This window comes from Artemia sp. Qi Xiang Cuo, chromosome 4 (genome assembly GCF_049724085.1).
Source record: "Artemia sp. Qi Xiang Cuo chromosome 4, ASM4972408v1, whole genome shotgun sequence".
Lineage (NCBI taxonomy): Eukaryota > Metazoa > Arthropoda > Branchiopoda > Anostraca > Artemiidae > Artemia > Artemia sp. Qi Xiang Cuo.
Window position 1 is genome coordinate 19,072,002 of NC_142797.1, and position 144,179 is coordinate 19,216,180.

General features: G+C 35.7%; 1 protein-coding gene across 2 annotated transcripts; it reads left to right on the plus strand.

Moving 5' to 3' along the window:
• Nucleotides 1-28,520: 28,520 nt before the first annotated feature.
• On the plus strand, nt 28,521-99,338 carry LOC148952854 (uncharacterized). Of its 2 annotated transcripts, none has more exons than XM_089087448.1 (5): nt 28,521-28,751; nt 70,971-71,016; nt 74,957-75,116; nt 90,279-90,385; nt 97,423-99,338. In XM_089087448.1, exons 1-5 carry the CDS (start codon nt 28,738-28,740, stop codon nt 97,951-97,953), a joined length of 858 nt encoding a protein of 285 aa, XP_088943574.1. In that variant the 5' UTR covers nt 28,521-28,737; the 3' UTR covers nt 97,954-99,338. The 2 variants fall into 2 exon arrangements, with proteins under 2 accessions (XP_088943574.1, XP_088943575.1); XM_089087449.1 differs by lacking the exon at nt 28,521-28,751 and adding an exon at nt 65,783-65,852.
• The last annotated feature ends 44,841 nt before the right edge of the window (nt 99,339-144,179 follow it).

The following is a 144,179-nucleotide window of genomic DNA, read 5'->3' on the forward strand; positions in this document are numbered from 1 at the left end:
AATGTACATATTTTTTTTCTTTTCCGTATTTTTTTCAAAAATAAGACAAATTTTTTCTCAACTGCATAACTTTTGATGAGTAAAACTTAAATTGGTTTCTAAACTCTTCTATAATAATAATCCTATTTCATTTTCTTTCATTAACCAAATTAGCAATATATAAAAGAGAGGTTATAACACACAGAAGTAGCAAATAGCTTATCAGCTTTATAAAACTTTACCTGTAATTTCTGTTTTAACCAAGATGTTTTCTAATGCAAAAAATCCGATTATTTCTTTAAACAAATAACTATTATTTCACACTTGAAAATCGAACAATCATTCTTAAACTGAGATTTGTTTTTCACCTAGCTTTTGTGTGTATATTTAATCCGTTTATCAAAATAACCCATCGCAATGGTTGGATACTAACCTGACAGGCATAAATTTGAACCTTAATCGCTACAAAGTGAGTCTCAAATAACATGTACCGCTTTTTTTCCGTATATCCGATAATTCCAATGCTTCACTAAATATCAACTGAATTGTATTTTAACCCGTCAAAAATTATGAGAAAATTAAGAATTTTTGAAGTAGAAATTCAAACATCGCATAATTTGTTTCCACAGCACGTTTCTATCTGACTTCAGCGCATTTCTATCTGACGCTGTTTCCGCAGCACGTTATAGACTAATTGAATATAGGCTAAGGGGTTAGAAACGCTATTTCAACCTGTAATAATATTTCGGCATGTGTGTGTGTGTGTGTGTGTGTGTGTGTGTGTTTATGTGTGTGTGTGTGTATGTGTGTGTGTGTGTCAATGTGTGTGTGTGTGTGTGTGTGTGCGTGTGTTTGTGTGTGCGTGTTTGTTTGTGTGTGTGTGTGCGTGTGTTTGTGTGTGCGTGTGTCTGTGTGTGCATGTGTGCGTTTGTGTGTGTGTGCGTGTGTGTGTGTGTGTGTGTGTGTGTGTGAGTGTGCTATTAACAAAATTTGTAATTTATTATACATTGTTTGATAAAAAAAGAAAAAAAAGAAAAGTGTGTTATAATTGTGATAAAACTTTCGTCAAAAAAAAAACTTAATCCATTCATTTTCTAGTTTCAGGGGGAAGCTGTGAAAACTTCTGCCTTCCCTGGTCCGGGACTTCAAAGTATCATGGGTAATTGTCCCCTCTCGTTGGATGATGTTAGTGAAGGTACGTTATTTGATATCCCCCTCGATTTTCAATTTACAGCTGAAGAAATGGACAGCCTTATGCAAATTGTTGGGCCTAATTCTTCCGGGGACACTTTTAATGATAACTTTACTATTAGTGACTTGGATCCTATACAAATAGGTGCAGGGCATGAAAATAGTACTATGTTCCCAGAATTACATGAATTTTATTTGTTAGGGTTTGCTCTAAGCCATTTGCAAACATATAGTATGGATTTTAACCCTTTCGAGGAAAACGGGGGCACTATTTTAACTAACCCCGTGAATGTTCTCCATAACTACATCGACAGAATTCAAGCAAAAATTGAGATTCAGATTCAGAATTGGGGGGGTCACGGGGGGGTTAAACCATCAGTGAATCAAAAAGTTTATTTACAAAAGGGAACATCCGGGGATATTTTTTATTTTCATTTTTCAACTGGGAACCAGACTTTTTACCCTGGTCTAAATGGATTTGAAGACAACTTTTCTAACTGGGTAAATAAATTAATTTCAACTTTGGACACTTTTCATGAGAGGGGTAGTGGGTCCACTACTTTATACATTGAACACATGGATCTGAATCTCAATAGATTTAAAAAAAAACTTTATTTTAAGGAGAGGGAAGCGTAACAAGATAAAGGCCACCCAGATTTGTCCGCTACAGGAGGAGTTCAGGGTTTTAATTCTGAAACGGGGCTCCAATGTTTTAAGTATGCATTTTTAATAGTAGCCCATAAAACATTAAACAAAGAATCGTCAATGAAAAATCTCGACAGCCTTGCTCGCAACGGTGTAAAAAATTTCCATAAATTAATTTTTGACTTTTTAGTGGTAATGTATCCGGTGTCCTTTAAATAAATAAGCATATTTTAAAAAGCAAATGAAAATGTTGGGGTGGGGGTGGTTGTTCTCCAGTATGACACTGAATTTGTAGATGGGGGAAAAAACCGAATAAAAAAGGGGTTTTGTATTCAGTGAGGACACCGATGGTGGATAACGTTAAAAATTTGGTATGGGTTATTTACGAGCCTCCCAAAGATGCAACTTTTTCTGGTAATTTTTTTCCCGTTACAGCACTAAATTGTACTTTTATCTCAAGGCAAGAACAAAGGGGAATGTTTCTATTGCCCCATGTGCCTTTCCCCATTTACATCTGAGCGAACGTTCTCAGATCACATGAACCATTGCAAAATTCATGGGAATCAAAGAATTGAAATGCCGGCAGAAGGCAAAGACAATTTACAATTTAAAAATTTCCAAAATTCCCTGCTACAAGTTGATAAAGTGCCTTTGGATTGTGAAACAATACTGATTGAGATATCAGACCCATCAAGACCAAATATAGTCAAGGAATACAAACTAGTTGCGTGTTCATACGCACATGCCCGTCGCGATTCCAACAATAAAATGCAATTGGAAGAGTTTTTTTTTACTATGGATGAGAAGGGCAGCATGGAAAAGCTATTGGTATCTTTAATAAAAACAGCGAACAGCGCAATTTCTCGATAGCGTCTCACCAATTACCCGATGAAATTGTCAGATAAAAAGCTGCTGGCGCTGGAAAAGAGGACGATTTGCTGGGTATGTAGGGGTGCTCTTGCCCCAAAAGACGCGGTCCAGGACCACAATCACCTTATTGACCCCAATTCAACGGGAAAAAGTACCTTTTGTGGGTGGGCTCACAATTCATGTAATTTAAAAATTAAACAGCAACTTTTTCTACCTGTTTATATACATAATGCTAACTATGATCTGAAGTATGTGCTACCAGCATTGGCTCATCTTCAAAGAAATGGAACAATAGATGATACATGGGTGATAGACAGCAATACGTACAAAATCATACCTAAATCAGCAGAAAAGTTGCTTTTTTTGGAATTTATGTGGAAATTTGTTGAAGCCGGCATGGAGTATACGAATAAAATTCGGCTGTTAGATTCATAAAGATTTTTCCTTAAATCATTGAACGAATTAATTCAAGTGCAGAAAAACGACGACGGTCGCAATTTTTTACATTTTCTCAATATGCAATTTCCGAATTATTTATATAATTTGTTGACGGTCAAGTGGATATACCCTTGTGACCAGTATTGTTCAACGTCAAGATCCGCCATAGAAAATATTCTTTCAATTGAATCATTTTCTGACAGTCTACACGATAATAGTTGCATCCCCGAGGAATACAGTTTTGCTAAAAAAAGTTTGGGCAGAGGGAGGGTGTAAAAATTGGTTTGACTACTGCAAGCTGTATTTGTCGAGTGACGTATTAACTCAGTTAGACATTATGTGTAAAAATACGGATAAAATCTATGAGGAGTTTAATCTTGATTTGGGCTATTATTTTTCATCGCCTCATCTAGTAATTGACCTCATCCTAAAAATTAGTGGGAAAAATATAGGGCTGATTTCCGACATTGATCAGCACCTTTTAATTGAAAGATCAATGAGGGGGGGTTTTGTTTTTCACGCGGACTGTATCTTGGAAACTGATCCAACTGGAGAGAAGACGGGGACAAAATCGGATGCAGTTTTCCTCGATATGAATTCTCTCTACCCCTCGGCATGTCCCATTATGCACTACCTTGCGGCGACTATAAATGGCTCAATGACCCTCAAGCTCCCCATTTCCCCAACATTGACAGTGTTGAGGAGAATGGCCCGGTTGGATGTTTTTTTTAAATTGATGGAGAGATACCATTCAAACTCCACGATTCAGTAAAAGATTTGGTTTTCCCAAGCGTCGATATACGTGTGACTAAGGGCTCTTTGAGTCCTCACAATAGTTGTTTAGTCAAGGTGGACGGATTGCAATGAACAACTTTAAAACAAAAGATTATTGATGACCATCTGACGAAAAAAAACATAGTTGTTATATCATATATCTATAAAATTGATTTGAAAGAATGGTTTCTAAGTCACAAAGGTTCACCGAGCTCTCCAGTTTAGTCAAAAACTCTATTTGAAAATGTTTGTTGACACTTTTGTCAGAAAACGTTCTGAAGCACAGACGAAGGCTGAAAAAGAAATTTATAAACTCATTTTGAATTCAGCTTTCGGCAAAATGTGTGAGAGTATTCGTAATAGGAATCGTTGTGACGTCGTGACCGATTTTGAACAATGTGCTCGAATTATTGCCGATCCAAATTACACTTCCTTTACAATCATTGGCCCGGACATGGTACTTTTGAATAGGAAAAAAAGACGCATTGTCTTGAATAAAAATATTGCTGCAGGCAGTGCGATCCAGGAGATCTCAAAAAAGCTCATGTTGGAAATCTACTACAATTTGGTTAGGGTATAGTGGCCGGAAAAGGGGCAAGTAAAGGTCTGCTACGGGGACACGGATTCTCTACTGTTAAAAGTAAAAACCCCGAATCTAATTGATGATTTGGCGCACGGTGAAATTATCAGCTCACGAATGGACTACACCAATTGGAGTGATCTTTACCCTGAGCTAGTAAAACGTCGGGCACACAATCAGCTTTTATTTTTTAAATCTTAAACAGTACGCGAGTTGATTTCCCGTTGCTTTCTTGCGGGTTAAAAGGTATACTTTATACAAACACACAATGAAGAAATCAAACATTATTGTAAAAGATGGCCCATTTGCTACGTATATTGATAAGACTCTTAACGTGAGCATGAATAGAAATGGTACTACTGAAAATGCAATTCAACGAGCGAAATTGTTGGTAATTTGTTCTCTCAACTACAGGAAAATACAAATACAAGAAATATACAAATACAAGAACAAATACAAAAACTTTACTGTAAATGTAGAAAAGATTGCCATGAGTACCATTTCCGACAAGGTCTATGTTTGTCAAGATGGTGTGACTACCCTCCCCCTTGGACACTATTTAACTTCAGACCGGACCGAATGTGTTACCCATAGGGAAAGTCTCGGTTTAAATAAAGTCCTGTAAATTATTTCCTAAAACCTGTGGGGGGGGGGCCTCGCGGCCGGGGGGGGGGGGGGAGGCTCGCGGCCCGAGGGGGGGGCCGCCGCCAGCGGGGGGTGCACCGCCACTATCAAAGTTATTCTTTTTGACTTAGAGCAGATTTTTTTTTGTAAATGTTTCATTCAAAAGAAGTGATTTTTTTTTCAAGTGCTCTCTAATTTAATGTTGTATTTTTTTCTCTATAAATAAACAAAAAAAAGTATTCAAGTGTGCCCATGTAAATGTTGTATTTTTTTATTATAAATAAATTTTAAAAAAGTGTATTTTTCATGTTTAATGTGCTTTTTTTTAAGTATTGTTACTTTTTTATGTATATAATAAAAGAAAATATGATTCTTTATTCGTCTTGAAGAACAGAGTAGTAGTAGGGAAATTATTTAGTCATTAGACAATTAGGGTCTACAGTTAGTTGTCCAGGTGAACTGTGGAAGGGAACATGTATCAATTTAAAACACCATTCAGATCGTTTCTGTGTGGGCCCTCAATGTCGGGCAAAACAACACTCTTAACTAAAATAATTGAAAATTGCAATAAAATGTTTGTGGAAAAGCCAAAAAAAATATTTTATTGCTATAGTATTTGGCAGGAGTCATACGATAAAATAAAAGCAATTGCTGCCATCATGGGATCAATGAAGATACAGTTCATACAGGGACTTGATGTTTTCAGCATTATTGAACCAAACTCTTGGCTAATCATTAACGATCTTGCTAAATATACTGAGCAATGCTCCCAGGAAATGCTGCAATTGTTCACTGTTCGCTCTCATCATGAACAGATTTCCGTTACTCTGGTTCTACACAATCTCTTTCATCAGAGTAAATGTATGCCAACACTTGCTTTGAACTGCACCTACTATATCATCTACAGAGTTCTTCGTGATTCTAGCTCGCTAATAACCCTCAATAAACAGATCTATCCAGGTGCCCCTAAATTTCTGCTCTCAGCATACAATCAGGCAACTAATAAACTCTACGGTTATATCCTATTGGAACTTAATCAAAATAAACCCGAGGATCTGCGAGTAGTTACAGATATTTTCGACAATGAAATTACAGTATATCTCCCCGTGAACACTAAAAAGACCTATTAGTCGCCATCATGACACTGAAGAAACTACATGAAAATATTCATTTGTTTTCAGTTCTAAGCACTTCAAAACCTCAGCTTAGGAAAGCAATACTCAAATATGGTATTGACAATGATTTCATTAATCTAATATCTGAACTTTGTTTAAATTTGACCGAGGGTTATGTTCAACTACCAGAAGTAGGTAAGGAACAGGCTTAGAAGCATCATTCCATTGTACGTACATGGGCTTCAAAAAGTAAAACAAAGAGTTTTAAAAGGAAACGACTTCTTCAGGCGGGTGGTGACTTTTTAACACTTTCAATGCCAATAACTGCAGGACTTGTAAACAGTTTTCTCTAAATGACTAAACCCTATAAATTGACTCCAATAAGAACTCACTCTTTCACCCGTCGAGCACTTTGAGGACAATCTCAGTAAATTCCTTGACAATAAAAATATTGAGGATGATAAAAAACTGATTTTACTTCAAGACGCACTTCGCCGGGTGGTCAAACACAAGTCCTATCGATCGAAGCCCACTGCTGCCGATCACAAAAAATAATCATCTTCTCAAGTGTCTGCTGGTGGTGTAAAAAATTAAAAGAAGGAGTAATTGTTTAAATTTTTTTTTAAATTTTTAATTCTATGCCCCATCTATTTTGTTGAACAATGAAAACGACTCTTAGTCTATCTCTTGGAAAGCGATCAAATTCAAGTTGAGAGCAATGGGGAAGGGATTATAATTCAGGGCAAGAGCTATAATCTACTTGATTTACTCTATGACATGTTTACAAATAGTAAATGACTATTATCATTTGACACTCATCTATACAACTTTATAAATACAGTAAACTTCCCCAAAAGTCTTATTGTCAATAGACAAATTCTAAAAAAAATTAAATGAACATGCATCATCAACATTAAAATATGAAGAAGAAGAAGAAGATTTTAAATCAATTTTAGAAAATACTAGCACACCACTGATAGCTAGAAAAAAGTGAAGACGTATCAAGTCAAAGTCACCACCACCACCATCAACACCCAGTATGCAACAGGATAGCGGTTGTTGAACAATGCGTTTACTGTCAAAATGACTACAATTATGAATGGTATTTATGAAGAAATTTGCGAGGCGGGGAGTTTAAGTTCCCCCGCCACCCTTTCCAAAGTTACGGGTGTTCACACTAAAGGTGTACAAGACTATTTATAAAATTAATCAAGTTACACTCTGCATAGAAATCATAGACTTCATGCCAATCAATATCGAAAAACTAAAGCCTTTTACCCATTGCATATAATGCAAGCAGATCTCCTGACTCTAGATGAGATTCAACGACGTCACAATACGTCGGACAGGTACATTCTACTTGCAATCAGTGTTTTTAGTCGCTATGCACATGAAATTCCATTGCGATCAAAGAGAGGCGTTGAAGTTGCTCAGGCCATTGAAAGTATTCTCGAACAGGATTCATATAAAAAAATTCAAACGGATCGCGGTAGTGAATTTGTTAATCCTCATGTTGCAAAAGTACTAGAGAAATATAGTACACTGCTCTATCATAGTCATAGTCCTATAAAGGCTGCATTGGCCGAACGATTGATAAGAACTATTCGACTTTTAATTTCAAGATATTGTACATTGAAAAATACATCGACTTTTATTCATGATCTAGATAAAATCATGTTGATTTATAATCAACGACCTCATCGATCATTGTCCAACTCTACACCAACGGAAATTCATCATTCTGATCATGATACAATTGAAACCTTTCTTAAACAGTATTCCAATGAATCAATATTCAAGATGAAAAATAAATTCAATGTTGCTGATACTGATCGAATTGATACAACAACTAATAATTTTGAAAAGGGGACTCACTGGTTTGCCATTGCACTTTTTAAAGGTACGAAAATCATAAACACTAAACCCATTACCGACCGCCTGAAAAACAATGCAGATGAAGAGATGCTCGTTGTTTCTTATTGAAAATAATCAAGAATATTTAAAAATGCTTGTGGAAAAACTCAAAGTGTCGATACAATAAAGACACGAATTCGTGGCCGTAAGAAACAGTTACTTGTTCGGTGGCTTGGATACATTTCTGATTTTGATTCTTGGATCGGTTTTGAAGATATTGACAATGCTCAATGATTTCTATGTAACTTTCATGTCCAACGTTTCCGATCCCCTCTACAATGACTTGAATACGACAAGTGATTTTTGGACAAAACTCTCCCCTGCCATCAAATTTGACGGTGCGTATGAAGTGGCTCTTGTCGATTGTATTCTCAAAAATACCTATGACATCCTGAGAAAGGATCGAGTGTATGATATAAAAGTTATACCATTCGATTGGACTATGAATGGGTTGGGCTTTGTCGACTATGAATTGGTTGAAGCACTTAAATCTAGTGAATATCCACATGTCAGATTGAAATATATTGAATATGATAATATGGGGGATTTTTGTCGTAAAATCAATAGAAAAATCTCATATCGTAGGAATGGTATATTCCATCTTAATTATTCATTTGAACTTGGTAGGATTTATATTAGCTCAACTGTTGACACTGAAACAATTATTCTCAATTACCATCTGAGATATGTTCTTGGCTTTAAACAGAATATGATCCATGGGAAAAATGCTGGCACCTTTTACGGGATGGATCAAGTTATTTTTGCTGATTATCCACCTGGTTTCGCGTCGGACTCTTGCATATTTCTCTATGCATCCTTTGTGGAAACGTCGAGAGTCGGTAATTCAAATGTCCCCCTTCTACGTGTTCTTGAACGAAAAAAAATCATGAACTTCTTCATCACTATAATATAGAGCATCTTCAGTTTGTTCCTTTAAACACTTCATATTTGGAACTCTGTCAGTTAACACTTTGAAGTGAATTGGGTGATCCTCTAGCAATAACAAAAGGCTTAGCAGTGATTACATGTCATTTTCGACCCATTGTCAACGACTTCACAATCACCTAAAATGAACAAAAGGAGAATTTCATTTGTCTGTCCCAATATTGACTGTTATATTGGTGCTTTGAGTCCACGTCAAATAGGTAATGGATGGGAGTATTATAAGGGTCGGACTACAATGTCTGGCTATGGTCTTGGTAACTTGTTTGCTAGGCTATTTGATTCTGCACTACCCCTTGCCAGAATATATCTTGTACCTGGTGCATCAAATTTTGTTGCCTCCACACTACAGGACTGGGGGTCGGGCAAGAATTTTAAGGAGAGTGTTAAGGAAAATATTAGATCTTCAGCAAGATCCGTTGGTGAACAATTAAAATCTCGACAAAATGGGGAGGGATTGAAAAGGATGCGTTCGCGTAATTCACTCATCAGTCTCCTCCCAGGCAGGAAGCAAAGGACATCAACAAGGACTTTGAGAAATAAAACAACGAAGGCCAATTAGAAGAAAAAGAAAAAGATTGTTAGATCAAAGAAGGATTTCTTCTCTTAAGATGACTTATCTCCCCCACAAGGAATCATATCCATCAATTAGTTCCTCATTGAATCTATTCAATGCTGAAAATGTTGATGTCAGTGTCAAACATGGGTACTATGAACAATTTCATCCCCAACAACCCCTCTAGAAAAATGTAAACTTTCAAATATTTTCCAATGAAGACTATTTCATTGATTTGTCGTCAACATTTATTGATTTAAATATTGATGTAAAGATAAAGTCAGATAATACAACTCCAAATGCCGGCGATGGTCTCTCCTATGAAAACTGTATTCTACACAACCTATTCAAACAAATTAATGGGTTTATTAATGGTACTTTGGTGAGCACTAGCAATAATTTATCAAACTGTGCAAGCTACATACAATTTATGATGATGACGCCAAAGGCGTACACAGAGGTGAGAGGACAATCATTGGGCTATGAATATCGAACAGATGTTGATATTAACGGCGATTTGACTACTGCAGTGACCCGGGAATATTATCTGATTTGAAAATTAAATCATGAGATATTCAATATATCCCAATGTCTACCCGCCAATGTCAAGATTGATATAAAGTTACAGATGGCCCCATCGAATTTCATTTTGAGAAAAACACTTCCTGCAGCACCCGATGCAAATGTCATTATCACATCGGCAATTCTCCATGTCCGAAAACAACAGGTTATGAGCTCTGTTGCATTGGCAGTGGAAAAGCTAAGAGCCAATGGCAACAACATTAAACTTCTTGTTCCCCATACGATCACCAATCAACTTCACATTGCCACTGGGTCTAATAGCTATAACGATTCATAATTTATCAATGGAGAAATCCCATCCAAATTGGCTTTGGCCTTTGTGAAGAGTGGCAGTGCCGTTGGACCCTGGACTGAATCCCCCTATGATTTTAATTATTTTGGTTTATCTAGTCTTGTGTGCAAAGTGAATGGTATTCAACTGTACGCTCTATAATTTGACAAAAAATCCTATAGAACTCTTTACGAGTTGACCTTGCACTCCCTCGATCATGACCCTGAACTATTTGAAAATGGAATAACCGATTCAATGTTTTCAAAAAAATCATGGGGCTATTCTTTTGGACTTGTCGGGCGCACAGGATATGAGTATAGTACGAACAGGGAATGTACGTTTAGAGTGTACATTTGCCAATGCTCTGACTGAGAGTATCACGCTAATATCACTGAGTCAATTTGAAACCTATTGGGAAATCACACCCGACGATAGTGTTCTACTAGACCTAGCACCATGAACACAAACCAAATAATCAATGTATTTAGTATGGATCCATACATGTCCCAGTACAAGTCCTATTGCATATCTTCGGACTTCATTGAAAAAATTCCAAGTGTTAACAATACACTTATCATTGTTAATAGCAGTCCGTCGACTTTGAAGACCGGTCATTGGCTATGCATCTTTCAAACAGCGAAGAATATTGAATTTTTTGATCCTCTTGGCCTATCGTATAAATTCTACGCTCCATACATTAGCATCTTTATTGAAAACAGTGGAGTAAACATTATTCAAAATCAATTAAGAGTACAGGACTTAACGACAAAGACGTACGGCTTTCATGCACTACTCTTTTTCATTTTAAGATGCTGAGGCTATACCTACAAGCCGTTTCTCGTTATCGACGCTGATTCACTAAGATTGAAAGAATTTCTAGTGGAGATTATATTTACAAGTGTATTTAACATTGATTTTAGTGCCCTAAGAATAAAATGCTCTAAAGATTTATGTTAAATTGTTTATTAATAAAAAAATTTATATACATGATAAAACGGCTTTTCTACTCTTTAGATTTCATCCACTACTAGGTATTTGTCGACAACAACTAGTGCAGGTAGATTATCTGAATTTACAGTGTACTGATCCTGATGTACTGCAATGTCAGGGTCACATTTTCTACAGTAGAGTGTGACTTCACTCTTGTCATATCTCTTTGTATAGTCAATGATACTATTCCCATTCATTCTATAGAATTCACATGTTTCAATTTGCGTATTTGAAGCAATTTCATAAACTGTGTCCTCAAGTGTCGAATCACATTCCGTCACAGCCAAATAAAAATCAGTGGGCTTATAATCCTAACACCCATTGTCTTCACAACAATGACGTAGAAACCATATTCTCTTGTTGTTCCAACAGTTGAATCGCTGACCCAGTTCCTCCTCCCAAAATAATCTAAAACCACGACGATACCAATCTCGTAGCAATAAACTAAAATCACTGATAGTATTCTTTCCGATCATACCGGGATATGTACTTTCCCACTGATTGAATTTATCATAGTGAGAATTGGATCATAGGTAGCCTCTAGGATGAGAGTTAAACAACTCTTCAAAACAAAAATTACATCATTTAATTTGTACAGCATATCCTCTATGCAATTTACACGGGTTGCATAATCTACACTTTCATCATACTCATCAATCATTGTGCAATTCTCACATGATGACCAGCTGCCCAGTGAGTAGATACATAACGTACATGTATGGAACATTTTGTCATGTGTTGACGCTCTCACAGCCACAATGAAACTGAGCTAGCATCATCAAAAATTGTCTGATATAGAGAGAGAGAGAGAGAGGAGTAAATCATCCTTGAGCACCATCTTTCTTTTGAAACAAAAAAAAAGTCCTAAATTTCTAAACTAATGTTTAAAAGCATATCCACAACATCATTTTGCCGTGTCGTGATCAATATATCAATAAATTGTGTAAATGCATTTGGACCAAGAAGTAGAAGTTTCATAAAATAATCTAATGATGGAGAATAAGTTTTCATTACATTGACAAGCCTTCCCCGAGAAAATATCTTCCTTTGAATAGACAACTCTAGAAAATCATCATCTAGAATCAAACGTTTGTTCATAAGTACTAGAGTCTCCATGATTCGCTCCTTCTCAAATCTATCCATTTTGTAGAGTCCTAACTCTCTCACAGCCAATTTCAGACTAACCACAATTTTTTTCTACTCTAAAAAATATACGCCAGTCTACTATAGAAAGAAAATACCATTGATTTAGAAAAAATTTTATTGAATATAATTACAATAATAATCACTGATGCATTTTGTTCTCACCAATATATTTCGATAGGACATCTAATGCTGATCGAAGTTTATTTATATGGAGAATATTTACTTTTCCAGCAAAACATAGCTGCTCCTCCTGCTTAAATTTGCTTAATGATATCACGTATCTAGCATACATAGTGTCCCATTCAAGACATAGTCTACAACCAGCGGTTATTTCCACAGCTATATTAGGTACTCATATTTCATCGATGCTGTTGTCAACTCCATCATTAATCTCCAATAATGTAAATACATCCCTCATTTTTTCCTCTACTAATATCCTCTCAAATAAACTATTCTTTTTTAATTCAATTCTCTGACAAATATGAATTGTAAAGAAAACTATTCCTTTTATTCAAATCCCAACCACCAATCAAGTTATACTCGATCTCTTTGAAAAGGTGTATACAAGATCCAGAATAACATTGAAATTGATATAGCTTCGCGCAAATGCAGAAGGCCATGTGAGGGAGCGCTGAATCTCTTTGAAAAGGTGAAGAGCTTCTATAGAATAGCATTGAAATTGCTATATGTCCCAGCAAATAACATGGTAATTGCTATAGTCCCAGCAAATAACATGGTAATTGCTATATGTCCCAGCAAAATAGTACCTTGGTTACTACTGACGGTGGCAACCCCGCCAAGACATCACTTTTTATACCCAGAACCATTGCTATATCATGTCACATTAATTTGTAAAAAGAGGTAGCAAATAAATATGAATTTGAAAAAAAAGGTATGATGGAGTATGTATGAAGAGATTTATCATCAGTCCTGGCTATACTCTATTTTACTCAGTCATTTCATCTATTAGTATCACTTCCATTTTCGCCCATTATACGAGATCAGACCTCTATGACTAGGGAGGTAGCATAACCAGTAATAGCTATAACGCTGAAAAGTCCCCTTCAATTAAAACATTGGGTTTTTAATGACAAAGCAACCTAACGGCGCTGAGATTACATCAAGCTTTTCCCCTCCTCGACTCGCATATGGGAAGAGCTCCCTTGATGCTCCTCCGGGCTACTTGGAGATTGAGGCTTCCTACTTCGCCTGCGCTGTCTATACTGAAATAAATTTCGTAGACTACAGTCAGGCAAACGATCTTAAATGCTAAGGAATATTTGTGTCAGTTTTTCTGCATTACCGACACCAGTTGTGTTTTACAGCCAAATAATCAGTTTAATTCATTTTTAACCTTGTTATTTTTTAAATGGGCACCATTCGTCCTTATAACAGCCATCTCCTAACATTTATACTTATGCAAAAATATATTTTCATATCCATGAGAAAAAATTATGAAGGTATAATGTATAATAATCAGAGACATCAATAATCTACAGAATAGAAACAATGTATGGATTGTGACTATTTAGAGATCTTAAAGTATTTTGACCGTAGATAGCTAATTTCAAATTCATGAGCCAAATTACTATTTGCATCAACTAATTCTTGGTTTCTTTCACATTTTTTGTAGTAAATCAACTTAATTTTTATCGTATCTCCTTAAGGTCGGCGATTCTATTTCTATTTTTCGATATCAATAATTACAGGCCAAGGATCACCATGGTCGTTTCTCCCAAAGATAATAATTTTATTTACATCCAAAGCGGTTAACAATTGAAAATGTAGAGAATGCTGCCTATCAATTAGGTGTTTAATTTAGAGACACTAAAAACCTATTAATATTCTTATGTCAGTAGATATTAAAGGTAATTTAGTTGCTAGTGTGTTTGCCAAGTGGTTAATATATTATGTTTTGGTGCATATCTTTTCGTTTACGAGGCGATTACCATTTACTTATATTAACGTAGCTTTGAATAGAGATTCATAACCATCATTTCAATTTATCTTCGGCGTTTTGCTTATTCATCAAGGTGCTGGGTAAGAATTTTTCTAAAGTTTGCCCAATATCTATCAGCTGTTTATCGAAAACGAAACTCTGTAATAAAACTGCTGAAACGGAAAGAGCTGAGATGGACGAATTGAAAAAGTTAGTACAATCTCTATTCAGGAATTCACTTCTTCTTAAAATCATTGTTTCAGACGAAAGGATGTCCTGGGCCCTGAAAAGCTATTCTCTCATAAAAATCTGTCGAAAATATATACTTTTTCTACGAAATCAAGTGTAATGGGCTCTTTACTATGCTTACCTGTTGGAGTATCTTTGGGAGAGGGGAGATCAGAAATTTAAAAAGCGCAAACTTTAGACTTCAGACTATATGGAAATTTATAAGATATATAGGCTAAATTTATGTTAAGGGATGTTGGAGCTGAATGGAAAACGGGGCTTGATGTGAAAAATTAATCGAAGTTTCCTATAACGCTGATAAATCAGATCTGATCGAGGTGGATCCTCGAATAAGATCAACTCAAAGACGAGTTCTTTAAGGCCATACGTGGATGCCAGTACGCTCCGGGGCTGGCTCATACCCCTCTGTTATGCTTCTCTCTGTGTTCTGTAAATATTTGACAAAATGGTGTTTCACTGTGTTAAACGGTTTTACAAAAAAAAACATCCCATATAACAAACAAGGCCATAATATAGATTTCGTAGATTTCACTCCGCCACGGCGAGATACTTCACGATAAATGCTCAACCAAAGGATGTCATTCTGGGGTTGGCACCTCTAGACACTGACGGAGCGTACGACAATGTAGATGGCTGAGTCTTAAGCAAGCAAGTATTTAGCGTAGACTTTCAAGATAAAACTGATGCTTTGTGGGTTGAATTCGTGCAGAATAGAACACCAGAAGTAAGGATCAGTTGAAAAAACCGAAATGAAGCAAGACATTAAAAAGTCTGCCAAAAGCAGCAGTACTCAGCTGCAAGGTGTTTGCACTGTTTTCGTGTTATCTAAAACTGCAACTGATAGAACTGAACGTGCTATGGATCTGACAATCGGAATAACAGACAAAACATTTCAAAATGTTAGAACCAAGACTACAATAGGGTATCAAGCTCTTAGAAAGCTTTACTTCCCTAGATAGGCCCTCTTCCACCAGTAAGCCTACCATTTTCCTTTTTCACAAGAAGCACAGGCACCAAGAAATAAGTATCCAACCAAGCCACTCCAGTATCTCAGGATAACCCAAAAGGTACAATAACTACCATTGACATTCTACTTGGAGATAAACATCATGATGAACCTGGCAGGAACTGAATTGGATTGTAGCGACAAATTTTCAATCAAGTTTTATAAACAGCACATTCGCCCTGGCATGTCTGCAGTATTTATTTTAGGAGGGGGGGGGGGGGGGTAACAATGAAAAATTATTTGATGATTTGAATAGAAGGGCCCACAAATTAGGGAAAATTTTTTATCTTTTTTAGGGGGGACGAGGATCCTCTTGCACACGTCCCAGCATCCGCTTCCCAGTAGAATATGGTATCACATAATATATTACTGTGGAATCACCAAGAAAACAAGCCACAAAAAAGCCACCCTTGCGTATCTCCTTAGGTATTAGACCCAGCTCTTGATCTATTTTCTTCCAAGAAGAGTCTCGGATAGCAACCATGCTCCAGCGTCATGGGTTACTTTTAATCAAAAATTTCTTTAAAATTGATCCCAACCAGCACCATAACCTATGCAAATTACTTTGATCCACACCTGCTTACAAAAGTATTGTTGCTGTAACAATAAAACTCTAAACTGATTACCGCATGACGACAACTCTCATTAAATCACACCCACCTGCACATCTCCCTTGCCACCATTACACTCCTCAGTTAACATAGAGCTCATTCCGGTCACTAAAAAGGAGGAAACCATGGAGTCTGTTGCTCAGGCATAGTTCCATTACATCGAAAATTCAATGTGCACAAATTATTTTTCAATATTTGTTGATAGCCTCAAGCTAGACACATCCACAAGCTGTGCTGCTTTCTCCTCAAACGGAAGGTCATTAAAGCTGAAAAACCTGTCTCGTCCCTTCACATTTTCTTTATCGAGATGGTTGGTCTAGAAGCAGCTCTACGATCCTAACTGTTTGCCTGACACCATCATCTTCTCTGACAACCTCTTTACGTTGTAGTTATTAAAACCACGTCGAACTAAAATAAAGTACTTCGAGCTCTCCTAAATTTGTTGCGTATTAATCAGCTTTCGACAGAAAATTTTTATGGTCAAATTTCAATTCTTCCCAAGCCATCTTTCTATCGAAGAAAACACAAGGGGTGACAAGGCAGTCAAAGACACGTCTCTCCTTCCATACATCAGCCACAGAAACATCCACTTCAGGTACCTTTTCAACTAAGACCGAAGAGCAAATATGGCCTCCTCTCTTTAAGGAGAAGGAAAATTAGCCGTCACAAATAAGAAATGGCCCCCTTGTCTTTAAGCTTCGTGCCTTCAACTACAAATGCTCTCAATATTGGGAGTTCTCCCCCAATCTCCACTGTGCAGATTTCCCTTTTAAAGACAAGACCCTATACCAAATGTTGATAAGTTCAGTACCTTGGAGTTGCAATGTAACTGCAGCCTTCTACGCCCACTGCTAACATTTAATGATTTGAATCTTCCAGTAGCAATACTTGAGACCATGTGGTCAGATTCAGACGAGCAAACCCATAAAAGGAGTCATTTGACTTTTTTAGAGTTCCTATGATCTTATTGTCTATTATACACACTGTAGGCTACTTCTCTTGTTTGGATCATTTTGACAACGTCGTTTGTCAAGATCTATTATCAAATATAAGTGTGGATGAAAATAAAGAAGGATGAGCTCCTAAATCTCCAAATCACTCCAAATCTTTATTGAAGACTGCGGGTGGACTTGCCAAAATGAGTCGAGGAACAGGCGGCAAAGGCACATTGCCTCCATCCGACAAAGACCAAAGCATGACAGTGAAGTGGCAAACAACATGTTTATGCTCTGGTGGAAACAGAACTAGGCCTAAATGGGCTAGCACCCAAAGTCATTGTCGAGGGTCAAACGTCTCGATTTTGTATTTGAACGGGACAATGGATGTGTAGTCCTAATGAATTTAACTTCAGGCCGTTGATGTATTTGTTTGATGAATAAACCAAGATCCTTGTTTGTTGGTTTATTGGCGGAAAAAAGTTCTAGTCTTCAACTTGGATTCGTATTTTCTTCATTAATATATTACAATCACAGGTACCCAAACTTCCCAAAGGGACAAACATACCAAACTTACCAATTATTTCCTAGGTGAAAGTGAAAATTGCGAAAGTATGGAGGTGTGGAAACAGTGAACACAGTAACAAAGTGATGATTGAAGGAATTTAAAGGATTCCTTGAAGAAAATTAACAAACCATTCAGTGCTATCATCGTATTAGGTAACCATGAAAACAACAAGCTTGAAGATCGAGGAATCAAGCTGACAACCCGATTCTTGAATAAGATTGGATGAGGAGCAACCATCTACATGTGATAATCTACTCAAAAGAAGACGTCATGAGATTACGCTAAACAAAATAGAACGTAGATATTGCAGTTAAAAATACCAACATTTGCATAAATTGTGAAAAGTCAGTGACCTTACTCTTTACCTCAGTAAAGATTGCGGTAATTTTTAGAAAAGAGCCAACATCCTGCAGTGCCTATTATTCTCAAGATTTGCTGATAGGGTCGCCAAACCCTGTGTAGATAGACGACGCCAACCAAAAATGCGTTTTATAAATTTTTCTTGCAGTAAATGGCATTTTATTTGATCAAGTTTCCAATTATTTGACCTTCACCTTTATTCAGTCATTCAACGCCATTGATACTTTCTCGGAATATGAATGGTTTTTACCATGTATTGGCAGTTTAGGTGCAATTTTATTATTAGAATATGGAAGAGTTTCCCGTAAAAGGAACAATAAATGGGAAATTAAAGAGCTTAAGACTTCTTACTAGCTATAAAATATGAATAGTTTTTAAATAGTTTCAAATGAGGAAGCTTAATTGTGAAGCGGTCGAAAAGGTACAAGTACATATTATGACACAAATGTATTTTGAAAGTGACACATAGATAATAACCTTCCTCTATGGAGATAGGTTTGTGAGCATACAAGTAAAAACAAAGTTAATATTATATTATAACACACATTTTTATAACAACAAATGCGTATTATAAGGGAAAATATTATAATCAGACATATTAAGACACACATCCTATTTCATGAAGCTAAGATCTTCTTAGATTCAGTATTTATTAGGGCTAACTAAACGGCGGACTATCTTGTTCCCGGAGAAGATAAAAATGGATTACACAAAAAAATTCTAAAAGTTGCTGGGGGGAAATTGTCGATGAACCCCGAGAGTAAAAGAAGGATGGAATAATAAGAAAAGATAGACATGCACTTTTATTTTTTACTTATGAAATAAATTTGAACGACTTTTGTACACTTTTGTATTGCATTTCTATGCTGGTTTCGAAGTTGAAAATGCAGCTTAAAATCTTTGTTTACATTTGAAGGTCTAGTTTTTAAAGTTCATGCGTCATTTGAAGAGTTAGTAAATCATTTTGTTTCTGTGACATCAAAACTTAAAACGAATAGAAATTATTCCGTATATGAGGGGGTTTCTACTGCCCACTTTATAGAAAGAATAATAAGAAATAGATGGGGATGCAAAAGCCCTCTGCTACTGATTTAAACCCAAGTTGTAAAAAGAGAGTCAGCTGTACATAAGAAATGTAAGGGAAAAAAAATGAAGAAAAATGGAGAAACAACCGGTTCATTTGTAAAATATTTTTATTAAAAAAAAAATTAGGTGAGGCAAATGCTCTTTACTACAGCTTTTTTTAAAACCAAATTGTAATTAGAAAGCCAGCTGTAGTAGATGGCAGTGTTATGGCTAAAAAACAGAAAACAGAGAAACAGAGATTTCAGTTTCATTGCTAAAATATTTTAAAGCGAAAAAAAAGGTGATGCACCTGAGCATCTGATCTCTACTAAAACCTTGTTAAGTCAAGTTTTAATTAAAAACACAGATGTAGTAGCTGCAGTTAGAACACCAACTGTAGTAGATAATAGTCTTATGGCCACAAAAAAAAAAAAAAAAAAAAAAAAAAAAAAAAAAAAAAGAAGAAAAACAGAGATTTCACTGGTAAAATATTGTGTTGTAAAAAAAAAGGTGATGCGCCTACTCTCTACTAAAATATTGTTTAAATCATGCTGTAATTTTTATTATAGCTGTAGTAGCTGAAAATAGAACCCCAACTGCAGTAGATGACAGTTTTACGACTAAAAAAAAAACAGAGAACCATAGATTTTACTGATAAAGTTTGTTTTAGTAAAAAAAAAGAAAAAAGGTGATGGACCTGCTCTATACTAAAATCTTGTTTAAATCAAGTTGTGATTAGAAATAATCATTTTAATTTTTATCTCATGGCGATAGCTAGCCCCAAAAGGGAAATTGGATATGAAACTTTCCTTTTTTCCCAAAATGGAAAATGCACCTACCTAATGTCATTTTTTTGCGACTTTTATCAAGGATGGAAAGATGTCTTTCGCAACCAATAACCTTACAACTAAGCTAGCCTGTTGTAGTGTTTTCCAACAGGTTGTTAAGCAAAATTCGGTAGTTACATATTACACAGACCACACTGAAGAAGTAACGTTAGGTTAATCATAATGAAATAAACCAAAATCTGATAAAAACATAATACTTTAGAAACCAAATTTTGGGAACTAAAACAGAGAATTATCGAAATTTGGCCGTCCAGTACGCATTATATTAAATAACTAACCTAACCGACTCTATATATTAAATAATTAATTCAAATATACCTGCATAATAGTTTATCTCACTCAGACTAGGCTAATTGTCTCCGAGTGGACAGAGAGAAACCGGTTTTAAACAAATTGAGAACAACAGCGTGGTCGCTATAATAAACAAGTACCAATTTTTATTCCATTTTGATAGCTAGCCCATAAAGGAAAAGGGAAATGTAAATTTTCTTTTTTCACCAAATGGAAAAGCCACCCCCTAATGTCATTTTTTCTTGACTTTTATAAATGGAAAGATTCCACAATCAACAACTAAGCTAACCTGTTGTAGTGTTTCCAACAGGTTGTTGAAAAAATATTGAACTCTTGTTTGATGAAATTGTTCTGTAAGTCAAGCATGCAACTCATTGATTTCCAGCTTACCGTACAGTCACGCATATTAGTGATTCTTTTTCAATTGCCCAACGTTTTCTTTCAATACTAAATTCCGTCTTTCCGCAATAATTCAATTGCCACTTTTATAAAGGTTGTAAATTACAATATGGGTTGCACACTGTGTCCTGTGGGTGTAAATAAGTCTATGCCTATAGCTCTATACCCACTACCGTGGAACCAGAAACTGATATAAGTGTGACGTAAGTTTTCTAATTAACTGAATATTTGGATAGCTGAGATATAGATACGTTAGAATAGGAATTTCAACCTGAATCCAAATATAACATTCACTTGCTTCTCAATTGAACTTTACCCAAACACATTGTAATGGTCTCATTTATAGCCTGAACTGTTTATATGCACTGAATTTTCCGTACGTCACTTTTTTTAATTTGATTTAACAGTTTATCAAAACAATTGAAAATTCATTGCAAATATACAAATCAGGCTATATATTTCATTCAGGGGAGGGGCTATCCAGTGTGACCCCCCCGTCCCAGTTCTTGTCCGGTTCATAAAAAAGGTAACAAAAATGGATATAAACAAATTTTTTATGCATTTTGTATTTTTTTTTTTTTTTTTGTAGACCCTCTCCAAACAGAATCCTGGATACGGCCTTGATTTGACCATTAGGGAGGGGAAGCGGTAAAGTTCATTTACGGCACAAGTGAATGTTAAATTGGGATTCAGTTTGAAATTCTGATTCTAAAGTTTATTTCTTATCTATCTCAATATTCAGTTAATTAGAAAATTTACCAAAAATACAGCCATAACACAAAGAAGCAGCGAAGGTGCAAAAAGAAAAATTCGCTTTAAAAACGCGCAGATACATAGGATAAAATACACAACCGTCTCAAAAAGAGCTAAAAGGGGGTAAATGCACCCTATAAGGTAGTATGCCTCAGTATCATGCACCGCACAGCTCTATCCTTCATTGCCTTCAACCAAAGAGAAAAAAAGAGGAAAGCTGCCATAAACTTCCGCCGTAAAAAGTGTGCTTGAATCCCATTGGTTTATTTTTGCGATGCATTTTCACAAGCTTCTGAAGAGATAATTCCACATTTCTGGAGAGAAAAAACATTGCATTTTAAAACTGGATCAACGAATGCCGAGGGTCAACCTAAGGCTGAGGGTCAAATCCAGATAAAAAAGAAAATTCAACGTCTGGAAAGACAAATAACTAGAACTTTGTAAAACCGGATTGGTTGTTTTGTGAGAAATATAAAACCAATACTAAGAACGAAAAGTTCGTGAGTCACAATATTTTTTACAAGTGAACCCTTTATTTCTCTGTGCTTGAACCCTCTTAAATGAGTTCAAGTTTGTGAGTATCTTTATTTTGAACCCCTCGGTATGACACTCACAATTCCTTTTATCCGCCCTAAGTTCAGCAGAGCTAATGAAAATTAATTCCAATAACTTTTTGAATAGGCTTGATTATATTGCTATTTTGAATGTAGTTGGAGAATCAAAAAAAATTCTTGCAAACAAAGAAAAAAAAAGTAGTCTTGCAACCCCACAGAATCTAAAAAAAAAATACAGCTGAATTATGCTGATAGATAAATATAGCAAGAATTTTTTATTCGTAAAAGATAGAAAAAAGGATGGAAATAAAGTTGGGACATTTCGGGAAGGGCTAAAGAGTCAAACTTTAAATAGATTTGGATGGAGAAAAAGCCTGTGTTGACCTCAGTCGGCTTGCTGCTGCGGCGAGTCGTTAGTAGCGGTAGTAAAAGGAGGAATTGCAGCTTGTTAAGCTTTGAATAACCCAGTTCTTTCTTTTCCATTCGTCTTTGTTTTTGTCTGTGTTATATTAAGTATAGAATAAATGTTTATGATGAAAAAGTACAATAAACGGCAAATTTTCCAATTAACTCACCAATGAGATATCTAAGAAAAAGACATACCTTTAGAATCTGAATTTCATTTAGCATCCAAATGTAACATTCATTTGCGTTGGAAATAAACTTCACCCCTCCCCCTCTTAATATGCGAATATATACCCTGAATTGTATAAATGCAATGCATTTTGGATTATTTTAATTAACTTGTAAATCAACTACCCCCCAAACCGCAGTTTGCCCCACAGTTGAAATTTAGTTTCTTCAAAAATCTTGTCAAAACTAGGAAAAGCCTACATAATTCAGGCATCCATAGAAAAGGGTTAGTTTTCTTTAGTATATCTTTGCCTTTATGGTAGGCTACTATATCGCCCATTTTCAGTTTTCACTGTCATTTTCAATTGATTTGGGAAATTGGCTCCAACCTTGCCCCCCCCCCGCCTCCCAGGGTTTTACGAAATTACATCACTGGGTTTCATTAAGCACCTTTTAAGGTAATTCAGTAATTGCCTATTGAACGCCAGGGGCGTAGCTCCAGCATTTTTAATGGGAGGGGGGGAGTCTACATCCGGAGATTCAAGGGGCGTGGGCTAAAAAACATTTTTTTCCAACTTATTGTGGGGCAACCCCCCCCTCCCCCCAAAAAAACACGCCACTGTTGAACGCCAAAATTTACAAAAATCCATTCTAGCAAGCTTCTTAAGCGCTGGTGTATACAATAATAGTGAGTGAGAAGCTCCATGCGTTTACAAAGCGGGTACAAATCACCGTTTTCTGTATTCGGAAAAGCGTCTTATTAATCCTAATTGTTAGCTTGAGGAAGCGAGAATAAAAGAATAAAAAGTCAATCGACATTTATCGACCACAAGTGCGTATTATATGTAATAGGACCATAGTTCTTTGAATTTTCTTCTTTTTTTGCTATGCGATTAGTATCTTTATATCGCGTTGTTAAATAAGGTGTGTAAAATACCTTTTTTTGTTTCCTGGGAAGAATTGGGCAGTTGAGTGGAATAAGACTCGTTTATTTTAATGAGCTGTTATACCCTGGGTTTAGTCAAGAAAAAACGCTCCATTTTTAGATGTATGAAATCAACAGTAAACAAATAGGTACTTTCCCATTATATGGGCACTTCGGCTATAGACATCGAATGAATGCAGTGATGGAGACGCGTAAAGCGGGTAATTGTTATCGAAATTGATCGGAGAGCGGGGTTTCTCATTGAATTCAAAATATTTAAACGCTTGTTTTTTGGGGTTTAGGGGGAAAAAAAGGTACCTAGGTTAGGTTACGTATTTAATATATACAATGCTTTACCCCCCATCCCCCTTAATGTGCAAATATATAGCCCAAATATGTTTATAAACTATTATATATATATACATCTTATTTTATTTCATTACCATTAGCCAAACTTGACTTTCTAGAAGTGCCCATATAATGGGAAAGTACCAATAAATGTCAGTTAACAGAAGTATTTCAAACGCGCATTTAACAGTCCGACAACTAAAAAAAATTTTGTATGGAATTTTGAAAACACTAATCTCATTTATGGATTAATTTTTGCCGAATTAAAATTTTTGGCGCTATTTACTAAGCACTTGTTTTCTATTTTTAAAGTAATATATTGGTTGTTCTATTATATTGATTAAATAAAACGCCTCGCTCTTTACGCTAAAGTTTTTTATTGTTTTAAAAAATAAAATTGTGAGACAGAGTCAAACTTTAGCGTAAAGAGCGAGGCGTTGAGGAGACGACAGCCCCTTTCATATACAGAATAATTTCTGTTCGTTTTAAGCTTTAATGTCGCTCCTTACTTTCAGTTAAAAAAAACTTGTTTTTTTTATTTAATTTCTGAACGTTTTTGAATTAATGCAGCTTTGATTATGGGTCACAGTACATGAATAATTAAAACGAAATTTGCATATTAATTTTACTTTTTTCGGCTAAATGGCTTTCTCGAAATTTTGTTGTGACGTAACTTACGTAACGAACTTCTATATTTGTATGTTTTTATTATGTATATCAGGTAGTTTGCGCCCTCGTCAATACCTCGCTCTTTACGGTAAAGTTTGAATTTTGTTCGAATCACTAACCCCTGAATCACAAAGGTCGGTTAATTAGAATAGACAGCTCTTTTGAAAGTACTAAAAAAACTTTAACGTAAAGATCGAGGTATTGACTAGAAGGTGAATTCCCTCATATACGTAATAATTTCTGTTCGTTTTAAGTTTGAATGTTGCTCCTTACTTTCAGTTGAAAAAACTTGTTTTTTTTATTTCATTTCTAATCGTTTTTTTAAATATGCTGGGAAATCCAGTGCCCCCTTCATAGAAATGTCCCTTCGCCCAAGGAGACATCCTCCATGGAAAGATCCTCCCCCGTAACCCTCTTCTCTACCCCCCCCCCTTCCACCAGAAAAAATCCCTCCTGAAAACGTCTGTATACTTTCCATTAACCAATACTATATATAAACAATGGGCAAAGTTCATAACTTGCAGCCCTCCCCCAGGAACTGTGAATGATTTAGTCATCCTCAAATACATATTTATTAGATGTTCGACGAAGCTGAGCAAAATGGCTATCTCAAAATTTTGATTGGGTGACTTTGGAAAAAAATGAGCGTGGGAGGGGACCAAGTTGCCCTCCAATTTATTTGGTCACTTAAAATGGACACTAGAACTTTTAATTTCCGTTCGAATGAGCCCTCTCACGATAGGCCTACTCTACGACTACTGGAGCGATACGATCACCCCTGGGAAAAAAACAAACAAACACGCATCCGTGATCTTTCTTCTGGCAAAAAAAAAAAAACAACACATTTTTGCAGATAGAAGCTTGAAAGTTCTACAGTAGGGTTCTCCGATACGCTGAATCTGATGGTGTGATTGTTATTAAAGTTCTATGATTTTTAAGGGGTTGTTTCCCCCTTTTTTCGAAAATACAGAAAATTTTTGTCATGCGCGTAACTTTAGATGAGTATGACTAAACTTGATGAGACGTGTATCTTTGAAATTAGCATAAAAGTCTGATTCTTTTGATGTACCTATAGCCTACTCACATCCCCCCTCCAAAAAACAATCACCATCTCCAAAACAACACAGGGTAACTACCACTATCCAAATACGACTAGATCTACCCCTTCAACCCGCTCCCCCAGCCCTATATCCCACTCACATCCTCCCCCTAAAAAAACAATCTTATTCTCCCAAACACCCCCAGGCTAACAACCACCATCCAAATACAAGTACATCCACTTTTTCAACCTGCCCCTCTCTCAGCCTTAAAACCCCCTCACATTCTCTCCCCCCAAAAACAGTCACCTTCTCCAAAACACCCCAGAGTAACAACCATTATCTAAATGCAACTACATCCACCCCTTCAACCCGCTTCCCCCCCCCCCAGCCCTATATCCCACTCACATCCCCTCCGAAAAAAACAATCACCTTCTCCAAAACACCCCGGAGTAACAACCCCTATTCAAATACAACTACATCCAATTCTTCAACTCGCTTCTCCTCCCAGCCCTATAGCCCACTCGTATCCCCTCCCCCTCCGAAAAAAAACAATCACTTTCTCCAAAACAACACATGGTAACAACCACTATCCAAATACAACTACATCCATCCGTTCAACCCGCTCCCTCCAGCCCTATAACCTACTCACATCCTCCCCCTCGAAAAAAACAATCTCCTTCTCCCAAACACCCTCAGGGTAACAACCACCATCCAAATACAACTACATCCACCCCTTCAACCCGTCCCTCTCCCAGCCCTAAAACCCACCCACATTCCCTCCCCCCCAAAAAAACCAAAAACAATATCCTTCTCCCAAACACCCTCAGGGGAACAACCCCTATCCAAATACAACTACAACCACCCCTTCAACCTGCTCCTCCCCCAGTCATATAACCCACTCACATCCCCCCCCCAAAAAAAAAAGAATGATATCCTTCTCCCAAGCACCCTAGGGTAACAACCACCATTCAAATACAACTACATCCACTCCTTCAGTCCACCCCTTCCCCTAGCCCTACACCCACTCACGCCCCCCCCCAAAAAAATACAAAAAAAAACATCTAAAAACTACTTCCTAATATAGGTACGGTTATTATTGATGAGCAATTTAGAGTCGCTCAATCTAATACAACCCACCAAAGCAACAAGTTGTCTGAGGCGAACACAGCTGTACTCAATTCTAATCTCCTCATAGCTTCACTCCCTTCTGTGAAGTTCCTACTTCTTGTAAACCCTTTCTTATGGCTTTTCCCTTCTTCTTCGAGAATGTCCTGCTTTTCGTTTGGACCCAAATGGGTTGTCAAAAAGTATAATTTTGGGCAACCTATCATCATCCATCCGTAAAACGCGAATAGCCATCTTCCTTTCTGCCATTATAACTTTAGAAAGTGGGATCAAACCGCGTTTATCGTACAGATTGCTGTCTGATATATGGTTATTCATTCGCAAACCTAACATTATTCTAATTATAACATTATCAATTAAGATTAGTTATTAAAATTTGTTCTAATTAATTAAAATTAGGTTAAAATTATCAATTAGTCACATTACAAAAATTATTCCTTTGCAAAAGGTCTAGTCTACATTAGCCTTCCGAAGCTTCCACGTTTCAGGTTCATGCTTGACCCCTGTCAGTACCGTTGCTTCTATATAATTAGCAATAGTGCCCTAAACATTCTAGTATTTATCTTTCACTGAAATCTTCTCGCACACTCTCTCTTTCTAAGAATACTTTTTTTTGTTTAGGAATTAGTGTTTAAATAGTAGGTGGAGCACCCCCTCCTTAACAGGTCAGGGGATCTTTGTGGGGATCAGCGGCTTGTATTAAGACAAACATTTGTCTCAGATGAACATTTGATCCGACACGATGAACTTGTATCAGACAAACATTTCGGGGGGGGTCAAAATCCCCTAACCACCCCCCTGGGTACGGTCCGGGGGGGAGGAATTGTACTCTGTTTGATCCTCTGCTTTGAAAAATTTCCCAATCTGTCACCTCAAGAATAAATGATGTGTATCAGACAGGGGTGGGGCAAAGAAGGGGTAATTAATTTTGGAGGGAGGCGGGAGGACTCATCGACTCAGCAAAAAAATAATGTTTATATGAAAGGAGCATGAAATTATAGGAAAATACAGAAAATCATGTAATTCTAGAAGAAGCCAGCGCAGAATCTCTTTCCCTACACCCGTACCTGAAGTTGGCTAAACCTTTTTGGAGCCAAGCCTAGTTTTTTTGAAAATATAAAATTAGTTTACAGCATGGTTATGTTATGACTAGAAGTCGACACATTGCCCTGCTTTCTCACGGAAGTGAGCTTGATATCAGAGTTAAATACTAACTGCCAAGGCTGTATCCAAGATTTTTGTTCAGAGGAGGGGGGTACAAAAATTAACAAAACGCATGGAAAATTTGTTTACATGCATTTTTGTTACTTTCTTTACAAGTCGGACAAAAATTTCGGGGGGGGGGTGCAAACCCAATAGCCCCCTGGATGCAGCCTATTGGCAAGTAGACAAAAAAAGAAATAGATAAAGAACTTTAAAAATGAATTAATTTGCTCTCTGAATAAGAGTTATAATAAAGCAAATAAACAGAATCGATTCATGACTTGAGAGGACTAATTGACTATTTGCTTGTCCAGAAACAAGCTTAAAATTCCATAAGGTAAACCTTCGCTCCAACGCGTACCGTCTCTGAAAACGCTCCATAATGTTCAGGTGATAAAGGTAAAATATCGACAGTCGCTTATGGTACTCTTACCGTAAAAGGTACAATGATGGAATTCTGGTGGTAAATGTTTCTGTTTTTTTGAAGGAAAAAAAACAACAAAAAATGGTGTAAATGATTATTAAGTGATTTGAATTTCTAATGAAAGTTGAAAAAAAGGGATGTGTCACAGTGAGGATAATCGACATCGGTTTTATGATAGTGTTCGAAACCTACTCCCTTATAGGCAAGACCCAATGCCGGAAAAGGAGTTCAACACATGAACTTAAAGAGGTTAGTTTGTTGTTGTTTTTCTGGGGGGGGGGGGGTAAAATTCTTGTTCAAGTGTTTTTGTTGATCTTGGATAATAGTTGAGTTAGGTGATTAAAACTCAGAACAATGGTTCTAGTTCCTTAGTGGTTCCCAGGGGGAGGTGTTTTAAAGTACCATACTCTACTCCCTCCCAAGGCTACTGATCTATGGCGACCTTTTACAATCTTTGTGATATAATAGTGAATTCTAGCAAAAATAAATCTTCTGCTCAAATGAGGTACAAAAAATACATTTGCTCAATCCCTATTTATTAGGATTCAAAGATCTGTAATTATTTTAATTTAGGAAAAAATCTTGGTTTGGCTTACAATTGTATTGAAATATCAGGATTTGTATTTTCAAAAATTAAAGCCAATGAAAAAGAGATTGAAACTCAAAATTAAGTCAAATTTTTTGGTCAGAATCCAGATAACATCTTCTCGGGATATATTTTAGACCATGGAGTCATTCATCAAAATTTCATTCACCTAACTCAACTACCTTCCAAGATAACAAGAAACCCCTTAAAATAGAATTTTATCTTTTTTGTATATCTAGTACTAATATAATTCCCTAGTCAGGATAGCTATGGTAATTCGATGATCGCTAAAATGAAAAAAAGAAAAATAGCCAGTGCACCTGCGGTACGTTTTTTGCGCTGATTTTTTGGAGGGAGGGGGAAGGGTAAAAATTATAGTTAAATGAACAAATAAGGAAAATCAAATAAGTTGATGTTGAGCTTGTTTTCGGAAAGCTGTGAATGAAACTTTAAGGAGTGAATCAAATGCCAATTGGAGTCCAGGAAGCTGCTTTACACTAGCAGCAACCTAGCATGGTTGCCTAGTGTTGAGCAGCAACCTCAATCAGGGGCGGATCGAGGATTTCTTTTAAGGGGGCGCAAAATAGGTTGATGCGATACACTTGCGTTAGGAGCAAGTTTAATTAATGCAATCTTGCGTTAAGTAAGTAAATTAGACTACTTTAGGGGGAGCACCCCCCTCGCCCCCTGGATCCACTGCTACTTATAGGACAGAACCAAATAGGAAAATAATAAATAAATCATCCAATTTCTTCTCTAAAGTTCTTTTCAAATAATATTATCTAATATATGTCCTATAAGTAACATAAACCACCAAGCTCCACTAAAGGCTTTTTATTAACTTAAATTTTTTTGTGATAAACAGTAAGATTTTAAACCTCAAGTGAGGACTTAGGGAAATTCTTTAGCCTCGTGTCACCACTTCTTCCCTACTTGAAAGATTCAAAGAAAACTCAGTCCTAACTTTGAGTAAAATTGCAAATTTAGCTTAGAAGCAAGGCCGTAGCCTATCCAGGGAGGGTTAGGGGTTTTGACCCCCCCCCGCCCAAATGTTTGTCAGACTCGTAACTTTTTTGTAACCCCTCCGATAAAATTCATTTGTATCCCCCCGCCCCCCCCCCCCAAAAAAAAATCATGGATAAGGCCCTGCTTAGAAGCCGGATAAAACTGGATTTGCCAAGGCCAATAGTCTAAAAAGAAACAGGCTCTTAAGAAACCTAAATTTTCTTTTTTAGAAGCTAAGAAAAGTACATGTTTCATGTCTCTCCAGAATCCTTAACGCCTTACAAGTACGGCCCAAGAAATGGGCCGTACTTGTAGGCCCAAGAAATGGGCCTAAAAGCTGGAAAACACCTCCCCTTCTGAAAGTTTCACTTACTTAGTCCAAGGACTTGAAAGGCCAATAAATCAAACTCATCAAATGTTATCCAAACCAAAAATTTGATTATGTTGTTTGGTATGGTGAGTTAATTTTTGGACTCCGATGGGGTGAAAACCCGACGGTGAGGTTTTTCCAACCAATTATACCCAGATAAAATTGCCACTATTTAATGAAATCTGGTTCATAGCTAAGACATGATTGAAACAAGCTGGCATCAGTGGTGTCAATTCGTGGGAATGCAGGGGGGGTATTTATCAAAATCTAGGGGGGTAATTTTGTTGTTTTTTTTCAATAAAAATACAAAAAAAGAAATTTTTAGTGAAAATGCCAAAAGAGGATATCTTAGTAAATCTAGGGTGACCAAAAAATTGGGGGGGGGGAGAGACAAATCTATTCCAAGATTTACCTACAGGATTTAATAAAAAAACGCTATTTTATTAATTTAAGTCACAAGCTTCTATATTTTATTCATTTTTAACCACATAGCTCTATTATAAGTTCTATTATAAGTAGTATTTTTTGAAAAGTAATTTTTCAGACAAATGCTTAAAGACTAAAAGCATACAGTTTCTAATTTGTATTCATTTTAAAACCACATATTCAAATCAGGCACGTACCTGAGTTTTTTCGGGGGTGGGGGTGGGGTGGTGAAAGTGTTGCTATGGTCTTCCAAAAGCTTGCAGTTTTTACGACTATTTATAAACAATGCCTATTTTATCCACGTTTTTGACGTATAGCACCGCCCTCTAAGCTTGCTGCGTACTTGCATACCCTAATCAGTTCCTTTTTATCTCAATACAGCGAGTTCCTTCAAAAAAAGATAAAAATACGCTTTACTCTTTTTGCAGCATTATCGGTGTGGTAACCAAGTAAATTTTTATTGTCATCAGCCTGTCCGTCGCAAGGCTACAAATACCATTTGGTAGTTAAGAAATGGTATACTTTGGGTTCGGTTAAGATGTACCCATATTCGTGACATTATAGCCCCCTTTAGCTAATTTGACGTCACTGTGTCAACCTTTTTATGAGGTTCTTGAAATACCTCTTGTCTTCATCTTCTGACAAGAATTTCTTGTTGAAAATTGTCAAATAAAAAAGAAGGAATAGCTTAATGATTTATTTATTTATTCCAATAGTATATAGCAATTAAGGGTATTTTTTATACGTTTTATAAAGGTATAAAGATATTATAAAGTCTTACAAAAACATCAATATATAAATTACTTTAACTCAATTAAGAAAGACTACACAGTAAAAAAAAGAATGCAACACACAAATAGCTTGTCAGCTTGTCCATCTATAAACTTCTTTAAATTATTTAACAGTAAAGGACTAATAAAACTTCTTTTAAATTATTTAAAAGTAAAGGGCTCAAAACATCTTTTTGAATTATGAACGGCAGCCTTAAAATTAGTTTGCTTAACGTGGTAAACGGCTCATTACCGTGCCACCAGAAGAAGTGAGTCTTCTACACGGGAAAACACTGGAGATCTCGTGGAGCTCATAAAAACTAGGGACTCGTAACGCTTATTATACGACTCACGTGTTTTTCATTTAGACAAATTGTTCCCACCCCACTAAATATGTCGTCTGAAAATGGATTAAATCTGTGCATTAACGTCTTGCCAAAGGATTGAATGCTCGGCTTGGTCGTCGGACGTTGTTACCCCCAAAATAGTCAGAAGTCTGCTAGCAGACATTTACAATCCCTGGTTTAATTTGCGCGCTAACCTTTTCAAGGGCCAATCTCAGAGTCCTCCATATTCACTCCCCCCCCCCAAAAAAAATAATAGATTTTTAGGTGAAAATTACTATTTAATCAAAACAAGCGACATCTAATATAAAAATAACTCTTTTAAGACACGCTGCATATAATTTTGTAAACTTAATTCTCATGTGATTTTTCTCTGCTTTCGTGTACATCCATTAAGTTCTGTGCCTATCATGTTCCAGGTACTCACATTTTTTCTTTACTTTCTTCTGTGTGTTTGCCAAGTAAAATCAGCTAAATAAAAGAAAAATGTATCTCTAGTGGTTTAAAATTGATAATAACACATCATTAGGTTCATTTTTGTCACAAGCCATTTTGTCTAAAATCCTGTAATTTTCTTTATATTTTTATATTGTTATATTTTTAGTTGAAAAACAGTAAAGGCTTACAACTAAGATAAAAAAAAATAGTACTATGCTTTCTAAACAAAACTTTTTTTTTCAAAACCCCGTTCCCAAGAAATTTCGCAGGTCTGCCAAAAACATTATTGTGCAAAGGGTGTAAAAAAAAACAATACCAAAAACGCAATACTTTTTCTAAAAAAAAAGAAAAAAAATTAACTCCGTCCCCTAAAAAAATTTGCAGGCCTGGCACAAAATATTTTGGTGCAAAAAAAAAACATACCAAAAAAGATGCTACCCTTTCTGTTTTTTTTCTTCCTCCCGTTTCCGAAAACATTTGCAGGCATGGCTAAAAAAAATATTATCTAAAGGGATGTAAAAAAAAAATACAAAAAAACGTTGCTCGAGTGTGCCTTTCCTTGGATTATTCGCTCAACAACCCTTCCTTGGCTTCTTAGCTAATATATTACCATCAATGACATTTCAAATTGGTTTCAATAATAGTGCAGGCTTGTAATTTAAAAAGTAGCATTTGAATGAGTTAACTTAGTATCTGATTGTAAGCGTTATATATGTTGTTTAGGATCATAAGTCCTGCTTTATTTAGCAGTTCGTCGCAGGATATCAGCTCATTTGATTAAGCCGTATGATTTTTTCGGTAATTATTTATGGTTATTCACTGGGAGGTATTTACCAATACGGTAAGCTTATTCGTGATCTTATGATTATTTAACAGTGGGGAATCTTTTAAAGTTATTTTTATCTATTTTGATAGTAGTGCTTTTTTACTGCGTGATTAGAACTATTTATAGAAAGCTTTAAACTTGAAATCTTAGCTGTTATGGTAAACATCAGCTGTAGTATTTTTTGTGGTAATTGTGGCAAAATGTGTTCTGTTCTCTTCCTTGTTTAAACAAATAGTTAAAAATTGGATACGTTGACATCAAAATTGTTGTCATTATTTCTAAAATTTCTAACAAATAGTTAGAAATTGGATACGTAGATATTAAAATTGTCCTCATTTTTTCTAAGATTTCTAACAAAGAGTTAGAAATTGGATAAGTTGACATCAAAATTGTCGTCATTGTTTCTAAAATTTCTAACAAATAGTTAGAAATTGGATACGTTGATATTAAAATTGTCGTCATTGTTTCTAAAATTTCTAACAAATAGTTAGAAATTGGATACGTTGATATTAAAATTGTCGTCATTGTTTCTAAAATTGTCGTCATTGTTTCTAAGATTTCTAACAAATAGTTAGAAATTAGGTACGTTGATATTATAATTGTCGTCATTGTTTCTAAGGTGCAAACTGGGCAGAAGCAAATGCACCCAAAATTCGTAGAAATACTTTTTTGGTATTTTGTGTCTTGGAAAAAGGAAAAATTCTTGCCCCATCCTATATTTTTAAAAATTGATGCCCCTATGGATACCTAAAAAAATCTTGAATGTATAATTTTTCATTATTGGACAAAGCTAGACTGTATGATATTGTTAAACAGTGTTCTAAATTCTGAATTTTGGACACACAAAAAAAAAAAAAAAAAAAATGAAAAAAAAGGATGAGAAGGCTAAAGTACAAGAACATGGGAAGGTACTTATAAACAGAGGATACTATTTCAAAAAGATATTTTTTATCTACCAAATAATAGAAGCACAATAGAATGTCCCTTTTTGATAGATTCCGTTATCGCTATTACAATTTCTGTCATTTATTACTCTTCTGTATGTTGAAAATCGTTAGAATAACTTGTTTCCATGGCTTTTTTTTTAAAAAGATTTATTTTTTGTTAATTACAATATGCCTCAAGTAAACACGGACTTATGAAAGTAAGTAAATACAGACCAGCAGCAGCTACAAGATTGTGCAAATTGATACAACACTGTTTTAAGATTTGTTGAGGTAATGATAGAATATTTTTTATCCTGACCTCTAACTTAAAAAAAAAAAGTTCACGGGTGACAAATCGATACGTTTATCAGTTCTGTTGTATGTCCGTCCTGGGAGGTGGTAAGTAGTTAATTATATTTAACATTGCAATAGTCTACAAAGCAGAATTCGTAGACTGGGAGTGGCATTTGTGATACTTGTTTTGGATATCAAGTTGCATCCTATGACTCGATACTAGTTAGTTCCTTGAAGCCGCGTTCACCAGGGGCGTCCCGAGGCTCATTTTATTGGGGGGAGGGGGCGATCTTCGTAAATTTTACCGAGTCGCTACCTGATTTATGCCGAATTTTCTGCAGAAATCAAGAATTTTGCGAAATGTCGGCTGATTTTGTAAAATTTCTGCCGAAATTTTCGCCTTCGGTGAAAATTTTACCGAATGCCAAGAAAGTTGGGGAAGGGGGCACGCTCCTCCCTCCACCTCGGGACGACCCTAGCGTTCACATCCAGGTTCAGCAAGACTTATATACCTTTACATGTATGCCTAGCCATTCACTTGCATCAGCTAGACTTCCAGCCAGACATACATCTGCACGCCACTCTTAAGCACATATGATAGATATAGTGATAAAAAAAGCTTCCCGTTTGGTAGAATTTGAAATCCTAGGCGTAGAGTTCTAGATTTTAGAACTGGATTCTTGACTGTAAGTTGGTGCAGCCAACCACCGAATTTTATGCAGGTCTATCTAGACACACACGGAAACGCTGCTGGCAGGGGCGTCGTTGGGGGGGGGGGGGCGGGTTCAGTTGCCTCCCCCCCAATAATGTAGAGAAAAATTTATTATATATCCCATGCTCCTTGACTATCTGGATATGGACCCCTCTTTCCACCCCAATAAAAATGTTGGAGATTCACCCCTGGCTGCTTGGTACTTACATATTATCTTGACCCCACCCAAGAAGTGAAGTTAGGTTAATCCTAATTAAATTTATGGAAAGCAGGCAGCGCAGAACGCATTATTTTAAATACCTAACCTAATCACTTCTATATATTAGATATTTAATTAAAATAAACCAAAATCATAGTTTTTCTCAATGACACTAGGCTAATTATAACCTACTGCAGACAGACAAACCGGTTTTCCTCAGATCATACAGATCAAAATTCTTGAGTGGGGTCTGGACAATACGTAAGTACTTTAGTTATTTGTGCTTACGTCAATAGTTGGTTCATTTATTCATTCATACTAGGTCTTTTCATGAGCATAAGCTGGACGGTTTTATTTTATTTTTCGTAAAAGTGTAAATACTGTCTGAGAAATACGTAGAACTTGCGATGATTGGCAAAAGCTGGTATGAACACACCTCTTTGTCAAGTTAAAGGAACAGTAAGTGATCAGTAAAGAGTCTTATTTGGCGGTAGACTTTGAACATGTGATAGTCTTCTTTCTATTGTCTGTTTTTTTCTAAAGTCATTACAAACTTTTGTTCTCTACATTATAAAAAAAATCACTAGTTTCCTACCCACTATTTATTTCTTTTCCTTCATTTAACCCCTCTGTGTGTTTTTATTCAGCGATTTAATTCCCTTATCAACTCTACTAGTTTTAATTCTTTTAAACTCTTATACACGTTGACTTATTAATCATTCTTTTCTCTCTGAACAATCTTACCATTTTTTTGTGTTTTTTTTTTCTTAACTGGAATATGAAGTGCACATTCAGCCAAGCTGGGATTGTGATAGCCTTTTTTCAGAAATAAATCTTATCTCACTCCTGAGCTCTTTATACTGTTCCTCTTACTTTTTTCTTTTTTTTATTTCGCCTATTTTTAGTCTACATTCCTCCCCATCAAAACAAACTTGTACATTCATGCTTGGTCTTGAACAGTGGCGGTTCTGGCCACTCTTCCGCCAGGGGCGAAATCTTGATTAGCGCCCCCTCCCCTATCTCCCACGAAATTTTCAGGCCAAATTTAACTATTATTAGCTATTTTAACTTTTATTATTTATAATTTCTTTTTATTTTATTAATGAGTTAGTAATTTATTAATTATTTGCATTTGTTATCTGAAGCCTCTACTTTATTTCAATAAGAATAAATTTTCAGAAATTACAAAATGATTATCACCGTTAAATTATTTAGCCTATTTAAAATTTTGCGCCCCCATAAAATTTCTGTGCCCGGGGCAAGTACCCCTCAGTCCCTCCCCTTATCCCCCTCTGGTCTTAAATATTAGATAGAACTGTTAGTGTTTTTATCAGATCCAAACAAAATAAATGCTTTTTAATTTAGCTTTAGTGGAAGCCACATGTACCTTGACGACAATAGAAGAATCTCTCATACACGCAATTAAGATTGGCTACATCCAGTGAACTAGAAAAAGGAACAACTCCCCTTCCCCTTAAAAACATTAAACGTACCCGTCTTCCTGGAAGTTTGAAAAACGTGGAGCGAAATCGCTCATATATTCAGTTTTCTTTTGGCCAACATAATAGATTTGTTAACGTACTTTTGGGATCATTAAAAATGCCACTGAACGGACTTTTGACAACAAGGCTATTTGGTCGTTTTTTATCGAACAATGAGGTAAAAAGCTTTTAAAGTAAGTGCCACGTTGCTCCCATAAGATATTGTTTAAACTACTGATATGTTACTTGTTTTGAGGTTGATTCGAACTTAAATTAAAAGTACAATGAGTTAGACTTGCTTTGCAAATATGTGAAAATCGTTTCAGGTTTTTGTAAGACAGAAAAAGTGGTTTGACATAAGCTCTTGAGTAAATGCAGATGATCTATTTCAGTTAGTTTTTTGGGTAGTTAGAACCCAGATGGATTATCGGAGTTACTACTTTGGAGGATCCATTCTTTTAGAGGGATTTCTGACTCGGTTAGGGATTTATTATTTTTCAACACGGGACAAGAGATTACAAACATGTGAAAGTCGTTTCAGGTTTTCGTAAGGCAGAAAAGATTGTGTGTACAGTGTTTCCACTTGCATATAAATCCAACCGATATGTTGATTTCTACTGTTGGTATTTGCCCCTAAATCCCGAATCCTACTGAAGCCAATTACAAATTAGTAAAAATCCTGTAACAGTTCAAAGATCGTGAGAATTCCGGGATTTTCAAAAATCCTGCCGAGGTCCAAAAATCCTGAATAGTGGAAACGCTGGGTTTTGAGTGAATCCACATGCAGTGAGATTTCAGTAACGGTTTCAGGCCTAATAATCTGGGGGGCATACCACATGCGTCTAAAAATATAAAATAAAAGCAATTTAAAGTCAGATGTCAGAAAACTTCGGAGGGGGCAGCTCCCTCCTCGGGTCTAGAGCCGCCACTGAGTCGGAATTGCAAAAAATAGATTTTCTTAGAAAAACAAGTTGATCATAGTTTACACTTCGATGGGTTTTTGAGCGTTGTACATACAACCTCTGATGATGTATTGTTGAAATAGACACAGAAAGGAGGCGGGGGCGAGACATCGGGAGGGAGGATCTAAAATTTGATGTTCTTATGTTATTTCCATATTTCCTATTCTTTTTCGTTTTCCTAGTGAGCACATAGTAGAAAAAGGTCGTATCCAGGGGGAGAGGTACTGGGCTTGACTCCACGTGATGGAATTTGCAAAGCCTTTCTTAATCCCCCCTCCCCCCCAAAAAAGACACAATAATGCTTTATGGTACAATGTGGCCTTGAGGTATTCTTAAGCTTACTGAAAAGGTTTCAGTAAGTTTAATTTCTTACGTTGTTTCTAAGAAAAAAACATTATGAGAAGATAAAATTTTCAAGGGGGGATAAATTAACAGAACTCCCAGATAGCCTTAGCCTGGATTTTTTTTTTCACACTTCCTTAGACCTTACGTGGCTGTCGTTATGCTCTTTTAACCTCACCTAGACACAAGAGTTTTTAATAAGCAGTAAATCTTTTCTTTTTTTTTCAAAAGATATTCATATCCGTCCATTATAAATATCTTTCCTGAATTCAGCATATTTTCGTCGTCATCTCGTATTGTATATTGCATCAAATTACGTCCGCTCTTCATAAATTATAAACTGCATCTTCCACCCAGGGAAGCTGATCTTGAATTTAACAAGGGGTTTCGCACTGCCTCTTGAGTTCACATTCATCCCTTCGCCCTTGCTTCAATCTCCGGCTCACGTATCCATGACCCAGATTGCAACTAGTCTTACGTCTGTACCTATGAAGCTAGAGTGAACTATTGCGCCGGCCCTAGCTCCATTGCCCAGGTATACACAAAGCAGTTTATTGTGCAACCCCTTGGAACGGTGCGAGGGTGAGAAGAGGGATTGAGGGCTTATGGGTAGTACATGAATGATTAAACAGACAAGACCACCATCTGGGTTGATGCTCCCATCTCACCCTGACACAAGACATATGTAATCTAAGACATGATGGAATCTCTCAAATCCATCCTCATCGATTTATAATGAAAATTCAGGTGATAATAACTTTGATGCTGGTTTTTATATCTCCCCCCGAGCCGCATCAATGCAAGTAAAAACGGAGTTTATTCTTTTCTTGTTAAAAATTGAATAGAAGCGAGGACAAAAGCATCGCATTAAAAAGCAATAAAAGAAAATGTCTGAGAAGACCGAATCAGGACTGCGTGTTCGTATTTTAAGGGTAGATAAATATTAATTGTTCTTACAAATGTCGATGCTCTCTTCGTTTCAGCTACTTTGAAATCCTTAAATATTATTGAATATCTATATGAAAGTTGTCTTTTAGCAAGCTTAAGATGTTATAGGACTATTTTTCGGCTCACAGGTTAAGGAGGGGTTGAATTCACGCAGCCATTTAGCTTACACCTAAAAATAATGCACCCTATCACCTTGGTCTAAGGCACAAATGCGAGCCCAAGAACGTTTTTTGGTTTTATATTGGTTAAGTAATTACTTCTCAGACAACATTTTTGTAAACATTTAGGAAGCGAAAGGAAAAAATATTTATTTACTTATTATAAATTATAAATATAATTAATTAATTATAAATTAATTTATTTAATTATAAATTTTTTTATTTACAAATAACCCTACAAGTTACCCTACACTAATATCTCTGCAAATGGCACAATTTCCGATCCAAGACTTTTAAGAAAGAAAAATCATTTTTCAACTTGGCAATATTGTACACATAATTTGGTGACCGCTCTGGACTAGATGTAATGTTGCCTGATTTGACGCTATACCACTCATATTGATACTGAATTGTATCGTATCGGTAAATCGATGCTCTTGAGCAGTACTGATACTTTCGTTACATCTATAATCAACCTTTGTTTGAAACTTGTATCTAATATTTCTAAAATGCGGTTGCGTCAATACCTACAATAAAACCAATTCCGTGTAACTAATCGTGTCGAAACCGTAAAACCAATTTTTAGCCATAGTATAGTACGAAGAGGTCGTGCTCGTGTCTGGAATCCGGTCATGTTTGAAATGCGAATATTTACCTCACTCAAAAAACAGTTCCTGGTAAGAAAAATGGTGTCAAATTTTCAATTGAAAGTTTTGATGAAAATAAAATTCAACATTCAGTCTTAAAAGCAATATGCCAAAAAGTGAGTGTACTTTTGTGGAAATAATGCTAATTCTTTTCAGTTACAAACCTATTGCCTAACCGTGCTACGGAACATGCGCTGTCCTCACGTATCCATCTCTTAAAATATAAGCAAATGCGCCGACTATGGTTAGCCAAGTATCTATCTATATCAACAAGTCAGAGGAGAAACTTTAGATGTAAAGAGAAAATATGAATGGAAAGAGCAAAAAGAAGAAAAAAACATAAAAAAATGAAAAAATATATATTAGAAGTCGAAACTTTCCAAATTTGAAATACGCCCCCCCCTTCCCCTCAAAAATAGTCCTGGATACGACCCTGGCACCGACCATAGTTGATCAAATATAATCAAGCTAAACCAGCGGGTCAAGCGAGAAACTTTAGATAAAAAAATGTGAATAGAAGAAATGAAGAGAAAAAGAAAAAATCATAAAAAGATAAAAAAATGTTTACTATAAGTCAAATTTCCCAAAGTTAAATTCTGAAAACCCAATCTTTAATAAATTAAAATCGAGAAACTAATTTTGATTCAAGATACAAGAATTTCAAATTTAGGAATAAGTTGAACTCTTGGTGTAGCGACAACCAGTCAGAAGGTCAAAAAGCGATTGAACTTTTGTAGAAATAACACCAGTTCTTCTCGGTTGCAAAGCCAATACATAAATCTGGTGGGGAGTACTTGACTATTATAGAAATGGAGAAATTATTCAGCTTAGACAAGTTTACAATTTAAGTTACTAGAAGACATATGACTGTGCTTTATTCCCTATTTGGTCCCGTGACGTGAATAGTCGAATATAAACACTAGAAGTTGTGCATCAGCAAATACAGCTGAATAAAGTATGTAACTTTGATTCTGTGTTTACATATAGAATTTCTAATTACATATTTTACTAAGGGGTATGCACAAAAAGGATAAATTCATATGAGATGCATTTATTTCGGTGGGCGCATTACAAGTCAAGGGGCGTAGCACTTGGTAGCTCGGGTTACAAAATATCATTGAGGTAGGACTCGAAGGACAGAGGAAACTTAAAAATGCAGAGATTACACTAGTGTCAAAAAGAAAACTCATTAAGGGCGAAGAAAGGATATAAGAAGACGTTTATCATCTATCCTACTTAACTAGTCAAGTTTTTCCCAAGCTAACTGCTGGGTTTCACCTTAAATAATTAAAAAAAATCCCAATTAATTTTAGCTCAATATTATAAAATTGGAAATGAGTCATAACAATTTTTCATTTTTCTAAAAATTTTCCACTTTTCTAATGAGGTTGCGAGATGCTACTCTGTCATTGGCGTTTATAGTCTTTGGTCCCTATCTTCCAGCATTGAATCTTAGAACTAAAGAGGCAGTGGCGGTGTCTTTGTTGGGAATTAAGGCCTTATCCAGAATTCGGGCTGGGGGGGGGGGCTCTACAAAAAAACATTACGAAACACGTTGAAAATTTGTTTATGTGTATTCTTTTTAATTTTTTCGAGTCATAAAAAAAGCACAGAGGGTGACCCCCCCCCCCCCGGATACGACCTTGTTGGGAGCACAAGGAATTGAGTAACCCCTTTCTGTTACTACTTTGTAGCTCAGTGTTCAAACGCCTCCCTTAAAGTACCTTATTTAAATGGACGTATTAAGGGGGACAAAGGGTCTACTCTCCCCCTTGGTCTCTCGTCTTGTAATAAATGTCGTAAGACTCGTAACTACTACTAAAGAACTAGATAATTTCCTATTTTTAATCGTCTATTTTGATTTTTAACCAATAAATTTACAAATTTGCCTCAATGATTCAGATTCATTCTTAAAGAATTGGAACACAATTCGAACTTTAGCGTAAAGAGCGAGGGATTGACGAGGGGGATAACCCCCTCACATACGTAATAATCTCAGTTCGCTTAAGTTTTAATGTTGCTCCTTACTTTCAGTTAGAAAAAGTTCTTTTTTATTTAGTTACTTAAAATCACGAATATGACTTTTATTATTGTACGTTTTGGGTTCAACAGATACGCACAGTTGCAAATGAAAACTGCATAAAAGCAATCAAAGATCTTCCTCTCCAAAAACAATTTGGATCATAGCCCCACCAGACAAAATTTCTAGATATCAAAGCCGCAAATTCAAAAAAATAGGGATGGGGGTATTTTTACCATTTTTTAAATGAAGACACAAAATTGTTTTCTTAAAAAAAAAAATTTGGGTGGGGGGGGGTGGGGGGTATTCCTCTTTTTGATGTACTTCTAATGAAAAATCAAAAAGGGTACTTTCAAAATCTAGGGGTCAACCGAACTCCCCTCCTCCCCATTTAAACCCTAGCTTAATTCTATAGCACAATAACAAGGCACATTCCTCCATACCCATATCAACTCAGGAATACGGGGACGTAATAAAACAATGCTTGAATATATAACTGTCAAAAAAAAGGCATCAATCTATTCATAGATTTCAAAGTAAAGAAAAAAAGTCTGACCATATATCTTTCATGTTTTGCATGTTTCAATCACAGAAAAATTCAGTAGTTCAAAAATATTTTGGTTTAAATCATTTGATGAAACTAGCCAATAAAGATCTCCTGCTATAAATAAGACATCTCTAATCAACCGAGCATGCATAAATTTGTCACTGAAAAACGTTTCAATATAATTACCTTCGGGATGAAGCATATATCCTATCAAAATATTTGAAAGTAACCCGTCAAACAATATTGTATACCTCTTCATTAAATATTCTACACTCGAAGCTGCTTAAAGATGGCGTTTTTGTTTAATTGCTTTCTATAGAAACAAATTTGTCACCAAAGGGTGGTTTTCGCAAACTTGGAAAGCCGATCTGGAATCACTGTCCATGAGTTTTCGCGGATGAATACGGACAGTATTAACTTTCCATTCAGGTTTTTGCGACTGAAACCGCTTTCCGCTTTTTCGGAAAGTGAATCCAGGCTGAAAAGTGAAGCTGGAATTCACATTTCTGGCGTAATTTTCAAACAGGCTGCAGAATATGAAAGCATACGGGTACATTCAAATTAAATAAAATGGCTATATTTAAAAAAGAAGATTATTTTAGCACGAATGATGAGGGCTAGTTCATAGTCGAAAGTGCAGGTAAGCTAGAAAGTGGTCCTGAATTCAAAATCTGGAAGACAAAATTCCAGAAAATCCAGGATATGAACTACCAGCCTTACTACTTGTGTAAGTATCCTTTGGTATTACCCGGAACACTTATTACTTGGATTACTTATATCCATATTAAATATATTCAAATCTTACGCTATAACAGACATGTTCCACTAGTTTTCGTGCTCCAAGTGTCGTCTTTGCTTTCCACTTGATCGTTTTAGCTTTCCAGCAGATTTCAAGACGTGCGACAGAGCAGAAAATGGTTTCGGGGAATATCGCGCAAACCACCCTTAAACAATTTTCAGATGCAATCAGCCAAATTGAGATCCTGTGACAAAATAACCTAGAACTTAAAAAAGAAGAAGATGAAGTGTTAATTCACAATGGAATAAGAACATTTCAATGGGACAGTTTAAAAATACTTCTTGTAAAAATGTATTTGACGATCTTTCTAATTTAGCCCAGTAGCTATAGGTTGAAGTATATACGCTATCAAAATATTTGAGATTAACTCGCTTGTGTGCTTCTTCATGAAAAGTTCTGTATTCGAAGCTGAGCAAAGATGGCACTTTTGTTTAGTTGCTTTCTATAGTGGCGAATTTGTCACTAAAAACGTTCAGATGCAATGAGGCAAATTGAGATCCTGCGACAAAATAGCCTACAACTGAAAAAAAAGATGAAGTGTTAACTCACGTTGGAATAGGAATATTTTTAATGGGAGAATTTTAAAATCCTTCTTGTAAAAGTGTATTAGGCGATCTTTATGCTCTGGCTCAGTAGCTGCGGGTTGAAGCATATACCCTACCAAAATATTTGAGAGTAATCCGTCAATAAATGTTGTATGCTTCTTCATTAAACGTTCTTCATTCAAAGCTGACCAAAGACGGCGTTTTCATTTAATTGTTTTCAATAAATTATGCGCAAGAATTATCACATACACCAAGGAATCCCAGAGACATTATGAAATTCTAGGATAACAATTTAGAAATAATGTCAGTCTGGACTATCATAAATTATGTCAATGGCCAAATCGACTGATATATTTGTTACCTAGCATTTTCCCTACTTTTTGTTATTTTGTCAGTCGTATTTAATTAGTAATGGTTTCACAAGTTGTGTTAGTGTAATGTTTCTTCTTTCAATTTATTAGGTTTAGCACCAAATTATGGGCTAAGTTCTAATTATTAAATTGGTTTATTTAAGCAATGATATCTTTGGATTGAGGTGATGATTTGAAAATTACTATTTATTTATATATTAAATGCCAAAGCATCTATTAAGATAATTCATAAATGCCCCCGTCATAGGCTTTTCGTTACCCTAATAAACGACCCGTCCCACAAGTTAGACATAATAAATGGAAATTGGCTGCAAAATCTTGCTGTCAGTCACGGATTTACGCAATATTCTGTTTTTGAGGAGGGGCTAAATGACAAAAAAAATAATAATTTGATAAAGAGTGCCTAGAAATTCGGTAAATTTGGGATTCCAAAGTTAATCCGGATATTAAGGACCTACCTCTGCGTATGTCCCTGACAGTGGTACGATCCAACCCAGAGTTTTCCATCCCCTAGGGGGCTAGCTTTAACGGCTGAATTAGAACAGCCGACCACACAGCTAAAGTTTAATATTTTCCCATTTCCATTGTTTTTTTTTGCCACTAAAGGTTTATATATATTTAATTCGTGTCAGTATATTCTGTAAAGGACTAAGTAGCACTTAATTTGTTTTTAGCTATAGGATTCATAAATCTCCCTATTTTGTCATAAAATCCTCAAATTGCGTAGAAAAAGTGAAAATTTTTAGGAAAAATGATGGATTTTTTTTAAGAGGAGGGCAAGGGCTTTTTCCATTTACTGGTATAATTAAAAAATAGAAAAATATTCTTACTCCCACCTTTTTGGTTATCTTTTGTCAAAGACATCCATAAATTACCTTACCTTAGTTCCCAATAAGGCAAAGTGTAATTTTTAGTCTTCCTATTTCCCCAGTACCCCCCAATATATTACAAAATTGTAGATTTAGTCTGTAAACACCGTAAACGGTAAGCGTGCAAAATTATTGCTAAACCGGCAAAAAAAATTCGCACCCACGCGCAGACATTTATATATATATTTTCAAAGTGGCACAAATCAATAAAGATATTTATCTTTTAAGAAGGCGACAGTAATTAAACACCAAATCTGCTAGATTAATAAATAATAGTTGGAGTTTTGTTATCGTCATTGGCGCGCCATGGGATTTCATAGGCGCGACATGCAGTTTTCTTGTCTAATTCTTATATTTTATGATTCAATTTCTCTTAGTTTCTAAAGACGCCGCTGATATTTTGGTACTTCTTGTAATTACATTGTAGGTGATAATTAGTATTTTATTTGTATTCAAGAATTATTTTCAAGCACCCTCTTAGAGATTTTTAAGCTTAGGCTACTTTAGTAAGAAAAAAGAGAAGTTCAAAGTTCAATCAAATTAATTAATCGGATATTCATCCCACTAAGAAAGAGTCGAGAAAAAGGAAAGTTGGTTTTGTTTTGGGGGCGCCAATCAGGGGGTTTGGGGCAGATGGTAATTACCTCCTTTATTTTGAAAACGCCTTTTCTATTTTCAGTTATAAAAATCGTAAAAAAGCTCCCCCATAGATTTCAGAAAATAACTTTTTCTCATCTTTTCAATAAAAAACTAAAGAAACCGAAAATACGCCCCCCCTAAAATTGTAAAAATACACCTTTTATGTCTTCGGTAAAAAATGAAAATAATACTTGCCCACCTTACACTTTCTTGCTTTAGCGCCACTAGTTCGTTTGCGTTTCCCACTGCTCACAATTCAAACACTTCCTCCTCGCCCATAACTTGCCTTCATGTAGGGAACTGATCACATGTCAGTAAAGCTTTTCAACGCTAAAAATAGTATACAAAATGTGGGGAGCATTAGGATTACACGAATACATAAGTGGAGCATAGCCAGAAGAAGCTGCACAATGCTTGTGTGTATGTGAAGAAAGTTGCTTGACAAATTTAATTTACAAGGTTTTCTCTACAGCACAGTTGAGGAAACTCAAAAGGTAATATGTAAAGTTTTTTTTTGAAAAATTGAATGTTATAATCCATTTCCTCAAACGAAGTCACCTCTACGGATTGCTGGAATTCATTTATTTTTTTTATATACTTGGAAGATTCTCTTTGTTCCCAGATTGAGATAATGTTCTCTTTTCTGACTCACAGACTTCAGCTGAACATTGAAACTTTTGGTATCAAATGTATTTTTGCCATTTCTTAGATACCTAAAAAAGTTTGTTTACAAATAACTGCTTTGTAATACAAATAAAAAGTGAAAACTATTTTTGTTTTCATATCTACTCTAAAATGTATGCTTCGGAACATACCCCTCTATGAACTACTACACCAAAGCAGATTCAATATTCTACAATCTGGGTACTTGTTAATTATTCAGAACATACTGAAGAATTATACTATGGAAGATCTGACAAAAACCGGTTTGCCTCTCTGGGATTGGTTATGATTTGCTTATTTTGAGTGAGAAAAAATACGATGTATGTATATTTTTATTAAATATTTAGTATATAGGGGTGGTTAGGGGTTAGGTATTTAATATAATTTGTTCTGGTCGGCCTGCTTTCCATAATTTTCTGCTGCAGTTCCGATGATTTTGTTAGTGAAGTATCATATTTTCCTCATATTTTGGTATATTTTATTAGGATTAACCTTACTTCACTTCTTGGTTGTGTTCTGAACAATTAACAAGTGCCACAATCTGTTAGTCCAAAAATATTTGGTAACATCAATATTAAAGCTAGTTTAGTAATTTACATTTTACAAAAAAGTATCATCTTCATACACAGCATAACAAGGGATTGTTCAATTATATACATAAGTGATTAATTTTCGTTAGTGTCTTCGTAACTTATATGGAATTTTGAATATGTCCAGACTGTCGCCGACAGTTTGTAAGATCGCACAGGCTTAAAAAATAGCCCTTTTCCGCTTGCAAGATTACACTACGCATACTAATGTTGATTTATACATATTTTTCAACTTTAAAGTATGCAACTAAATATGCTTACAAAAGGGTTAATATGCTATTACTTCGAGACTTAATCTGTTATATTTGGAAAACATCCCTGACGGTGTTTTTTTGCCTGATGCGTACAACCGTTTAAAATATTTTAAATGTTAATGGGTTGGTGTTGAGCTTAGCGGTTGGATACGCTGTGTAGCATCTCGAGTGTGGTTACTTAAAAGGGGTTATGTGACACAGTGGCGGATCCAGATTTTTTTTAGGGGGGGGGGGGGCAAAATAGGTTGATCCGATAAATTTGCTTTAGGAGCAAGTTTAATTAACGCAAACGTGCGTTAATTAAGTAAACTACACTACATTAGACTATGTTAGGGGGTTGCCACCTTCGCCCCTCCCCTGGATACACCACTGATGTGACATAATGAAATTTTTAGAGAAGAGTGGTAAAAACTGGACAATGGGAGGCATGGCCCTTGTTTAAAAAATGTCAGAAATATGCGAAAAATATGTTTGACGTCAATTTCAGACTAATTATGTAAATGGAAAGAAAGGAGATAAAACGTTTTAATTTAAAAAATTTAATTTTTTGCACTGAAAAACCAAATAAATACGATAAGATGGACTGGACTAGTAATTTACTTTGGTTAAGGATTTAAATTACAAATATAACGTTTCATATACAAAAGTGAAGCTTTTCTATCCAGCTGAACACGGTAATTTTTATTAATGTTTTGTTGTTTTTTTTTTGTTTTTTTTTGCTAGTTGATAATATACTTACAATGGCTATTTATGTTTTTTTGGGGAAAAAAAAAAATTGTAAAAAAAAACAATAAGAGTCCGACATAAAAGATGCAAACATAAAAAATAAAAGAGTTAAGTTTTGTCCGATTAAATATCTCGGTTTCTTCAACTATCGAAAAAAAATGCTTTTTTACCCATAAAATAGCCGAAAATCTAAAATAGTAAAACGTCGTAAACATACGCAAAACATATGTTGACGTTTCACTTATATTTACATCTTAAACACAAGTAAAAGGGAAGGGGGTGATTGACACATCCATAATTTTACTAGAAAGTAGAAACACAATTAGTAGACTTTTCTTGAGAACACTTCCGGTTATCCCCCCCCCCCCGAAGTACTTGTCCGACTCGTGAAAATGTAGCAAAAATAAATATAAAAAAACATTTTTGATGCGTTTTTAAAGTGGTTTTGTGACCCCCTCCCCCCAAAAAAAACTTGATACCATCTTGTCTATAGAAATTGGGTTATCCACCAACAAGGAAAATTGATTGGAATAGGTCTAATTAAGAAATGTGCGTGGGGTATTATATGATTCTAAATATTACATGTCCCTATATATCCAACATAATAAGTCTCGTGGACACTAGATGTCGCAAAAGCAATTGAAAAAATTACTCACCAGCGTAGGAATTTCTGTTTCGTCTGCTTCCGTTGATATGAAGAAAGTCATATATCAGTTTTTTTAAGAGGCTTTTTAATTAAACATACACGCTTCAGTCGCAAATATGTGTTCATAGTATACAGGAGGGATGTTATGTTATTCGATAAACAAAGGTTTGCTTATTTTAACCATTAATAATACTGAAATAACCTTTGTATTTAAAATTCATTTGGGAGAAGTTCTAAGGTAAAGCTAAAGAATACGGCATCGGATTATACAGTCCCTACCGTCGGTGCTGATCTCCGTTTCGTGGCCCTTCAGCCAGGAAGTGCAATGGGGGGTTGGGAGCCAACCATCCTGTGCTTTCACACACCCTTCCTGTTTACCTTCCCCAGATTTCTCCAGGCACCCATTTAGAGCTGGGTCGACTCTGGCGGAGTTTACAGAGTCACACCACTGACCCTTGTCTCAAACCAAATAATTGGGTACACTAGGATTCGAACCTTCGCCCACTCGGACGAAGAATCCTAAATCCAGTGCACTAATCCACTCGGGTAGGACGGCGATTGGAAGGAGGAGGGCTTTGAAAAAAGAATGAAGGATACGGATATATATAAGAAGTACGTGTCGTTCACTGCATTTATAAACCTTCTGTTTTCATCCACTTTGACTGTTCCATCTACAGGTATTATCTTCGGGAAAAGTAGAAACACCCTAGATATGCGTAAATGACCCTAAAGAAAGTATTTTGAGTGCATTACGAAAATCATGCATTTTTATTATTGATTTGTGGGGATGGAAAAAATTAAAACACAGGAGTCAACAAATAAAACAAACGTTGCATTCAAATAAACAATACAAATGCACTAATAAAACCAATCACCCCATTGCTACAGAAATAAACTGTACCACTCTAGTTAGGAACCTTTCAACAGGGGCGAATCTACAGCATTTTCATGGGGGGGGGGGGCAAGAGGGGTCAAAATCCGGCTATCCAAGGAGCATGGGCTATATAAAAAAATTTCTCCACATTATTGGAGGGACAACTGCCCCCCCCCCCCCCCTTGCCTCTCCCGAACGACGCCCCTGCCTTTCAATTATGACTTCAAATTTGCTTCTCAACCGCTATATATGTTTCTGTGATGTTGTAAGATATTATTTATATATATATATATATATATATATATATATATATATATATATATATATATATATATATATATATATATGAGGCAATTTTGGATCTCACCACTGATGATTTTTGGCCATGGCCTTTTGCATTTTCGCCGGTACAGTCTGTCTGCTAGAACAATCAAATCATAATGACAGAAATAACTTTTAATAGTGTACAATATTCCCAACTGATTACCTGTCGTAATGGAATAGCAGTAACCGCGGTCTTGTCCGTGCTTAGAATAACTTAACACTTTGACATAACAAGAAATAGTAACACTTAAAAGAAAATGCTGGAAATGAAAGACAATTTTAAACTCTCTTGAAATGTATTGCAAGTGAAATGATAAAACTATATAATAGTAAAATTATTAGTTGTTAGTAGCAAAACTTGAAGTGAAACAGCTTATTATCTTAAGTTGAATTGCTCAAGGTACCACAAAATATCCCCTTGTAGACGATGTCTCTGGGCCAAGTTGGGAATATGTGTTGGGATTATTTATCACCCATACAACCTCTCCCTGCGTTGGTTGTTGGTGGTTCCTTTATTTTTCAAGTGTTTGTGTTTTTGTTCTGTTTTTCTTTTCTTTTTCTCCCTACAATCCCGGCTGTAGAATCTGGTAGGGAGTGTATGATGAATTATTTCACCGGTACTTATCTGTTAGCCAGTACACACTCGAGAATCTGGATCTGTAAAATCAGACAATAACCGGTTTATTGCTGTTTTTATACGGAGACAATTAGCTTGGGCTCAGTGGAAAACTACATTATAGCTATATTTTCATAAATGTCTAGTTGGTGTTTTGGTTAGGTTAGGTTACATTTTGTATGCAGCCCCGCTTTACTTAATCCCATCCCCCTTCCCCTAATGTGCAAATATACACCCCAAATTATATATCGAATCTATCTCCCAACCGTCTCACCTGTTTCAATCCCTTTTTGATCCAAATTCTCGAGTTTGTACCGGCTAACAGATAAGTACCATTTCACCTTCTCGCCCGATCTTCAATAGGATATCTCTATATAGGCCAGTCTCTTCCTGAAACTAATCCTGGCAACGAGTTTATGGATGTGCTGAGTTGCCGATCAAGTAGAATAAAGCTTAAGAAGTAGAAGAATTTAAAACCGTATATAACCAAAAGTATCATAATTCTAAGTAATTCGCTTCCTACAACAACAAAACTAATACCTGTGTAATCTCCCAGAGAAATTGTCTATGGATTACTTAGGGTGCCCGTATTTTAGACAGTAAGCTCTATGAAAAAATGTGGTTCCATCCCTTTTTCTAGGCCTATAATGAGAAACAGGTTGAGATGGATAGGAGACGTTCTGCAGAGGAGGAATGACAGATAGTCAAAGATCGTCCTTGCCGATCAACCATATAGGCCTAACGAAAAGCAGGTCGTCCCCGAGTGGGGTTGGAGGAAGTCGTAAGGAAAGTTTAAGGGAGACTGAAACTTCTTGGGAGGGTGTAAAGAGGGATGCTTGGTATAGATTGGGATGGAAGAGCAGCGAGCATAATTAAGTTGGCCTCAGGTGGCTCGGTGCTGCAGCGAGTGTCAATATCAACGGTAGCAGCAACAGAAGTGCGCAGGGTCAAAACTATAAAGATGACTAAACAGAAAAATAAAGAAAAAGACTAAACCGGGTATTGATGTATCTTCAAGGGTGTTTTCTCACTCTTAAAATAGCGGATTTTTACATAAGCAAAAATGGTTACTGGTGCGTTATGTGGGCACCGCGAAGAAGTCAAGTTTGGTTAACGCTAATGAAATAAAATAAAATAAGATGAATATATAATAGTTTAGAAACAAATTCGGGCATTATATTTTCACATTAGGGGGGGGGGGTAAAGCATAGCATATATTAAATACGTAACCTAACCTAGGTACCTTTCTCCCTCCTAAACCCCAAAAAACAATCGTTTAAATATTGAGAAACCACGCTTTGCCATCAATTTATCTAGCAAATCACCCGTTGTCTGCTAATGAAATATCAGTTTGACGGGTTTCGTAACCGGTTTGTTTGATACAGTACATAGCGATGCCCGCATAATGCACCAGTACCCAAAAATGTTAGGTTCTAGTCATTACAAATACGATTACAAGTAAGTTCATAAAGACGGTTTGAAGATAAGAGTTGAAGATTTAAATCTTCTGATTGGTTGGCTTGAAAGCACCTCTGGCAACTCATTACGCAGAAAAACTGAAAGGAATCTCCTCTGAACCGTTCATGTATGTTGATACTTCATTGGACCGACTATGGTCAGCAAAATAGAGCCTTCTAAGTTCTAGTACTTTTGAAAAATACGCTTATGGGCTCAAATGTACTGATTATTTCATATTGACTGTTGTCCTCGAAACTTTGTTCAGCTTATTCTTTAGAAAGAATTCCTTTCTTTAGTTCCCTAACATGTCCGCATCTTATCTTTCGAGGACTGTTGCTGGTAAAAAAGTTAGGTACTGTTGCATTATATCTAACACAGCACTATAGACTGTACAAGGAAAAACCAGACAAACGGGTATTTGCTAGATAAATGGATTGCAAAGCCTAATTTCTTATCGCGTTTACAATATTTAAACTATTTTTTTTATAGTTTAGGAGGGGAGAAAGGTACCTAGGTTAGTTTAGGTTACGTATTTAATATATGCTGTGCTTTACCCCCCCCCCCTGATGTGCAAATATGTAGTCCAAATTTGTTTCTAAACTATTATATTTTCATCCTATTTTTTTTTTCATTAGCATTAACCAAACTTGACTAATTTTGTGTATAGCGGTGTGTTATATATAATGCACAAGTACCAAAAGTTATAACCATGTCGTGGACAGAGCAAGAATTCTCAAGACAAACTGCATATTTACTGAGACACTTGTGGAGGAATTAATATCAGAAGGAGGACAAATCTAAAAAGGCAGGTTATATGAACAGTATATGAAACTCTACAGCAAATCAGAAGAATATCGTATTTAGGGAGGGGGGTGGGTTTGGGGGCAAAGATTCTCCCTCAGCTTAGGGGCGTGATTTTACAGGTAGTTGAAATTTTATATTTAATTGTTTATTATTGTATTTTCGATGTATTTAATCCAAACCCTTTTCATGGAACTCGCGCATATCGATACGCGTATATAATATGAATAAGATATCGATTATAAGTGATTAACACGTGCCATCTTTATATAATCCATCTATTTTGTCATTTTTTTCAAAGTTGGGTTCCGTTCAAAATTACTTGCGGCTCAAGTGCCTTTTTTGCTTATTACTACTTTTTTCAATCAAAGGATACTAAAATGCAACTATCATGCGACCCCATGTCCGATACCTCGGAGTCAGTATACAACCTCCCGACAATCAGTTTAAGTACTCATTTCTGATGTTTAATTTTTTACCCTTTTCATAAAAATTCAAACATTGTTGATTCATTTAATTGATTCCTGAAAAAAAACTGATATTGGTGTTGATTGTTTTCTTTCAATTATTTCAAAATATTATACGTGCCTTGGAGAATGTGTGCAAATTGCTTTTATGCGTGGAACTTTGTTTTTTTTCTGTAATAAATCTGCATTTTATGCTCTTTTTAAGTAATAAATACTTATGTATGTTACATTTTATATTGAGTTTAGCTTAAAAGCTTATAAAAGGTAAAGAAGAAAGAAATAAGGTTTTATATAGTAAATATAATGAACAACCCAAATAAATTTGACTGGATTTAAGATCTCAAAATATGGCCTTGGAGCTTTTGAAAGGGAAAAAAATTATCCTTTGAAAAGCCCTTAAATAATCTAAAGGGTAGAGAGGTGCGAGAGAATTTTGTTGCTAGAAAAGAATTATATTCTTTTGGAATGTGACAAAATTTTTCACTTTTTGTATTACTAGTCTTCTAAGGGGAAAGGAGAAAAAGCTTAGCGCGCCCTCTCTAGTGGGCACCCAAGAGGACTCCCTCTTTCTCATCTATGTGTTTGGAAATGGCACTTTTCGATTGGTAGTTTTGGGTTTGTGTGATAAAATAACCTAATTCGTGTTCCAGAATGTATTTGCCCCAAATAAAGAGAAAAAGCGAGTTGAGTATGCTAGGTGTCCGGGCCCTAACAAAAGATCATTGTATTTAAAATATAATTCATCTCGCTTTACCTAGGCAAGCAGTCAAACTAAGTATTATTGCACAGGCTTTACGTAAAGCCTGTGATGAGATGCAATAATTGCTATACCTTCTCTTAGAAGTTACACACGTCGTCCGGTCAGCCACCGAAATCTCAATGATTTTAACATTTTCTGTTAACATTTTATTCTCGTCTTTCGATTCGTCAATTATCTCCCCCTGAAAATTCTAACCCCCTCTTACGTAAATTGTATGTGAATATCCCTGGAGTAGCAATACTAAAATGGGAAAAGGACCAGGGACCATAAATTTCTTTTTCTGCCTTCTGAGGCTGACGACGGTTGCAAGAACGGCAAGATTTCATCATGTAATTGATTCAACTTAGCCTTGGCAAGCAATCAAACTTAACTTTATTGAAAAGTCATTACGCAAGCCAAGGTGATTAGATGCAGTAATTGACACACTTTGTCTGAGAGGTTGCACAGGGGATCAGAGCCGGGGGCTCAAAATATAAAATTTTTCGATTTTCTGAAATTTGAAACCTTTATTATTGGCTATGTTTGCAACTCGCGACTCTAAAAACCCTATGATCGGGGCCATATCCAGGATTTTTGTTCAAGGGGAAGGGGGCACTTTTTACGGGAGAGGGGAGAACAAAAAACTTAAAAAAAACGCATCAAAATGTGCTTTTATGCATTTTTATTACGTCTTTACGATTCGAACAAACATTTAGTGGGAGGGAGGGTTCAGACCCCTTAACCCAAGGCCGTATCCAGGGGTTTTAGTGGGTTTGACCCCCCCCCCCCCGAAATTTTCGTCTGACTTGTAAAAAACGTCGCAATAATGAGACTTGATGCATTTTCTATTTTTTTTTGTACCTCAAAATTTTTTTGTAAAACCCCACCGAAAAAAAATCCTGGATACGGCCTTAACCCCTCACCTGAATACGGGGTTGTCTGCAAAATAAAACGACGGGTACTGAGGGCATTCCTACCAAATGAGTATCTCTTGCTATACACTTATTAAGTTTCTGATCCTCAGAAAAGAGCGCAACGTTTTTTTTTATGCTTCACATCTGACATATTCTGCTTTGAGTTCTTCATATTATTCTTTTTTTTAAGTTACGCCTCCCCCACATAGTTCAGTCGCGTCTTAAATAAATATCTGTATGAGAAGAATAGGAGACTAATCAGTGGAAACTTGCGCTAGTATAGAAAAGAAAAATCACCAACATAAGCTAGCTCCTGGCGACTTTGTTCGACCCGAAACTACTGCATACTTGCCTATCCAGGGGCTCAATTCACGATTTTTTTTTGTGGGGGTGGGGTGTGTTTATTTTACTAAATCTAGGGAGGGAAACTTGTCGTTTTTCAATGAAAATATAAAAAAGGCATTCTTTAATCAAAATACCCCTAAAAATGTATTATTCAAAGTCTAGGAAGGAAAAAACTGGGGGAGGGGTGGGGATACACGCCCTTCCTAACCTCCTTCTAATTGACACAAATGACTCAAATGCAGACTTGATTATCCAGGTTGTATTTTGACTTGAAATAATTCTTGAAAATATAACAACTACTAATACTAACAACTCACTGCAGCACCAAGCCGCCTGAGGCCAAAACAGCTATGCACGCTCCTCGTCATTCTTCCCACTCTATTCAAAGCCTCCTTTTATATACCCTCCCAATAAATTCCAAGTTCCATTAAATCATTCCTTACACCCTCCTCCCACAAAGTTCAGGCCCGGGGACATCCTGCTTTCCGTTTTGCCCTTGATAATTGGCCGAAAAGGACGATCTTTGGTAACCGGTCATCTTTTATCAGCAGAACGTGTTCTAGCCAATTCCAACGTTTCTCTCATTATAGTCCTAGAAGTGGGATAGACCCACATTTTCATAGAACTTTTTGTCTAAAATACGGTGAGTCATACGGGTACCCGAAAGAAACCGTTGACAATTTCTCTGGAAAATCTTATTGTGTTAAGTCAATCATACCAAATATTCAATTTTCCACCCTTTTTAACTTAGTCATCAGACACTATACTGTCAGCGGCGATAGTAGTTTTTAATCCCTATTTTCTAAAGTTAAGTCGCCCAATATATAACTCCTTTAAAATTGCCATTCTCTTTGCATCTGTGTTTACATTTTTAATAACGAGATAGATTGATTGATATTTCAAACAAACAAATATAACAAAAATCATTCACTAATTAAAATCACTAACCATTAAATCACTAATTAAAATCACTAACCCCCACAAAGGTTCCATGGCCTGTAAAGGAGGGGATCATAAAACAAATTAAACATTAAACATCTAAATACGTAGCAATCAAAACATTTGCTAATAATAATGATGAAAAAGACGGTACTTGTCTGGTATCCGGGCAACACGCGAGAAGTGAAGTTTGGTTATTGCTACTGAAATAAAACCAAGTGTGATAAAAATCTAATAGTTTAGAAACAAATTTGGGCTATATATTTCCACATTAGAGGGTGGGGTGGGGTAAAGCATAACATATATTAAATACGTAACCTAACCTAGGTATTTTTTTGCCCCTTCAACCCCACAAACTAAAGTTTAAATATTTGTCATGAAGTGAGCAATACCTCACTAGGCAGCGGAACCCTGTTTTTCATATAGCATCTTTGAGATTCTATATCCGTTCTTTCTCGCATGTTGCTCAGCTACTAAACAAGTACCAACAAGACAAAGGGAGAGAAAGAGAGAAAGTACATTTAAGACGATACGGAACTACACAGACCCCACACATACATTAGCCTACAGCAACCTTTTATAACTAATTCGAAAGAGAGCCACTCTTTTATAGCCAATCCGAATCAATCAATATACCTACCAAAAAGAAGAAAAAACGACACCATGAAAAACAAATCCAAATTTTAGGAAAGAGAATTAATATGATAAAAAGAAAACAATATTTCTAAAAATTATATATTAAAACTAACCCTAAGAAATCAACCACCAGACGTTTGAAGGTCTAGAAAGAAACCGTGGCGGATCCAGAGAAGGGCGAGGGGGGCATGCGCCCTCCTAACGTAGTCTAAAATAGTGTAATTTACTTAATTAACGCAAGTTTGCGTTAATTAAACTTGCTCCTAACGCAAGTTTATCGGATCAACCTGTTCCCCCCCCCCTAAAAAAATCCTGGACAAAAAAAAACAACAAAAATAAGTCATAGAGTTATACCCGAAATTTGTTTACCTTCCGAATTCCAATACAGTCACATGAAATAGAAGATTTCATCACCGATTAGAAGTATGTATAATTGAATTTACCCGCCTGTAACCGCACTTTGAACAATACCAAATAATATTCCCGTGTGCCTATATTTGAAGTTAGTAATCTGCAGTTGTCAAAATCCATATAGCAAGACAATTGACGAATCTAATTATTATGTGATTTTGATGTATTATTGTGTAGGTTTAGGTTCAAAATAGTCATTAAAGATCAAGAAATGATCAAAGTCTTCAGCTCAAAGCCATAGGCGACAAGTGTGTATCTCACAAACTTAACTGTTGGTTCGTAGAAATTTTGGCTATACAGCCAAAAAATTATACGTATGTGGCTTACCCAAGGCCGTATTCATTGGAGAGGGGTTTAGGTTTGAGCCTCTCACCAAAATTTTATCCAACTCATAAAAACGTAACAAAAACGCAAATAAACAAATTTTTGATACGCCTTTAAAGTTTTTTACCCCCCCCCCCCCCCGAACGAAAATCCTGGATTCGCCCTTGGGTTTCCCTTTTTGCAAATTTTTCGGAATAGAGACATTCCAAGAATTAGTAAATAAAAAATAACAGGTTTTGACATACCTTTTACTCCTACTTGAAGTTTAAACATAATTGCAAATACCATGTACGACAAGTTTTTTTTTATTAATGTTTTATGATCTCTATAACAGAATTAAAACTTAATTTAAAAAAAAACGACTTAATAGCTGGGTTTTTCTTTACGCAAATATAGTTAGCGTGCAAGCAACTGTCATTACAGCTTGATTGTTATCAACATGGGTTTAATAGAACGAAACTATATCTAACACAGCGCTTGTCACAATCCTCTGATTCCCTGCTGAACTAGATAAACTCAAAATAAGCATAATCTTAAATTTTTGAAATTTGGATTCTCATCAAATGTACGAGTTCTTTGGATATAACCTGAAATTTTCTAAAAGTAAGTAGATTACATGTTTTGAACTTTGTATAAGGTGTAAGGTTAAATAAAAGCTCAAATGGGGATTAAATCCTTTTAATAGACAGTGATGATGATAACAGTGACAGAAATTCAAAAAAACTACTGATGACGGTCACTGCATATGTGACCAAAATATCTAGTATTTTTGGGAATTTCTATCACTTTTATCATCATCATTGTCTATTAAAAGGATTTTATCCCTATTTGAACTTTTATTTATCGTCACGGAAAGGCAGTGTGGTCTCCGAAATTATCTACGTCATATTTATAAGGTGTAAGACAGTTAGGACCAGGGTGTGGGGGCACCAATTGAGGGAAAGCAGGGGGGGCAGGGTGTTCACCTACATTTTGAAAAATACATTTTTTTTATTTCGTTAAAAATCACAAAAATGCCCACCCCCTCTAGATCTTGATTTTTTTGGTATATTCATTAAAAAAAATCCTTGCCCTCTTATATTTCTGTGAAACGGCACCACAGCTTGGGTAAACTGCAGAACAAAGGCTAGTTCAACAAAAATGTGTACAATTTTACATATTGTGTTGTGTTGGTAAACATTGTTCTATTATAGTTTACCCATAGTTAAAGTTACCCATATAGTTTACCCATAGTTAAAGTTAAAGAGAAGACTACAACATTATTTTACTTTAGTTTCCATTAACAACTTCTAAATATAAATGGGAGGTAGATATTGCTTTTTCCCATGGGCGGGTCCGGGAGTTTTTTTAGGGGGGGGGGGGGCGCAAAATAGGTTGATCCGATAAAGTTGCGTTAGGAGCAAGTTTAATTAACGCAATTTTGCGTTATTAAGTAAATTACACTACTTTAGACTACGTTAGGCGGGGGGAGGTGGAGGGAGCGCGCCCCCTGGATCCGCCACTGCTTTTTCCCTAGTTAAGGACTAAGTTTCCGCTTAACAGCTTTTCCCTGCTATTTGGATTGTTATACTAGCAAATGATGGATATCTTAAAATGTCTAGACCCCCTCCCTAGGTATTTTTGAAATGAAGGAGATATTTGGATGACGGTCTAGGCATATTCTCACTAAATAGTCCGGGGGAAGAGGGAAACCCCAGATTGAACTGTCTTCAGATGTGAAGGAAGGTTTGGCATTGTGTCAGTCTCAGCTAGTCGTCAAACATGCAAACATCCATTTTCTTATAAAATATTCCTGTTTATACTATATACACTCTAATTAGGACACCAACAAGTAAAAAATGATTTCCGCCCCCTTCCCCCTCTGGAAAAAACTTATGCAGGTGTACAGATAATCTGAATCGTCATTATTTTTGGAAATGATTTCTTAATGGTCTTCCAGGATGTTAGCTACTAACCAAGACCGTATCCAGGGGGTGAAGGTTACAGGGTTTGACCCCCCCCCCCTCCAAAATCTCGCCTGACTCGTAAAAACGTAATAAAATACCTGTAAACAAATTTTTGATGTGTTTTTTAAAACAAATTGTGACCCCCCTCCGAAAGTAAATCCTGGATGCGCCCTTGCTTCGAACAATAGTACTTAGTTACATTTCTTAAGCTTGCTTCAGTATATTGCATTTAAAAGTAGCCATCTGTACCATGCAATATACCAAATAAATTTGAACGAAGCCCATCTAAATGGGTGCCTTTTTCATGGGATTTGATCAATTAAATTGAAAAAAAATATTAAAACTGAGCATCCCCTCAAATCATATAAATACTTCCTGTATAAACCCCAAGCTTTCATTTTCTACCCCTGAAATTAACGTAGCGTAAAATCTACCTTTTCGCGCGAATAAAATGATGAGAAATTGAAATCAAAGATTGTTTTAGGCCTGTTGAGTAATTTAGAGAGTAGCTTCTTAATTATTTTTCTTAGCCTGAAATGGCATTTTTGATAGTTTTTCTTTTAGACCCTGAAATTTATGGTGGTTCATATTGTCCAAATTTATACATTTGCCCTGAGTCTGCTCAACTAAATGGAAAGACATAAACAAAGTCGAAATTCAAATTTGGACTGGAATTCAATCAGAGGCCGAACCATTAATTTATTAATACACAACTCAAATGTTATATGGGCGGGGCTGTAACTAATCTTTAAAGAACATTTTATGCTGTTTTTTTTTTACTGCTGACAGAAATAAGTTGACTTGTTTGTCATGTTCAATTTCTTTATCAAAGAGGATATAAACAATAAAAATAGATTGAAACAAATGATCCCTTAAATGAAATAATAATAAATAATGATTTTTATTAAAAATAAAGCTTATAAAAGAGCAAAATCCTAATAGCAAGCACAATTAATAATTAAGGAAATTGTGATCTAAAGAAATAATAATTCATAATTAAAGAATAAAATAACTTCAATTAATGAGATCTATTTCAAGGGAGTTGCCAGTAAGTAATATATATAAATCTAATTCTTCTGAGGGTTTAACCATCACACCCTTTCCTTTGAAATGTTTGCCAGATATGGTGCCCTTGCTTCTTGGACAACAATTAAATTTTGCCCTACACCGTTACACCTTCAACTGGGAGGGTTTGAATCCCATCTACATGGGTCTCCACACAGAACCACGTATATCATTCCATTTCCGTAAAGATCCTCTTATCTGAATACCCTAACTTGAATTTCAACAATGATTGCCTACCTACGTAAAAGGGAAATCTCTCCCTAAAAATTTCTAAGGATATCCCCCTTATCATTCAAAATTCTGAATAAGATAAGATAAGATTTATTCTTCATTAAATACACATATAATATTACATGTTATTAATCCCTCAAAGGCTCATTGGCCTGTACAAAGAGGGACGACATATGAATTACATACTCAGAGATAAAAAACAAAAGAAAATTTAAAATGATCATTTGCTCACATATGAAGGAGAAGAAAAGAAAATATAGATAAACTGGAAACTATAGAAAAAATTAGAATAAATAAACCAAATTTATTAATTATATTAAATAGACTCACAAAAAAAAAAAAAAAAAAAAAAAAAAAAAAAAAAAAAATTATATTATTATTACTATAAGCGAATCCCTATCGTCGAAACAGAATTATGACAAATCAGAATTATGACAAAAATGTAGACAAATCTCAATTTTCAGAAATAAAAGCGCATTTTTTAAGTATACGATGCCCGCCACAAGAAGTTGTATCACTCAGTGCATAAATGTCTACACTGTCACCCCAAGATAAGCATATACGTAGAACGGGGGTCTTGGAACTGTCCGTGCTCCCGAAATATTGACATTTTTCGTTGCATGTTTCCTAAAAATCGTTCATTTTCAACTCCAACAAATGTATTTCCTTCTCCAAAATGAATGCCTCCGGACTAACCTGGCATATGAGCATAACAAGAAAAAGTGAAAGTTTTCATAAATGCACAGATCACCCTAGAAATCCCTAGAGAAATTTAAGTCACTCGTCCTTCTGACATATCCCTAGAGACAACCTTTGTAAAGTAAGAGCTTAGTAGTAACATAATTCTTGCTCTTGAGTAAAGCTTAAGGCAAATCCTAGTGTCGAAGACTATTTACTATCCAAGTTTAGAATTAAGAAAAAAATTAAACAAGCTAATAAAATTATTTGGACAATAAATAATTTTACTTCGCTAAGTAATTTCTTAATCTTGCTGATTCTCTTTGACAGATTGCAGAAAATCCTCCCGTATGATTTTTGTGGTCAGGGGCGTAGCTCCAGCATTTTTATCGGGGATGGGGGGAGGGTGTGAGGGGTCCATATCCGGATACTCAAGGGGCATGGGATATATAATAATTTTCTCCAAATTACTGAGGGCAATTTCCCCCAGACCCCCCTCCAAATGGCACCCCAGTTTGTGGTTCTATATTCAAAGGCATTAAGGACTAGTTAAATGCCTTCCAATGAGCACCCAAATTATAACCCCCCCCCCCCCCTGGATACGGCCTTGATATATATATGTATATATATATATATATATATATATATATATATATATATATATATATATATATATATATATATATATATATATATATATATATATATATATATATATCGGACCCCGGCACACGGCAGGCTTCTTCATATGCATTTTCATTGTTGTTTGAAATCTAAACACAGAAAAATTGTGCCTTTTATTGATTTCACGACGTCTAAATGGACGTCTAATTAGAAGTAGTGCCTTTTAAAAAATATGTTTTTTATATTGGACCTTTAACTTTTGCCTCGTTTTGTCATTATGAAAGACATATCGTTGAACCTTTGTTTCTTTTAATTGTCAGGTGGTGGGACAAAAACCTCTTTTTCTTCCAGCAATTTATCTAATCCAGGTTTTTGATTTTCAAAGGTATGGTAGGCATTGATGACCTTATCCATGTCAAAATTCAAAACCCAATCATCATCGCTATCATTTTCAATTTGTTTGTTTTTTCTTACCTCGGCTTGTCTTCCGTCATTATGGAATACATATTATAAGCCCCATAAGTAAAATTACTAGGCCTCTAATGAGATAAAAGAGAGAATTGTCCTTTTCTTCAGTGTTAAAATGTATTCTTTGTTTTTTTTGGCTAATCTCAGTGACGCTCTTTTTCCAGCCATTCAAATTATTAACTATTCTTGGGGAGTTGCAGGGGAATAGATTTCATTACTTAAAAAGTCAAGTCAGTTTCACTGATACGTTTTTAAGTCTTAATACCATCTTTAACGATGATTTCTCCCAATATATTCAGCTTCAAGCTACAACTTAGTTATGTCTACAATCTACATCTACAACTAGTGTAATTGTTAATTGTGTTCCCTTACGTAACAAGCCATTTAGCCTTTTGCGGGAGGAATTAAAAGAATTTTTTATGTTTAAATAAAGTTTTATTGCAATCTTGAATTTCCTCTTTTATTTTTCATCCTCAAATATAGATATGTTACTGTGAATATCCGAAATTTGGTTTATGTCGCCATTCACCGGTGAATGTCCGAAATTCCCTTTTCTCTGCTTGGATTCAATTAGTTTGCGAATCAGACTTTTCAGTCTTATGCAAGCTTTGCTGGTAAAAGTTAAGTTAAATTAGATTATAAATCTCAGAAATTGGTTAAAAACCTAACCTGCCAAACCTTGTATACAACTGAAAAAGTTGACTGGCAACGCTGACTAAATCCAAGGAGACGGACATTCACCGATGAATGCCGACATTCAGCAATATCGGACATTCACGGTAACAGATAGATAGCATATAGATAGATAATTACGTAGGGAGATCGAGAGATAGATAAGATTTATTCATAATTAATTACGCATACAATGAATAACTGGTACGAATCCCTCTAAAGGCTCCTAGGCCTGTAAGGGAGGGGGAAGACAAAGTTCCATCCTCCTTGGATGAAATCTTTTGAAATTGTCCGCCATTCGCTAATCAATGTGTTTCGTTTTTTAAAATAAGGCTAAAAATTTGTTGCAATTACCTAGCGTTCTTAACATACGAAAAAAGGTGAAAAAAAATTCTCTTGAGGTATTCTTAGATCTGTATTACCCCCCCCCCCCCTGCATGCTTACTTAATTTTAAGTTGGATGTAGCTTTTCTATCCTGGAACAAAATTTATTAGCTCCTTGAGGAGAAAACACACATAATAAATATACAAATTTTTACTATTAGCTCAGCCAACTATCATGGACTACCTCCAGAGCCACAGCCACTGCGTGCCACCACGGTGCGCCACTGATTGATGTCACCTGGTGGATATGGCTATTCACCCACCTGTATTTATTGCTTATTTACTGTATTTGCTTTTCAGTTTGTCATGTTTGTACTACACGAAATTTGTTTATTTAAGTTCCAATTTTGCTTTATATTCCTCTTTAATCTTTATTAGATTTATCGGTATAAAACCTGGAATCTGAAATACGTTTCAGTCCTTATTTCGATTAACTTTTTTTCCAAGAAGTAGAGCGGCAACATATTTCTTGCGTAACATTAGTGGAAAAGCTAGAAGAATATGCGTAAAAAAATACTTTTATAGATAACAATTTACGCGCGGGTGATGGAATTGAATTTGGGCAATTGAACGTCACAGTGCGGAGAAATCGGCCACCCAACATCAAAATAAACCAAAGTTCCATCGTTTTGAATTATATATACCGTGTTTTCACCGTTCTAGCTGTATAATATCAATATATAGTTGTAGCAATATATAAATAATATAAATGTATATATATATATATATATATATATATATATATATATATATATATATATATATATATATATATATATATATATACATATGAAAAGGTGCGATGTTGGCACCTTTTCACCACTTTGAGGTGCGCTGATAGATTTCCTATACTACCTCAGGATGGAGGTAAATGTGCACTTTGTTTTAATGGTGAGGAACATGGGGATATTTTTACCTAGAGGGTGCTTCAGGTATTTACAAAGGTAATATTCCCCGTGGGATGGAGCGGGTTGGGGATAATTCGAAAAAATGTTTGAATTGAGTAATAAAATGTTAAATTCAAGGGAAATTTGTTAAAATCCAGATTTTTTGCTGGGGAGGGGAACAAAGGCCATATTTGCGTATATCTCAAGGGTTTAATGTACTAGGATTTTACAGTGTTAAACTAGTTTGGTAAAAACTGAAAAGTTGATATTCCTCTGCTTGTGAAGCGTACGAGTAAGGACCGCAGCATAATAATATTGACTTGGCAATTTTTTGGTATATACAACTGCTCAACTTACCATGTAACTTTTCATCGTGTGTGTTTGAATTTTATGGAAGTGTGAAGCTGTCCTCAAAACCATCGTCAATCAAAATACACTGCGTTTAATAGTTTTTAGTTTCCACTCAGGTGTGCTATTTAAGTATTAAAAAAAAGAAAAAAAGTGGGAATAGAAGATAATACTTAGTTTATATATATATATATATATATATATATATATATATATATATATATATATATATATATATATATATATATATATATATATATATATATATATTTATATATACATATATACATATATATATATATACATACATACTTACATATATATATATATATATATATATATATATATATATATATATATATATATATATATATATATATATATATATATATATAAACAGCGCATCCCCCCATAAGTGAAAAACACCTGTTTTGTACCTTCACTTAAAAAGTCATTGCCCTCCTTACATTTCCGTGAATTTGAGTCCTGCCCCCATCGTCCCAGCTCCTAAAAGATAGATATATAGCTAAACACTGTCCTTCAACATCTTGACAGCCAAGCTAGGGCCGTTAATCTTTTTTTCGAATGCCGCCCCGTCTATTAATCTGTATTATCGTTTCGGAGTTAGTACTTTTGCTGTAAGTTTATTTCTAAAATATTTTAAGGAAAAAAGAAACTAGCACAAAAAACTCGATTCGTTACTATTTATAAAATGTTTTTGCGGTAACGCAAATAAAATCATCAAATAAGAGACCCATGTTATTATATCTGGTCTACGATATTAAAACAATCAATATCATTTTTGTTGAAACTCAAAGTCATCTTAAATCAAAGAGTCCATAGGTTTTTTAATTACATAAAAACAAAATTCCTTCCTAAGAAAAAAAATTGAAAAAGTTGGTTCTCTTGGCGGTCAGCGATACGATATTAAATTAATATTCTTATCTCGAAGAAAATTGTTGATAAAAAAGTCCAATAATAAGCCTAAAAAAGTACTTACTCTCTAGTTCTGAAGTAGTTATAAAAGGCTTTTTGCGTATTCAGTTTTGTGACTGAGATGCTTTCTAGAATTTTTTGGGATGTAAATGCTGATTAGGCATGTAAATTAATTATTTGCTTTTATTTGTAAGTTCTTAGAAAACTGTTTTTTTTTAAACGTTAGCTTTTCAGTTTATTTACCCAAGAACATTCAGTTTCGGGACTGAGACGCTTTCTCAGATTTTTGGTATCTAAATGCTGATTAGGCATGTAAACTAATTATTCGATTTTATTTATAAGCTCTTAGAAAATTTTATCTTTCAGAACACTAGCTTTTCAGTTTATCTACCCAAAAATGCTCAGTCTCGGGACTGAGATTCTTTATCAGATTTTTTTTGGATGCAAGTTCTGACTAGGCACATAAATTAGCTATAGGCTATGATCTTATTTGTAACTTCTTTGAAATCAATATTTTTTAGAACGTTACTTCTTAATTTTTCTTAAAAAAATCAAATTGGGACGTAAACGCTGATTAGCTCTTAAAAGCATTGTTTGTTTAGAACGTTAGCTTTTTAGTTTTTCTACCCAAAACAGTCAGTTTCGTGACCGAGACGCATTCTCATTTATGGGGGATCCAAATTCTAATTGGGTATGTAAATTAATTGTATGATATTATTTTTAAGTTCTTAGAAAGTGATATTTTCATAACGCTAATTTTTATTTTTTCTTCAAAAAACAAAATTAACACGTAAATACTTAACTTTTCAGTCTATCTACCCAGAAACGTAGTGAGACACATTCTCATTTTTTTTTAGGGATGTAAATTCTGACTAGGCAAGTAAATTAATTATATGATCTTTTTTGTAAGTTCTTAGAAATCAATATTTTTAGAACGCTAGCTTTTGAAATACTAAGTCTTTTTTTATATTCTTTTATTGCCTTGGAAATAGGTCTAATGCAACCTGAAAAATGACTTTCCATTGTTAACCCACCTTCCTCCCATATAAACGGTTTGATACCCCTCTCACCTTCGAATATAAATTATGGGTACTACCCGAGTGTTTAAGTACTTGAAGAAAGGCCGCGGCTTTCATTTAACAAACACTAAGTTAAAATAGGCTTGTTGCTTTCAATGTTTGATACTTATATTTAGTTACCCTCTCACCGTTGCTTGGAGAGGGCCTGTTTTAATTTAGTGTTTTTTTTTTAGGTTCGTTTTGTCTGTACTTTGTCCTTGCGTTTTATCTGTATTAAATAAAAAAAAACAAGTTTTTTTAACTGAAAGTAAGGAGCGACATTAAAACTTAAAACGAACAGAAATTATTCTGTATATGAAAGGGGCGGTCCCCTCCTCAACGCCTCGCTCTTCACGCTAAAGTTTTTTATTGTTTAAAAAAATAAAGTTGTGAGACAGAGTCAAACTTTATCGTAAAGAGTGAGGCGTTGAGGATGGGATAGCCCCTTTCATATACGGACTACTTTCTGTTTGTGTTAAGTTTTAATGTCGCTCCTTACTTTCAGTTTAAAAAAATTGTTTTTTTTTATTTAATTTCTGATCGTTTTTTAGTTAATGCAGCTTTTATTTGCATAAAAATTTTAATTTTCTTTTTATAAATTGATGTCTTTACAAAGTAAATTACGTAACTAAATTATATATTAGTATATTTTTCTTATGGCAAAAAATACAAAGTTGAAGATTTTTGCATATATGAGCTTGAAACCTATGTAATAGGGTTTTCTGATACGCTGAATCTGACGGTGTGATTTTCATTAAAATTCTTTAACTTGTAGTGGATATTTCCCCCCTCTTTAAAAAATCGAGTAAATTTTCTCAGATTCGTAGCCTTTGATGAGTAATACTAAACTTAATAAAATTTATATATTTAGAATCAGCATTATAAACACATTCTTTTGATACATTTATTGACATCAAAGTTCCGTTTTTAAAAGTTTCGATTACTATTGAGCCGTATGGCTTGTTTTTTTATTGTTTTTTTTTGTTACGTATATGTTATTACGTATATGATGGGGTTCTCCCCTTAGTCAATAACACGCTCTTTACGTTAAAAGTTAAAAAAAAAGTTTTGATTAACAAAACCCTGAATCGCAACGACCGTTTAATTAGAATAGATAGCTCTTTTGAAAGCACTAAAACAAACCGTAGCGTAAAGAGCGAGGTATTGACTTGGGGGAGAACCCCCTCACTTACGTTATAATTTTTGTTCGTTTTAAGTTCTAATATTCCTTCTTACATTTCAGTTGAAAAAACTTGATTTTTTTATTCAATTTCTGATCGTATTTTAAATAATGCTTGGAAATCCGGTGCCCCCTTCATAGAAATGTCCCTTACCCCAAAGAAACATCCTCCACGGAAATATTCTCCAGAGTAACCCCCTCCTCTAGCCCCCCCCCTACAGAAAAAATCCTTCCTGAAAATGGTTGTATACTTCCAAATAACGAATAAAAAATGCTGGCAAGTCCGGTACCCCCTTCATAGCGAAATCCCTTCACTTATAAACAATTCCTTTATGGAAAGATCTTCCAATATAACTACCGAGCCAACCCACACCACCACAAACACCACAAAAAAACAACAGAAAACTAATGTTAACATCAGCATAACACATAATAAAAGTTAAAAATTGGTAAAGTTCATAAATTTTAGCCCTCCCTCTGGGAACTTCGGGGGATTAAGTCATCCTAAAAGACATATTTATCATATTTTCGACTATGTTGAACAATATGATTATCTCAAAATTTTGATGGGGTGACTTTGGGAAAATATGATAGTGGGAGGGGACCTAGTTGCCCTCCCATTTTTTTGGTCACTATAATTTTTAATTTCCGTTCCAATGAGCCCTCCCACGATATTCTAGGACCACTGGGTCAATGCGATCACCCCTGAAAAAAAAAAAAAAAAAAAAAAAAAAACACGCTTCCGTGATCTTTCTTCTGGCCAAAAATGTAAAATTCCACATTTTTGTAGATAGGAGCTTGAAACCTCTACAGTAGGGTTCTCTGATACGCTGAATATGATGGTGTGATTTTCATTAAGGTTCTATAACTTTTAGGGGTCTTTCCCCCTTTTTTTGAAAATCAGCCAAATTTTCTCAGGCGCGTAACTTTTGATGGGTAGCACTAAACTTGATAAAAGTTATATATTTGAAATCAGCATTGAAATCTGATTCTTTTGATATATCTATTGGTATCAAAAACCCGTTTTCTAGAGTTTCGGTTACCATTGAGCCGGGTCGCTCCTTACTTACAGTTCGTTACCACGAACTGTTTGATAATTTTTTCTCTTCATTTACTTTTGCGCGCTGGGGACGGTTGGGTGGAGGTCTCGGCCAAAATATCTGCATATTTGTCCTTCCTTTTTTCACTGACTGGGAATATTTTCTTTTTTTCACAATTTCTCTTAGAAATGAGGATAGAAATTATTTATAATTTGGTAATCGGCTCTATTTTCGTCACCAGTAATCTTAAATCACCGTTCATTATTTGTGTTCTCTGTAAAACAAATGGAGCGGCCCCCTCCCCTGAATCACTCCAGCGCTTATTTTGAGAATCACGGTTGAGAATCATCTGCCTCCTGTTTGGTAAATTTTTTGCAAATTTTAATCATTCATTTGCCAATTTTGACTTGTTCTTACTGCTGATAAATGCTTTAATGTAACAATATCCTTGCACAGGAATATAATAGACGTTCTTTTCTTTTCTTTCTTTGTTTTAAATTTTCTTTCTTTGTTTTAAATAAGAAATTAGTGTTTTATATGATCATGAAAGTAACCAGCTAATATTGTAAACAGGTAATATTGTAAACGTATTTCAATCACTTTTTTCGTTTAATTACTTCACATTTATTAAAATTGATTTAACCTATTCAGCTCATTAAAGAGCAAATTTAATTTCAATCCTCTAAATTTCAGTATATAAAATAAGTAAGAAATATACTCTGTAGTTAATTGATAACAAAAAAATGTTTTATTTTTGAAACAAAACTTATATTATGACGGTTTTGCTTCAAAAGTGGTAAAATGTATTGCAATATGAGTAGTTCATTTGCCAAATCAATCAACTCAATGAAGCAAACAACAGGGAAATGTTGCAAAGCGAATACATTGCTTGTTTGATTGTAATACTCCAGTTCTCTGGTGGAAAAAAAATCTATAGAATACTTATGATGCCCTATTGGTAAATTGCACTGCCCTACGAGTGGTTCAGTTGCCGAATATCTCAATTCCGTGGCATATGTACAAGGAAATGTGGCAGAGAGAATGCACTGCAGGTTTTGATTTTACTGTTCCAATTATCTGCTGAAAAAGATATATAGGGTGCACAAGGTCGTATCCAGGATTTGTGTTTGGGGAGGGGGTGGGATACAAAAAACTTCACAAACGAAACATAAATTTTTTCATTATTTTTGTTGCTTATTTACGAACCAGACAAAAATTCCAGGCAGGGGGGGGGGGGTTCAAACTGGGCTCACCTCCTGACACGGCCTTGGAGATACATATGATGCATTATTGGTAAAATACATTGCAATGGGAGTACTTCATTTGCCAAACTAATTAACTCCATGCTCACAAACAACAAGGAAATATGGGAAGAAGAATACATTATAGGTTCTGCTTCTAATGTTCTAATTATTGGTGAAAAAGAATGTATAAATAAAGGTACGGTAAAAGATACGGCTTCGGACTTTACAGTCCCTACTAGGCATGCTAATCTTCATTTCATGACCCTTCATCCAGGAAATGTAATGGATGGCGGGGGGCTAGCATTCTGTCCGAAAGAACAGGATGGCTTGCCCTCGCAGGCCTCGTTGCCTTCCCCTGATTTCTCCAGGCACCCATTTAGAGCTGGGCCGGGTCTGCCCGAGCTTTCAGAGTCACGCAACTGACCCCCGTTCCAAATGAAAAAATCAGCGACACTAGGACTCGAACCTCTGTCCTCACGGACAAAGGATACCAAGTCAAAACATACAGAGAATATTTATTATACCATTATTGTAAAAGGTAATGCTATGTAATCTGTATGTTTGCCAACATAATCTTATGAAACAAACAAGAGAGGAGTGGGACAAAGATGGTACATTGCTGTTTTTTTTCCATTTCTTAGTATTTTCTTCACGTTAGTTAAAATTTTATTATGCGATGCTTCTCAATTTCAAGTTACTGAATTTCTTTGTTTGTCATATGATCCCTTCATTTATTCATTTTTTTTCCTTTTTTAGGTTCCCTATATTTGCCGTCCTAGCGGAAATACTGTTGATTCTGATGGTAAGTTTGCTTCACTTTGTTTTTTCTTATAATGAACTACAATTAAAAAAACAACAACTAGACTACGAAGAAGCCGTAGATTTTACTAAGGGTTGTGCGACTGTACGGTTAATACAAGGCCGTATCCAGGGGGTGGGGTTAGGGAGTTTGAGCCCCCCCCCCGAAAATTTTGTTCGGCTCGTAAAAACGTAACAAAAATGAATATAAATAAATTATTGATACATTTTTTGAATTTTTTGTTGTAGCCCCCCCCCCTCCTTTCGAAAAACATTCCTGGATACGGTCTTGAGTTAATGTATTATTTTTTCTGGATAATTTGGCTGGGGTAATTCAAAATGTGTTATATGACACTTTTTGTAAAAAAAAAATGATGTTTTGCCTGTTGAAACAAAGCAAGTTGTGTTGATCGACCTACTTTGTTCGGGGGGGGGGGACAGTTCGGGGTTGGTAGATAGTTCAGCAAAGTAACTTTTTTTCTCTATTATATTTCATTCAGTTTTCAAGTTATTTTGATGTTGCTGCTTTTTCCCCAAAAATGTGCTAAATCTGCTTTTCTAAAATAATGAAATATTTGGTAGTTGGTCGTTAGTTGGTAGATTTTGATATCAGAAGTGTTTTTTTCCAGATTCTTGAGGCCTAAAAATAATGGTCCTTGTTAACAAACGAAAAAAAATACATCTTTTTCAGTTTCTCCGCTCTGAAATTTATGTTGTATAACTTGGTCTCTTTTGAATCGCCACTTAGATTTTGATATATGGTTTTATCATTTCACCATTTCATATATCTTAGACCAGATACGCATAAACTCTTTTAGAGTCATGGAAAATCAATTGATTTCTTAATCCCTTAATAGTTAACTATACTACTATTATTCTAATGACTTATCATCCGCCTTATTAGGTCAGTCCTGGAGAATATGGTGGCAATTTGAATATTTTCCTTTGAAATCTTTGTTTTTCTATATTATTCTTTTTCTACCCGACTCGTTAAAGCTGTATTTCGTAAAAGTTTCGATCGTAGCTATTTTTTCAAATTTCATGCACAGAACATAAGTACTCCTATATGGTGATTACATCAACGCCATCTCTCTTTCCGTCATCAGTCCAGAATGGAGTGTGGGCGAAGGATGTGGGCTTTGAGGTTTTTATCATGAGTTAAGGAAATTTCGCTTTAAAAAAGTCTGTATTTTTACTGTGAATGAGATTTTTTTTTACAAAAACAGTAATAACAAACAAATTCAACCCGAAATAGGTTATAGAACAGTTTTTCCCAACCGATTTCGTGCCATATCCTACCTAGGCATTTCTAAAATCCTTATGCTCCCCTCGTAATATTTAATTTTTGCAGCTCAAAATTTTATATGTATTAACCTTAAAAGAACATTAACTAAGTTTTTCTTTCAGGCCTTACTCCTGGCATATTTTATGTCTGTATACACCAATATATAATATTATATTGACAATATATACAATATATAATATTATATTGACAATATATACAATATATAATATTGTATATATATAATATTATATAATATATATAATATAGACAATATATAATATTGTCTATATAAACCCCTTTTATACAATGCTTGATGTTACTGCAATACTATTATGCATTCTTTTTTCCCTTTAAAAACGTGTTTTCTTAAAATTAAGGCTCTAACGTATAGTCAGCCAAACGTTTCACGTCCTGCCAATGACTCACCAAAATATTGCCACGTCCCAGTGGTTGTGTCTGTACCCCACGTTGGAAATAACGGCTCTAGACTTACGCTGTCCAAGGAGACCATGACAGCACAAAAATAAATTATAATAATAAGCCAACAATTAAAAAATTAAAAATAACCATACCAAAGAAAAATAAAAATGAAAGCAAAAATAAAGGATAGTAAAATACTATTACCCCTACTTCTAACACTTCATTGCATCACAAAGCTCCTGACACCAGCACAGTTGCGCACACTCCTCATCCACCCTAACCTAGTCAAAACTTCACTGTTCATCCCCTCCCGTGACGTTCAAATATCCCTTAAATTCTTCTTTATCAGGTACGTATTCAGATCTTTTCAGGGAGGGTGGCGATAAAAAGAAAATAAATTTAGTTTGACAATTTGAATAACAAGTGCCCAGAAATTCAAGAAACTATAGCTCGTTTTTGGGGGGTCAGCCCCTTAGCCCCCTCTTGCGAACATGCATGTTCCTTATAACTCCTTCCCATCTCATTCGGAGACAATCTACTTTTCATATGGCCATGGCTGGACCTCTAATAACATGTATCTTATAATACCTACTTAGCAATAATGTATAAATTGACAATTTTCTAAGCCTTGGAAAAATTTCTTTTTCTAACGCTGACAGCGGTTTGCTTAAAAAAACAATTAGAAGATTATACCAAAATAGTAATAAAATGAGGAAAGTAACAAAACAAAAAGGGACAGTCAAGCATTGGGCAACTAAAACAAACATAGCCGGCTGTTTCAATGTTATAAATCATTTTTCTCAAACAATAGAAATGAAATTCCATTTTAATAGCCAGTCGTAAAATTTTCGGCGACCGGTCAGAAATTTAGCGATTTTTGCCAAGTATGTAGTATAACTCGTGGAGATATTTATGGAGAATTGCGCAAATTGCAATGCTTCAAAAATGGGTTTAATAAGCAAATTTAATTTTATGATTTAACTTCCACATAAATTTTTCAAAACTATTAAAAATTTGGTTTTTCAAATAATAAAATTAGCTTTTTGAGGGGAAAGAAATATTAGATGTACCCAATGTACAAGAAATGTTAGCTATGTGCTATATAGCTAACCTCTACGATGTAAAACAGGGTTATCGGGAGAGGAGGCAATTGGTTCTAGCCCAGTCATCCGCCTTCCTCTAAATTTTCAAGAATTTTACGATTTCTCCTATATTTTCCTATGTTTCTTATGTCTATAGTCTGGTCATTTATATGATTATGGATATAGACTAGTCATGGGATAGTTTTGAGGCAATCCCCTATCCAGCCCCTACCCCCCCCCCCCCCAATTCTCAAGATTGGAACATTTCCTCTTCATTTCCTATGTTACTTATCTATATAATCGGGAACTTTTTTGCGTTTCTTATAACCGCCTCCCCCTCCCTGAAAAGTAGTCTCCCCCTTCCTCCTCCTCCCTCAATACGTGTTGGGAGCACAAGTGTCGGTTTTGTACTGAAATGCAAGTATATACTGTATGTAGACAATGTTAAAATCGCCTTTCTTTCTTTTTTTTATTTTTGCTCGAATAAATTTTCTTTTCAGTGCTACAGAAGATTAAATAGAGATTTACTGGTATTGTGTGGATTTTTCTATTGCTTTCACTTGTATTTTTTGGCAAAAATTTTGGAGCAAAAACGGAGTACGGGCTCCATTTTAATTTACGTGAGGCTTTACCAGGAAATTTATGTCATATTTTTACTTCTTTTTAACAAGAAATTTCGTCGTAAGTTCACACAATGGGGGGTGGGGCGGGTATTACATGTTACATTTTTTTTAAAACACATCAAAATATTTTTTATATGCATTTTTGTTACGTTTTTACAAATTAGACAATTTTTTTTTTTGGGGGGGGGGTCAAACCCCGTATGTCTATTTCAACTCTATGCCTCAAAAACTCAGTGCAACATCGCTACTAAGCTCACACAAACAGTCAGTTTGAAAATTTCTCAGCAAAATCCTAAGGAATATACAGAAAATAAAATGGCATTATGCGTTCATTGGAAAACTAAGACTTTGTGTCTGATTACCAAAACAGGTTTCCTGGCCAAGTTAATATTCTTTTTCCCAATATTAGATGAAATAGGAGCAAAAAAAAAATGTAATTATTTTGACCTAGTTTGTAACAATATAATTTAGATTATTATTAGGTTATAATTGTATTACAAATCGTTTGATTATTAAATAATTACTTTGACTTAGGTTGCCCGATGTGGGTTTTGTCGTCCGCATAATTTACCAAGTCAGTCAAATCGTGAAAATATGCCGAAAATTCGTCAGCTTATGAATGGATGCTCCAACAAATTTGTCAACTTAAATGGCAACAAGCCAAGGGCTAACGGTACACCTAATACAACGGAGGGTAAGTATACAGCTTTTTGCAAATCATGTTACTCGAAAACAGGGATCAAGATAGCAAAAGCCCGCTCCGCCATCCTAGTCCCTCCCCGTAATACCTGGATTTTAAATATTTTCATTGTAAGTTCCCTAATACTTTCACAATGTTTTCCTGCTTTAGTAAAAATTTTTACTACCCTCCCCCAAAAGTATTTTGCGTACATGCCAGGTCAGCAGTATCAGAAATAAGAACTTTAACACGCTCATCCGTCGATTGCGATAGGTCATTTTTGCCTTTGGAGGTAGTTTTGTAGTAGCTGTTATCACTAGGAAATGACCTTTTACTATTTTGCTTTGAAGGGAGCTTCTTTTTTTCTTTTTTTTCTTTTTTTTTAGACTGCTTACACAAAGAATAATGATAATTCGTGGATCCATAGACAGTGTTGTGCATGTTTCGCATTGGCGAAACAGTACGCAGGATATTATTTTATTTTTATTTTTTTTTGGGGGGGGGAGATAAAAAAAATGAAAACTTAAATGAGGATTTCCCGGAAAATTCAGGAAAATGTGCGATTTGGAGTAGTGTGCCCACGCCCCTCTGTGTTCCTGGGGCCTATCGCACTAGTTTAACTAAGGTTTGTAAGAATAAAAAGTTGTTTTTGTCTGATGAATTATTTTTAACTGACTAATCATAGACCGTTTAACATTTTTACTGTAATTAATTTACGTTACGGACCAAAAACGCGAAATTACTTTTACACTATTCTCACTAAGCAAAGATTCCATGCCGTATTTTCATCTCAGTATTACGTAAATAAATACATGTTGTCAGAACTAATTTCAGTAATAAGCCTCACTAATGTTGCTACATTCACACTTACCAGCTAAAGATCTCAACTAACCAGGGTTGAGGCTAAGGAAGTGCCAATTTTAAAATTGTCAATGGGAACGCATGTGTTATTTCCCTTTTCATGATCAAACAGTTCGTGGTAACGAACTGTAAGTAAGGAGCGACCCGGCTCAATGGTAACCGAAACTCTAAAAAACGGAATTTTGATACCAATAGATACATCAAAAGAGTCAGATTTTAATTCTGATTTCAAATATATAAGTTTCATCAAGTTCAATCTTAATTATCAAAGGTTACGCGCCTGAGAAAATTTGGCTGATTTTCGAAAAAAGGGGGAAAGACCCCCTAAATGGCATAGAACCTTAATGAAAATCACACCATCATATTCAGCGTATCAGAGAACCCTACTGTAGAGGTTTCAAGCTCCTATCTACAAAAATGTGGAATTTTCCATTTTTTGCCAGAAGATAGATCACGGATGCGTGTTTTTTTTTATTTTTTTTTTTTCCCAGGAGTGATCGTATCGACCCAGTGGTCCTAGAATATCGTGGGAGGGCTCATTGGAACGGAAATTAAAAGTTCTAATGCCCTTTTAAAGTGACAAAAAATAGAGGGCAACTAGGCCCCCTTCCACGCTCATTTTTTTCCCGAAGTCAACCGATCCAAATTTTGAGATAGCCATTTTGTTCAGCATGGTCGAAAATATGATAACTATGTCTTTTAGGATGACTTAATCCCTCGAAGCCAGGGGGAGGGCTGAAAGTTATGAACTTTACCCAATGTTAACATATAGTATCGGTTATTGGGAAGTATACAGACGTTTTCAGGGGGAATTTTTTCTGGTAGTGGGGGGTGGGGGTGGGTTGGGGGTTATATGGGAGGATATTTTCATGAAGGAAGTTTTCATGAGGGAAGAGGCATTTCTATGACGGGGGCACCGGATATTCCATCATTATTTTAAAAAAATCAGAAATTAAATATAAAAAAACAAGTTTTTCAACTGAAAGTAAGGAGCAACATCAAAACTTAAAACGAACAAAAAAATATTAGCTATATGACTGGGTTCACCTTCAAGTCAATGCCTGGCTCTTTAAGCCAAAGATGTTTTAGTACTTTCGTAAGAGCTATTTATTCTAATTAGCGGCCCTTGTGATTAATGAGTCAATTTTAAAGAATTGGAACAAAATCCAAACTTTAGCTTAAAGAGCGAGGTGACTAGGAGGCGACCCCCTAATATACATATTAAAAATATATGAATATAGAAGTTCGTTACGTAAGTTAATTCGTAAGTTACTTATATTTATTACTAATAAAAACGTTCGTAAATACAATTCAACAAATTTCGATAAAGCCATTTAACCAAATAAAAGTAAAATTGATTTTCAATTTTTTTAATTATTTATGTACGGTGAGCCAAAATATAAACCTGCATTGGTTCAAGAACTTTCAAAAATTAAGTAAAAAAAAAAAACAAGTTTTTTTAAACTGAAATTAAGGAACGACGTCAAAACTTAAAACGAAAAGAAATTATTCCGTATATGAAAGGGACTGTCCCCTCCTCAACGCCTCGCTCTTTACGCTAAAGTTTTTATTGTTTTAAAAAATAAAGTTTTGAGAAAGAGTAAAACATTATCGTAAAGAGCGAGGCGTTGAGGAGGGGACAGCCCCTTTCATATACGGAATAATTTGTGTTAGTTTTAACGTCGTTTCTTACTTTCAGTTAAAAAACAACTTTTTTTATTTTTATTTCATCCATACACAGGAGCAAGAAGCAATATGGTAGAGCTTGCATGGTTAGCGCCCTCAGCCATGCTGCTCAAGAGTCAGTCAAGATATTAAAGCTCTTTCACACTGACATTCCGTAACATAAGCTGCTAAAGGCATAAACGTCAAATGGTGTAGGATAGGTCAGTTAAAAATAACTTTATCCAATCAAGATCAGGTTTATATTCTTATGAACCTTAAGTAAACCAATATGGTAGACCAACTCAGCCAATGTGTAGGTATTATGGTTCAATATCACTAAATTATTCGCAAAAACTTTCTACATTCTTTGGAGTCGTAGGGGTATGAGTTCGTATCTCACGCTCTTTACATAAAGAAAGAAAACGATCAAAAATTGGGTTTTTAAAGGCCAAATGAAAATACCGAGGAAACACACAAAGCGAATATTTCGAGAGAAGAACTGTCTCTGTTTTTCAGCGCGAACAAAATAAGATAATCAAGGGAATTGCCGAAGAAAAAAAACACAAAAGCTTAACGCGGAAAGTTAACAAAACCAATTAAAACCAATGAAAAAAACAACAAAAAATTAAAAGATAAATAAAATTCAATAAAAGACAAAATTATAAGAATTAAAATCAAATACCTAACAACCATAAAGTGAGTCATTCGCCAATATCCACGCTTTGCACAAAATCCAAAATATCTGAACTGCCATATTGGCGAATGACTCACTTTATGGTTGTTAGGTATTTGATTTTAATTCTTATAATTTTTGTATTGTATTGAATTTTATTTATCTTTGATTTTTTTGGCTTCTTTTCATTGGTTTTGTTGCCTTTCCGCGTTTGTTTTTTGGTTTTTCCTTTGACATTTCCTTGATTATAGTATTTGGTTCGTGCTGAAGAAGCTGAAGAGGCGGTTGCTCTCTCGAAATAGTCGCATTTTCTGTTTCTCCAGTATTTTCGTTTGGCCTTTAAAAACCCCTTTTTTGATCGTTTTCTTTCTTTATGCTATGATAAGCCAATGTGGCTTAAGAAATTATCCTAGCTCCTTACTTATGCTATATTCACAAAAGGTTCATCAAAGTGTAATGTTTTAGTCTTATAGACATAGTAATCCCTTAAGTTTTGAGCCAATCAAATGAAATCGAATAAAGTGCTGCAGTATTGATACTTTTAGTTTTGAAAATTTTCCAGCCTAACCTATTGCTTGTAGATTTTTTTTTTCTGAATGACATCTTTCCCTAACGTTTCTATAAATTTAATTCTATGCCACACTTATCTCAAATTACCTAGAAATTAACGTAGTAACCTTTATTGGACTAGATAACCTTTGTTTGAAAGATTGCTGCTAAAGCTAATAAAAATAAGAATTAATTATACTGCTTCTGTAAAACTAACAATTTGAAAGGAGATTTTAAGATAAGGAATTTTTGGTGTGGCAACTGACTTTTAGTTTTTGTCTTTTTTCTACAAACATATTAAAGAATAGAAAGCAAAATATTTACAATTTTAATAGAATGGAGTATTCTGAGCTAAGAAATTTGAAAATAAAATGGATACATAATCCGTATCACGCCAAAGGTCATATCGGATACTTTCACAGTTTTGATCAAGGTCGTATCCAGGAATGGGGGGGGGGCTACCGGGCTTGAACAACCCCTAAATTTTGGCCTGACTCTTAAAAATGTAACAAAAATACATATGAATACATTTTCGATGTGTTCTTAAAAATGTTTTCGTATACCCCATCCCCAAAAAATACCCCGGACAAAAATCCTGAATACGTCCTTCCGTCTGATATAGTTGTCAAAACCGATGGATAAGTTATTCCCTAAGGAAGGGGCAGCAGGACAGTGCAAATCAGGACGATCAATTTGTGACTGAGCACACGTTACCCTCATGATTTTCGTTTTTAGAACTGAACCTAGGTACTGTCGTCCGCATGCTTTCGGTGTTGGACCAAAATAATTGATATCAAGCGTATACGCCTAGAGATTGAATAATCTGTCACGGACTTTTCTACTTTTTGTGTTACTTGGATGCTATCCCTGCCTTAGAATACGCCTCTATCTGAGATTGGGTTCTGTGTATGTGTATGTCATCTAAGAGTAAGTTCTCCTACATTCAATTCAAAGGTTTTCGTAAGATGAAATTAAATGGGAGGGGGGATCTCAATGCATTAGATCATATGGGAACCTACCCAGGGACAGACATTTATTGACCATGCGAGAAAATGACGTTTCTTGTTGCTCAAGATGGGGGACTGAAAATTCTCCTAAATTAGTTATTTGGCTATGGAGATTTCAATGGCGGAGTTTCGTTTTGGTTTGACACCAGTTATGTGGGTTCTTAAGCTGTTTTTCAAAATTCCCATAAACAGTGTCGTTGTTGAGGGGGGGGGGGGATAATGGGGATCAATTGCCCCCAATAATGTGGGGAAAAACAATGATTTATTCAGTAGCGTTAAAACTATTTAAAAGATCGTTGTAAGTGTCAAATTTGATCTTTGCTTTGAATAGATAGTTAAAAAAAATCCTTGCTTATTAACGCAAGGAAAACGAGGAAGACAGGGTTCCATTACACTCCATAATATGTTCCACATTCATGTTTTCCCAAGTGTACTGCCTCTGAAACCTTATTATCGAGTAAAAATTTGAGCCTTTTTCGCCACATTTGCTCCTGTCAGTTTTTTTCCTGATATTTAAGGTGTTTATTCCTCTAAAATCTATCAGTTCAAGATTAGATTTCATTGTTTTAACTTTCAAAAGTAGAAATGAACACACCCTCTACACTTCCAAGTAGGATAGGAATGGAATTATTGAAGAATAAGAAGGTAGATATACAGTAAATATAGTTTCATGAAGCAAAAAGAAATCATTGAGAAAAAATAAGACTTAATGCTTTCTATAACAATATTCGTACTATAGCTAGATAAGTCAAATCGGTTGTAGTTTGGTCATGTAGTTTGGTAAAGATCCACTTCAAGAACCATTTAATTATTTTAATTTTTATTTTTAGTATTTAATTGAAACTCTGATTCTCTTATTTGTCATTGAAATGCCTAATAAGCGCTGATAACGTCCTATTCCTTACGTTTCGGATTCACATACTAACCAATTAAAGTGAATCTGACTTTATGTATAATACCATACTGACTTCTTGCTATTTTCACTTTTATAAATATTTATTTTAACCAGCTCGAAAAAATTGACAATTATGTGCTAAGAATTATGACTAAAATTAGTTGTATTTCACACAACACCAGCACTACTTGTGGGACATTTATCTCTGCATCATCATGCTCTACAAAATGTCTGCTGAGAATCGAATAAAGTAAATTTAAACTAAATAGGTATATTTTTCTCACAAGTTAGAAATTTTATATGCACGGATAAGCGGTACCCAAGGGCGGATCCAGGATTTTTTTTTCGGGGGGGGGGGGTACTAATTGTTGACTCAGTTTTCGAATAATTTTACTGATTTTTACCTAGGTTTTATTAATCTTCGACTTATTTTTAACTCGGTCAAAAATTTCGGGGGGAGGGGGGGGGGGTTCAAACCGGGTAACCCCCCACCCCCTGGATACGGCCTTGGCGGTATCAACCCGTTCTCTTTTTCTACTGTTATCAGTTTTATCATGCAGCAGTAGGAAACCGAGCTTTGCTTGTGAAGAGAATTTTAGACATTAGGCGATATTCAGTGTAACCCCCTCACGGAAATGTACACCCCCCATACCCTAGTTTACACAAGAAGAACTTTTGTGTATTTTTCATACAATTCATGTTTTAAAACAAAGATACAAAGGGAAGGTAATTTTTCAACCTCTAGGAGTCAATTTTCCCTTCTAATTGGCATTCCTGGCAATTTTCATTTAATTTAAGGTTTCTGCCGCAATGATATCAAGAATTGGTCAGCTTGTTAGATATGACAATTCAAGAATTATTAGATATTCTTTGTCAAATAATACTCAACGGATAAGTCATTAATTCTAACTTTATTTTTCAAATACTTTCAAATTTGAAGTACGGTCACTATTTCAAAGTGGGGAATATGTCACAACATAATGTTACACAGTCTGTGGAATACTTTTACTTATCCTGTATCTTTGCTTAGACAGCGCTATTACGCTGCCTATGATTCCTGTTTTGGCTTTATGTGGCACGCTGATATTAATGATATTTATTAAAATAAATCCGTGAACCGACAAAAAAAAATCAATTTAATAAAAAACCATAAATAATACTTCAATTATTCATATACTGAAATTTTAGTACAATAAATTAAATCTTACGGAATCGAAATCCATACAAAATTAAGAGCAACTGAACAGCGCAATACCCGAGGCTATTAGAATAGAGCTTGGCTCAGTTATGAAATTGAGCATCCTGTGCTGGTCGGGGGGATTGGGGAAAGTGGAGGAGGGATATGTACTATAGCATTAGTGGTGAATCTGGCTGAAAAAAGCCGAGTGTATACGACATTCACCTTCGCCCACCCGAAAGCTTGTTTACGCTATACTACTGTCGTCTGTAGCAGCTCACTGCTGACAATTGTAGTAAAATCCAAGCACAAACACTTATATTTATGATTGTTTAATGTGTTTTTATTGTTTATAATGAATTGCGTAATGATTTGAAACTCACCAAGTAGCATGTTTGTCAAATAGTCACTTTTCTTTACTACTGCTTGAATAGCACCTGCTTCAATAGCACCACCTCTTGCCCCCCTCCAATAAAAATACTGTAGCTACCTCCCTGCCCATAAATCTGTTTTCACAATAAAATTCTACCATTAAGATTAGTCGAAATCACTAGGTATAGTTTCAAATGGCGATTCTTCCGCATTTGACAGTTTTTTTTGTTTTGTTTTTTCAATACGGCACGCTTTTGTGAGTTTTAGGCTACTATAAACTGGAGTTTGTTCTTTACTAGGTTGCAGAATAAGCTGCAACAATGATAATGTAGACATTAGGATAAAAATAAGTTTATCCATTTATCCCGTAACAAATCTAAATCTTGGACCATGGCCAAAAAAAGGTTAAATAGGTGAGACACGACAAGTTTTTCCGAGGGGGGATAACAGTTCTTTAATAATTTAAATAAGAAGTGCCCATAAACTTTCAAAAATTTGAGTTTTGGGGGAAGCATGAAACCTAGCCCCCCCCCCCCACACGCCTCTCCACGCGTCCTCGAAATAGACTAAAGGTGTATGGGTCACTGCAATTCTTCCCTCGCACAAATTTAGTGACGCAAAAACTGTAAGCTGTAAAAACGATTTACTTTTAAATGCCGTCAGCTTAATTTCTTTTCTTCAATACACTATTGTCAATAAAAATAAACTTTATCGCATTCTTTTCATTTTAATCCTAAAGATTAAGAATTTTCAAGAATTCGGGGTATTCCTAGGAGGTACATCAAAAGATGGCTTTGTTTTCTATCCTAATCTCAGAGGAAAGTATTTTATTGCACCTACAGTCACAAATCCGGCCTTGGTAAGATATTGTTTAATTGGATGCTTAAGGAATGTCAGGTCAAGCTAAATTATGTAACGAAAGGAGTTCATTTTGAGAGGCTCTGTACTTGATGTAGACGACTATAACTCCAGCTACTCGAGCCTCCAGTTCTACGTTCCTGCCTCTGCTTCTAATTCTATAGATATTGCAAATTGCATAAACACAACAGTTAGTATTGGAAATAGTTCATCTTTCGCTTCTCTTCCTCATTCTTGAAATCAGTGGCGGATCCAGGGGGATGAGGGGGCGTGCACCCCCCTAGCGTAGTCTAAAGTAGTGTAATTTACTTAATTAACCAAAATATGCGTTAATTAAAATTGCTCCTAACGCAAGTTTATCGGATCAACCTATTTTGCGCCCCCACCCTAAATTTTTTTATGGGATCAACCTATTTTGCCCCCCCCTAAAAATCCTGGATCCGCCCCTGCTTGAAATCAGGGCTATTAATTTTCAAGGGTCTGAAGTCTGTCAGAGATGTGAAAGGCACTTCTAAAAAAAATGCCTTGTCCTTAGGGCATAAGTACCCCTACCCTATCCTCTTTCCCTATGAAAGTTCGCTATTGAAAGAATCAGCAAAAAATCTCTTGGGTGGGGAGGTTTACAAAAAGGAATTGGTAGGTTTAAAATTAGAATTGGTAGGTGTTATAAAAAATAATATTTCAAGTCCTCTCTAAAGCCCCCCTGTCGTCCCATGAGGGGGGGAGGATACCCTACCATTACATACCTTCGAAAACATAACATTTTTTATTTCAATAAGAAGTTCAGCAGAGTACAAGTACAAGATGGCACATAAGTCACTGTTTACCAAGATGATTTCAGCGCTAACAGTACTTAAATTTAGGTTGAAAAAAGATAAGAAGTATAAGTTGTGTTATAAGCAAGATTTAGATTACCAAATTGGCATTTGTCATTTCAGACTAGAGAGGCTCATTCAGTTTAAAGTTTGCTTTAGCACTGAAATGTGAATGAATGACTTGACTAATTTCTAAGTCAAATACCCAAGTTAAGTAGGAAGTCTCAACTCGAATTTTAGTCGGGCGGCTAAGTAAACCAAACGAAACATGCAAGTGTATGATTTACGTAAAGCCAAGGTTCGACCATTGAGCAAGAGCTTGCTAATCATTTAAGAGGACAATTGCTTGTTTCACACTTTTTTCTTGCGTCAAAAATGGAGACAAAGAAAATGTGCAGCTATGTAAATTCTGAAATGTCGATAGCGAGGTGCAATATTCTAGTTTTTGCACAAGGTGGCGTGGCACCTTTATACGATGCAACGGCACCATCTAAAGAGTGGTTTTCAGGAAGCCCACAAATAATATGCTGGAGGGCAGACTGACTAGTGTCATTAAGCGTAAAAGCATATGTACCTAGTGTATAATGCCCCTTGTTGTCCACGAACGTGGACAACTGGGGATAAGGATGAATTTCAAATTGGCGATGATATTTGCATCATGAGTTATTACACAGGGGATGCCCACTTTATGTCATCTGGCATACATCTCAGAACGCGAAGTGTGTCGCATATTTTCACCACAATTGGCACAGTTTCCTCCACGCTGGAAAAGTTTCCGCCACGCTTAGTACACCTCCACCATGCTTGTCACTCGCCACCTGGTGTACATGATTTATCAGGAGGTAGCTTCTCAACTCCTTATTATATCCCATTTTAGTTAATATTTTCTCCTTTTCTTCTGGATTTCGCTTCACAATAAATAATTTCAAACTATAGCCTGATCCCGGATATAGTTATCAAACAGTTCGTCGTAACGAACTGTAAGTAAGGAGCGACCCAGCTCAATGGTAACCGAAACTCTAGAAAACGGGTTTTTGATACTAAGATATAGATCCAAAGAATAGAATTTTAATTCTGATCTCAAATATATAAGTTTCATCAAGTATAATATTACTCGTCAAAAGTGAAGGAGCTTATAAAATTTTGCTGATCTCTGTACACAGGGGGAAAGACCCTCAAAGGATAATATAGCATAAATGAAAATCATACCATCATATTCAGCGTATCAGATAACCCTACTGTATAGGTTTCAAGCTCCTATCTACAAAAATGTGGAATTTTGCATTTTTTTTGCCAGAAGAAAGATCACGGATGCGTGTTTATTTATTTTTTTTTTCCAGGGGTGATTGTATCAACCCAGTGGTCCTAGAATATTGTGGGAGGACTCATTGGAACGGAAATTAAAAGTTTTAGTGCCCTTTTGAAGTGATCAAGAAAATGGAGGGCAACTAGGCCCCCTCCTACGCTCATTTTTTTCCCAAAGTCACCTGATCAAAATTTTGAGATAGCCATTTTGTTCAGCATGGTTGAAAATATGATAACTATGTCCTTTAGGATGCCCCGAAGTCCCTGGGGGGAGGGATTAAAGTTATGAACTTTACCCAATGTTAACATATAGTATTGGTTATTAGGAAGCATACAGACGTTTTCAGGGGGATTTTTTTCTGATAGTAGGGGGGTGGGTGGGTCTGGGGTTATTTGGGAAAATCTTTCTATGAAGGAAGTTTTCATGGGGGAAGGGACATTGCTATGAAGGGGGTGCCGGATTTCCCAGCATTATTAAAAAAAAGATAAGAAATTAAATATAAAAAAACAAGTTTTCCAACTGAAAATAAGGAGTAACATCAAAACTTAAAACGAACAGAAAATATTACGTGTCTGATTGGGTTCATCCCCTAGTCAATACCTCGCTCTTTAAGCCAAAGATTTTTTAGTACTTTCATAAGAGTTATTTATTCTAAATAGCGGCCTTTGTGATTAAGGGGTAATTTTTAAAGAATTGGAACAAAATTCGAGATTTAGCGTAAAGAGCGAGGTATTGACTAGGGGGCAAGCCCCCTAATATACGTATTAAAAACATACGATCATAGAAGCTCGTTACGCAAGTTAGTTCGTGAGTTACTTATGTTTATTATTAATAAAAACGTTTGTAAATAAAATTAAACAAGTTTCGAGAAAGCCATTTAACCAAATAAAAGTAAAATTAATGTGCAAATTTTTTTTTGATTATTCATGTACGGTGAACCAAAATCAAAACCTGCATTAATTCAAAAACGTTCAAAAATTAAATAAAAAAAACAAGTTTTTTTTTAATTGAAAGTAAGGAACGACGTTAAAACTTAAAACAAACATAAATTATTCCGTATATGAAAGGAACTATCTCCTCCTCAACGCCTCACTCTTTACGCTAAAGTTTGACTTTCTCACAACTCTTATTTTTTTTAAGCAATAAAAACTTAAGCGTGAAGATTGAGGCGTAGAGGAGGGGACAGCCCCTTTCATATACGGAATAATTTCTGTTCGTTTTAAGTTTTAACGTCGTTCCTTACTTTCAGTTGAAAAAAACTTGTTTTTTTTATTTGATTTTAATAAAGAAACTCAAAGAGTAACTTTTGGGTGGATAAGGGGTTAGCTCTCTGGTAATGCGCAACACTAGCACTATTAAAAAACAATTATTTGCAGTGTTTGCTGTAAAACTCTTTTTATGTTAATGAAGATAACACTAACCATACTCATTTTATTGTCTAATAAATATTTAATGTGGAATATTTAGTTTTGATTTAAAAATTCTTAAGAGTTAAGTATTTGAAATGTTAAAATAACTCTTAAAATATTAGTATTAATAAAAATAAGTTATATTCTTCTTGGATAATTCAACATGTAACTTAATGGTACAGCTTTGAAGATGTTAAGATATGAACTTTGTACCAGTTGGATAGTTTTACTTTATCTATTATTTAATAGTTAATAAAGTTATTATTTATTTATTTATTATTGTATCTGTGCCATTTTTTCTCAGGTTGCCAACGCAAAGTTAAATCTTCAACTTTTTGTGTTATCAGAAGCCTGTAATAATGCAATTCATTTCAAAGTTCATCATACTGATTACGTGATTTTCATTACATTTCAATACAGTGGCTTTGACTTACGTTTCAATTTTCGTTTAATGTTTTAAAAGTTGATTCATTTATCAGCAGACAAGATTTTGCCCGAAGAAAAGCAACTTTTAAATAAGTTTGATTTTGAATTTCATTTCTCAATCAGTTATCTCATCATTGGCATGACATGGGATGTATTCCAGGGTGACAACCGTAGTAACCTTACTTTAACTACAAAAATTACTTGAAGTTAACATCCACTGGGAACGGTTGTGAATTAACTATATGCTTATTAGGTTTGTTAGGCAGTGGCTCTAGCCTCTCTTGCGCCCGATGCAAAATCTGGATTAGCACCACCCCCATGTCTGCAATAAAATTTGCAGGCCAAATTAAAAAAAAAATCATTTATTAACGAAATTATATTCAACTTATAAGTTGATCAATAATTTATTTTTAAGTTTATTACTTAAATTGTTTTTTCAATTATTAGTAATTTTTAATTTAATTATCTTAATTATATAATTGTTATTATTTAACTATTTGTTGCTTTTTATTTATTTTTATTTATTAATTAGTTAATAATTTATTGATTATTTTCATTTATTACCTGCCCCTAGTTTAATAAAAATAAATTTTCAAAAATTAACCGATAGATTGTTTATTTGGAATTTTGCGCCTCTAAGATATTTGCACCAAGGGCAAGTACCCACTCTGCCCCCCCTAAAACCGCTTCTTTTGTAAGAGTATAATCTACTTTTTACTCTTTCATTATAATTCAGTCTAATAATACTTTCAGTATTTTTCACACTAAGTGAAGTACTAGTCGTGATAATGATGAACAGTTACTTCACTAAAGATGTCCTTTAACTATCTTCAGTAAAAGTTACTAAAAAGTAAATTCAACCTCAGTTGGAATTAAAAAATTATTTTTCACAACTTATAGTTACTTTTTGATAAACCTGGAATACAGCCATGTTCTACCACTGATAGTTTGTTAAACTTTTCAAATCTAGTAATAAAACTAGCGAAAAATTTGCCTAAAAAAGGCAGGGATTAACCCAATTTTGATTTGCTATGCAAAATGTTTATTTATTTGAGTAATAATTTATTTAAAATTGTTTTTATTTCAAAATATTTATTTTATTTCTTATAATGTTTATTTTATTTCAACCTTTTTATTTATTTACTTCATATTTGTTTCAATATATATATCTCCAAAATTAATTTGTTTTTATTTCAAAAATATTTATTTCCTAAGCTAAATAACAGAAGATGTTTGGTAAGCTAGACAGGACTATTTTTTGTTTATCTCCAAGGCTCAAAATTCCAAAACAAAGCAAAATCCTTTAATTAATCTTCATTTATGACTAGAGAATTTTAAATATCTAGTATTTTTGTGAAATTTATCAGTGTCTATTAAAAGGATTTTATCCCTATTTGAACTTTTATTTATTGTTAGGGAATTCTCTATTTTTATTTACAAAAAGAATGGTAATCTAATAGCAATTGTTGGTCTTGATTGTTTATCTGCACGTCATATAAGCTAATCTTTTATTTTTATTACTTTAATTAAGTTATAAATATTAAAGAAAGCTTGAGCTTAGAGACCAGAAAAAAAAACACCTTTACTGTCTTTTAGGTCTAGCTTTACTCTAAAAAAGCTTAGGCCTAGTTTAGGAAAAGCTTAGGTCTAGTTTAGAAAAGCTGCAAGAACAGCACACTAGTAATTTAGCGGTTGTTTTGTGTAGATTTCACTCGGAGGGGAATCGGTGACGTATTTCTTAGTGGAATACGAGTGCTGCAAATAAACACTTTTTATAATAATTCTGAAGAATTGTTCGATTTCTGCTCTTACTTCATTTTAATAACTTAATTTTAGACAGGCAGTTACCCTTCCGTGCCCCAAACTACATCTATGCGTCAAAAAACTATTTATTTAGTGGCCTGTTTACACTCTGGTCACTGAGGGTTCCCTCTTAAATTTGGTCTAGAAAACTGACCGAATTTGACAAATTTGGGCGTTAGAACACATTTAAAAAAAAAATATATAAATACTGGAAAAAAGAAAGAAAAGAAGACGGGGTTAAAAACACGCTACCTGTGCTTAAAACCATCTTTATTCTCTATTTCCCGAATTTATATTATTCTCTTTTATATATTCTCTTTTTTTATTCTTATTTATAACTCTCTATTTATATTATTCTATTTTAAGTCTCTTATTCTCTATTTCCCGAAACCGAAACAGTGTTGGTACTTTTAAAATCTACAATGTATATAAAGTGATACTGTATTACTTTTTCGAAAAACATAAGAAAAATAACTCGGTCTAAATTGTTACTTCTAATATACAGTGTGTATACAGTGTGTGTATTTCTAATATACAGTGTCTAATAACAGAACGACTTTTGTTTACGACATATTCGATACAAGACAAATTTAACTCTACGTTTGTTACCGAGTTATTGCCAGGTAAACACTTTACAAATAATTGCAAGACTACGTCACTCCATTGTATTGTTATTTACAATCGATGTGTAACTACTTCTTTAAAGACAAATGTTTCTACTCTAAAATAAGTAAAAAAAACACATTTTTTGGGACAAATCTTCCATATTATTTGAAAGTTTGGACTATATACTTCCATGACCTTTACAATTGAGTATTATACCTCTCCTCCAAATTTAGAATTTGTACTCACCCTCTGTTATAAAATCGTGCTTACAGTCCGCGGTGGCAATAACTGCCTTAGTACGCAGGAGATCGTGGTTGAAGTCCTTCTGATGGCAGGATTTCATGGCAAATCTCCATTGTTATTATAATTATGGTAACAATTCAACTATTCAACCATGGCTTATTGCCAAGCCCACGTTCGACATAAAAAGCTTCTTCTTGATGTTTGCTCACCTTAAGATGAGCGAGATATATAATCAGCTATTTTCAACACACAACTGATGAAGTAGTTAAACAGAAAAAGCGCCGACTGTGCAAATCAAAATAAAAAGTCGCAATAAAATCAGTCGGCTAAATTTTAGAATATTTTTAATATAGTCATTAAATAATTTTCATACATTAGCATAGAAAGTTGTAAAAGATCTGGTAGTTTTTTTTTGCACTGCTCTCTGAAACTTATTGTGCCATGCGCAAAGCTCAAAATAGAGTTTCTTTTTAATTGTATTATTGTCATAATTATATCGTATTTCTTTCTAGGTGAGTTATACATCAAACCCTTGAATATTGAAGGAAGAGTTTCAATGCAGTCTGTTGCTACTAGAAAATATTTATGTTTCAGTCGGAAGGGGCGGCCAGAATTAAAGGTACAATCAAATTTTTTCAGTTATCCACCGTTGTCTGGAATTTGCCAAACTCCCTCTACTATTTTGCAAAATTATAATTTTGTGGATTTTTATCTTCGTACTAGAGTTGCCACTTAGGCTGGTATGAAGAGGGAGGAAAGGATTCAGGCCTGTTACCACCACCCCTCATAAGGAGTCTAACAATTTCAAAGTTCCCCCTTCCCATATCCCTCGGTACCTATGATGACGTCTAGCTGACAACTCTGACTAAAGTATGGCCAGAGAACCTTACTGAATTTTGCAATTCTCTGTTAGTTGGTTTCTAGCGAAATTTTTGCCTACACTGTGTCTGCCTAAGGATAAAGAAAAAATTAAACCTAAAAATTCCCAGCGTTAATCAATCGACAGATCAGGGATGATGGCCATATATAGCTCACCCCCTTCCCCCTCCCCCAAAAAAAGAAGAAGAGAAAAACTCTGGTAAAACAGCTCGATTGGAGTACAGGGCTGATGGCCACACGCGGTTAATCAATCCAATAACTCATCCAAACTAATTCGCAATTAGCACTGGTCTCACACATTCTCAACAGACTTTAAAACTTTTAAAACAAATCACCAAAATATTCCAAGTAAGAAAAAGAAATCTCATATTCAAAATTTGAACTTAAAACTTTGATATTCGAGTGCTTAGAATCAAAAGAGTTTAAACGACAAATCAAGAGCCATGGCAAAATAGCTCGAATTGTAATACAGGAATGGTGACCACAAGCAGTTCACCACAAATAAAAAACAAATAACTTAGAGACAAGAGACTGGTCTTTATATAATCCTCTCTCGCCTAACTTCTAAATGGAAGATAAAAATCCTTTAACATCATTGTCGGAACGTAAACCCAACCCTTTTGAAGATTCCCATGTTTTTTTGGGGGCTGATCCGTTTGCTTAATCGAAAATCAATGTTAAAGCATATAGGCCTCTTTATATTGTCAAAGCCGGAGGGTGAATTATTCAAATAGAAGCATTACATCGGCATACCAATATCAACTATGATAAACCACTTAAGCATAGACAGTTATAAGTTTGCATAAAACCATATAAATGACTTAGACTAATGCAATATCTCCATTTGAAGCATCTTGAGTCAACACCAATTCACATTCATTTCAATCAAATGCCCTTTTGCTGGTTGCCGCCTATACAACAGATCCATAATTTCTGATAGGACATATAAATTGCCAATGTCGCTAAATATTTCTTCCCAAATGGAACTTTTTCATACTGCCTCTAAGGCTCGGCCGCCACTCCTTGGAATATTCCTCAAGATATCGGGATAACAAGGTCTCGGGAAAAGCATATATTGAAGATAATGGGTACCTCATGGACAAAATAAGGAAAATTATGATGAAGAAAAGATAGGGATAGTTCAAGCCAGTGAAAAAAGAAGGGTAAATAACAAGGCCGAATCCAGGGGGGGGGGCTGACCCGGTTTGAACCCCCCCCCCCAAAAAAAATTTTTTGACCGACTCGAAAATAAGTCGAAAATTAGTAAAACCTAGGTAAAAATCAGTAAAATTAGTCGAAAACTGAGTCAAAAATTAGTAACCCCCCCCCAAAAGTAAAAAATTAGTAACCCCCCCCCCCCTGAACAAAAATCCTGGATACGGCCCTGGTAAATATGCTGATATTTTGGTCGAGACCTTCACTTCGCGCTCCTCAAAAATATTCAGGTAAAAGACCTAATTACAAAATGAAAACAAAACGAGCCTCATAGAAACTGTCACTAATATTTATGGGAAAAATCATCAACTCCGTCAATCAATTGGCGTTTCTTGGATTTTTTTTTAGTGCAATAATAAGGTGACATTAATGTAATTATTGTAGTTGGCAAAATTAGTGCAGTATTAAGTTGTCTGATCTCAATTCTGAAAATAAAACACAATTTCAAAGTTTGGAAAAAGTACAAAGATACGCTAGGCGTTAAATGGCGTAGGGGATTCTTTCTTCACACTAGCGCCAGTTCCCACTCTAATAGATTACTCATAGCCTTTGGTATATAAATAAAACGTTATCCTATATATATATATATATATACATATATATATATATATATATATATATATATATATATATATATATATATATATATATATATATATATATATATATATATATATATATATATATATATATATATATATATATATATATATATATATATATATATATATATATATATATATATATATAAATTATAATGCAATATTTCCATTTGAAATATCTTTGCTAAACACCAATTCATTTCAATCAAAAACCCTTTTTCTGAGTTTATACAGGATATGTATAGGTTACATAAGTAGCCGGAGTCGCTAAATCTTCCTACTAAAATGGAGTTCTTTCATATTACCTCTAAGGCAGGACACTCCCTCCAAAACCTCGGAATTTAAGTCATGAGTTTATAATCTTTAGAAAAAAAATATCTGAAGGGATATTTGTTTTCTTAATAGACCGTAAACTTGCCCAATATGTGGTGTTTTGGAGGATGGACTAGGTCATTTTCTATTCAGGTATAATGAACTTGTGAATTTAAGGGGATATTTGTTTAATCGTGCTGAAGAGCTGCTACTAGGCTGTGACAGATCCAGGATTTTTTTTTATGGGGGGGGGGGGGGGGGAGGCAAAACAGGTTTATCCGAAAAACTAGCGTTAGGAGCAAGTTTAATTAACCCAAACTTGCGTTAATTAAGTAAATTACACTACTTTAGACTATGTTAGGGGGAGGCGCACGCCCCCTTGCCCCTCTTCTGGATCCATTACTGCTACTAGGGGGTACACAAATCTGCCCCTCGTAAATATATAGCGGCAATAGGTAATCTTACTTTAAAAGGTTTAGATGTCGGTAAATAAGACGTTTTTTGTTTAATTTTATCAGTTTCTTTTGTTTTTATATGGCTTTATTAGTTTTAAAACATGCATGCATGTATCAAATATCATCCTTAAAAATTATATTAGGTATACGTACATATATCTTGTGCATGTATATACAGGTGTATGTGCATTCACATATTATATGTACATATAATAATATTATTATTATTTAATATCATAGAATTTTCTAACCCTGGGATTTTTCGTTAGTAAATCTTGGGACATTTTCAAAGTCTTTTCTAGGTATTTTCGCGTCATTGTATGAATAGCACTATATATTAAAATGAACGCTGTAAATTAACATCTAAAAATTGTTATGCAATAATGAGGCGATAGAAAAATAAATTCTTAAATGTTGACAGCTTCTAACGAAATATACCCTCTTCTTGTATGCTCTATATGTACAGATTAAATGTATAGTATAGAATATATGTATGTATAGCGTATATGTATAGTGAAGGATATATGGATGTATAGAGTATATGTATAGTACAGAATATATGTATGTATAGAGGATATGTATAGTACGGAATATATGTATGCATAGAGTATTTGTATAATATAGAATATATGTATATATAGAGTATATGTATAGTACATAATATATGTATGTATAAAGGATATGTATAGTACAAATATATGTATAGGTAGGGTATAAAGATAGTACAGAATATATCAAGGCCGTACCCAGAATTTTTTTTTTCTGACGGGGGTTTACTCCGAAAAAATTCCGGGGGGGTGGGTTTACACAAAAAAAACTCAAAAACCGCATATAAAATTTATTTATATCCATTTTTGTTAAGTTTTTACGAGACAAATAAACATTTCGGAGGGGGGGGGGGGGAAAAACCCCCTTAACCCACCCCCCCTCTGGGCCCGGACTTGGAATAAGTGTTTGTATAGAGTATATATGTAGTTTATTTTAAATTTACAAATTGAGCAGTGAAGACTTAAAATTAAAATTAAAGATTTGAAACATTGGGACATACGCGATGCAATTGCGTCGTTGTGGTTTCCTCTGGAAGGGAGGGACAAGTCATTCTGAGAAGGGGATAAAATCAAAAACAAGTATTTTACTCCATTGAGACTAGGGTGACAAAATTTGGTAAGAGGCAAAAGTAGAAAATGTGAAAAATATTGGAAATTTAAGGGAATTTTTCATTTTTTGGAGACTGGGTTTACTAGCCCCTAACCCTCCCCAAATTAAGCCACTGCGATATAGCTGTAGAGGCTAAGGCCGTATCCAAGGGGGCTAGGGGGTTTGCCCCCCCCCCCCCCCCCGAAATATTTGTCTAAGTTGAAAAAACGTAACAAAAACGAATATACACAAATTTGTGATGTGTTTTTGAAGTTTTTTTGTACCCCCCCACCCATCCCGAAAAAAACCCTGGATACGACCTTGGTAGAGGCTGGTTCGCAAGAACATTAGACCATTACCTGAATGTAAATAATGTTCCAATTTGTATTAGTGAATACAAACTAGAAATATCGAAAAAATAAAAAGAGGTTTAAGCAGTGCTCATATTCAGTTTTGATACTTCTGACTTCTTTGTTTATGTTGAATTCCTTCTCTTGGTAATTTTTGTTTGAATGTAAAACAATTGACATTCCTGTGAACGGTTTCTAACAAAGGATGGGGGATGAACTTGATTTATTCAAGAAGTCACGTCTTACCATGCTTAAGAATATCTTCAGAAGAATTACCATACATAACTCGCATAGGTTTAACCGAGATGTTCATTTTCATTCAGGGCTTTGTGTACTTCAAACAGCCCCTTTTAAGTGAGTGCTAAGGAGTTCATATTGTAAATTTATCGTGATCTCGAGAGAGAAGAAAAAGAAAGAGAGGGTAAGAGAAAGAGAGGGTAAGAGGGTAAGAGACAAGTTTCAACAACTCAACGCTTTTAACCAACACTTAATATAGTGTTGTTGTTTTTAAGTAGAAATTTGTCGCAAGTGAATTCTTAATTGCTTTAAATTTAAAGATTTAATAATTAATTCATTAAATATTGCCAGGTTCTTAATGGTAGTCCAATCTATCGTAAGAATATAGGACAAACAGAAAATGCGCTATTTACTTCTAAAAGCTCGCTCTGGGTAGTCCTGGGAAAGTGATATGTTTTGCACCTAAAACTTTGCAAATTAGGGTTCAAAGTATGATTAAGCGGCGTAATTAATGTCAATTATTCGGAGGGGTGAAACTTCCGCTTCCCATAACTTGAATAAACACTTTCCGCCTTCAGACTAAAAAATTGTATCACCAAATGCAGTTAAACCTATAACATAAACAATCCATACAACTAAACAAAAATAAACAAACTTAATAGCGAACAATTAGAATTACACATAGACTGCTAGGTTTTAAATAATCTTAAGGCAGTATTTTAAAAACCAAAATTTTTAATAGAAAATAAGGAGTAATTAAAGCTTTGTTAGAAATTAGAATTAAATAAATAAGGTCGCAGAAAGGAGATAGTTCCCTGGCTTAGAAAATTTGTGAGGCTGTCCTAAAAATAAAAGGACCTTTCCAGTAACGTCAGTTGGGAGGAGGATACCCTTATGTACAACAAATTTTCCATCCTAATTAATATTAAAAATTACATTTTGCATCTCCCCCCGCCCCTATAAATGTTTGAGAATTGATACCACGGCTTGTACTATAGAAGTCGAAAATTGAAATGGCAGAAGATTGAAATCTTATAATTCACAAACCAATCTTGCTGTCAACATATTCAGGATTTTTGTTCGGGGGGGGGGGGTATTTTTCCTGAGGGTTTCAAGAAAAACCTTTGAAAACACATCACAAATTTCTTTATATGCATTTTTCTCGAACACCCGGCCTGGATACAGGCTTGCTGGTCAATCACAAATTTTATGTTTGAAAGTTGAGCGTTGTTCAACTTAAAAAATTATGAACGGATACAAAAATGGCGTTGCAGTCGTGCCTAATTTTGACTTTATCGACAAGTGCGACTATAATATGGCCGGGACGTTTTATGTGATATCTTGGGTGTCTAAAAGCCTTTCTTGTACAAACAACTGGTCCTTAATAGCACTATTGTAAATCAATTGTTTTTAGTTTTTCCACCCTCTTGTAAAGTTTACGTTGTGAAAAATATCGTCTTTCGACTGAATACAGCCGATTTATGAGAGTACTTAGAGCTTTCCATCTATTTATTCAAGGCTTTATAAACCCTTTGTTTGAAAAGCCAAATTTTCAATAGACACTTAATAATTGACATGGTCAACCTCATTTCCTCAATGAATTTTTGTTTGGAGGGATAGTTCAAGTGTGGGAACCTCAGTTGGCAAATTCCTTCCCCTCATTGAAGTATGTCTTGTTTACTTAGCTGCCAGACAGTAAGTTATGGTTTTGCTAATTTTCTTTGCACTGTCTTCATAACTATTATGACAGCTATGCCGTAGTCAAATTTTGATTATAGACCCACAGTATAAAATGCTAAATTGGACAAAAGCAATTTATTGACAACTGTCCGTCAACTAATTTTCAGCCAAAATGGACAATAGGATCAATTCATTTATACGTGTGATAAGTTTATAGCGTAGAAGTACTTTGATGGTTAGTTCATATAACTGAAAACTAAACATCGGGCGTTGCTTTAGTTTTATTTGCGCAAGACCCCTCTTCAAACTTGATCGAGAGTAACATTTTTCAGATAGGACAAGGTTTGTAAAAACCCCTCATTTTCGTGTGATTTAAAGAGATTTATAATCATTCACGTATTTCACAATTTTGCCGTTAAGAATGCCCTTATGCTGCCAATTCACTAAAATTTAGGGGGGAGGGGGGGGGGGGGGGGCTAAAAGTTTTCAGAGTCTAAAGAGGAATGCATTTATGGGTTAATAATAAAACAAGTTGAATACCGTTAGTGAAAGATTTCTTAGTCCATCTATGTCCTTCAGTTAAAGGTATATGAGTAAAAAAAAAAAAAAAAAAAAAAAAAAAAAAAAAAAAAAAAAAAAATCCACTCGGTAACCAGTCAAAAACAAACAATCCAGATCAGTATCTTTTACATCATATTCTTCTTTAAATACACCTGGTTTCTTATATAATAATTGCTTCACTTTTTTTAAGCTCAAAGACTAACGCTTATGTATTTTCGTATATTTCAGACAACATTCAGAAACAAATATTGTGAGTTCCAAGAAGAAGTGATGAATGGATACGTTGTATATAATAGTGCATTCAACGACAGATGGAGTCTAGGATTTTCAAAGAAAGGCTCTCCGCAAATCAGCTCCAAACTAAAGAATCCCAAGTGTAAACGCTTTATTAAGTACAATGTAGTGGAAAAGGAGTCAGAAAAATCAGTACAAACAATGATCGCCGATTTCGTGAATAGTTTATACGATAAAAACTTGTTTCACAAAATTAGTTCGAAGACAGTATCGAATAAAAAAAGGGACGATTTCTCAGAATCAACGTTTGCGAGGGATGTTTTGGAGCCAGTGTTGCCAAAAAAACGAAAAGATAGGATAGAACACTGGGTTTCAGGGACAATTAAACACCAAAGAAAGAAGGGAAGTGACAATGTTGCTCAAACTCTGAGAGTGGATGCAAAAAATCGGACTAGAGAGACTGGAGGAAACAGAAGGTTAAAGAAGAAGTATAGGTCAAGATCTGTGAATGGTGATCAGACATGAAAATCGTAGAGTCACTGAAACTAGGCTGAGAAAGATTTATAACACCTTATAAGACACAGGGAGAAGGTATTAGACAATAAATAAGGAGAATGTATTTTGGATGTGTTCGAGAAAGACTTAGCCGTAATTTTCTAACCGTCTTGTCTTATTTAACATAAAGCTATTTTATGCATTCTTAATAAGTAAAAATCATAAGGGAGGGAAATTTCTAACTTATTATTCGCTAGTTATTTACTCAATTATTCGCTCTGTCTGTAATTCCAAATCTAAATTAATAACGAACCTTGAATGTCACTAACATACATCTTTGCTCAAAGAACTTTTTCAAATGAAGCACTGCAAACTTTTTATTGCTTGTGGGAACTGAGTGAAAATTAAAATATAAAAAGAGTACCGTATCAAAATGCTATAACGCATACGTACAAAAATGTTCCTTATTTCTGTGTTTACAATTCTAAATAAGTGATAAACCTTGAGGTACACCAAAATACTCAAATCATTTAAACGAAGCAATGTAAACTCTATCGCACTAGGAGCCCTAATCAAAGAAAATGTAAAAGCTAGATATCAAAATTAACAAAGTAATGCATGGCTTATGATTAATGCTACTAAATTATATACAACGGTTTGTTTCTCTTTCATTTAAATTTTATATAAAAAACTAGAAGTAATTTTGAAATGAAAAAATGCCCTCCTCTTTCCCCCATTCTCACCCAAGGAAAGCATCTGGATACGTCTCTATTAGATACACTTTCATCAAATTGCTCAATGAATTCAACAAATTCGCAAATTATTCAATTGATAAATTTACATCTTTGCGAATCTCGGCATACACAGTTAATTTGACATCATCAGCATTTATATTAAATGCTGAACCATTTTGAACCATTAAATGAACCAATAAATGAACCATTTTGAGTTGGAAAAAATAGTGCTATTGTTCATATTGTATGTTTTTTTGTGTTTTGTTTTAGTTAAAAAAAAATATACCAATTTTTGGTTGCTGATTATTGAATATATTGGAGCTATAAACAAAAGAGGAAATTGCTGGAAAGAATCAAAACGTATAATTTGTTGCAAATGGTTCATACATGTAAAATTGCTGGAAAATTGCCAACAAGTTTTGACAACTCGCAGTTACATAGTTCTCCTTTCTATTGGAAAGTAAATTTTGCGTCTTAGTTTAACAAACTAAAATGGCTCATTAAGTCAATTTACAATTTCAAGATCTGATTTTTCATTTTCTCTTCTCGTGTATATAAATAATGTTGTTCTTTACATGTAATCAAGTCACCTTCTTAACTTAAGAGTCAATGTTTAATAGTTGTATATAAGTTTATGTCTGCCATATGATTTTGCTACTTAATAAAATGTTCATGACACTCTATAAAGAAGTTGAAATTGCAATGTTCTACAGACTCTTAGAGTAAAAAACACATTTTTACTGTTCATTGATTATGTTATAGTAAACCGAAGACTGGCAGGATCAATAAAAGATACTAGGGTATATAGGAGTGCTGTTATTTATGTTAAAAGTAAAGATCACCATCTAGTAGTGTCTAGGGGTTAATTTAAAGCATAAATTTCAGAAGGGTAACTACCTCCCAGGAAGTTACGATGCTGGTAGACTCCAGGATGAAAATTTGAGAGAAACGTTCCTGGAACAGTTGAATACAAAACTGGAGAGTTTAAAATTTGACAATGTGGAAGATAGATGGAATAATTTTAGGAAAACAATTTGTGAAGTTGCTGAAGGTGTCTTAGGGAAGAAAGTCAGGAGCACAGTTAGGAAAATTAGTGAAAAAGTATTGTGTTTAGTGACAGGAGAAGGCGCTTTTACAAGAATTATCTGAGTGATAGATCATATGAAAACAAAAGGAATGTAAAGAAAGTGAAGAAAGTGAAGAAAGCATTAAAATATGAACTAAGGAGGTGTGAAGCGGAGGCCATGAACAAAATTGCCAAGGATCTGGAAGACATAGCTAGACGGCATAATAGTAAAATACTGTACTGGGATGTTAATAAATTAGGAGGGAGTAGTCAATTTAGACTTGTCCCAGTTAAAGTTAGGAACCGGCCACGAATAGTGATAAGGAAAGAGTTAAAGAAAGATGGACAGAATATTTTGAGAATGTGCTAAGCGGAGATAGAGTTACAGGAAAAGATATAGCCTAGAAGAAAATGAAAAAGTCTGTGATACCTTGGATATGTCGGAAGATTTGTTTTGTGAGGAAGAATTGTGACAGTACTAAAAGGATTAGAAAATAATAAGAATCCAGATGCTCATAGTATGGCAAATGAATTTCTTATGGTGGCTCTGAGGTTAGAAATAAGTTAGGCTACTGAACATTATGAATACGAGTTTTGAAAAAGGGGAAATACCTAGCAATTGTAGGAAAACCTTGATTAAACCACTGTATAAAAAAGGTGATAAGAGCGAGGATGATAATTATTGGGGCATTAGTCTGGTGTCTGTAGGTAGAAAAGTATTTAGTAATATGGTACTTTTTAGACTGAGAGATGCTGTAGCCAAAGTTTTAATAAAAGAATAGTAGTTTTAGGAAAGGTAGAGGATGTGTCGACCAAATTTTCACTCTTAAATTAATAATTGAGAAATGCCTGATTCATCAAACACCTTTGGTCATCAGTTTTATAGATTATAAGCAAGCGTTCGCTTCTGTTGATAGAAGAGCTTTAGCGAAAGTCTTATCCTTGTATGTTATACCAGACAAATACAATAAAGTGATAAGGGTTATGTACGAGAATAACACTGCTGTGGTTAAGGTAGGAAATGAGGTTAGCAGCTGGTTTCGCATTCAAGCAGGAGTTAAGCAGGGTTGTGGACTTTGTGGTTGTGGATCATCTTGATGGACTTTGTCTTAAAGAGCACAGGAAAGGCAATGATTCCCCGAAATCAAATGGTGAGGAAAACCTCTCCTGGATTTAGATTATGCTGATGATTTAAGTATCCTAGATGAAAGTGTGAGCAAAAGGAACCTTTGTAGTATTATTAGTAAAGATGGTGGGAGCAGTGAAGATGTTAAAAGTAGAATAGCCAAGGCTCAGGGTGTTTTTCACAGTTAAAAAAAGTTTGGAAGAATTGGAAGATAAGTCTGCAAACCGAGATTAGAATATTGGAAGCTACAGTGATGACAGTGGTAAATTTTTTGAGAATTTAAATTGCAATAATTTATTGTGTTAGGATTGTATTATGGTCTTATCAGTACCTCAGACACTATTATTGAAACCCCAAGGCTCTGAAGCATGGGCGCTCCAAAATGCGGATGAAGATTTGCTCGATGTTTTCCAGAGAAATTGCCTGCGGATTGTTTTGGTACCTGGCTGACTGACCGTATTTCAAACAATAGGCTGTACGCAAAGTGTGGTTTAATCCCGCTTTCTAGGGATGTAATAAGAGAAAGGTTGATGTGGCTGGCGCACGTTCTGCTGATGGAGGATGACAGATTGCCGAAGATTGCCCTTTTCGGCCAACCGTCTAGGGCTAAACGGAAAGCAAGTCGTCAGTGGTTGAGGTTGGAGTATATTGACAAAGAAAGATTTAAAGGAAATAAGAACTTCCTGGGAGGGTGTAAAGAGGGAGGTTTTGAATAGATTGGGATGAAGGAAGAGCGTGCGTAGCTGTGTTGGCTTCGGTCGGCTTGGTGTTGCGGTGATCTATTAGTAATAGTAGCAGCAGTTTCATCCCATTGATTCGTTTTTGTGACGTCAACCGCCAGTTTTGTTTAACCAATTACATTATCCCTTAAGCGTGTGTCAAGTAGAAAAGCTAAACAAACCCGGGTTTGCGTTCGTATGTCAAATTTTGACCCACCATGAAGAATAAAACACCTAATTCGTTTTTTTTTATTATTATTAAGTTTAAGCAAGTAAATTGAATAAAAGCTTTTGAGTCGTAGTTATTCTTTACGAGTAAACCCTCTGTAAGCAAAATTATGGCATGTTGCTTCAAAAATAAAAAATTAGATTTTAGATTAAGAGTTTCTGCTGCTCAAGTAAAAAAAAAAAAAAAAAAAAAAAAAAAAAAAAATCGGTTAGTTTACGACCCTGTTGACGGATCGTGTAAATTCACCATTCATGTCAATTTTGCCACCAGATAACTTTTTATATTCTTAAAATCAGAAAGCACGATGGCGTTGAAATCAATTGAGTCTCGTTCGATTTAACCCTGGTCTGGTCAAGCTGAGTCAACAGAAGTGACTTGAATGTTGACAAATCTCTTTCCATGTTTTTTCTTGTACTTCTTCGACAAAGATGAAGACAACCTCCAAATCTTTTCGTTCTTAGAAGACAACCAAAATGTTGGCCTAGATTAAAGCGTAACAAGTCAGGCTTAGCTTGAGTCAAACAAAACCTGAATAAAACACAAAAGGTCAACCAATTCGAAGAAGCAAATGGAGTTTTGATATACGAGTAACAGTACAACTAACGCATATAATATCATTTTTTTTACTCTGTTATCCGTCTGAAACCAAAATATTCTGAAGCTTTAGCAAACCAAAATTGACCGAATGTTTCTATGACTAATTGAGTATATGATGTTGATTAATAGAAGATGTTATAAATCTTATTCATGAAATTAAACGAATAAAGCAACTTAGTCCTATTATGAGGAATTGGTATGATGAGCATAATTGCATTGACATGGGGTTAAGAGTAGGCCACTATTGCGTTCTTTCTCTGATGCTCTGTTGCTCCCTTTTTCGAGCTCTGTTCTCTCGTCAACTATTATGATAATAGGGGCTTCCTCGTTCCTCGTACAAGTTCTTTGTTTACTGACATTGACTTGGTGATGTTGCCAGGTGGATTGGTATAAGACACACCGACATAAAAAAGGAAATGCACCAAACGCATCCATACACACCATCTAGCAGCACTGTTCTGATGGTGCAGGAGCCTTGTCAGAAATGACCAGGTGTCAAGCTACACTTAGCGACATTGTAAAATCGCTTACCTGAATCAAACAGTTCGTGGTAACGAATTGTAAGTAAAGAGCGGCTCAATAGTAACCGAAACTCTGAAAAACGGAATGTTGATACCAATAGATACATCAAAAGAATCAGATTTTAATGCTCATTTCAAAGATATAAGTTTCTTCAAGTTTAGTCCTATCTATCAAAAGTTACGCGCCTGAGAATATTTGCCTGACTTTTGAAAAAGGGGGAAACACCCCCTAAAAGCTCTAGAACCATAATGAAAATCAAACCACCAGATTCAGCGTATCAGATAAATCTACTGTAGAGGTTCTACGCTACTATCTGCAAAAATGTGGAATTTAGTATTTTTGCCAGAAGAAAGATCACAGATGCGTGTTTATTTATTTTTTTTTTTTGTTTTGTTTTTTTTTCCCAGGGGTGATCGTATTGAATCAGTGGTCCCAGAATATCGTGGGAGGGCTCATTCGAACAGAAATTAAAAGTTCTAGTGCCCTTTTTAAGTGACCAAAAAATGGAGGGCAACTAGGCCCCCTCCCACGCTAATTTTTTCCCGAAGTCACCCAATCAAAATTTTGAGATAGTCATTTTGTTCAGCATGGTTGAAAAATACAATAACTATGTCTTTGAGGATGACGTAATCCCCAAAAGTCCCCGGGGGGAAGGCTGAAAGTTATGAACTTTACCCAATGTTTACATATAGTATTGGTTATTGGGAAGTATACAGACGTTTTCAGGGGGATTTTTCCTGGTAGTTGGGAGGGGGGTGGGTGGGTCGGGGGTTACGTGGGAGGATCTTTCAGTGGATGAAGTTTTCATGGGGGAAGGGACATTGCTATGAAGGGAGCGCCGGATTTCCCAGCATTATTTAAAAAAAACGATCAGAAATTAAAAAAAAAAAGTTTTTCAACTGAAAGTAAGGAGCAACATCAAAACTTAAAACGAACAGAAATTATTACGTATATGATTGGGTTCACCCCCTAGTCAATACCTCGCTCTTTAAGCCAAAGATTTTTTATTACTTTCACAAGAGCTGTTTATTCTAATTAACGGCCTTTGTCATTAAGAGGTCATTTTTAAAGAATTGGAACAAAATTCTAACTTTAACGCAAAGAGCGAGGCATTGACTAGGGGCCGAACCCCCTAATATACTTATTGAAAATATATGAATATAGAAGTTCGTTACGCAAGTTAATTCGTAAATTACGTATATTTATTACTAATAAAAAAGTTCGTTAATAAGATTTAACAACTTTCAAGAAAGCCATTTAACCAAATAAAAGCAAAATTAATATGCAAATGTTGTTTTAATTGTTCATGTACGGTGAGCCAAAATCAAAACCTGTTTTAATTCACAAAAGTTCAAAGATTAAATAAAAAAAACAAGTTTTTTTAACTAAAAGTAAGGAGCGACATTAAAACTTAAAACAAACAGAAGGTATTCTGCATATCAAAGGACTGTCCCTTCCTCAACGCCTCTTTACACTAAAGTTGGACTCTCTCACAAATCTATTTTTTTAAACAATAAAAAACTTCGTTTTAAGTTTTAATGTCGCTCCTAGCTTTCAGTTAAAAAACTTGTTGTTTTTATGTAGTATCTTCAAAATCAACGCCTATGCTAGTTTCTGGCCATGAATCACCAAATTCTACTCTCAATTAACAATATACAAGGTTTAGCTTCATAGTTGAGCGCTTTATATACATCCGTTTCAAGGCCGTATTCAGGAGAGGGTTAGGACGTTTACTCCCCCCCCCCAAAATATTTGGCCGACTCGTTACGTAATAAAAATGCATAAAAACAACACTTTTGGAGCATTTTGAAAGCAATTTTGATGCGTTTTGAAGCGTCAATTGAAATAAGTTATTTTTTAAGCGTTTTTTGACGCGGTTTGAAGCGTCAATTGAAAAAAATGTTTTTTTAAAGTCATTTTTTAAATGATTTTTTTAATGATAATTTCACTAATCCATAGTTCAGGTCGTGTCTTCGTCTATCTTTTTATTTTGATCTCGGAAACAGTTCTCGCATCTTTGTTTCTTCGATATTTAATGAACAGCTTTATCGAGCCTTAAACGTCAGAACAGCATTCAACTACTCATGCATTGTATATAATTATTTTTATAATTACACAAGAGATCAATAAAACTTAGTCATTACTCACTAATTACTACATTTAATGGCAAGGTCTGATGATGTGTCTTACTGGAAGGCTTAGGGTAAGAAGACTTGCTGTCTTCCACAGGCACATTCAATAAGGTCTTTTTTGAGGAGCTTTCTATCCTAAGCCCACCGTTTGTCAAGGGGAGGAAACTGAAACGTAGGCATAGAGTTCAAATTTATTATCTGGAGGAGGAAAGGGCAAAAGAGTATGTAAAAATTGCGCTGTCTAGTACCGCAAGCGCGTGTGAAGCATTCTCCCTGATTCCGCTATGCTATCAATGTAATATGTTGACTCCTTCAGTTAGAGGCACATGGTATGTATAAACTCTAGCGGCTGGACTAGGTAGAAGAGCTGCGGCATATTCACTATTCATGATATACCTGATGATAACAGGATTATATTTTACATAAATCATTTATAATATCATGTGACAACATCCATTATTATGCTACCCCCCCCCCCTTCAAAATCAAGTCAGAATTTTTTGCCAACTTCTGATTTTCATTTGATTTTTTTTAGAACTGGGGAAATCAAACTGTTTCAAAAAGAGGAAAAGCTAATTGAGTTCTCTTAAACCCTTCCAAGTGCGGCCTCGTGTTGTTTTTGAATAGCCTTCATACCGACACTATTTCTGTCCAGCGTCACTATGCAGACGAACTCCTGTTCGCAAAAGTGTATCTATTGGGGGTGGGTACTGGGTTTAAACCTCCTCTCCGAATATTTCTGTGACTCGTAAAATGAAGACTATTTTTGCTAGGAAAAAGTATTTCTCTTATTCTGAAATCGCTCTTGAAAATGTAGGTAAAGGACCCTCACTTCCCCTCCCCTTCCAAAAAATTTCTTATTTGGTAAAACTCCCTTTCTCCCCTCACAGAACCTAATTATATTCGATAATATTAAATAAGAAGTGCCTGGAAATTCAAGAAAAAAAATAGATTTTTTTGGAGAGGGGATAAACGGGCCCCAATGCCCCTCCCCTTGCGTAGGTTCCCGGCCCATCACTAGATATATTTGTGAAGTCATCAGCCATTACCAGTTTTAATTAAAACTACTTTGTTTGTTTTTTTTTTTTTTTTTTTTTTTTTATACAAGACAGTTCTTTCTAATCATTTTGCACCGTCTGACAATGATTGAGTTATAATAAATTGAATTTTAGAGCTGTCAGAATAAACAGACAATAGTTATCTGAGTGGGATACGATACTTTACCTATAAGTGGACTTTTCGGAATCCAACTTGATTGTCAAAATTTTATATTTTCTCGGATTTCAGGGAAATCAAAATAAAAACAGGCAATCACAAACGTATCATTGCAAACTCTTAACCTTGAAAAACAAGACAAATCCAATTTTGAATGAGTACTACTTTTTTTTTTTTTTTTTTTTTTTTTTTTTTTACTGGCATCATGCGCAACCGACGTTCGTATACCGATAGCTCATATCGAAGCCAATGCTGATTGTCACATATATTTTTGTCAATCGCTGCTTGAACCGCTTAACAAGCCATTGAAAAATGCCACTTATAGGGGCCATTTCCAGAGTTTTTCATTTCTTTCTCTTTTTTTTTTTTTTTTTTTTTTTTTATATTGTTATTTTGGGGGATGGGGGTAAAAGTAATTTATATATCGGGGGAAACAGAGGTATGATGAAAAAGGATTTGAAGAGTGTAATTTAAGGTCACGATGGAAGGGGTGCCCTAAGGGGGAAGGGCAGCCTGAGATATCGGATGAACCTAAAAGGTATATGAAATTTGAAATGTAGTATACCTCTATTTTTATAACCTGATATATTTTGGAATGCTCAATTTTGTATAAATTTCATATATGGATTTTTTTGAAGAAGTTTTTTTTTTAAGAAAAGAGTAGGTGACATTAAATAAATTATGAGATATTGTTAAAGAAAATTTGAAAGTGACCGAGAGGAGAGGAGGTGGGAATTTAAAAATAAAAAAAAAAAAAAAAAAGAAAAAAAAATAGGGGCCATTTCCAGAATAAAAAGAACCATTGGATGATCATGGCCATATCCAGGATTTTTGTTCGGGTGGTATTTTTCGGGGGAGGGGATGTTTACAAAAAACTTACAAAAAAGCATCAACAATGTGTTTTTATGCATTTTATAACGTTTTATGAGTCAGACAGAATTTTTTTTTGGGGGTGGGGGGTGGGGGTGGGGGATTCAAACCCCTTAAATCCGCCCCTGAATAAGGTCTTGAGATGATAACATCCATAGAAATACGACTTGAGAACTTCTACACTTTTTTGTAAAGTTTTCACTATTTACAAACTTCTGGAAGGGTTCAGGCCCATGCTTTTCCCCCTCCCTTCTCCCTCAAGATTTTAAAATTTTTACGGTTTTCGTGTACATTTTATTTTATTTTCCTTACGATTCACCTTTTCATTCTTGCGTTTATTGCAGTTGAACCTCCCCCCTCCCCGCCCCGCAAAAAAATGCTGTACAAGTATGTAAACCGAGGCGTAGACTAAAATGTAAAGTAGAAGAATGTAGTCTTGTGTGGAGCCCTTATTTAGTAAAACCTATGATTAAAACAAATAATTACGGGATGTAAAAAATGATCGTATAATGAAAAGACTGGCTTTTGGTCCCAACCTCCCCCCCCCCCTCTTCCAAAAAAACAAGGTTGCTCCTATATATTATAAGAATGTCCGCATAATCCGAATATTTCTTGGTTTATCCGAGATTAAGTGTCTCCCAGATAGGGCCGTATCGAGTATTTTTGTCGGAAGGGGGTTGTCTTTGTTGAGGATTGGTTTTACAAAAAAACTTTTCAATTCGCAAAAAAATTTGTCTGTATTTGTCTGTATTGTCTGTATTTTTGTTATTTTTGTACGAGTCAGACAAAATTTCAGGGGAAGGGCTAAAACAGTTACTGCCTCCCCCCGCCCTGAATATGACCCCACCTCTAGGATATAGCCACTCATATTAAGGATTCCTGTACAAACATAAGCAATGTATACAATTATGTAAACAATTGACAGAAAAAAAAAATATTGGAAAGAATTCCTTTTCAGAAATCAGAATGTCGAATATCGATTTGGAAGTGTTGGATAAAGACTTCAAAAATTGTCCAGGGAATTTATTCTGTGATTCCATTTTCAAACTCCAAAATCATTGATGTGAGCCTCATAAAAGCCTTGAATCGTTGAAAAACAGAGTGACAAAGAACACCACAGGCTCCTCACTGAACAGAAGCTATAAAAACCAGGCTCTCTAGGATTCCTCGCCATTTATAGAAACGGAAGCACCCGGGTCTATGAAAATAATAGTTATTAACTATGGTATTAAACAAAATGTTGACCAACTGTAGTGAAAATTGGGAATGACATGGACGCTAAGTATGGCTGAAAGTTTAATTATAGAGCTCTTGGACCGCTTGATGGAGCTTAGTTAGACGCCCTTATTTAATACAAGGTAAATCCCTCCGTTTAGCTAAAGCTTTAAACGATTATATTTAGCAGAAATGCCACCCTCTGTGATTTAGACGGAGTCTGAATGTGTTCTGAATCATGGGTAATGGTCTATTTCACAAATTTTTATTTTAGTCGGTGCCTTGGAGAAAAGAGGCAATAAAGCTTTAACGAAAAAATCGAATTTGTCCTGATACTTAACAAAAACAGATGGATTATTTCTTTTCCGTTAGATCAATTCTTTTGTATTACTATTGGAGTTAATGAATATGCAGTGCCATATCCAGAATGTTTGTTTGTACGGAAAAATTTAAGAAACGCAACAAAATTTGTTTATGCGTAATTCTTTTTTTTAGGAGTTGGATAACATTTTTTCTGGAGGTTGAGGGGTTAAACTAGCCCCACCCACTTTATAAACCTCTGCAAATATGACGTAATCTTCGTATACTACGTATAAGAGCATGTCTTGTTTGCGTAGAGCCAGAAGTCCTTTGTCAGGTCTTAATCACAAACCATGGCCTCTACAAATATGACTTAATCTTCGTATACACTGCATAAGAGCATGTTTTGTTTGCGTAGAGCCAGAAGTCCTTTGTCAGGTCTTAATCACAAACCATGGTCTCTGCAAATAAGACTTAACCTTCGTACACACTGTATAAGAGCATGTCTTGTTTGCGTAGAGCCAGAAGTCCTTCGTCAGGTCTTAATCACAAACCATGGCCTCTATAAATATGACTTAATCTTCGTATACACTGCATAAGAGCATGTCTTGTTTGCGTAGAGCCAGAAGTCCTTTGTCAGGTCTTAATCGCAAACCATGGTCTCTGCAAATAAGACTTAATCTTCGCATACACTGCATAACAGCATGTCTTGTTTGCGTATAGCCAGAAGTCCTTTGTCAGGTCTTAATCACAAACCATGGCCTCTGCAAATATGACTTAATCTTCTTATACACTGCATAAAGAGCATGTCTTGTTTGCGTAGAGCCAGAAGTCCTTTGTCAGGTCTTAATAACAAACCATGGCCTCTGCAAATATGATCATTAGACTAAGACTCCCCAAACAAAAATCATTAAAGAAAATTGACTTTTTGAGTTGTCTTGAGTCGACTTCGTACAGAACTTTTGGTACTCCTGTACTAGACGGACTCTGTTATATACTACTAGTTTGGTTAATGATAATGGAATAAAATAAAATAGGATGAATATACAATAATTAAGAAACAAATTTGGGCTATACATTTATATATTAAGGGGGGTGGCAAAGCAGACTGTGTATTAAATACGTGACCTAACCTAGGTACCTTTCCCTCCCCCCTAAACCCCAAAAAAACACTTTTAATATCGTGTGCGCAATTAAAACCACGCTATAAATTGTATTTCTCTACAGCGGTGTCTTGAATCATCACGTAAAAACGGGTTTTTCGTCGAGTCCCCAGTTTGAGATATATAAAAGAGTCCGTTTAGTACAGGAGTACCGAACTTTTTGTACATAAATAACACACAGTGGCTACAAGTTCTTCTTATGTAATAACTACTTTCAGTACTAGCAAAGCAAGTGGAATCAACTCACGAAAATTTAGGCAGACATGTTCTTAAAATCTATTGGGGGGGCGGTAAATTTGTCGTCATTTTCATTTATCCAACAAAAATTCCAAAAAAGGCATTTTCAATGGAAAAACCGCATTTTTCTCAAAATCCAGGGGGGACAAGCCCACCCTCCTATTATTTTTACAATAATTTTCTATCTTTCATGCTATTCAATTTTAAGAATGTTTTCTGTCAAATAAAAGTAAAGTCAAAACAAAAAAATAGGAAAAAAGAAGATTACCGTTCAATACTTTTGCAAGCCAAGCACATTATTCCTTATTTCCAGATACAAAAATATCACCACAAGCTAACTAACACTCAGCTGCAAATCTATGCAGACAAGGAAGAACAATTTCCGGAAAGACATATAGCTATATGTTTCTCAAATCTGGTCGACTCTTTTTTTATTAGGAAAATATGAAGCCAGTGAAAAAAAAACTGATTGTTTAGTCACGCCATTTTTTACAAGTGAGCTCACTGTTTTCCTGTCTTGTGAATTTAAACGTATAGCTAGTAGAAATCATTTTTTATGGGATTAGCTGCCAACCTTCTCAATATGCCTCTTTAAAAGTTTCACTTTACAGTAATTTTAAAATACAGTCAACTCTCGATAAATTGGAACTAGAAATTCAGCATGTAAATCGTCATTTAATTTTCACTTTGCCTCCACAAGTCTAAGTTCATCTCGAAGTTTTTCAACGGACCTCTGTTAGTCGAATCCCCGGTATACAGGTTGCAACATGTAAGGTTTGTATTAATTGTGTATTAAATGTCTTTTAATTGTGTATTAAAATGTGCATTAATTGTGTGTGTTAATTAATGTGTTTTACATTTTTTTTATCAGATTTAGTTAATGTTTATGTGTCTATTTCCTACTGCCCTGAAAGTGCAGTAGTAACATTTGCAGTGACCATTTACTGTATTAATTACATTGCAATAGCATTTATTAAAACACAGGCTGAACTTTATCGTAAAGAATGGGAAGGGGGAGGGGTGAGGCGGCGTTAGCCTCTCTAATATACAGGTTTCATATTACAAGTCTTGGTGTAGTAAATTCAAACTAATTGGTTTTGTTTATAAGCATGTTTTACCATTACATAAGACTTTATCCAGGGGGGGGGGTTATCGGGTTCGAGCCCCCTTCTGAATTAGCAAAAATGCATATATATTTCCTATGTGTCTTATAAATTTTTTTTTGTAAGCCTTTCCCCGAAAAAAAAACACACCCCGAACAAAAATATTGGATACACCCTTCAGTTTTTTAAGTGGCATAAGAATTTGAAATTCGTGGTACTTGTTAAGAATCCAGTAAGCAGCGATAAGTGAAGTTTCGTTAATACTAATGAAATAAAATAAAATAAAATAGGATGAAAATATAATAGTTTATTATCAAATTTGGGATATATATTTGCACATTAGGGAGGGGGTGGGGGTAAAACATAGCATATATTAAATACGTATCCAAACCTAGCCAAGGTACCTTTTTTGGCCCCTTAACCCCAAAAAACTAAAGTTTAAATCTTTGTCACGGAGCATTACCTCACTATGCATCAAAAACCTGTTTTTCATTAAGCATCTTTGAGATTTCGTCGCGGTCTTTCCCGCGTGTTTACTGCATTCTTAACAAGTACCAATTGCGTTATTACCATTGTTATCACTAATGTCAATGAATTTTAGTGCGATTTGTTTCTCGTGAGCATAAATGTGAAATGAAGGTTAGTAGAAAAATGCGCAGAATAAAAAAACGACGGTTTCGTGACTTGGAAGTAGAATGCCAATTTACAGAACGTTTTTTATGAACCTTAGACTTTCCAGTGGAATGCAATTTTAAACATTTAGTTTTGAAAAGAGAGGTAAAAAAGAAAGAAAGCATATTACAAGCTTGCAGCTTAATTAACACGTTGCGAGATTTGATATGAACCATAAAATTTTCGTATCTATCGACTCCCTGGTGGGTTACTTACGAAACAGAAGTCTGCCCCCACCCAAGGGGGACCCCTGCCGCTACGCAATTATAAACAAGCCACAATTTTACACCAGTCGTTTTTTGTTTAGCATCAAATTCTTTGATTCGTATCAGAGGCTTTAGATCACAGTGGGTTTTCTTGGAACACCGCATTAATATGTTGATTTACATGGCGGGATGTCTAGATAGTCTTAGGTGGCGGTGCCACTCTAGGAGACCTATGGACTTGTTGCAGAGGCATATCCTTAACGTTAAATTATACCACAGATCAAGATGTGTGGCGCTTCAAGAGAAGTGTTTACCCCCCCCCCACAAAAAAATGCTTTTCCGACTCGTAAAAACATAAAGAAAATGAATATAAACAAATTTTCGATGCTATTTTTAGAGTTTTTGTACCCCGCCCCTCCCAAAAAGCAAAGAAGCTTCAAAAACCGACCAGATTGTAGTGCAAAATTGTGCACGCTGTTAAAAGAAGAAGATACTCTACGCTATTAAGACGTCTATAAGGACACCGGATTTTTGCAAAATCGGGCTTCCATGAAATTTATTGATCAAACAGTTCGTGGTAACGAACTGTAAGTAAGTAGTGACTCGGATCAACAGTAACCGAAACTCTAAAAAACTGAATTTGATCAAAAGAGTCAGCTTATTATGATTATTCCAAATATATAAGATTCATCAAGTTTAGCGTTACCCATCAAAAGTTACGAGCCTGAGAAAATTTGCCTGATTTGTGAAATAGGGGGAAATACCCCCTAAAATGCAAGGAATCTTGATGATCAGATTCAGCGTACCCGAGAACCCTACTGTAGAAGTTTCAAGCTCCTATATACAAAAATGTGTAATTTTGCTATTTTTGCCAGAATTTTTTTTTTCTTTTCTCCCAGGGGCGATCGTATTGAAATAATTGTACTAGAAGATTGGGAGAGGGGGCATTTGATTGAAAATTAAAAGTTCTAGTGTCAAAAAAGATTTGAGGGCAACTGGCCCCCCTCCCAAACCCATTTTTTTCCCAAAGTTATTTGAACAAAGTTTTGAGGTGGCCATTTTGTTCAGTATAGTTGGAAGAGCAAATATCTACGTCTTTAGGGATAAAATGAGCCCCCAAAGTTCGTGAAGAGAGGCATGTAAGTTGTGAAATTTGCCTATTGTTTACGCATAGCATTTGTTATTGGGAAGTATACAGACATTTTTAAGGGGGGTATTTTGTGCTTGGCCTGGATTTCTATGAGAAGAATCTTCCTTGGAGAGGGAAATCTCCGGGGGGGGGGGGGTGCATTTTCAAGGGAAAGTTTTACACTGGAAAGATTTGACAGAATTCCTACTCGAAATTCTTTTTAATTGTCTTACATTATCTTTGCCAACTCAATTTTGCATGTGGAGATTTTCCAGTGGAATAGATATATCTTGCGTAATCAACGAAGCAATAATTTTTGCTTGTTTAATTTTCAACTTTGCTTTTCACGTCTGTAATAAGCAACTTTGATTTTAAGAAGTTACTTTTGTTTAATTTTTTACGTAAAAAATATATTTTTTTATAAAAATATAAATTTGTATACGTAAAAGTAGAACCCTATCAGGAGGTCCCATTGCTCACCCCTGCTGCCACCTACAACTTTTTTGCACCCCATATATGGGCATAGCCTCCCTAGGGAGAAAGATTACGTAATGGGGTCAATGACCTCTTTTTCCAAGATCGAGGTATTTGATGTTTCTGTGTGTAATAGCTCCGGGGTGAAGGTTGCACCTGCGCATTGAATTCTAACGGGAACAATGTTATTGATCTGGGACTCGAGGAGGAAGTGGATTTCCGAGAACTTGATTGCGTAATCGAAGGGGAAGTGGATTTCCGAGAACTTGATTGCGTAATCGATCGCGAATGTCATGGTGTTCAGAAATAGTATTTGTTGTTGCTATCGAGCCAAAATGTTGAGAGTTTCCCGGAAACAGTTAGATCACGTGTTTCCTTCTCAGCCAATCAGCGAGTCGGATACATCCTCCTTCTCAGCCAATCAGAGACCTGCTTACATATGATTTTCCCCGTTACATAACAATTCACCCTTGAGATTTCATATATAACGGGTGTGCAATGTGATTCAATTATCAGAAAGTATTTTGACGCTGTGTAAACAACAATGGATAAATTTGATGAACTTGAAGCCTTGGCAACTTCAATTTCCCATGTCAGTACATTTTTTATTTTCAAACGAATTTACCATTGACATCCTTCCCTCTATATTTCCAGCTCAATCCCCCCTCCCTCCACCATTGTTTTACAACCCCAGTCTCGCTTAAAGAAATAGCAATTCCCTGAACTTCCTTCCCTCGATATTTCCAGCTAAATCCCCCCTCCCTCCACCATTGTTTTACAATCCCAAATTCTCGCAAAAAGAAATAGCATTTCGATAAATTCCTTCCCTCTATATTTCCAGCTAAATCCCCCTCCCTCCACCATTGTTTTACAATCCCAAATTCTCGCAAAAAGAAATAGCATTTCGATAAATTCCTTCCCTCTATATTTCCAGCTAAATCCCCCTCCCTCCACCATTGTTTTACAATCCCAAATTCTCGCAAAAAGAAATAGCATTTCGATAAATTCCTTCCCTCTATATTTCCAGCTAAATCCCCCTCCCTCCACCATTGTTTTACAATCCCAAATTCTCGCAAAAAGAAATAGCATTTCGATAAATTCCTTCCCTCTATATTTCCAGCTAAATCCCCCTCCCTCCACCATTGTTTTACAATCCCAAATTCTAGCAAAAAGAATTAACATTTCGATAAATTCTTTCCCTCTATATTTCCATCTAAATACCCCCTCCCACCACCAGTGTTGTAACATCACAAAGTCTCGATTAAAACATACCAATTCGATAAAGTCATACCCTTTATATTTCCAGCGAAATCCCCCCCTCCCTCCACTATTTTTTTACAATCCCAAATTCTCGTAAAAAGAAATACCATTTCAATAAATTCCTTCCCTCTATATGTCCAGCTAAATCCCCCCTCCCTCCACCATTTTTTTAAAGATAAATTCTCGCAAAAAGAAATACCATTTCGAAAAATTCATTCCCTCTATATTTCCAGCTAAATCCCCCCCCCACCATTGTTTTACAACCAAATTCTCGCAAAACGAAATACCATTTCGATAATTTCCTTCCCTATATATTTCCAGCTAAATCCCCCCTCCCTCCACCATTGTTTTACAATCCCAAATTCTCGCAAAAAGAAATAATTCTCCTTCCCTCTATATTTCCAGCTAAATCCCCCCCCGCCTCCCACTCTAATACAAACTCCACTATGCTATCTTTATAGTCGTTAGGAGACTATAAAATATGCTCTGTTTAACCATCTAAACCCACCACTCCTTACGACTTTAATTCTTGCAATAGAAATAATACTCTTTTTATCGATATAATTCTTGCTTTCTCTATTTCTATCTAAAGTGACAACCCTTAGCTATTAATAAACCGTTTCTATTTAAGCCGCCGCTAGCTTGACTTAAACATTTCCGCTATGATTTAAACAGGTGATAATTACTGTCACCCCTTTAAAAGTACATCCGGCCTCATAATCCTTACGTTAGCGGCTTAACCAAAGGGTCTCACAGAAAAAAGGATAATTTTGATCAAATTAACATCATAGCTTCTTCATCGCAAATTTGACTTTTGCTTTACTGACAAGGGCCCGGGATTTTTAAGAAAAAGAATAAATAACTTTATTATGCGTAAATTGAATAGCATTTGATTCCTGAGTTTAGTATATTTCTCGTAAATTTTAACTTTTGCTTTACTTAAAATGGGGGGGGGGGAGGGGCTTCTTTGATACAAATGTTTTCTAGAAAAAATTATGGATAGGTTAGGTTAGGGGAGTAATAATTTTTATTCTGTAAAAAAAAGGGGAAAATTATTTTTAAACTAATTTTTTCTCTTCTTTTTAAGGCCAATTATGAAGAATGTATGGCACCGCCGCCCGCTAAGAAAGCCAGAGATGACAAGACAGCCCCATCAGTGCCAGCCCCAATGCGGCCTGGCAGAAAGTTAAAGAGAGAGTGGGCGGATAACTACAATGCCGAAGCTACGCAAGATCGTGAAATAGCCGGCCCAGTCGCGCAAGAACATCGCGACGCCACCTCGTCCACCCTCCAGCATGCACTACCTGGTCCTTCGGGTACCCAAGTGCAGCCGGGATATGCAAATGTAAGTATTTTTTCCTACCTTTCTATTTATTTATTTTTCAGTCCTTTTCAATCCCAATATAAACTTATCTCTGTGAGATATTAACCCCTCACCCCAACCAATGTTTTAAATTTATCTCCCTCGGAGATATCTAAATTTAATTTTTTACAATGAAACCACTCTTTTCTCTGCTCCCCCCGCCCGCGGAGATATCTAAATCTAATTTTTTACAATGAAACCACTCTTTTCTCTTCGGACCCAGCCCTCGGAGTTCTCTTACGGTCATTTGTTGCAATTACCACACTCGTTGCTCGTGTCCCTCCTCCCTTGGAGCGATCTTAATGTAATTTTTTTGCAAAGAAACCGCTCTTTTCTATTCTTTGCTATCGCTTCGATATCTCATAAGCGAATATTTTTAGGTAATTTCTATTAATAATCACTGCCTTTGAAACTCAAAATTCTATTTTTTCTAATCTTTGATATTTTCTCTGTTGCTATCTCTTCACTGTTATCTCATAAGCGTATATTTTTCAAGGGTAATTTCAATTAATGCTCACCATTTGAAACTCAAAATCTCCTATTTTTCACAATTGATTATCACAAAGTTTCAAGAGAAGGAACTGAGTGAGATTATTCACATTTATCTATTTGTTACATATGGATCCCCGTAATTTGCGCAAGGATATTTTAAAATAACTATCAATCTTACAAAGTCTTGCCAATATTTTAGTGATGTGGAAACATTGTTGACGATATATTGAGTTAACGGTTCTCGAATTTAATTGTTCAGTTTCCCAGAGAATACGCTTGGAAACAGAGCAGACACGAGATTAAAAATAATCTAGGCTCATTTGGAGTCATAGACAACCTGTCCAGGGAGCAGGCGAAAGGACTTAGGCCACCTAACAATCCAGTTTTTTGGGGCATTTGGTAAACGGCTGGGAGCCGCGGAGCCCGGACTGCACCGATGGGTCTGGGAAGTGCTGTGGGGGCACGGTTAGGGAAGTGCTGGGGGGATGCGCCACGGGTCAGGGAAGAGCCACAGGGATGCGCCACGAGTCAGGGAAGCGTTGGGGGAAGTGCCACGGGTCAGGGAAGCGCCACGGGCTCGAGAAGCATCGCGGGAAGCGATGCGGGCCCCGAGAAGCACCACAGGGGTGCGCTGTGGCTCCGAACAGCGCCACGGGTCTGGGTAGCGCCACTGGGTTGCGCCCCGAGTCCGGGTCGCGTGGCGGGACGGGCCACGGATCAGGGACGCACTACGGGCTCGAGAAGCATCGCGGGAAGCGCAGCGGGCCCCGAGAAGCACCACAGGGGTGCGCTGTGGCTCCGAAAAGCGCCAAGGATGGTCCGGGACGCGCTGTGGGGCAAGGTTAGGGGGGGGGCGCTGGGGGGAGCGCCGAAAAAAAAAAACAAATTTTTTTAAAACTTTGAAAATAAACGATCAAATTGTTGCCTTCCATGTCATATCTTATATTATCTTCAGTTGAATTAACCAAATGTTATTAAGCAATAATAATCCAAATTTTAAAAGCACTAGGGATGATTTGAACACTTTGAAAATAAGTTATTTTTTCATTTACAGGTTGTCCTGGTTCCATACTCCCCATCTCCCCCTGCTCGTCAGTTGGAGAAGGAGAAGAAGATGCACATGTGGAGCTCCCCAACAATTCACTATGGGATGATTTACATCAAATTCCTTTTAATATTGATGAGTTTTTTGCTGATTTTTTTAATGTAGATAGTAGCACAGTTGAGCTGGTAGACTTGAGCCCTAATAATTTAAAAATTTTAATTTATTTTACAGGGAACCCTCCAACCTCCGATACCCTAACGACTCCACTTCGAACAACTGAAGTGGAGCATTCGCCAGTTATTGTTGAACAGCTTGGGGGAGGGGGTAATATACAAGAGGGGGAGGGGGATACAACTCTCCCAGACTTTCAGCTGTCCAACAGAATTTTAAATAATATAGTTGTTTTCACTGCAGTGTTTGGTGACCCTTTTAATTCGCTTTTGTGTGGTAATTTTGTTTATGACCCTGTAGAAATTGTACACAACTATGTAGATAAAATTCGTGCACTTCAGGAGAACTAAATTCAGTTGTGGGGAGGTAGGGATTCAATTAAGGTCTGCATTGTTTTAAAAGTGTTTTATTCGAATGAGGGAAAAAGTGAGGTTTACTATCATTTTGTACATTCCGAGATGCGTTTGGTGTATTAAAATTTAGAAAAGTTTGAGGGAATTTTCATAGATTGGGTCGATCAGATTATAGCGCATCTCGAGAAATTTAATGAAAACGGTAGTGGGTCACTAGTTCTTTTTGTTGAAAATTTAAGCGTTAATATTTATAAAATTAAGAAAGATTTTATTTTAAGAGGGGGGCTGGGTATGAAAGGGATACAGTTTTAAATTATAATCCAGATCTAGTAGGTTGTCGTGGTGTCCAGAAGATCTGTTTTGAAACAGATCAAAAGTGTTTCCGATATGCTTTCCTCATATCAGCATTCGAGCCTCTAGCTCGGGACGCTACCAAGACGAATTTAGACAATTGGGCTGTACATGGGAAGGAAGGGTCCGCTTTCCCCATTGTAGATTTTTCTTGCTTAGAAGAAAAATACCCAGTGACGCTTCGATCCATTGACATTTTTGAAAGGGCTAATGCCCACTTAAATATCGGCGTTACTGTGGTCCAATACGAAACAGAATTTGAAGTTGGAACTCGTTTAAAAAAGAAGGGGGTGGTCTTCCCCGTAAGGGGCCCCTCAGTTGATTTGGTTAAACACTGTGTTTGGTTATTATACACACCACCTAGTCAACCGAATGCAATCGGACATTTTAACCATATCACTGACATTAGTAGAGCTCTGGGGGAGGGTAAGACTAGGGATATCCGTTTCTACTGTCCAACATGACTCTCTAGATTTTGGACTGAACTAAAGTTACAAAATCACATGAGGCATTGTAGCCGCCACGGCTATCAAACAGTGGAAACGGTTTCAGGGGATAGGGCAATTCTACGTTTTAAAAATTTACAAAATACTCTCCTCCAGTGCAACAAAATATCTTTAGTCTGTGAGGCTAAGCTGGTGGAGGTAAATTACCCTCAATATCCAAACTGATTCGAAGAATACCAGGCCGTTGCAGTGTCCTACGCCCTAATGCAAAGAAACAGATCTAACACCATGCGGTTGTTAGAAATAGTTGAAACATTGGATGAGGGGGAGTGCATGGTCAAGGCATTGACTAAACTGATTGGCACGGCTAATGGTGCTATATCTCGTTTGAGAAATACCCATTATCCAATGGTGGTGTCTGCAGCGGATCGTAGCGCGATTAAAAAACACAAACTCTGTGGGGCTGGTACGGGGCAGTTGCCAGAGGTGGATAAGGGGACTACAGCAACACGTGGGGGGAGGGGGAAAGTTAGAGCCCATGACCATTGGTGGCAGGAAATATCATCGGGGGGTAGTAATTTTAGAGGAGTTGCGCATCAATCGTGTAATTTAAATGTTAGCCAGCAGTTTTTTATCCCTGTTTTTATTCATAATTCCAATTATGATTTAAAATTTATTTTACCGGCACTGGCACGTAGGCATGGGGAGGGAGAGGGAGTAGATTGTCCATGGGTAAATAGTTCATTTACCTACAACATTATTCCCAAATCAGCCGAGAAGTTATTGCTTCTCAAGCTGAAATGGCAGGCAGTGGATAATGGGCATACGTGCTGGAATAAAATCAGGTTTTTAGATTCTTTTAGTTTTTTCCCCAAGGCATTGAGTCAATTGATTCAAGTGCAAAAAAACGACAATTTTGATAGCTTTCCCTTCCTTAAACAGCACTTTCCAGACAGTGAAATGTATGACCTGTTGACCTGCAAAGGTATATATGCATACGATTATTACTGTTCTGGCGCACGCTTAAGTGAGGAGAAACTACCTCCAATTGAAGCTTTTTACAACTCACTGACCAACAATGAATGCACAGCCGAGGAGTATGAGTTTGCCAAGAAGGTGTGGTCCAAGGGGGGTTGTAAAAATGTGTGGAATTATTGTAGACTGTACTTGGCCAGTGACGTTCTAACTCTGTTGGATATAGTCTGTAAGAACACGGACCAGATCTATTCAGAGTTCGGGTTAGATATAGGCTCCTATTTTTCTACACCCCATTTAGTGATGGATTTAATATTAAAAATTAGCAGGGAGGAAATAGGCCTAATCACCGACATAGATCAGCACTTTTTTGTAGAGCGTTCAATGAGGGGAGGGTATGTTTTTCACGGGGACCGCGTCTTATCAACCGATCCGAGCGGACAAAGCACCGGTGCACAGTCAAATGCAGTGTTCTTGGACATGAACTCATTGTACCCCTCGGCAATGTCACACTACTCTGTGCCGTGTGGGAACTAGCAATGGCTTCAGAATCCTTGTGAGTTCTCCAACATTACGGTCGTCAAGGAAAATGGGCCACAAGGATGGTTCTTTGAAGTTGACGGTCACATTCCACTGGCGCGTCACGACTCAGTCAAAGATTTTGTTTTTCCCTGTATCAATCGGCCGGTGAGCAGGGACTCTCTGAGCCCCTACAATCGTTCATTGGTTGAGGATCTGGGGATGCACTGGACTCCCTCCAAACAGAAACTGATTGCTGATTTGGACCCTACGGAGAATATCGTTTTTCACCATGTGATTTTGCACTGGATGTTTAGCAATGTTTTAAATATCACAAAAATACACCGGGTCCTACAGTTCAATCAGCGACCCTACTTGAAAACGTTTATCGACACCTTTGTCGATAAACGCTCTAGGGCCAACTCAAAGGGGGCGAAAGAAATGTACAAGCTCATCCTAAAGTCAGTGTTTGGCAAACTGTGTGAGCGTTTACGGAACAGATCTCACTGTGACGTCGTGACTGACCCTCTAGAGTGTACACGAAATATTGCAAACCCCAATTTTACATCGTTCACAAGCATAGAGACTGGCAAGGTTCTTCTACACAGGCGAAAGCGAAATGTAGTACTGAACAAGAATATTGCAGGCGGCAGTTCAGTACTAGAAATTTCATAAAAGCTCATGTTGTCGTTCTTTTACAATGTGTGCAAGGTGCAATGGCCACGGGAGGGGGAGGTTCAAGTTTACTATGGTGATACAGATTCTCTGCTGTTAAAGGTAAATGGGACTGAATTGAATTTATTGGGTGATTTAGAAAAGGGGGAACACATCAGCTCGCGGATGGATTTCACCAACTGGAATCCATCACTCTACCCCAAGTTGGTGAGACGTTAAGCCCCCAACCAATTATTAATGTTAAAATCAGAGACGGGGCGAGAGTTAAAATCCTGGGGGGTGTACCTGGGCCCCAAAGTCTAGTGCGTTGAAACTCAGAGTGGGGACGAAAAGAAAGTGTGTAAAGGGGTGCCTACACATTTTTTAAAGAGCAATTTCAACATGAGTGTGTACAGGGACTGTGTAGAAAGTAGCCTAGTGCCGAGAGCACAAGTGCTTGCAATTCGCTCTCTACAGTATAGAAATTATACTGTGAGAGTAGAAAAGAATGCAATGTCGTGTATATCCAACAAGGTCTATATGCTCGAGAATGGTGTGACTGTCCTACCCCACGGCCACTATCGTATTTCACACCAAGTTGAATGCGTAGACTATCGCAATCAACTTGGTCTGGATAAATTAACCTAATCTGAACTAACCATCACTCAACCATACATAAATTAACCTAACTCAACTGTTCATCTAACCCAAGCACTAACCATCACCACCACCACCACTAACTCAACCTCAACTAACCTAACCCATAGCAGTGATGGCAACTATTCTTTTTCTACCGCCGTTCCCGGGGGGGAGGGGGGAGCCTTCCCGCAGCCGCCCAGGGGGGGAGTCCCGCCCGCGGCCGGCCGGCCTTCGGCCCCGCGGCCCTGGGGGAGGGGGGATCCCACACACCTTTAAATTCACCATAATCAAGTTCAACTGTGCTATTGTTCCAAGTGTGTGTGTGTATTTTCTGTTGTACAAAAAGTGTTATTGTATAGAAAAGTGTTTAAGTTGAAAAAAAAAGTGATGTATAGAAAAGTGTTGATGATGATGGACAAAAGTGTTTTTTTTATTGTACATAAAGTATTGTACAGAAAAGTGTTGTACAAAAAGTGTTTTTTATAAAGTGTTATCATTGCCCTGTGTTCATGTTGAACAAATAGAGTTTTCATTTTGACCATGAAATATTCTCATGTTGAACAATTGTTATTTTTATCATTGTTCATGTTGAACAAATATATTTGTTCAGTGCCTAAATATATGCTGTCATGAAATATTGTTTTTTGTTGTTCTTGAATTTATGGATCCATGGGGAAATTGCAAATTATTCATTTAGTATGTCTGATTTAAAGTTAGTTACAGACCAACTGTTTTCCCCAACAGCATGCATCAATTTAAAACACCCTTCAGATCATTTCTGTGTGGTCCCTCGATGTCGGGGAAAACAACGCTTTTAGCTAGAATAATTCAAAATTGCGATAAAATGTTTTTGGAAAAACCGAAAAAAATCTACTATTGCTATAGTATTTGGCAGGAGTCCTATGATAAAATAAAAGCTATTGCCATAGAAAATATCTTGTACCGGCTGCGACAGATTTTGCATCCTCTACGCTATACGATTGGGGCTCTGGTAAGGATTTAAAAAAAAGTACTTCGGAAAATCTTAGGTCCAGTGCGCGGACCCTTGGCGAGAAATTAAAACAGAATGGTAAAGGTTTAAAAAGGTCAAGAAAAAATATATCACTCATCAGTCTCTACTCAGGACGGAAACGTAAGACATCCCTCTTGTCAAAGAAAAGAAGGAAAAAGCCGACTCGTGCTGTAAACAGAAGCCCCAGGAAGAAAATTGTCAGATCGAAACTAGATTTCTTCTCCTAAAATGTCCTACCTACCGCATAAGGATTCTCAACCTCCAATCACCACCTCATTGAATCTATTCAATGCTGAAAATGTTGAAGTGAGTTTCAAGCATGGATACTATGAACAATTTTATCCACAACAACCCCTCTCCGATAATATCCACTTTCAAATTTATTCCAATGAAGACTACTTCATAGATTTATCGTCCTCATTTATAGATTTACAAATGAAAGTCCGGAAATCCGATAATACAATGCCAATTCGGGCCGATGGGATATCCTATGAAAATTGTATACTACATAATTTATTTCGTCAAATTAGTGTCTAAATCAACGGTACGCTGTTGAGCACAATTAACACTATCTTAAATTATAATAGATATATCCAATTCAAGTTGGTGACACCCAAGTCATACAAGTAAATGAAAGTTATCTTTAATGGAAATAAATACTTTACCAATACCGATAGTACTAATGCATTGAAAAATGCTTCAAGTACTGAATTATATCTAGTTGGAAAAATATATCATGAAATTTTTAATATACCCCACTGGCTGCCGCCCAATGTTAAAGTGGATATAAAATTGACGCTTGCACCCTCCAATTTTATATTGAGAAAAGAACTTGCTGGCAATCCCGATGTAAGTCTCTCCCTCACCTCAGCAATACTTCATGTACGCAAACAGCAGGTTATGAGTTCTGTTGCTTTGGCCGTGGAAAAACTGAGAGCCAATGGCAACAATATTAAACTACTTGTTCCTCATACAATCACCAATCAACGTCATATTGCAATGGGCTCACGCACCTTCACCGATTCATCCTTTATCAATGGTGAAATTCCGTCGATATTGGCGCTGGCATTTATAAAAAGCGCCAGTGCACTTGGATCATGGACAGAATTTACACATAAATTTGAGATGGTTCAACTTTATTCTCTTGTGTGCAAAGTAAACGGCATCCCACTCTACAATATATCTTTTGATATATATTATATAATGCTGTACGAGTTGACAATGCAAACCCTAGACCATGACTCTCAACTATTTGAAAATGGTTTAACCGAAGATATGTTTGCTAAAACACATGGTATCATTGTACTGGATTTGCCGGGTACACAGGATATGAGTATAGTACGTATGGGGAGTGTGCGTTTAGAGTGTACATTTACCGACCCATTGGCTGAGAGTATTGCACTAATCTCACTAAATCAATATTAAACCTATTGGGAAATCACTCCTAAAGGCAGTGTTCTACTAGACTTGGCACCATGAACACCAGTCAAATAATCAATGTATTTAATATGGACCCCTACATGTCCCAGTACAAATCCTATTGTCTGCCCTCGGACTATCTTGGAAAATTCAAAGTGTCAACAATACCTTGATTATTGTTAATAGCAGTCCATCAACGGTGCTGACGGGTCATTGGTTTTTCATCTTTCAAACAATGAAGACGATTGAATTTCTTGATCCTCTTGGTCTACCCTATACATTCTACACACCACATATCAGCAACTATATCGAGAGCAGTGGGAAAACTATTATTCAAAATCGGAAGAGAGTGCAGGATCTAACGACAAAAAGCTGCGGCTTCCATGCACTACTATATTTTGTGTTCCGATGTCGCGGCTATACTTACAAGCAGTTTCTCCACATTTATGTTGACAATCCCCGTCTGAACGACTTTCTAGTGGAAAATATCCTCTCAGACCTATATGGTATTGATTTCAGTGCCCTAAGAGTAAAGTGCTTAAAAAATGTATGTGAATTTGTTTATTAATAAAACTTATATATATATACAACAATGTCTTCAAATCTTCACTTTAGATTTCTTCATCTTCGATGTATAGGCAACTATCGTGAACCACTAATGTCGATAAATAATTTGGATTCACTATATATTGATCTTGATTGACTGCAAAGTCAGGGTCACATTTTCTACAGTACAATGTAACTTCACTCTTGTCATATCTCTTTGTATAGTCAATGATACTATTTACATTCATATTATGAAATTCACGAGTTTCAATCTGTCTATTTGAAGCAATATCACAAACAGTGTTTTCAAATGGTGAATCACATTCCGTCACAGCCAAATAAAAATCACTTGGTTTATAGTCATAGTAGGCAGTGTCATCACAACGATGACGTAGAAACCAAATTGTCTTGTTACCCCAACAGTTGAATCGTAGACCAGATTCCTCTTCCCAGAATAATTTAAATCCGCGACGATACCAATCTTGTAGAAATAAACTGAAATCATGTTTGGGATTCTTTCCAATCATAGCGGGGTAAGTATTCTCCCACTGATCACATTTATCATAGTGAAAATTGGAGCACAGGAGCCCTCTAGGATGCGAGTCACACACCTCCTCAAGACATGAATTACATCCTTGAATTTGTACTGCATAGCCGCTATGTAATTTACAAGGATTATATAATTTACACTTTTCACTCTAGTCATCTGTAACGGTACAATTCTCACATTGAGTCCAACTGCCAAGAGTGTACATGCAAAATGGACATATATAGAACATTTTTCGGTTTCCGATGTCAACTCACTCACAGCTAAAACGAAACTGATCCTCTTCGTTCGATAAATTTAACGAGAGGGAAATGGGGAGAGAGGAGTAGAAAAATCATCATCAAAATCAAATGTTTTTCCATAAACACTAGATTTGATCTAATTCTCTCTTTCTCAAATTTATTCACTTTTCAGTCCTTTCACTCCGACTGCTGACTCTAGACTGACCCTGATTCGTTAGGATACACGTGATCCTGTTTCCCGTTATCGGATCAATACAATTCCCAATCGATTACGCAATCAAGTTCTCGGAAATCCACTTTCCCTTCGATTACGCAATCAAGTTCTCGGAAATTCACTTCCCCTTCGATTATGCAATCAAGTTCTCGGAAATTCACTTCCCCCTCGAGTCCCAGATCAATAACATTGTTCCCGTTAGAATTCAATGCGCATGGGCAACCTTCGCCCCGGAGCTATTACACATAGAAACATCAAATAAATCGATCTTGGAAAAAGAGGTCATTGACCCCATTACGTAATCTTTCTCCCAAGGGAGGCTATGCCCATATATGGGGTGCAAAAAAAGTTGTAGGTGGCAGCAGGGGTGAGCAATGGGACCTCCTGATAGGGTTCTACTCGTAAAACATGGTACAAAAAGGCATTTGCTTAACTTAGCGACCAAACTAAAGAAGTCAGCAAGATTTTGTGTTAAATAGGACATTAAATACAGCTTTAACTTCCCACCCACTTGAGAGATATTTCATTTCTCAGATATTTAAACAGCGTAGGCATATGGATAGGATAGATCAAGTTCCAGAGTCGAAGAAAAAATAATCAAAGGGCTAGCCTCTTTTAGTCTAGGTTAGTAGTGCCTAATTAAAAATATAATTCTTCTTCTCTTTTCATTTCCATGGAAATGCCCTCCCTGGCCTTTAGAATTAAAATTTTGGATAAAAATATCATGGCCCTCATTTCCTATGCCATAGCCTATAATGTATTACAGGTAATTACTTGGTATAAAAAAAACTGTCCTCCTAATTTAGTAACTGAGATAAATGAGCACTTGAACAAGGTCTAGACCTTTCTCATCCATCCAATCACCTAGGACAAAACAGTATATCCAACCCGATAGTCCGAAAATCAAGTCCAAAATAAAGCAAAATCAGCATTAATAAGTGTAAGTCATTGTCCCAAAACCAAGCCATAGCACCTTAAGTCTACAAAACTTAATATTCCCCAAGTAATCACCACATATCAGGGCTAATCAGGGTTAAGAAGTTTCTCAGTTATTTGCAATGTAAGATTCTAAATAAATTTAATTTTCTAGAACCTTGCGATTTTCAACGTTTCAATGGAAATTTCAATGCGATTTTCAATGGCTCAAAGAAAATTTCAATGAGATTTTCAGCGGCTCAACGAAGCCGTTGAACCGTTATGAAGCATAAACCTGCAGCAAAAACACGGATGAAATCCGACGGATCACGTGAAAATAGCGTTTATTGCACGAACATGCATCAGTGTAAACCAAGGGTGTTGAGTCTATGGACAGATTGGTGCAGTCGAGGCCCGTTCGCAAGTAAATTTTACTAGTACCGAAATTTAGCTAGTGCTAATTTGAGTCGATTAGATAGTTTCATAGAATTTTCTGATTCGCAAGAAAATTTTATACAAAATTCTGATTGCTCAAATTATCGCTAGCTCATTTCCTACATTAGTACAATTCGTTGAGAATGGGCCTCTAAGAAAGCTGTCAAATCAGTTTATTTAACTTTGCTCTTCGAACGCCTTCTGCATATCTAAGCTCAGTTAAAGTTGTTTAGTTCAAAGGAGTTAAAACCCTGATGAGCATGTGATATTTCTAAAGCGGTTTTCCCATACGTGTGGGTGGTAATTTACAATAACGTGAGGATTATTTGGTATTAACAGGTATTAAAATGTCAAGTGTTCAAATGGTTGAAGCTCTTTTTTAAAAGACATCTATCCAGGATAGGTGGACAAATGGTCATTCAGTTCACTCATGGGCTTATGTGGGCTATTCCTGTCTTCTTTAAGTCCATCGGATTCCTTTGAAGGATCAATTTGTGATTATAGTTCATTTACAAATGTTTTGCTTCCAAAAAGGGCTGGATTCAACCCTTTTCCTTCTTGGTGTTTAATATGAGTTTACAAATTGATGTTGAAACGAATTTCAGCAGTAGTGATTCAAAAGGCACTATATGACATCTTTGGGGATGTTTATGCTTACTCGCCTTACACAAAACCTGTTCTATTGAGTCATTTAATTTATCTCTTTGTTTGGCTTATAAGATATTGAGAATATTTTTTTTTATTTTCCAAAATACGGTATGTCCACTTTTTTGACTCACAGAAATACATGGAATTTTATTTTTTTTTTTTTTTTTTTTTAATATATTATGCGCTTATTAGACACTTAATAAAAATCTTTATTAACGTTATTAACGTTTATAAATCGTTATTGAAAAAAAACACACAAAAGCAAATCCAAAATGCAGAACGCAAAAGCAAAAAACGCTGAGCTCAAAACACAAAAAGCAGAACACAAAATCACGGTTTTCAGTTTTTCCTCTTTCCTGTAAAATTTATATGGTGTAACATACCGCTTTTTGAATTACGATAGCTGATGCGAATAAAAACTATATTTACGCCATAACGATTTGAGATGCGAGTAAAGAAAGGTTCAACTACAAGGAATCTGATACGTATTCAAAAACTTTCTTCAGGAGTGGGAATAATAAGAAAATATGATAGTTTGAATAAGAAGTGCCCAAATATTTGGAACAATTTATGATGAGTTTGGGATAGCAGAAATTCAGCAAATTGACGAATTTTCAAAGGCTTTGCAACTGCCTGGTAATTGCAAGAAACGAAGAAAGAAAGGTAGTTGAATTTTTTAGGTAGAAAAATTAAAAAAACTTCTTTTTTTCTTTTTTTTATGTTCAAATACAACTAATCCGAAATCATTCAGGTGTAACCAGATGGCTATACATTAGATTCAATATATAATTGATATGATGTATGGAGACTCACAGTGAGCCTCCAACCCTGATAAATATTGTAAAATGAGGAAGAAGGTATTTACTAGGACTATTTGTATTTTTTCTGAAGATGGTGCCGAGAGTTCTGAGGAAAAACTTTCCGGTTTAATAATGAATGTTTATCTAACCCTTAACTGATCAGGTAGAAAAAAGCTACGTAACAGGTCGGGTTGGTTCTAATAAACCCCGAAATACAAGTGTTTTAGCCAAAAAAAGCAAATATTTCTCAGTTATCCTTTATTGAAACTTCAATACATAGCAAGGATGAGAACTAATGCATCAAATAAGATCTAAGCACATAAATGACAGGCAAAAATCCCATGGTTCAACCATATAGCTTTCTTCCCGTCTTTTTCTCTAGGACAGATATAGCAACTGTTTTTCTTCGACCCGGACCCGGAATCTACATTCTGTGAGACACTTTTGAATGGAGTTTCAGCAAGCTGATAGTTTATTTACGTAATTCAAGAGCCAGATACGATAGGACAGCACGATTTTTCAAATGATCTTCTAAAAGAATTCTTCCGAGATCAATGAGCATTTTTGTTTCCTTGTAATATTGTTCTCTTTGATGGTGAAAGAGAGCAGAACCTCTATATTTACCCCTTCTATATCTATCAAGGGCTGGCCAAATTGTCATTGCCCACCTCCTTGACCTTCGACTAGTCAAGAGAGTTAATGTCACATTTAATAGCATTGTAAAATGTGACTATCTGTATTTCCGTTATTTAGTCAATAGATGCAGAAACAGTGGCGGATCCAGAGGGAGGGGAGAGGGGGGCACGCGCCCTCTAGCGTAGTCTAAAGTAGTGTAATTTACTTAATTAACTCAAGTTTGCGTCAATTAAATTTGCTCGTACTGCAAGTTTATCGGATCAACCTATTTTACGCCCCCCCCCATTTTTTTGATCAACCTATTTTGCCCCCCCCCCTCGCTAAAACAATCTGGATCCGCCCCTGTGTAGAAACATGCATTGATGAAGACAAGACAACCATCCAGTTTCTCTTAAGGCTGGACGGTATGAAAACCGAAAATTAGCTATGCAGAAGAAATTGACTGTTCAAAAATGGGACGGTTATCTTTTGATGAATACAAATGAGTTTAGAAGGCGGTCCTTAACTTGACTCTGCAAAATTTGAATAGCAGGGTTTCAAGCTCTCACCTGATTTTAAAAGACAAAATTGCCAAAAAGGTAAAAAGTGGATAGATATGTAGAATTTTTGTTTCCACTGAACATCAGCCTTTAGAAATTGAGAAAACAATAGAAATTTAAAAAAGAAGAAGGATCAATTAAAGAAAAACGTAAGGACGTCTGATTAAACACTGACAGGAAAGAATACACTTATTTAGGAAGGGCACCGGCAGAAAATTTTACAGGGGGGGGACAGACGCCAAAACAGCAGTGATGGTTGGGGGACAGGAAATATATTTCAGGATATCTATTTTTGTAGGAATATGTTTATTTTTAAATACTTTTAGTGAACAACTCTCAAAGAAAAAGAGCAATTAAATTACATGCAAAATCAAACAAAATACAGTAAATTTTAAACAACAAGGATTCCTGGCAAAAGGATCGCTTTATTTAATCAATAATTTATGTAATTATTATGTATTTAATCTTAAAACAAAATCAGATTCAAACCAAAATTACAGAAAGAGTTATTGATTCCGTAGATTATAACAGATGTAGACTTGGCTTTACGCAATTTCCTACTCCTTAGAATAGTTTACAGAAAGAGTAGAGATACTCAATATCATCCTGCCTGCATAGATACCACATTTTGATTTTATATCAGCCGTACCTCTTTCATACCAGGACAATTGTCCACCTTGAATTTAAATCCCTTTTCTATTCAGACAGTTAAACAATTTACAGAACAGCGAAAGAAAATCTAAATTTAAACTTACTATTGAGCTGTCAAATTGATCCTCTTTCTTTTTATTAGTATATTCAACTAAATAAAATGGACAGGTTCAAAACAGAATTGTCACAAGAGAATCTTATCAAATAGTTTGTGATAAAAAAAAAACGGGAGGTAAAAAGTGACTTGGGCCAATTTCAACCAAAACTAAAAATGGAATTCTCTTGACAATTGCTAGACCGACAGTATTGGTTTTTTATGCTGATTCTAAATATAGTTTATTGTTATCCACCCACAACTAAAAATTTGAGAAAATTTGCCTAGTTTTTAAAAAAAAGGGGAACACCCCTATAGAAATGTGAGTGATCTTATTGAAAATTCCTTATTAAAAAAAAAATCATATCAGAGAACTCTACTATAGAGGTTTCGAGCTCCAATCTTCAAAATTGGAATGGAGTTTCGCATTTTTTTTCCGAACAAAAATACCCGTTACTGGTTCGCTTCTTTTGCTGTTTCACAGGGGATGATTGTATCAAAGCGAAGGTCCAAGATATTAGCGAGGGAGCTCATTCAAACTTAAATGAGAATTTACTTTTTAAGCGACCACACACGTTAGGCCAGGGGAAAGTCAAGTTTTCTGCGATTTTATGGCACCAAACTACCATTTTACCCTGATGATGACGAATTTGAAATCAGTTTAAAATTCTGAGAAGTTAGTTGATTTAAAAGTACCGATAACTGTATTTTATACTTCCCAGTTGCAAAAGAAGTAATTTCAAACGGTGGATTCAACCAAGTTGATTCACTTTATTTGTAATGAAATTAGGCTACGTTTGGTGATCTGTAATTGCGTATCAGCTAAAATGAGGGGGGTGGGAGAGTCATTCTTTAGGCGGGGAAATGCTAGGCTCCTAAAAAAGTACATATTAATGGACACACTGCTTACTCATCATGAGGCTTCACATAAATTTTAAAAGAGGTAGAAACGAGTCGGAAATAATTAAAATGTTTCTCTATACAGTTCTCTAAAATATTAAATTCCAATATCTGCCGGTACAGAGGGGAAAAAAACAAGGCAGGCCATCATCAGCCCTGCCAGTAAATTTCTTTGGGATGGCAAATACTGCCAGGAACTTAGTTTTCAGCAATTTCAAGTGGTAATATTTTTCTTTTTCTATTTATGTGAAGTATTTCAATGTATTTAAACTAATAAATGTATTTATCGACAAGAAAATCTTATTACAGAGCTTGTGATAGCTTCAGTTATTTAAAAGATCATAGGTCTGTTTCATACTTTACTCCGTAATCTTTACTTTTAAATTTGGCTTTGGTACAAATTTTTAAGGAAAACTTGCAATTGGAAAAAAAAAAAATCAAAGCGATAGAAACATTTCGTGTAATGTGCAGGGGGTTGAAAAGGGAGCAGTCCCCCTTATATGCAAAGTAATTTCACTTTGTTCAATGTGTTTATATTACACCAACGTGAATTGGTCCCGGAAGCAGAACACACAAGATCTGCGTTCTCTTGTGCAATTTGGCAGGAGGAAGGTAGATATTTCCCTTTTGTTCCTCTTCAACACATCAACAAAGTTAGACATTTTGTCCTCAGTTTTTTCAGAGAGCTCATGAAAGGGGCACCAACTATCTTCTGTAATATTACAATTGGTATCTCTGACATGGCTAACCAGCGTGACGACAGTTTCTGTGGAAATGCTGGCATCTGACTCCTTGATTAAAGGAGCTTCTTTCTTGGCATGTATGAACCAGGGTTGCCGAGGTAAAATGTCGTCGCATCGACAGATCTCTGAATTTTTATCCCGTATTTATTCGGCTTCAAAGGATGTACATTTTGAAGCCGCATCGGCTGTAGAATCTGAAGTTGCTTTTCAAAAACAGATAGGAAATAATTGGGAATCTCGTAGCATTTCTATCCCGTAATTTGATTCTATAGCACGCAAAAGCGAATGTTTATAAATAAAACAAGCTTGTTGAAATACTTCAGGTTTCACTGTAGACCTAAGTATCATATGGACACTATTTTTTTTCTTCAGAGGCCCAGACAACCATGACAAATATAAAGTTAGCTAAATCATTTCAAGAATTAATGAATGTCAGAATGTAAAAAAAAGTTGTATTTTTTGTTGGGGGAGGGGTCTATTAGGACCCAATGCCTTGTAGCTTCTTACCTATAAGAGATGCAACGAACTCCGTCAGGAATCGTAGCTCGAACATTACCGAGAATACACGGATGCAAAGCTTTCTGAATCGCGTACTAAACCAGAGACACAAAACCACGCCCATCTTGGGTTTATTAGACCCCAGCTGACCAGTAAAGAGTGAAGCCGACTTGAGTAGTACCAAGCTTGATTGTATTTAAGATCTGGGTTCCTTGTGAAAATTCACCCTCCAAGGAAAATTCCCAGACAATTCCATCTTTGCTGAAAATTTTCCCCAGAATGTTTTTTGTGGTAGTTCCGGCTAGAAAATTGTCCTTACTTTCATTTGAAAAAAGACCTATGTTTTTTGTAATTTTTGATTGTTTTTCAAATTATACCAGAAATCTTCTCCTCCGGGGAAAAATTCCCTGAAAATCCCCCTCACCCCAATGGAAAGCTTCTCCCATGACAAATTCCCCCATGGATAATTTTTCCCGCGAAAAATTACCCCTCAGGAAAAATCCCCCCGAAAGTTCAAACCCAAAGGAAACTTCACCTGGACAATTCTCCCCGAAAATCTCCTCATGTAAAACTGAGTCGTCAAAGAGAAAGTAAGAGAAACAAAAAGAATTTCGTATCGGAATTCTGTTAAATCCCCCCCCGTGTTAAATTTCCCATGGAAAATTCAAGCCCGAAAACTTTCCTCCCCACGAAAAATTTTCCCCGAGAAAAATATCCCCTGCAGACCCCCCCCACCCCCTTCTGTATACTTCCCAATAACAAATATTTTATGTAAACAATAGGTAGATTTCATAATTTACAACCCCTTTCCCCAGCGCCTGAGAGAGATCATGTCATCCCCAGAGGCATAGTTATTGGACTTTTTTTTTCACTGTTCCGATTAAAATGGTTATCTCAAAATTTTGTTCGGATGGCCTTGAGGAAAAAGGGGCATAGGAAGGGGATTAGTTGACTACCAATCTTTTTGGTCGCTTAAAAGGCATTACAACTTTCAATTTCCGTTTGATTGAACCGCCTCCAATCTTCTAAGACCACAGGCTTGACATGATCAAACCTGGGGATGATCATATCAAAGGGTAGCTTCTGGGGGTGTTGACGTTCTTGGGGAGTTTTTTCCCTTTTTGCGAATATCAGGCTAAATTTCTGAGGCTCGTAGTTTTTGATAGGTAACATTGAACTTAACGGATTTTATATATTTGGACTAAAAAGCCATTCGTTAAGTGTGTCTATCATGGTGGCAGCGGCCGCTGCAACCGAGATCCAGAGCCCATAGTAATCAACCGATCCAGAGCCAATAGTAATCAAAAGTTGAAAAACACGTTTTCAAAAAAACTGCCTAGTGAGAAAAAATTATGCCACCTGACTGACACTGAATCAGGAATGGTAACTATTTTTTCGCTTAATCTTAAAACCAAAAGTTTATTGCGAAAAGAAAATTTATGATGTTTTCGAAAAAAAGCCCGAAACCCCTTGAAAATGGCGTTAGATTGAAATAAAAAGTAAACCAATGAAATCATCATGGTCTAAAACCTTTTGTAGGATAATTACAGCCCCCCCCCCCACCTAGAACACTAAGGAAAATTACTTTTTTGTATGGGTAGCACTGATGTCTCAGTAGTAAGGCATCAATTCGCGCGAATTACACATGTACTTACACAAGCCTGAGGCATAGATATGTATGTGTACTTTAAACGAATTGGGGTTACCAGGGTCATTTGCAAAGAGGTATCATTTCTATAGTAATTTGAAAAATCATATGAAATTTGCTTGAAGGTATATACTTTGCGTACGTGCCCGTACCAAACAGGTTGGTTATAATCTATTCTGGTTCAAGTTTTTTCTGACACAATTAACTGAATTTCTATTTCATGATATACTAGTTTTTTTTAGGTTATATCCATCTCGGAAAAACCGGTGTATCTTTTTCAGACGCCAATTATTTTTTATATATATTCAAGTTTCAATTAGATTCTTCAACAGTTTTGAATAGTTTATTGAACATAACACAACTGAAATTTTTTGTAAGCTTTTACATAGAAAATGGATAATTCAAAGCACTTTCTGGTGAGTAAATATTTTCTCATTATTATAATAAAAAAAAAGAAATTGTCTTGTCGTTAAGTTAAGGAAGAAATTCTTTCCTTACATTAGAACTAAGGGTACTTATATACTTAGAAGCCTATTTTTTTTTTGAGCTTAAAACTATAAATAATTCTATTTTTTGTTTAAACTTACGGCGGTGTTTTTTTTTTATTTTTTAGGTCTTTTTTTGAAAATAATTACAGGCCAGTCTGCATTTACGGTGTGATTTTTATCATTATCATTTAATCTTTTAGGGATGTTTTTGAAAAAAAAAAGTGCTTATCTCTATTTAAAAAAAAAAATTTTTTGCACTACTTTAAATTCATAAAATAAACTTAATTATTTTAAAAACCCACAATGAATTTTTTTTTCAAGGAAGTGGACACATGAAATACCCCCCCTTCTGAAAAGAAGACGAGATATATAGAAGGTATATTAATGCAACCTACAACACCTTCAGTTATCAAATTAGCTGCTAGAACTACACAAGACCTGGACCATCCAATGCCTGCGAATCCTTTAATGACAGGGACCTCTGACCCCCGTGTTAGCTCCATGCCAGCTGGAAGGAACTTGAAAAGGGAGTGGACTGCTTTATATGCCTCAGCTCAGCCTACTGAAGATTGTGAGCTTAACCCCCCTCAAGTTTTTCCAAGGAGTTCAGATATAGAAGGCCAGTCAGAATTTGTAAGTATATACATAATTTCTTTTCTTTCTATCACTATTTTCAAAAATAGGGTAAATTTTCTCAGGCGCATAGCTTTTGATGAGTAAAACTTAAAATTTGTTTCTAAAAAACTATTTCATTTTCTTTCATTAACAAAATTAGCTTGTATATGTATAAAGGAATGATTATCATGCATTTCTATAACTAAAAAAAAAAACCTTACCTCGTAACTTCTAACCAAGATGCATTCTAATTAAATAATTCCAATAATCATTTTAGACAAAAAAAAACTAACTATTTGAAAAAAAAACGAAAGCGAAAACAATTTGCTACTATACAGTTGACGCGCACTTTTAAACTGAAATTTTTGTCCTAATGCATTTGAATACATCCGCTACCTTATCAGATCTACCATCGCTTTTTAATCTGAATTGGATTCTAAGTTGGTCGCATGCAAAGCAGACTTTAAATAGGAAGATTTATATATTCGATAAGCAATTTACACAGGGAAAAAAGGTATCTTGATATTTTCCAATTATGTTTACATCAATGTTAAGGAACTTTATTTGTGTGAAGCTGAGTCTGGTCATTTAATTGAAACACTTAGGTGTTTTTGAAAAAGTCGTTGAGGCTGTTCTATTTGAACAGTGTTGTGAAGTCCGATACCCCCAACTCGACAGGGTCTCGATACTCATACATCGAAGGAAGCTCCCGGTTCCCAAGGGTCCTCCCCGGGAGAGGGGGAGGGGAGGGAGGGTTCTAAAAAAGGACCATCCAACATTTTAATTGCACTTTAATTGTTGATATGGATGGAGAAAAAAGTTCTTCTCTCTTACAAGCATTTATTTAGCCCAGGTCAACTTCAAACAAATCCGTTGGCAAAAGACACAGGAAAATACGGATTATTGAGAAGGTAGCACCATCAAACACCGACATATGGAGTTTATAATTTTAAAAAAATACAAAGTTCAATATTCGAACCTATCTTCAACAGGAGCTTAGGATAGCAATGGGGGCAATTTAGATATAAGGGGCAATTGCCCACTATATTTGAAAAAATACCTTATTGTGCGATTTATAATTTTAATAAATTCAATATTCGTGGCAAGCTCCAGAAGTAGCTGAGGATAGTAGTGGTGACAATTGAGATATAAGGAGCAATAGCCACCAATTTTTTAAAAAAAACATTATTGTTGAATTTATAATTATAAAAAAAAACAAAGTTAAAAATTCGAAGATAGCTTCAGCAGGAGCTTAGGATAGTAGTGTTGACAATTGAGATATAAGGAGCAATTGCCCCCATATTTTTGAAAAAATACATTTTTGTGTAATTTCTTATAAAAAAAAATAAAAAGTTCAATATTCGAACATATCTTCAGCAGGAGCTGAGGATAGTAGTGCGGACGATTGAGATATAAGGAGCAATTGCCCCCTATTTTTGAAAAAAAAATACCTTTTTGTGGCATTTATACTTTTAAAAAATACAAAGTTCAATATTCGAAGCTATCTTCAGCAGGAGCTTAGGATAGTAGTGGTGACAATTGAGATATTAGGAGCAATTGCCCCCTATTTTTGAAAAAATACCTTTGTGGCATTTATACTTTTAAAAAATTCAATATTCGAATCTATCTACAGCAGGATCTTAGGATAGTAGTGGTGACAATTGAGATATAAGGAGCAATTGCCCCCTATTTTTGAATAAATAAATTTTTGTGGGATTTATACTTTAAAAAAAATACAAAGTACAATATTCGAAGATATCTTCAGAAGGAGATTAGGATAGTAGTGGTGACAAGTGAGATATAAGGAGCAATTGCCCCCTATTTTTGAAAAAAATACATTTGTGTGGCATTTATAATTTTAAAAAATGCAAAGTTCAATATTCGAACCTATCCTCAGCAGAAGCTTAGGATAGTAGTGTTGACAATTGAGATATAAGGAGCAATTTTCCCCTATTTTTTAAAAAATACCTTTTTGTGTCATTTATAATTTTAAAAAATAAAAAGTTCAATATTCGAAGCTATCTTAAGCAGGAGCTTTAAAAAAAAAAAAAAAAAAAAAAATATATTTTTTAACATGTTCAGTTGACATTATGAGAGACATCAGACAATGTAACTTTTTTTTTCTTCTTCTTTTAATTGTTCAGGTGTTGGTGGTGGTGGTAGTGGGACAATGACTATGAGAAATTGACAAATTTTATTAACTATAAAAAATTTACATAAAAATAAAACTTTTTTTTTCTAAAGATTAAAAGTATATCACCATCAGCGATACCATTGAGTGATGAAGCAACTATATTTACTGGACCAATCTTGTCTCCACCAGCAGAGTTCATGGATGAAGCTACACTGGTCCTAGAGAATATGGAGTGGGAAAGTGGCTTCCTTAACGATGTTTTTGGGGAAATGGCCAGCCTGGATGACTTAAGCTGTGATATTGACATGCCTGAGGATCCGGGGTGGACAGATAGTTTCATGCGTGAATATTTAGATGATGTTACAAGTAAATCTGAAACGGGTCCTCATAACGAAATTCCATCAGAGGACAATACAGGCTAGCTCGACCAATTGTCCCCAAACACATTGGAATATGTATTAGGGGACCTCATGCCACATCCCCCCAATATGATTGAACAGACTGGGAGTGGTGTTATTGACAATCCTCTGTCATCCGCCACCACTCCACCTAAGGCTATAGCTTGAAGTAGTAGTAATACAACAGCAACAGTATCCCCTCTTCCGGATTTTTTTATCTCCAACTCTGCCTTGCATCACACATTGGTCTACAGCGCATAATTCGGTGACCCTTTCAACTCTCTAGTGTCGGGGGATATAATAACAGACCCCTTGGCCATTACACATTTATATAATGATAAGATTCGAGCCATTCTTGAATAATAAATGAGGGTGTGGGGAGCGGGGGTCAGTTTAAAAGCATGAATAGTACTAAAAATATTTTTTTAAAATAAAAGTACGGTTGAGATGTATTCGAAATACTAGCACACAGAGATGTTGGCAATTCACCCGCATTTATCAAATTATGGGGAGGTTTTTCTAAATTGGGCTAATAGCATTCAAAGTAAGTGGGAAAATTATAACGAGGGGGGTAGTGGATCTGTGGTTTTATTTATTGAAAGTTTAAATGTTAACATTTGTAGGTTTAAAAAGGATTTTATTGTAAGAGGTGGGCATGGGGAGAGGGCTATAGTTTTAGAATGTCATTCAGATTTAGAGGGGTGTCAGGGGATACAACGAATCTGTTTCGATACGAGGCTACAGTGTTTCAAGATTATATTTTTAATTGCGGCATACAGACCACTTCAAAAAGATGCATCTAAGAAAAAGTTGGATGAAATGGCAGTTAATGGTGGGGAGGGTTCAAAGTTCCCCAAAGTAAACTTTAATTGTTTAAATGATCAATTCCCTATGACACTAAAAGGAATAGATACGTTTGAGTGGGCTAATGAACATTTAAAGATTGGTGTCACGGTGCTACAGTATGAACCTGAATTTGAAGAGGGTCAGCGTTCCGATAAGAAGGGTGTATTATTTCCAGTGCGGGCTCCTTTAATTGAATCAGTAGAATATTGGGTCTGGCTTCTATACACCCCACCCACAGACTCCGATTCAAGTGGCCATTTCAATCCGATTACAGATATTAGTAGGGTTCTAAGTGAGGGTAAAACGGGGCGAGGTGGTGTGTGTTATTACTGTCCAACATGTCTCTCAAGATTTCGCTCTGATTTAAATTTAAAGCATCACATAAAACACTGTAAATGTAATGGAGACCAGGCTATGGAGATGGTGGGTGGTGATAAATAGATCATGCGTTTTAAAATTTTCTAGACACCACTCTTATAGATAAACACGATCTCTTTAGACTGTGAATCGTAAGTGAAGAACTTATGCAATCCGTCAAATTCAAATAATGGTAAAATACATGTCGTCATAGGGGTCTTTTACGCTCACGTGCAATGAGATTCCAATAATACCATGCAAGTGCTGGAGGTAGTGGAGATATTGAGTGACGGTGAAGACTGGATGTGCTCGGCATTGATCAGTCTAGTCAAAACAGCGAACGGTGCAATTTCGCGCCTTCGCTATACAAACTATCCTATGGTCCTATCACCAGATGACATAGGGGTCATTAAAAATCGTAAACTGTGCTGAGTTTGCAAGGGAGAATTTGATGATGGTGTTGGGACTGGGGAGAGGAGGAAGGTGATCAACCATGATCATTTGTGGAAGGAACTTACATCGGGAGGGAGTAACTCTAGAGGGGTAGCACACCAGTCATTAAATTTAAACGTTAGACAACAATATTTCGTAACTGTTTTTATACACAATTCCAATTACGACTTAATGTTTGTTCTTCCGGCGTTGGCCCGCATTGCCAAGGGAGGTGTTGTAGATAACGCATGGAGAGATGGTTCTTTTTCTTATAATATCATACCCAAATCATCGGAGAAGCTACTGCTTCTAGAATTCATGTGGAAAACAGTTGACAAGGTAACACGTGCCTGAAAAAAATCCGTTTTTTAAACTCTTTCAGTTTCTTCCCCAAGTATTTAAGTCAATTGATTCAGGTGCAGAAAAGTGACAATTTTGATAGCTTCCCCCTCCTCAAACAGCGCGGCCCCGATGATGAAATGTATGATTTATTAACGTGTAAGGGTATATATCCATATGATTATTACAACTCTGGCTCGCGGCTAGATGAGGTGTCACTACCGCCCATTGAAGCTTTTTACAATTCTCTTGCTGAGAGTGAGTGCACCACTAGTGACTACGAATTTGCTAAGAGGGTTTGGGTAAAGGGCGGGTGTAAAAATGGGTGGGATTATTGTAAACTATACTTGGCCAGTGACGTACTCACTCTTCTGGATATTGTGTGCAAAAATACGGATAAAATCTATGGGGAGTTTGGGTTGGATTTAGGTTATTATTTTTCCACTCCCCATTTGGTGATGGACTTGATACTTAAAATCAGCAAAGAAGAAATAGGTCTGATCGCCGAAGTGGATCAGCATCTGTTTGTAGAGAGATCAAGGCGGGGTGGGTATGTTTTTCACGAGGATCTTATCATGAAAACTGATCCGAGTGGACAGCACACCGATGAAAAGTCGGACGCAGTTTTTTTGGATATGAATTCTCTTTACCCATCGGCAATGTCTCACTATTGTTTGCCGTATGGCAATTATAAATGGCTTGACAATCCGTGTGCTTCGAATTTCCCCGACATTGCCAGTGTTGAGGAGAATGGGGCACAGGGATGGTTTTTTTAAATTGACGATGAAATACCCATGGAAATCCATGACTCGGTAAAAGACTTTGTTTTTCCGTGCATAAATAGACCGGTGGGTAGGGAGTCTCTGAGACCCTACAATTTATCTTTAGTAGAGGATGGGAGTATGCACTGGGTACCTTCAAAAAAAAAACTAATTGCCGATCTCAACCCGAAACAGAATATCGTTGTTCATCACGTGCTATTGAAATGGATGGTGTTCAATGGTTTCAAGGTCACAAACATTCATAGAACCCTCCAATTTGATCAAAAGCCTTACATGAAAATGTTTATTGACACCTTTGTCAGTAGGCGTTTACAAGTGAAAAAGAAAGTTGAAAAAGAAGTCTATAAACTCATATTGAACTCAGCTTTCGGTAAAATGTGCGAGAGCGTACGACACAGAAGTCGATGTGACATTGTAACCAACCCCAAAGATTGTGCTCGAATCATTGCGGATCCAAACTTCACATCGTTCACAATCATAGACTCCAATATGGTTCTCCTACATCGCAAGAAAAGAAACATTGTATTGAATAAAAATATTGCAGGCGGAAGTGCAATAACTGAAATATCCAAGAAACTCATGTTGTCATTTTATTATAATGTATGCAAGGTACAGGTGCCGATTGAGGGACAAGTTCAAGTGTACTACGGGGACACTGATTCACTCCTGTTAAAATTCAAAACTGAAAATCTATTGAATGATTTGGAAAATGGCGGGTACATTAGCTCAGGAATGGACTACACTAATTTGGACGAATCCCTCGACCCAGAGCTAGTGAAACACCAGGCCCCAAATCAATTGTTAATGCTAAAATCTGAAACGCGTAGCGATCTCATATCCAGTTGTGTGTTTCCTGGACTGAAGGTATACTGTGTGGAAACGCATGGCACGGATATCAAACAAGTTTGCAAGGGGTACCTACACACTTTTTAAAAAATAATTTTGACATGAGTGTGTATAGAAACTGTGTGGAACGTAGTTTAGAGCCAAGGGCGAAAGTGATGGCGATTCGCTCTTTACAATTTAAAAACTACACAGTTAGAGTTGATAAAAACGCCATGTCTGCCATATCGTACAATGTCTATTTACTTGAGGTTGGTGTTAAGTTATTGCCACACGTTCATTATTTAATTTCAGCCCGTGTTTAATGTACAGAGTACATAAAACAACTCGGTAAAAAAAAATTAAATTAAATTCACAAAAAAAAAAGTATAAATTGGGTGGGTGGGTTTTTTTTTTTTTTTTTTTGGGGGTAATTAGGTTTTTTTTTTTTTATTCTTTTTTTTCTATCACAAACAAATTTCAATGTGTGTGTGTGTGTGTGTGTGTGTTTGCAATGCAGAAAATGGTACATTTTAAAAGGCGAGCCCGGCCCCGGCCCAGCCGCAGGGGCCCCCCGGCGCCCGGCGCTTACCGGCCCCGGCCGCCGCACTGGCCGCTCCCCCGGGGGGAAGGGAGGGGGGACCCCCAAAGTTAAAATTTTGTAAGTACAAGTGTATTTCAAGTGTGCATTATTCCAATAAATATTGTATTTTTTATAAATAAATAAACAGAAAAAAAAGTGTATTTATTTAATTGTTTTTTGTTTTTTTTTCTAGTGGCTATTTAAATGTTTTATTTTTTTTTTATTATAAATAAATTAAAAAAAAAGTGTTTTTTTTTATTAATGTTTAATGTGCCTTTTTCAATGTAGTATTTTTTTATTTAAAGTATTTTCACCTTTTTTTATGTATATAATAAAATAAAATATTATTATTTATTCTTCTTATTATCATTATTATTCTTGAGTGGAGTAGTAGTAATAGAGAAATTATTTAGTCATTAGACAATCATAGTCTACAGTTAGTTGTCCAGGTGAACTGTTGAAGGGAGCATGTTTCAATTTAAAGCACTATTCAGATCGTTTTTATGTGAACCATCAATGTTGGACAAAACAACACTCTTAACTAAAATAATTAAACATTGCGATAAAATATTTGTGGAAAAGCCGAAAAAAATCTACTATTACTATAGTATTTGGCAGGAGTCATATGATAAAATAAAATCAATTGCTGCCACGACGGGGTTGGTGCAGATACAATTCATACAGGGACTTGATGTTTTCAGCATTATTGAACAAAACTCTTGGTTGATCATTGACGATCTGGCTGAATCTATTGAACAATGGTCCCAGGAAATGCTACAACTGTTCACTGTTCGCTCTCATCACGAACAGATTTCCGTTACTCTGGTTCTACACAATCTCTTTCATCAGAGCAAATGTATGCGAACACTTGCATTGAACTGTACCTACTATATCATCTACAGAGTTGTTCGTTATTCTAGCTCGCTCATAACTCTCAATAAACAAATCTATCCGGGAGCCCCCAAATTTCTGCTCTCAGCATACAATAATGCAACTAATAAACCCAATGTCTACATCCTATTGGATCTTAATCAAAATACACCCGAGGATCTACGTGTAGTCACAGATATTTTCGACAATGAGATTACAGTATATCTCCCCGGGAACACTAAAAAGACCTATTAGTCGCTATCATGACACTGAAGAAACTACATGAAAATAGACATTTGTTTTCAGTTCTAAGTACTTCAAAACCTCCGCTTAGGAAAGCCATACTCAAACATGGTATCGACAACGATTTCATTAATATAATATCTGAACTGTTTTTAATTTTGACCGAAGGTAATGTTCAAGTGCCGTAAGTAGTTAAGCAACAGGCAAAGAACCATCATTCCTTTGTACGTACATTGGCCTCTAAAAAGAAAGGAAAGAATTTAAAAAGGAAACGACTTCTTCAGGCGGGCGGTAGCTTTTTCACACTTTTACTGCCAATAATTGCAGGACTTGTAAACAGTTTTCTCTAAAAGAGAGAGAATGGCAAAACCCTATAAATTGACTCCAATAGAACTCGCTCTCTCACCCGTCGAACACTTTGAGAACAATCTGGGTAAAGTCCTTGACAATGAAAATATTGAGGATGATAAAAAACTGCTTTTACTTCAAGATGCACTTCGTCGAGTGGACAAACACAAGTCCTATCGGTCGAACCCCACTGCTGCTGCTGCTGCTGACCCCAAGAAAGAATCATCTCCTCAGCATTCTGCTGGTGCTGCTGGAACACAATTGAAGAAGGAGTATTTGTATTCGTTTTTATTTAAATTTGTAATTCTAAGGCTCAACAATTTGCGTGAAAAATTAACACGACTCCTAGCCTATCTCTTGGAAAGTGATCACATTCAAGTTGAGAGCAATGGGGCAGGGATTATGATTCAAAGCAAGAGCTATAATCTACTTGATTTAATCTATGATATGGTTTCAAATCGTAAAGGACTACTATCATTTGAAGCTCATCTATAAAACCTTCTAAATACATTATACTTCCCCAAAAGCCTTATTG

Excerpts from the sequence above, each read along its gene's own strand:
- LOC148952854 (XM_089087448.1), top strand. Across the intron at positions 75,117-90,278 it reads TACACCTAATACAACGGAGG|GTGAGTTATACATCAAACCC; the intron begins GTAAGTATACAG and ends ATTTCTTTCTAG. Across the intron at positions 90,386-97,422 it reads AGGGGCGGCCAGAATTAAAG|ACAACATTCAGAAACAAATA; the intron begins GTACAATCAAAT and ends CGTATATTTCAG.